Below are 114,530 nucleotides of genomic sequence, written 5' to 3' on the forward strand. Positions count from 1 at the left end.
AAAAAAAAAAAAAAAAAAAAAAAAAAAAGAGACAAGGTATAAAAATAAAAAAATAAATAAATTTCTCACTCTCTCTCTGTCTTTCTCTTTCTGTATCTCTTTCTCTCTCTCTCTATCTCTATCTATCTATCTATCTATATATATATATATATATATCTCTCTCTCTCTCCCTCTCTGCCTGTCTATCTTTATCTATCTATATCTATCTCACTCTTTTGAGCGTTTGCTGCGAGCACCAGCGGCGTGAAGCGCCGGAGTAGCGCTTCTGCCTGCTGCTGTTGTTGCTGTTGTTGCTGCTGCTGCAGCACCTGCTTCAGCAGCTGCAGCATTTGCTCTGCGGCGACTATGGCTGTTGAGGCCTTTGGGAGAGAATCTGTAGAGTCTGCGGCGAGCGCACACCCAAACTCCGAGACTTACTGTTTGCATCCGTGCATGCAAGAAGAGCCAGACGGAAGACTGCATGGAGGCACCAGTAGTTTGTCTAGTACAGAGAGGGAAGGCTCGAAGACGAGAGCAGAAAGGATGCATGCCGAGCGAGATACAGCAGAACAAACACATGCATGTGGCTGCATAGAAGGATAGAGAGAGGGATGGCCAGGAAGACGCATACTCTTTTGCTGCTGTGCAAGCAACTCCAGTGCCTCTTCCGTTCTCCCTGAGTGCTTCAGAAACTCGCAACTCGCAAGAGAACTGGAGGGCATGCTCGAGAGGTTTTGCGTCTGTCGTCTGTCGAGGTGTAGTACAGGATTCAAGTGTGCCTTAGGTGTAGAGTTAGGTGTGCGTGTGGCGTGTCGGTGGAACCTGTAGAAGGGCTGCAAGGGCGTCCGTGCGGTGTATAGACAGCAGGAACAGGCGGCAGTCCTCCACGCTGCATGTGCATCCCACGTAATTCTGGGGATGCCTTGCGTTCTTTCCCTGTTGCGGCTCTTGAGGCAGCAGCAAATGCTTCCAACGCGCATCGTCGGCTTCTACCTGCGGCATGCCCCCGCCCCCGTACGTACACCGCAGAGCAGTGATGCAGTAGGAAGAAGCCTGACCCGTGAGGGAGGAGTGAGGTATTTTTTCGATATAAAAAGCTTTCTGAAACGTAAATGTTCGACACATTCCTCACAAGCAGCTTGACAAGAATCGTATCGACGGCCTGCAGGAGCAGCAGCTGCTCCTTTGTCTGGTCGTTTGCTGCTGTTGCTGGGCTCGTGCCGCTTGCGCAGCGACTGATGCTGAATTTGCAGAAACCGTTGTAGTGCTCCGTGAGCAGCAGCTGCCTTTGCTTCAGAAGAAAGGAGCAGAGCGCCCCATTCGCCATCTGCATGCAGGCAACTGTTCGGCATGCAGCGCTATATGATGGCTCGTGTTGGGGGTCCAGCTGTTGCACCGTGGTGTGTGCAGGATGCAAGATGCACATGCATGGAGATTCGCAGGCACGGGCTTCCTGGGAATGCGGAGTCTTGAATTCACCTCGATGAGGACTTGTTCCTTCGCCTTCGCCTGCGCTTTCGTCTCTGAGCCACTCGCGCTCATTGCAAGAGTGGCGGTGACTGAGTGCAAAAAATCAGCCTGCCAAGTCTGATTTGAGTGCACGTATGTTGATGTGCACTGTCGAATCAGCCAGCGGGCTCTAGCCGCCGTTTACCGTTTAAAAAGTGCGTCAGCCTCACGCAACTGACGCCTACAAGGCAATCGCACAGAGTCTCTTGGCTCACCAAAATCCTGCAGATCCTTCGGGGGAGGCACTAGCGCGCAGGGAGAAATCTTGAGCAGCTCCTGAGTTTCTTCAAGCAACGGCATCTGCAGCCAGGAAGGCCAGAGGCGATGCCAGAAACCTGAGCGTCAAGGAGGCACTTAAATTCGAAGCGGAGAGTTTCAGTGAAGCTCCTTCTTCGTTGGGCAACTTTTGTGCAGGCTGTCTCGAGAAGGGGATTCAGCGTCTCGCCAAGCAAGACAAAGAGGCTTTTGCAGTCCACCAACGTACTGAGCAAATGACCAAGATCGAGGGGGGCATGGGCAAAGTGCTGGAAGGCAACCGAGAAATTCAAACTTGCGAAGCGACTCCACCCGGCAAGCAGATGAAAGTGCTGCAGCGCTTCCGCCTGCAAGCAAGACGCAAACTGCAGCACTGAGTGGCTCTCTCCCGTGTTGCAAGTGTTGCGAATGCATGCTTCTAGATGCCCCACACTGCAAAAAACGGTGGGAGACACTGTGCTGAAGGCAACAAGAAGGAAGGCGTGAAGACACGTCCCGCCTATCGATTTGTGCGCCAAGGCAAGCTGCGAAAAGGCGTCTTTTTCTCAGCAGCAAGCGCTGGCTGCTAGGGAATGAAGTGCAAATCACCCGCTTGGGATCTTTGAGCGGGAAGCTCGCGTTGAGCTGTCCGAGGGCGTCAGAAACACGGCTCGCCAGTAGGAGTTTGCGCAGCTGCACATCAACGTAGACAGTCTGATGGCGCCCTTCTGGATGTGTTGGACGCCATCTGCAGAGCCAGGGGGTGTTGCAGCTGCCTTTAGAGTTGCTGCAGAGACTGACTCTGATGACAAGCAGGCAGCGAAAGTTTCGAGGCTTGGAGCGCCTTCATGGAGTGCGAAGACATCTGACTGACCTGCAGTCTGAAAGGCACGGGTAAGAGCATCTGCAATGTGTGTGCTGCGGCAATTAAGACGGGATGCTGCTCCTCCACGTCTTGAGGAGAAGGCTCGCTGGCTGCAGGAACGAATGCGGCAGCGGCAGAAACAGGGGTAGGAAACACGAGGGCTTGCTGCACGAGAGAGCCTTGACAGTTCCAGTTGCTCAGAGATAGCGATCCAGAAGCTCCCACGGCAATTAAATAAGCGCCAGACGTAGCTGCATCATCATCGTCATCCGCATACGCAATGCCACGAGTGGTCGTGGAGAGGGGCTTACAGCCACCAAGGCTTGCACACGGAGGGGGTCCAGAGAGAGGTGGGAGCGGCACACACCAGGAACGCATGCAGTGTCGACAGGAAAGCCTTTACTAGCGGCGGCAGAAAGGGGACAGAGAGGAGAGGAAGAGAGAGGAGGGGAAGAGAGAGGAGGGGAAGGGAGATGAGATGAGAGGAAGAGAGAGGAGAGAGGAAGAGAGAGGAAAAGAGAGGAAGAGAGAGGAGAGAGGAGGAGAAGAGAGAGGAGAGAGGAAGAGAGAGGAGGGGAAGGGAGATGAGATGAGAGGAAGAGAGAGGAGAGGAGGGGAAGGGAGATGAGATGAGAGGAAGAGAGAGGAGAGGAGGGGAAGGGAGATGAGATGAGAGGAAGAGACTGGAGAGGAAGAGAGAGGAAGAGAGAGGAGAGAGGAAGAGAGAGGAGGGGAAGGGGGATGAGATGAGAGGAAATGAGAGGAAGAGAGAGGAGAGAGGAAGAGAGAGGAGAGAGGAAGAGAGAGGAAGAGAGAGGAGAGAGGAGGAGAAGAGAGAGGAGGTTAGAGACTCTGCTAGGGAGTAAGTAGAGTCTATGGAGAGTAAGGTCGACGTGAGAAAGCCAAGGGCCGCTTATTGTGCAGGAGAGCTATTAGGTGAGCCTCTTTTCTCCAGTGTATCGGCGATTGAGTGAAACGGAAAGCTTCGCGTTCGATCGGCGGCAGCAAAACTGCGCCTGGTCGAACTTGCAGCGATGCATGGCGCTTACCGGCAGCGATGGCATCGTTGGGGATAATAAGAGCATTTTTTTGAGCAGGCAGAAGTGTCTCTAGACAGAAGGGCACGCCAAGCCCACTCTGAACGGCCAGCAGAACCTCAGAGCCTCCAAGCGGACAGATGAGGGGTGTTACAGAGCCTCCAGCCGCTGCTGCGGAGAAGCTGCACAACTCGTGCATGCGGCTGCGGCAAGAAGCAGAAGAAACAGAACCCGAGGAGGGATAATAGGGGGGAGGGGGGAGAAGAAAGGGAGGGCGCAGGCAGAAGCAAGCAAGTGCTTCCATGCAACGCATTGGAAACACGTCTGGAGTCAAAGACTTTCGAGGGGAGAAAAGTTGTGCATGGATTTGCGAAAGAGAAGGAAGGAGAAGGAAGCGCTCAGAAAGAAGGGCTTCCTCCTCCTTCTCTTCGCCTCCTTCTCCCTTGTGCGTGGGTGGGTGGTCACGTGAGTTTCCGCTACTCTGCTAAGTATTCTCAAGCTGCCGTTTTGGCAGCGTTTGTGGGTGCTTCGTTAACTGCGTTGTTGGTGCGCGTGAGGCTGAGAAGGAGGAGAAGCCCTCCAGCAGACAGACACTGCCTCGTAGGCACAAGCCCCTACTCTTAGATGCATGCTTGCATGCTGTCAGAGGTGACACCCTTCAAAAAGCCTCTAAAGTGTACTAGGGCACTTAGAATTCGAAGCGCACTCTGAATCAGGCTTCACCAAAAGATACTCATGACTGGTAGCCGCGATAAGACTGCCGTCCTTGAGGAGAACGAGTTGTCGAACCTCCCGATTTTGGATTATGGCAATTTCCTTCACCAGGCAGAAGTCGAGCTCGCGCTGTACATACACTCCAATAAACCCCCGACGGCCAATATAGAGGCGCGGGCCGCCCCCGCTGCCTGGGGGGCCCCGCAGGGCCCCTCCAGGGCCCTCAGCAGCGCATAAGCAGGAAACACCTATGGTAGCACAAGGAGCAGACGCGCATTACACACACACACATAGATAGATACATACATACATACATATACATGCACACATACATAGATTGATACATGCATGCACACATACATGCACGTGCATATACACACACAGATACATACATACACACATACATGCACACATACATGCACGTACATATACACACACAGATACTTACATACACACATACATGCACATACACACATTCATACCTACACATACACACACATACACATACACATACATACATACACACAAACACACACATACACACACACACACACACACACACACACACACACACACACACACACACACACACACACACACACACACACACACACACACACACACACACACACATGTACACATTGCTGTGGAATAGTCCGCCGCCGGTCCGCCCTTCACAGGACCCTTTCAAGAAAACGGCATCTTCAAGTGGACTCTAGCAAGCCTACGTCGGCATTCCACAGCCCCTTGCCCCCTCTCCAGAGGCAGAAGGGAACATTCAAGCTGCTTTTTCGATTATCCTGCAGTCCTCTCAGCCCTTTTGGGCCTGGCATGGGGGCAGAGGCGGAGGAAGATAATAGCTAGAATGCATGTGCAGACGCCGTGTTGTTGCAAACCTTCTAGAAGTTCTTCCCCACACCTTTATGCATGGGCATTTGCACAACATCGTAGCAGCGGCCTCTGCAACACTGATGCCTTTTTCTTTGCGCACGCCACCAGATGCCGTAGTCGGTAAGTAGCACACACAATTTACTACCGGCTCATTCTAAGTAAGACATAGGACTCGTGGGAAAGGCGTAACACGAATAGGCTTAGCCCGCTGTGGCGCATGCGTCTCCCACTGCGGTCACCTCTGGCCAGCTGTAGAGCGCCTCTCGCCAGGTGAGCATACAGCACGGCGGCGTGTCATGCCTTTTCTTAGAATGAAGACTTCTTAGAGGCTCGCTCTCCTGTGCAACCTGTCTCGGCACTCTGCGTATTCGCGACACCCTTTCGCATTTGTGGTGAGGCCGCGTTAAGCACGACGTAGCAAGTTCGCAGAGAGAAGTCAGGAAATGGACCCTGATCGCCGGTGTATGTACGTGGGAAGTGGCGTGGCGGGGGATGGGGGGAATGGGGTGGGGAGGGGGGGGGAACGCCAGCAACACGTCGCTGGAGCAGGCATTGCGAGAGTAGGCTTTCCTCAGCACACGGCCGTCTTCCCTCTACTCAGTCCAAGCGCCCCCCCCTCCCCCCCTCTTGCCCCCTGATTTCTACCCCTCACGTATCAGTTCGCGGCTTTTTTGGTCACTTTTACCACTGACTCATGCGAAGTTTTGTGTGTCTTGAAGCAAGCCGACTAGCAGGAAAGGAGAATAAATATATAGGCAAACGAAGTAAGAAGTCATAGTAGCCACTCACCCCCCTCTCTCCCCCGCTCGCTTAGTGTGGGGCCGCTCACGGGGGGCCCCAATCCCCGGGGGTTTGGGGGTGGGGGGTAGAAGGGGGCCCCTTCCACTCCAACCCTTATTCGACCACTTTGCAGCGTTCGCCTCCCTCCCGCCTGGAACTAAATACTTTCTGATTTGGAATTTTCTCTTCTTCCTGCCGGAGCTTTCTTTTTCCCTCAGCAGGGTGCTTGTGGAGCTGTACCTACATGTATGCTGTCGGCTCCGGCAGGGCAGGAGCTGGCTAGGCGAGGGAGCGAGGCGTGAGCATTTGGCCGCTCGAGCGGATCGCCCGTTTGCTTGATTGTGAATGTAATTTCCTCGGTTTTCAGCTTTCCAGCGCACCGGAAGAACGCGCTGTACCGACACCGAAGGCGCGCGAGCAGCCGCAGCACCCGCGCTGCTGCCCTGGTAGTGCAAACATTGATCCTCACGGAAACAAGGGGCATTCGAGCTGCAGCGCAGGCAGCTGCTGAAACAGAAAGAAAGCGAGACATTGCAAGAGGCCCTCGTGAGCTTCAAGCCGCTCTCATTTCTTCCGGCTGCTTTTTTAAGAGGCAGGAGAACGCGCAACGTGGGCCTAGTGAGGCAGTCATACCACAGCCGCCAGCAGGTAGCTGCGCAGCAGCAGCGGCAGCAGACACGGCATGCAGCACCCAATTGTTCAAGTGCTCCTTTCTTTGTAAGGACTAGGTGTGCATGCATGCATGCATGCACTGCCCTCCGCGACAGACGATGGCTTCTTCACAGGCATGCCCTCCAGTCCAGCCGAAGCGTGTGAGTCTTCAGCAGCGCAGTACAGCCCCCCTCCTCTCGCGTCTCTCCACATGCGCAAGCCTCTTTCCCCCAGATCCCTTTCTCGTGTATTCTTCAACAAACTGCTAGCGGCAAGGACCACCTCCCCTCCTTGACACGCGACTCTTGCCACGCCGCTCGAACACCCCCAAAAGGGAAATCATACAACAACTCCTCTACTCCAACAAACCAAGGCACCCTCACCCTCCCTCCTCCTCATCCCCGAAGCTGGATCCCAACTACTCACCCCAAAGCTAACTTCTTTTTCTCTTTCACTATATATATATATATCTCTTTCTCTCTTCCTCTCTTCCTCTCTCTTTCTCTCTTCCTCTCTTCCTCTCTCTTTCTCTCTTCCTCTCTCTCTCTCTCTCCTAGAGACAGAGAGGCATGCCAGCCTCGCCTCCGCGCTCACGGCTAGCCACACTTCAAGAGTGTGCTGAAACGTGCTGCTGCTGCTGCTTACTTGCAGGCGGATGAAATAATGCCTACCTCGCGATCTGCCCCTTCTCAAGGTGGGGGGCCCCTCGAGGCGCAATTCGAAGGACGACACGGAGGAGGGGGCCCCTCCCCCCCCCCTGCACATCGCCGGTCGGGGTGGCGACGCGCGCGCAAGGGGCCCCCCCCCCCTGGCCGCTTTCCTGGCAGCAGGAGAGCACACGGACGTCTTCTCAAGGAGGCTCCCCCCCCAAGAAGGGAAAACTCCGACAAAGAGTCCACTTGCGATACAGGCAGCGGCGAGGGAGCCATTGTTCCCCCCTCCCCCCTCCTCGAGGAAGAAACGACTCTCGAGGCTTCTCTTCTAGAGACAACGAAGAAGGATGCCTGCGATACAGAAAGGCTACAGAAGGCCGTATTCGAACTCCTGAAAGTATTCTTCTTCCTAGCCGCGGGGCGTGCATGCCTCATTGATCACACTTTCTTCGCCATTAATCACACAACGCACCTCCGATGGTCCCTGCCGTGTTGATCTGTCTCTCTCTGCCACCCTGCGTATGCACAAACATGTATATATATGTATATATATGTATATATATGTGTATATGTATATATGTATGTATATATACATATGTATATGTGTACACATACATATACATATATATATACATATACACCCATACATCCGCAGCAGCGCAGAAGCCCGTTGGTGCGCTTCCAGAAAGCTCTAGACAGACGTGGCTTGTGCATTCCCCCCCCTTTGGCATGTGGCGTGTTGTGTTGTCTTGTAGGCTTTGCCTTCTGAGGCTCTAAGCAGCGAGATCCTCCGCAACACGCCGAGACGAGTTGCAGAGTCTATGGCCGTCTTCACCAGGGGATACTTCGAGTCGGTAAAAAGTAAGGGCCTAGCGCTGCACTCGAGGAACCCTAAAGAGGGGTATGAAGGAGGAGGAAAGAAGAAAAGCAGCAGATGCTGTAACACAAAAAAGAAACTAGCAGAAGCAGCAGAAGGAAACGGATGCTTACACGTATCCACACGCTCGCGCACATGCAAGCCTGTGTAGAGGGCTTTCATTATCCCTACTCTCTCTCTCTCTCTCTTTGTCTCTCTCTCTCTCTGTCTGTCTCACTTTTTTCAGTCTCTCTCTCTCTCTTCGAATGCTCACTCCTTATGTTGCTGCTTATGTGTCTCCTCTGGTGTTGCGCAATTTTACTCATGTGCCTCTTGCGATGGTTTTAGTGCTTTGAGTACAGCCAGCTTTACCGGTCGCCTCCTACGGGGAGCCGCACTGTGTTTTGACGCTTGTTTCACCGAGCCTTCTTCCCCTTGCTCGCTCTCCTTTCCTTTTCCTTCCTTTCTTCCCTTCTCATGTCTGCGTGTGGAGGGGCATGTGCCCTTTTTTGCTCTCTGTATGTGCACCTGCGCCTCCTTTTCGTGGCTTGCAGTATGCGGGGTGTCTTCTCACATATTCGTTTGCACAGTCATGCACTTGCGCATACATGTGGCTTCCTCACAGGCGCAGTTGGCGAAGGCCTTTTTCCTGTGGAAAGTGGCAACTGCAGTCTTATTGCGGTAAAGGGCCTGGATGTCGCGTCTCTCTGCGAGCATCACCTGCTTCCCTTCGAAGGAAAATGCCACATTGTGTATGCCTGTTGCTGCACCGCCGTTGCTGCTGCACTGCTTCTCCGTGCCTGGGGGTGTTTTGCGCTCGGGGGAGGGGGAAAAGGCGCCTTTTTTCTGCACTACTGCGCGCGCTCGTTGGGTAAGGCCGCTGTACACGAGTCTGTTGGATCTTTTTCATCTGCAGCTATCTGCCACGGCATCACATTCTTGGGCTTTCCAAATTTGCGCGCATCATCGACGTCTTTGCGCGGCGACTCCAAGTGCAAGTCCGTCGATGCTTAGTCAGAGGCGTTTGTCGGCTTGAATCCTTGCTTGCAACTGCAGGCGCAGAGGAAAGGGGAGGGGTTGGAACGAAAAAGCGTTTTGCCGCGTGGTCTTACCGTCTGCGTGTATTCTGCGGCATCTCGACCTCTGCGCTGCGCTGCACTGCACTGCACTGCGCTGCGCTGCACTGCGCTGCGCTGCACTGCGCTGCGCTCTTGGCTGCTTGTGCTTCTTGACTCGCGCGAGCGGAGTCTTCTTGCCTCTAGTCTTGAGAGAGTAGAGAGTCGTCTGCGCTCCTCCTTGCGTCTGAGGTTTGCGGCTACCTCGGCATGCAAGTGTTCATGCCGAAGCACATACTTGCATGTCACTCTGCGCGGAGTGGGGAGTACAGGCCTGTGTGCTGTGTGAGCTGCCTATCCTTGTGCAGTCGTCTCCTGCTGTGCATCCTTCTCTTCAGGAAAGGCTGACAAAACAGATCGCTGAGGCGATTGACGAAGTCTTACACCCTAGGGGCGTTCTGGTCATGCTGGAATGCAAGTAGGCACACATCTGCGCTCCTTATCGTGCTCCTCTCGCTGCCCTCCCCTCACCTGTGTCAGCTTCGCATTCTGATGATACTCCTAAAGTGAGGGAGAAAAGATGTGCGTGCATGCATGCTTGGAGTGCAATGGCGAAAGAGAGACATTCTTGCGTGTTTCTCACGTGTCTGTTTCCTTACAGTCTGTTTACTTGCTCTCTGTCTGTTTACTTGCTCTCTGTCTGTTTACTTGCTCTCTGTCTGTTTACTTGTCTCTCTGTGTGTTTACTTGCTTTCTGTCTGTTTACTTGTCTCTCTGTCTGTTTACTTGCTTTCTGTCTGTTTACTTGCTCTCTTTTTTTTCTTGCTCTCTGTGTGATTACTTGCTCTCTTTTTTTTCTTGCTCTCTGTGTGATTACTTGCTCTCTGTCTGTTTACTTGCGCTCTTTTTTTTCTTGCTCTAATTTTCTCGCTCTCTGTCTGTTTACTTGTCTCTGTCTGTTTACTTTCTCTCTGGCTGTTGTTACACGGTGCATCCTTTGTCACTGAAGCATGCGCATTTTCCGGGGGTTGCATTATGCCTTGGTCTGCTGTAGCGTCCCTCTCTAGAGGAGTACTTCGGTTGTATCGAACTTGACAAGGCCCCTTCTTTCGCCAACCTCCCGTTCTATCTCTATCTATCTCTCTGTCTATCTCTCTGTCTGTCTCTCTGTCTGTACAGCCACACCTGCCTCTCCAGTCGAGGCGTGACATGCCGCGGAGCAAAGACAGCAACCCTCGCCTCCACTGGCGAATTGGAGTTAGTCCTCACGTCTTGTGCACAGGATGTGGGGTTTGCTTAAGTTTTCAGCGGGGGAGGGTAAAAGGGTGTGTTTCTGCGGCATGAGAAGGGTGACGGGAGGGAGGTGTCTACTTAAAAGTTGTGAGGGCGTCTAAATAAGACAGCAGCTTGCACTTCGCTGCCCCTCTGTTAATCTGTTGTTTCGAGTGGAAGGGGGAGATCGGGGGGAGGACGCATGTTGGTGTGTGTGGAGGAGAGGAATCCGCGGGAGAGAGAGGGAGAGAGAAAGAGACACACACAACACGGAGGAGGGCAAACAACATAGAGATAGAATCTCGTGGCGTTCAACGTATTCTTCTATGCCCGTATGTGTCTCCCCTGTGTCGGACTGTCTCGGTGTGTCTTTATGTGCAGGACAGACACGGGGTTGCGCTCCGAAGCCTTTCTTCTGATTCGCTAGCCGCTTTTTGCATCCCTCCCTGTCTTCATGCCGACCGTCTATACACCAGAATCTGTGTGTATTTCTCTCGTGGTTTGCTCCATGTTACCCCTTTCCGGGTTTTGCGCATCTGTAGCTTTCCCTCTCGGACTTGTTTTCTCTATCTACTGCTCTTCGAGCATGCCTATACATATGTATGTGTAGATTTATGTATGTGTAGATTTATGTATGTGTAGATTTATGTATGTCTATATAGTTACATATATGTTTATGTATATGTAGAATTACACCTAGCCTCCATATAGATTTATATGTTGTGGCTTTATGTAGGTGTATATTTATTGAACTATATAGATATATGTATATATATGTATATATATATATATATATATATATATTGAGAGAGAGCTATATATACATAGATTTGTATGTGCATGCGGATCCATCTTAACCCATGAGCCTTCTTCCTCTTCTCTTGTGCGTGTCGCTTCCCTCTCTTCGCTGCTCTTCTTCTTTTTGCCTGCTCCCCGTGGTCTGGTTAGGAGCGACAAGGGGTGTGTAGCAGTACAGACAGGAGCTGCTAAGAGATGCATGACCGCGAATGAGAGACAAAAACCAAGTGAGCGCAAGGAAAGAAGATTCAGGCAGGTACCCCAAAGAGACAGTAGCGGAGTTTCGCTGCTGCAAGAGGGTAGAGAGTGCTTTCACGCTGGCGTAGCGCTTCCTCTTCAAGAGTCTTTGGAGAAAGAGAACCTTTGTAAGACTCAAGCCAAGTGCAAATCTCAACACGCCCTAACTTGTCTCTCTTTAGGAGAGCTGCCTTTCCGATTATCCTGCCGTCCTCTCAGCCCTTTTGGGCCTGGCATGAAGGCAGAGCCGGAGGAAGATAATAGCTAGGATGCATGTGCGGGCGCCGTGTTGCTACAAACCTTCTAGAAGGTCTTCCCGACACCTTTATGCATAGTAGTCGTTCGCACGTCGTAACAACCTCTAGCGCGCACGTCCACAGCAACATGGATGCTCATTGCGTTGAATGCCCCCAACACACAATGAAGGATTCATACAGAGAACTGGCTACGCTCAGCCTTGCTAAGTTAGAGGAAGAGGGCACGCGGAGCTGTCTAGATGTGCCCGCTAAGACCAGCCCATAGAAGCAACGGGCAGAGCGAGCTCAAACCGGACTCTATACAGCACGCAAACGGAGAAATACAGAGAGCAACTGAAGGAAGAACGACGGGAAAGAGAAAGGAAAGGTGCAGTTCATCATAGGGGCCATAGGACAAAGGTGACACGCAGTGTCTGTCAGTGTTGAGCTGCTTTCTCGGTGATGTCGGACTCTATGCAGCAGAAAAGGAGTCAACCCCCCTTTCGGCGAGTCGGCTATACAGCTCCCTACTTTTCCGCACAGTTTGTTTCAGGGCAGGAGCTGTACTCGCGTGCTAAGGACGGAGGAGCACTGTGAAAGGCCCTCGGCAGCGGCTGCTATCCTAAGCTGACGGAAGCCTACAAGGCTCCTGGGAGTCTCCACGTCTGATACATGTGCCTAAGGGGGTACGCGTATCGGGGCAAGGACCTTATGGCGCGCCGTCGTCGACGTGAGGCTTGCCTATTTTGTGATCGCGGGGTGTCTAGGCATATATCATCTTTGCGCACACATCTACAAACCCAAGTACATACACACACGTACACAGACGCGCATACAAACACACACAGTAACAGACACATTCAAAACAGACACATGCGTATACATACACCTGCACACCTAGCTCTAATATGCACACCACCGTACATATTTACGCGCCTCTCTTTATACACGTAAGCACACACGTCCATATGCATGAACACCACCCTACCCACCCACATACATGTACACACACACACACGTATCACCATGCGCGGGGAAAAAACGGATTTGGTCTCTTATTTTATTGTCGTTAAGCAGTATTTTCCCTTTCTGTTCATTCGGAGAGCGGCGCTGGGACGCAAAATTGAGCACCCTTCCCACCCATCACTCGACCGCGCGCAACAGCAGTGCCCTCTAGAAATAGCGGTTTTAAAGAAGAACGACGAAGCCGGCGGTCACATGCACTTTAAGGCAGTGTTCATCAGACAGGCACAAAAGCTATTTCGCGGATCGGTCCCACCGTGTGTTTCTACACCGGGAGTGGCTGGGAGGGGCCCCCAGGGGCCCCTCCCAGCCGTGGGGGTAATTATTCAGATTCCTCGAGATGCACTGCTGCACTCGCTCGAAGGGAATGGAATGTCGCGAAAGTGCAGCAATGACTTCTTAAGGGCTTCTTGGATCAGCTTTCCTCATGAGTCGAGCAGCTTTCAGACCCTATGCCGTCCACTCTACCTCCGAACCGAGCAGTCTGCATCAGTAGGCAGCCCCAGGACAGCCGCAGAGACGCGTAACGCGCCTGAGAAGAACGCTTTTTCTTTTTTCGGGTGCGTGCATGCATGCATGCAGCTCCCTTCGCTTGTTCGGATACTTCGGCTTGCTGTTGCAACGCCTCCCTTCGTCGAGAGGCACGGATGCCAGGGTCACCTTTGCTTCGGTGCAGCGTAGAAACCGCTGGAATTCCCCGCAAAGAGGGCCCTTAGGGCCCTAGGGCCGAGTCGTGGGCACAGCGTGGCTCACGACGAGAACCTGGGTGCCCCCCCTTCGTCTAGCGCTTCCTCCTCCTTTAGCCCCCTGCACCACCACGAACGCAGCAGCACAATGATGAACCTGCTGGGAAGGCATGCTGCTGCAGCGGCCAAAGAGCAGCAGCAGCAGCAACAACAACATGCACAGCTGCTACAGCACCATGTACCACCACTACAGCACCAGCACGTACAGCACCAGCCGCATGGGCCCTTCTTTGCTGCTTCGCAGAACCGCACCTCGGCAAGTGACTCCCTCCCCGAGAAGAGATCTCACGAGTCGTCACTGTACTTCAGCTCGACGGCATGGGGTCTTACTCCCCGTGAAGAAAGGCCCCTCTCTCGCAGGTTCTTGTCAGCAGCAGCGCGGAGGCTTCACAGCCACCCCATGCGGGCACTCAATGCACCGAAAGCCCCCTGCTGGTATACTGCCGAGTGGCATGCAGAAACGATGCTCCCGGAAACGCTTTGTAGAGAGGGGCTGCGAGAACGCACCTCCTCCTCTGCTTTCGCTGCTCGTGCACACGAGGCTTCACCCTCTCAGCATGACCAGTCGCGCTTGCGGCAGCAGCACGTGCCAGAACCAGCAGAACTGCCGCGGGAAGACAGACTTCCTCTTCAAAGGCAGGCTAACTCTTCACCCCACCCCTCTGAAAAAGAATCTCCCCCAGAGCAAGATCTCGCATCCTACCGATCCAGACTTCGTGCTGCTGGTCAAGTAAGAGAGAAATTCTACTTCCTTCTTTTGGGGCCTCTCTTTCTGTCTGTGTGCCCTTTATTTGTGGTTTTAAGAACTGAAATCCACGGGTTCTTGTGTGGCAAACACCATCCGCGTGCTTATTACAATACGTCTCCGCAGCAGTAGGAGGAGGCGTAGGAGCAGTAGTAGCCGCGCTGAGCCTCTGCATCCCTCCTTGCACTTTTGGGGTGTCTTAAACTGTCTCTTTTCATGTCTCCCTTCCTTCTTAGGCCTCCTTTTCCCAACCTTCTCCTTCCCATACATCTGGTATCTTCTACCCTTCATGTGTGTCTCCTCTCTCTCGTGCCTCCCTTATATATATATATATATATATATATATATATATATATATATATATATATATATATATATCCCTTCTCCCCCTTCTCCCTATTATCTCCTTTCTCTCTCTCTCTCTCTGCTTCCAGCCTCCCGCATCGCTTTCAGCGCAGCCCTCCTGAGCAGCAGCAGTCGTCGCCGCAGTTTTCCTCTTTTTCCTGCTGCAGCTCTCCCTGGCGCCTCCCGAGTACGAACCTGCAGAAAGTGGAGCGTTGGAGGGTACCTCCGAGAAGATGCATCTTCGAGAAGTCTCTGGAGCGGCCTTCTTGCCGAGGAGAACACCGTCGCTGCTGCTGCGCGCTTCCCCCGAGCCGCAGTCTCTGTCTCTGCTAAGGGAGCAGCAAGAGGCGATGGAAGTGATGCTCAAAGCGCACAAGCAGCATGAGGTGAAGGCTCTCTCCCCCATGCTTCCCAGCCTGTGTGTCGTGTGGCGTAGTGCGCTGTATTGACCAGTTGCACTGCTACTGCGTTGGGGGCGTCTCTAGCGCAAGCGCCTGAAGACTTGGCAGTGCGTCGTTTTTTCGCACAGAATGCGGTGCTGACGTTGTTAACACACTTGGAGCTCGCACGCGAAGAAAAAGCTCTTCGCGAGGAGCAGCTGAAGAAACGGCTTGTTGTGGTAGGTGGCACCAAAACACGCTGGTAGAGCCCTTCAACAACTTCTAAGGCCAGCAAGCAGTGATTATTATTTTTTTTCTCTCTCTCTCTGTCTCTCTCTCTGTCTCTCTCTCTGTCTCTCTCTGTCTCTGTCTTTCACGCACATACACAATCTCGATCCTTCTCTCGATCTGCCTCTCAATCATAATCTAATCTCTCAATCATATAATTCCTCACTCTTTCGCTGCACACGTTGACTCTTTCCGCACGGGGTGACTCGATCGCGCTGGGAACCTTCAAGCTCACCAATCCATCAACCACTAAACGAAACAATCAACCGCCAACAAACATGAATTCTTCCCAGCGTGCGCCGTAAAAACAATATGTGAAGCGACACCCACTTCGCGTTCCCTGTAACAGGGCTTGCGCATCTTGACACACATTTCCTTGCATCTGCATCTTTTTTTCCTGCACTTTATTCTGCTTTTCCTTCTACAGCCTCCACCCCCCCCCCCGCCTTTAGTGCCAATGCGCTTCGGCCGCGCACCGAAGACACGCTGCACTTCGCGTACGTCTGCAGCACTGACGCTGACGCCTTGACAGCTCTGTTTCAGCATCTCTCTTTGCTTCCTTTTTGCCAGCAGCCCTTCCTGGCGTCTTCGCATGAAGCGTGCGCTGCGGCTTGCGCACACAGACACAGACAAACACACACAGAGAGAGAACGAGGGAAAAAAACAGGAGAGAAAAGAGAGAGGCATACATACACACACACACACACACACACAAACACACACACAGACACAAACACATGCATATACGATCTCGCATACTGCATGCAGCAGAGGAAGCGAAAGCGGCCCGCCGACTGTTCAGGGAGAATCTTGAAGGAGATAAGGAGTTGATTGAGAAATTCAATATTCCCATCACTGTGTAAGATGAAATCTCCCTGATTTTCTTGTGGCACTTGCATCCTCTTTCCGCCAGTGTGCTCTGGTCGCAGCTGTACGGCTGGCTGGCTTTAGGGGTGTTCTCCGCAGTCCTTTTTTGTGTGATCCTATTTTTGTATTGGTTCCGGGGTATCTGTGTGCATGTATGTGTATATATATATGTGCTTACATGTGTGTGTATCTACATGTGTATGCATGTGTTTCATGTGTATCTGTATGTATGCCTGGACATGTGTACGTACAATCGTGTGTGCGTGTGTACAGGGAAACCTTGCGGTGTCTAGAAGGGTCGAATTGGCTCAATGATGAAGTCATCAACTTCTACTTGAACCTCTTGCAGGTGTGCGCAAAGGAATACATGGCAACAAATGCCATGCGCCCTACAAAGTCGCACTTGTTGGTGCTGTTACTTTTTTTTCAAGGCTCTTGTTGCTTGGCATCGGCATGGCCCTGTCTGTTGCCGTGGTGTCTGTGCTCTGCTGTGGTTTTGAGAGTTTTTCTTCGATAGCGAGTAGAAAGGCAGACAGGAGAGAGAAGCCTTGTATGTCGTCTTTGGACTCCTCGGTGCATGCGTCATCAATGCATGCTTTCCTCAAATATGTGAACTCGCTTGTGGATGTATTTCCATGTAGGAACGCAACAAAAAGCAACTTGAGAATGGAGAAAAGTCCGCATGCACGCTTCCATAAGCAGCAGCCGTTTTTCTTTTTCCCCCGTAGCGGCCCTTCCGCCTTTCAGCTGGCTGCATGCCAGCCTGCCAGCCTTTTCTTTCTTTCTTTCTTTCTGTTTGTGTCCTTCGCAAGCCCCTTCTGCTGTAGACCATTTTAAAGGCTTCTGCGCTTGTGTATGTGTGTATAGACGTGTCTGCGTATGCGTGCCCCTCTCTCTCAATATCTGGATGTTGTCTCACTCTCAGTACTCTCTCTCTCTCAATGCTCTCTAACTTCCTTGGCGCTTTATTTCTGCGTTCATTGGAATGCATTATCCGTGGCTCCCGCTTCGCCTTCTGCGAGGACTCTGCCCTTTGAGAATATCTTTGCTGTGGGTGCAGCGTGTGTCGATGCTACTTCTTTTCAACCTTTTTTTATGCGAAGCTCTCGGGAGCCAGTGGTAGCGAGGAGGCTGCGTACAACTATGAAGGTGTTCGAGTAAGTGCCTCGTCCTCTTCCCTGGGGTTTCTCATGCGCGCTGCTGTCTGCAGCCTTGTGTCGTGTGGTGTTAGTTTCAGCCGCTTTACCGCTGCTGCTGCTGCTGCGAAGGGATCCTGTTTCTTGCATGCCATACGAACTTCTCAGCGCCTTAAGCCTCGAGATTTTCGCCTGCGTGCTAAACTAATTGCGGCTTTCCCGTTGTCAAAGGCACTTTTTCGGCCGTGGAAAGGGTGCTGCTCCTGCATGGGCAGCTTCTCCTTTTGCATGCCTCTTTCTGGCACTTTTTGTGCGTTCTGCCAGATGTGCATGCTGCCCTAAAGAAGAATCTTCTGCTGCTGCGGCTTTATTCGAATCCAAGGCGCGATGCTGCAATGCTCTCTACTGACCTCACTATCGCTGCTGGGATGTGTTGCCGCATGCCGCTAGTTTCCCGTGCCTTGTTCAGTCCGATCCAATCACCGGACTGCAAATGAATGCTGTTGTCTTGCCGTTTGGAGCCTTGCGTGTCTGCGCGCGTTTATCGCATCAGCGGTGGACTAAGCGCCAGAAAGTCGATTTGTTCTCGAAAGATCTTATTTTCATTCCGCTGCATCTGGGGCATCTCCACTGGACGCTAGGCGTCATTGATATGAGGCAAGACGCTCTTGCACGCATTCGTTCAGATTCTCGCGATTCCCCTACCCTCTTTCTTTCTCTTGATTTATCTATCTATCTATCTATCTGTGTGTCTCTCTTTCTCATTCTCTGTATTTCTTTCACTCTCACTCTCTCTGTTATTCTTTCTATCTTTATGCCTTTTTCTTCACCCTCTCTCGTTCTGTATTTCTTTCTCTCTCTCTCTCTCTCTCTGTCATTCTTTTTATCTTTATGCCTCTTTTTCACCCTCTCTCGTTCTGTATTTCTTTCTATCTCTCTCTCTCTCATTCTTTCTATCTTTATGCCTTTTTTTCACCCTATCTTTTCCTATTGCTCTGTCTTTCTCTCCCTCCCGCTTTTCCTTTGCGTTCGACTGTAGTATCAGTTTGACAGACACCCATACATTTCCGCATAGCTCAGCACTCATGACCCCATGGAGAGAAGGCCTCTAGAGAGCAGCCCATCACTTCATCCTCAAGTTGAATTTTTTTTGTGGCTTTTGGGGTGTAGGCAGGGACGTGAGAGCATCCGCTTCTTTGATTCCCTTAACGGAAAGCACAAACCCCTCGCGGAACGGCTCAGAAGATACTTGCGGGACGAGCACGAGGACAAGAAAGGTAGATTCTTCAAAAATAATTGGTTTCGGAGATCGGTGCACGTGTGCAGCCTCCTCGCATCTTTTATTTGCTTCTCTGCCCTTTGTCTCTCTCTGCTTCTCTCTCCTTTTGCATGATGTTCGTCGGTTGTGTCAGTCTTCTCGTCCTTAACTACCGTCATTTTCCCGTATCTCTGGCCCACGAGAGGTGCAACTCTCGCGCTTGAGAAGCTCTCTTCAGCGAAGCAGCACAGCGCGTGACATCATGTGAGCACTTCATGCTCCTTCTCTGCGCTTCGTCCTGCGGTGTTTTCTCCAGGCTTCTCACTAGACAAAGAGAGGACTTGGTATGCTAAGGCGAACGGAGAGCCAGAGGTCAGTAGCCACAGAAACGTCGCGAAAAGGCTGAGCAGCAAGATATATATGGCCCTGAGGAGACGGCCATCAACAATGTCAAGATTCAAATATAGGGGGTTTCTCTGCATCGCATCCACCGCTAAGCGAGAAACGTCATGCGTTGCCTTTGTGCGCTGTGCAGGAGGGGGCCCCTCAGCAGGAAAACGGTTTCGATTGCGGTGTGTTCTTGTGCCAAATGGCCGAGTGCATTGCGGACGGAAGAGCGTTCGACTTCCAGCAGAAAGACATCAAGAATATTCGACTCAAGATGGTCCGAGACTAACGCGGGGAGAGGGAGCTTGCATAGGGGCGGGCGATCACTAGGGCAGCGTACAGCGCTATTTAAAGCAACTCAGGGGAGCTACTAACAGGGAATGCTTGGTGCAGCCCATAGGCTCAGAGAGCGAATTACTGCAGGAGACAGCAGAAGGATGATGGATGCACTTGAGAAAAAACCGTATGTTTTTTCTCAAGCGTTCTGCCTTGTACGTTAGCTCTGTAAAGGGAGAACGAAGAGAACGTGCCACGTTTCTCTGCCCGTATGCTGTTTGCTCTATGCTGTTTGGTCTTGCGTGGCAGGCGCTGGATATCGTGAGAGGCGAGATTGATCTCTGAGGGTGTGATGGTAGTGTATAGTGTGCAGCAGGGCGGCAAGAGCCCGTGCCTCTGCTGCCGTCGTATACCAGTCATGGAAAAACACCGAAAGCCGAGAGGAGAATTTTAATTTGTTGCGCTCCTTGATAGGGATGCGGTGTGACGTTATCACTTGTGTTGCTACGCAAGTCAATTCAGGGGATCTACTGTGCTGGTATCGGCTGACCACGGTGGGTAGGTATTAATGGTCTCTGCGGTGCGAACATACAGCAAGTCCGTTGGCGCGCAGCTTGCTCGCTAGCTGATCATGATGCGCGCCTTTCGTTGCAAAGGCAAATCGCAGACTGGCTGAAAAGGGAACGAGCCGTTTCTCTAAAACTGGCGAGTCTGGACAGACATGCTTCCTGCTATTTCAGGCGTGCCACAAATTTTAAACGTTGATTTGTCAGCGACCCTGGGCTGTTATTAGTGCCATTTTAGGGCCCCCAGGCTCAAAGAATCTACGGAGGAATCTGCTGGCTGTGTTCCTCCCTACGGAGGGCAGTGTAGTTCGTTGCTGCGTACAGGTACACTGAACCCATCGCTTTACTGCGCCTGCTGTATCGGTGAACTTGGAGGGGCGCAGGGAGAACTACGAAGAGCTCCCAATGCTCTTGATAAGTGCATATTCCCTTTCTAACTAGCAAGGCAACGTGATGGATCCGTAACATGGCTGATACGAAAATGTTACCGCCGAATAGTATTGGACACTGCGGATTTTAATGCACACACAAAGCGGTTTTTCAGGTACTTCAATAGGAGGTCACTCAGGAACCTTGATACGGAACTGAATCATTGGATTTCATCCTGCACTCGGTTGAACCAAAGTCTGAATTGCCAGGTTCTACTTGTGCCTTGCACAATGGTGATACCACGTTGAAACAGCAGCTTTACACATACAGAAATAAATAAAACATTAAAGAAGTGGGAGTTTGTATGATCCTTGGCGACTCTCCATCCTTTGCTTTCGCTACTCCCGTCACCGGTCCAATTCATCGGGGTCTTGTGCGCCACTGGGGCTAGGGCATTTTCCTGCCTGCCTGTCGATCGTATCGACTCCTAGTGGCGTATTTTTGCATGAATTGAACGCCTTGTTATTATAAACAACTTCTGATAATCAGTTTCCGTGGGATATTGCGGTGTCTGACTCATCCCGGGTCGGCCGTGCGTTGGCGGCCCTCCCCTTCTCGTTCAGCTTTCCTTATTCTTCTAATTTCAATCACCAAGTTTATGGGCTCCTATCGATTGTTAAGGTGGCTGGTTTGCGGCCATCCCTCTGGGTGGGCTCGTTGCAACTCCCGTGCCTGAACTCCAAGCAGACTCTGCGCAACGATGCAGCAGCGGCAGGGTGCCGTTTGACCCCTTCCGACCAGCGCCTTTTCACACACAATGGCTGGCAGAACCCCATCTAACGCAAGCCCTTTCTCTCCTGAGCTTCAGACCTTCGTGGTCACCAAATATGACCCGCTGCTCGCCATCGTCAGAGAGCTGAATGCCCGGCTCCAGGCATCTGAAAAGGGTGCGTGCTAGAGAACGCCGTGCACACAACCCGCCTTGAGCCTCACCGCACGTACGAAACATGTGGTTGCGAATGCTATGATGACACCATCAGGAAGGGGTTGCTGAAGCGCTAGATATCGGCAAACTGCATACGTATCGCTGTGTCGCTTTCCGAGCGAAGCGCCTGAGACTATATCTAGAAAGGGGCCAGTATCTCGCCACCTCCGCCCCTAAAGTTTGTAGTTCTTGATACGCAAGAACTTGTTTGCATTCTGCTACCGCACTTGCTGCCTCGTGTTCCTCTGTGTCTCTGCTTGCTGCTCATGCCACAGAGAGAATGCGCTTGGAACGGCGCGTGCAGCGGCTGGAAGGCCAGGTGATTTCGTTGAACGATGCAGTCGAAACTGGAACGAAGCTGAAGCCTACCCCTGACCTTGAACCGGAAGGACAAGCAGGCAGACATGGTGAGAGGGAAGGGGGTAAAAACAACAACGCAGTATGAGGAAAGCGCGAAGCTTTGTCGCTCATTCCGCCAGCGTATACTATCATTCCACTAGTGATTGCCTGCAGCTGCCTGGTGTACATGTCAGCGTTTCGCGTGCTTTTCTCCCTTTCGTTGTGCCTATGTGTTGTTAGCTGTCCAAGAACTGCTAGAGCCAGAGGAGGCGCTCGTTGCACCCTGGCTATTTTCATGTCAAGTGAGCGCAGCAAAATACCGCAATCTCAAATTGTGCTTCTCAGACAATCCTCTGCCTGGCGCTTCTCTTTGTAGTTGTCTTTATTTCAGAAGGCTGATATACTGTGCAGTAGCTCGAAAACCGTGTATTCAACAGCTCGCCTGATACTTCAGGCAGACAATATCACATGTGCGCACCTGCAACGTTTTGGACCCGCTGCTGCCTGTCTGCTTTTTCGCTGCTCCATAGATCGGGACGCCAACCTCAGCATTACAGGTCTTGTTGGAGTTTTCTCCAGACTCTACTCTTGAGGTTGATTGCAAAATGTGGAAACGCGAAGTACGACAGAAAGTGCTGCGTGTGGCATCTAGTGTCTGGCTAATGTAGTGGGAGGGTGGGGTTTGTGCATTCCGGTTCTGCTTCGCCTGTCGCCGTTTTCTCCTTTACGCATCTTACTAAAAAGACCGGCGGGCGGTGTTTACTACTTTAAAAGAAAATATGACGACGCGTGAGCTTTTGTCGAGTTGCGTGTTTCGAAGTCCTATTAGCCTTGGCGCTTGCTGGGTGTGCAGGAGGACCTTTGGATTTTGCTTCTCGAAGAGATGCCTGATGGTACAGACTTGCCTGTAGAAACAGTTCCCCCGCCTCTTACTATTCGCACATCACGAAGGCCGTTCTCAAGGGGGAGTGGATAGCGCATAGCTGCTGGGTTTCGCCTCTATCGGTGTTCGTGGGAATTCCTTTTTGCTACAGAGTTTGCATTTAGGCGCCCCGACTCGCTGCAGCTTTTGGACTTGAGGCGAGCTGGTGCGGTCTTTGCGTGAAGACAGACTCACGAATTGTAGTGATAGAGCAACTTGAGCATGCGGATGCCAACATGCAGTACCACTGGCATGTAAATGCAAGGGAACAGCAATGCACTCAACCGTGGAGTGTGGTCCATCCCTTAATTCTGTTTCTGCAAGTTTAAAGGGGCATGTGCACTTGAGCGCACACGGCAGAAATTGCAAAGGGCCACATGCATAGAGAATTTCTGATGCAAAAGAGGGCTGCTGTCGTCTTGGAGTGTCTGTGCAGCGCGTCGTGCTCTGCTGGAACTATGCAGAGGCGAGGCCTTAATTCTCTTGAGAAACGTTCCTGGGCGTAGAGAGGCGCCGAACAATCCGACAGCCATTACCCTCGTTGGTAGGTCGTTCCTATGTGGTTATTCTGCTACATTTTTGCCTCTAACTTCCGGTTTCTTCTCCTTCACTGCTTTGGCCACCTCACCTCGGTCTACTGGGTGGGGGAAGGCAGGGGGTGTGGTGGCTCGAGAGGGGATGGAGCCTCTGACGATCCTCTCATTGTAGCCCAAGGCGCTCTACTAGCCATGCAGAGGATACAACAGAGACGAAATTTTTGGGGTCGCCACAGAAAGGGGCCTTTTGGCTTCTAGCAAAACGATCTTTTGGTTTGCGATTTCGGCTTGTATGTTCTATGTTTGCAGCAATTCTCGCTGCTGCCCTGTCGGAGGCCTGGAGTGTGCGCTTCTTCTTGAACCTGCGATATTGCGTTTGCTGGTTTTGTGCATGCTTGACTGTCGTGCGGTTTTTCCTTTCGGCATACACTTCTCTGTCTGGACTGCGTGTGCTGCTTCTCCGATTTGCTTATTTATCCTATTCCCTATACGGATAAACCTGTGTATGATCCTGTGAACCTTCAGCCTTTTACGGCTTCAATTCGCAGTAAATTGCACTAACAAACGTCTTGTTTCTTCCTTCTATCATGTGCCTCCTACCGACGTCATTCAACTTTCTATTTCCCCGCTGCTCCGGTAGTGCCTGCAAGGTCCTCTTCAAATGAGGAACAACTCAGTGCCCCCTTGTTGATTTGCATGCACATTCTGAAGCTAATAGCTCACCTCTTTCTATGGGTATCCTTTCCCCGTCATCTTTGTCCTTTCTCTATCCGGCGCAGAGGGTTGAGGCGGCAGAGCCCGAGGCCTTAGGCCGAGTGGCACTCGTGCTGGACGGTAAGGGCAACGCTCATCTCAGGGCTAGTATCAAGTAGTGTTTTGTGCATTTTATCGTGGAACAAAAGTACGGATGATGGTAGGCACTCGCAGAGACTGTTATCATTCAGCATAAGTTGGTTTCCAATCGTTGTTGAGATGCTGCTAACGCCATAAGTAAAATGACCTTAGTTATTGCACTTTTCATGTGTGTGCTGCATCACCTGCAGGGAACGACATTGGCTCACGGCTGAGGGCCGGCCGGAAGCGATTCCGTATTGAGCCCTTGAACTAACGAGCAAAAACGAAATTCCTCCGTTTTTATTATTCACAGGTAATTCGTTTTTCTAAATAACTTTTCGAGGCTCCTATCCAATGGTCGATAAACGAGGTGTTTCCTCGTGTCCTCGTTTCCAGAGAAAGGCAGCATTTTAACCAGATTGAATCAATCGACATCGTGGGGAGGCCTGCTACATTCGTATTTAGCATTCAAATACAGCTCCTTGATAGTTTTGACAGAATACGACAGTCAAACATTTGTAGCTGCAATAACAAGAAAAGAGTACATATCTTTTGAGGAAAGACGGAATCGGCAGCGTTGAATACTTTCCACTCTAAATGGGCGTACCCTTGTCAATTCATTCACATGGAGAGTGTCAAGGGCCGCATAAATGCGCCGAAAAAAATTTCTACACTGGAGACAGTTGCAGGCGTCTACAAAACAAGCCACAAGCAAGATACGACCTTCATTACACTGAAAAATAGACCGCCCCATAGTTCCACACCGCAGAAACGCATTGCTAGTCCCAGAGTGCCCCTTGGCATACTTCCTGCCTTTTCTGCAGTGCAATGCATCCCTGGGCATTGGATCCTGATAACTGCTTTGCATTTGCATGCTTTCGTGCAAAGTTACAGAAAGGGGGCGCAAGATACGGAGCAGCAAGCATGTAGCAACGTCTTCTACGCACCCCATGGATATGCCATGAGCAAATGCTTTCACACCATTCAGTGAAAGGCGTTGTCCGTGCGTTCAAATAGGCATAAGTCCAAGAAGTATCGAAAACACTATTGGGGGCGAGGGGCTGTTTCTATCGCTGAGTTACGCAGAGATAGCACAAGGGAATTGCAGGGCATGGGAGGTGAATGACGAAGTCCAAAGCAAGCATGCAAAATGCAAACTCAGAGGTTACCCTCTAAAAGAGGAGGAAGGAATCTAGGAGCTTGCAGACGGCGTACAAGGCCCGTCATGGTAACAAGCGGCAAAAATTCCCGGTGCTCTCGACGTGTTATGCCGCTATTCCCTGGCGCCGGCAGAGGGTGAATTTCATGTATTTTGTTCTACAGCAAAAAATATTTCATTTCGCAGTCATCTGAATGGTGCCACCGCCTGCGGGACTGTGCGTGTTGAGAAGAAAGGCCGAGTGCCAGCCAGCACAGAATATCCAAGGCCCCTACATCTCTCTTGGGGGTGTTATTAGGGGTACAATGTGATCTCTCGCAGTATATCCTTCTGTATTCGATTTTATTTTTTGAGCATTTTCTAAAGACTTTAACCTTGCCCGCTTGTCATCGAGCATTGCCGCTTCCTGCAGCAGCCTCCTCACCGCTGCCCCGAGGATAACGCGTGCAGTTTTGTTGGTGCCTGGCCTGATCTCCCTTCCTTCCGGCAGAAACTGCTCGCTTTCCACGAGTTCTCGGGAGGGAAGAGCGCCGTCTGCCAGTAGGGTCCAGCCGAACGGCGGCAGCGGCAGCCGTGTGGGAGCTTGCAATTGCGGGGTACACCTTCGCCGCTCCCCCATAAGAAGCGGCAGAGCTCATGGGGGTCCTATTCATTTCACCGCGGCTTTGGTTGTGCTGAGAGGACCGCGTCGGGAGTCGCATTCAGAGTCATCTGCTCGCGCTGCCCGAGCTGTTTTAGGACCAGCGGCTGCGGCTGCTGCTGCACTGTACACTGTGCAGTGTGTGCGCTGTGCAGTCGCAGCCTTGCCGCATGAGAGGAGGCAGGTTCCACCCTCCCGCCTCATGAACAGGCCCGTGTTTTTGCCAGAATGGCTGTTTTCGGGGAGGGGGGCGGCTCACCCTCGCACTCTGGTGGTTTGCTCGAGAGAAGCAACAGCGCAGGGGAGGGTATCCGATCTATGCCCAACAGCTCGCCTCTCAGTCCTTCTCCAATCTTGCGAAAGTCTGGCAGCCTAACGCCTGCGCAGTCGGCGTCTGCGAGCGCCGCTGCTGCCGCTGCTGCTGCCGTCCGTAGTAGCAACGGCAACGGCCGTGATGACGATCGTCGGCGGGAGTTTCAGCGCGTCAAAACGGTGTCTTTCGCCAACTTGGAAAATGTGACGGACGGGGATCTGCTACAGGGTGCAGCGGCAGGAGAGCTCCCCCCTTCCTTGCAGAATGACGGTGCTGTTTCTTCGCCTCTGGAGGCCCCTATATTGTGCGGAGTCGAGCTCGACGGAGGAGAATTGCTTGTAATGGATGACGATACAGATCATCCCAGTGTGAGCGAAGCGTCAGGTGCTTATGGTCAATACACGCATAGCTACAGCAGCACTAGCAACACCTCCTTGTACGTGCCTCTGGGAACCCGCCTCGGATACGCCTGCTGGTGTGCCTGCTGCACGCGGATCTGCAGCCTGTGCAAGAAACTTAGTCCTAGCAGCGATCTGGCATTTCACACGAAGGAAGACTTGATGCAGGAGCAGCTGCACAGCAAGCGGCAGGCACGGCTCTTGAGCCGCAGCAGCACCATGAGCAGCGCTAGCGGGGTGTGTCGGAGCAATAGCCTGCGGGGTAGCTCGAACTCCGCTGAAAAATTGATGCGGGCTTTCCCTCTTGTATTCATCAATAAAGAACTCGAAGAGCTTTTCGCCTTGAACGTAAATCACTGGATGCGTATTCGGCTCATACCGATGTGCTTGCTCCTCCTCGTCCTCACCTTCGCCATGTGGCCCCTCCTCGCGTGGAGTTTTGATCAACAAACAACCTTCGATCACACCAGCACGATTGGGATCATGTTCAACAGCGCTATGGCTGTCACCGTAGTCACGTCCATCGCGCTCGGATTTTCAGGCTTTTGTACAGCCACCAGAAACTATGCCGAGCACCTGACGAGCATCGCATTGCTGCTCGTAAGCGCGCAAAAGAGCAGAGAGGAGGGCGGGGGAGAGAGAGGAAGAAAGAGGCAGAGGGAAGGGGAGAAGGGAGAAGGGGAAGGGCTGTGCACGGCGGGAGAAACCTAACACTCGGATGTTACACAGGCAGAAAAACAGCAAAATGCATGGCTGCGCAGCTATTTTTAAATCTCTCACGAAGGCACTTCAAATGCTGTGTGAGACCGTTATATGCACTTTCAGATGGACGGGGACCTGCTACCCTCAAAGGCTTCAATGCATACACATGAATACATACATATGTGTATACGTATGTACATTTCATGCATGTATACATACATAGGTCTATACGTATGTAGAGATTAGAGATGCTTACACACCTACCTACACTAGGCTGTTTGAGGGAGGGCGTATGCGCGGTTGTTTGTATCCTGTCGTGGGTGATGCTGGCTCTATTTGTATCGCCGTTGATGGGGATGCCGTATTCTTGCGGCTTATGTTGGTGGTCGTTAGCTTGTTGGATGGCAGTAGTCTCGCAAGACCCCCTCGGTTGCATGCGTGTTGCCGTGTGCACTCGCCTTACCATCGTCAAAGAGCGGAGACGGCGGGAGGGAAGGAAGGCGTGGGGGACGCTTTCTTGCGTTCTTCTTGCCAGCACCATCTCATTCGGCATCTTTGCGTCTTCTTTGTATGTGTGTGTGCAAGTGTGTGTACAAGTGTGTGTGTGTGTGTATGTATGTGCAAGTGTGTGTACAAGTGTGTGTACAAGTGTGTGCAAGTGTGTGTGCAAGTGTGTGTGTGTCTGCTTGTCTGTATACATACGTATATATATATATATATGTATGTATATATATATATATATATGTTTCCGTATGGGCGTATTTTGTTTGCGTTTTCAGCTGGTAACGATGTGGGGTGTATGGAATAGTATGGCAAGTTACCTCTTGGAGAGCCAAGCCGAGCATGCCAATGACTTTCGATCTACCGAAGAGAGTACTGCCCTAGAAGCCTGCACGGCCATGAGTTATTTGTACGGGCTCTTGCCTGTAGTCCTAATTGATGTTGTCTTACCATCCAGGTAGGAGAAGTCTGCGACGTTTCATGCATTCTGTGGTTATCCGTCTATTGCTATTGTGTGTGCTACTTCTTTCCGCGTTGGTGCCCTTGCGCTGTGGCATCCGAACGCATGCATCTTCCCGGAGGAACAGAGACAGACAGATAGAAATAAGAAGAAGAGACAAACGAACACGGGCAAACCAACAAGCCAACAAACGAACAAACAAACAAACACACGCATGCACACACACAGACTTTCTTGAAAGGACATGAGCAGCAGAGTTTTGCGCATATATATATATATATACATATATATCTGTGGCTTGCGTGGATGCATGTGCGTACCAAGTCTTCACCCGGTCGTCGCGCCAGGGTACATCCTAACGATCGCATGCGTGGCAGCATCTCTGGGGCTTATTTTTGTCAGACGTCTGCGGGAAATTACGCTTGAACTGCTTTTTTTTCTTGCGTTTTCTCTTTTTGAGGCCGTTCATGTGTTTTCCATGGGAGAGCGCAGGGAACGCTGCGCTTGCTAAAGCTTGCCGCTGAGTCTTTACCGGATCTCCGGTTTGTGCTTCGATGCTTTGTGTTGTAGGACCAAGTACTCATGGCTAATCCACGTTTCGTTCTTCGGCACGAGTGCTGCCTCGATTGTTATACGCGGAAGTCTTAATCCACGCTTCATCGCGCCTTCCTTCGTGTGCGTGATATGATGGCTTAGAAGGAACAAGAACCGCTTTTCTTTGCTCTCCAGTTTTTCTTCCATTCTAGTGGCGGACGCGTGCGTGCATGCAGTTTGCGGCTGCTGCGCAGCTGCTCAAAAAGTCCTTTTAGCTCGAAATCGTCTTCTTGCAAAAACCGTTTCTCAGAGCATTTGCGCAGTCGGGTGTCTGGACTGTCGGGCTGTGCCGTCTGCAGAGTCACTCGGGTAGTGACGTATTTCGTGTTGGCGCTCTTCCTGTACCTTGGCCGCTATGCAGCAGAGATGCATCTCAGGCAAACTTTTGTCGGCTGGCTGGTAATTTCGAAGCCTTAATTCTTTCGAAGCTTGTGCAGATCCTGGGTTCTCAAAAATAGCAGGGGCTCTTTCACTGTCTCTCTCTCTCTCTCTCTCTCTCTCTCTCTATATATATATATATATATATATATATATGTAAATGTGAATGTATGAATGTAGTGTGTATATGTATTTGTGTGTATTTTTTTGATTTTGTCATTCTGTTTTTAAAGCGTTTTTGATTGTGTGGCGGCACATGTGTGTGTCTGTGTGTTGGCAGGATACGCGGCGACGAGTCGATCGCCTTGAGTCAGATTTAAAGCGTCAGCGTTCTCGGGGGGGTGTATCTACATCTGTAGAGCAGTTGGTGCACTTGGTGAAGCAGATGCAGGAGTCCAATCAATTAGCCTTAGCGGCCGCAGCGGACGGCTTGCGCCCAGACTTGCGCTCACAGCTGCAGGAGAGCAAGACCATGCTGCAGCAGTGCCTCTCAATTTTATGCACGACAACGAATTTGTACGCCGTAAACTTTGGTCCCCTCGACAACGTTGAGCACATGGACATTATCCGATCTCTCTTGAATGACAAGAACGCCCTCCCGAAAGACTGGGTGCGCGCGCGCGACTCCCTGCCTTCATCACTCACGCAGTCGGAGACAGGGCCTAGGCGGGAGTCTAATGGCGAACAAACGCGCAACAACAGCGCTCCTGCCGGCGGAAAGACCGTTGTCTCCGCTGGAGAGCGATTACCCTCTGTCCCCCCGCCTCAAGCCTCCGAAAAGAGACCGCTGGGAGGAGCAGCAGTGTGTGTAGCCGAGGAAATTCCAATGGCTACGGGCAGGCGCGCCGTTGGTGCTGAAGCAGGGAAACTCTTGCAACAAGGCGTCCAACTGCTACCTCTTCCCCGTAGCCGTCGTGGATCGCACGCTGCAGAGGAAACGCCCTTTAGCAAACCTCCGGAAGAAGGCGCTGAGAAAAACAGCACCAGGAGCTCTGTGTTCTCCGACATGCTACAGAGACCTCGCAGAGTCAGTAGGGCGACTCACGAGCGGATTACTGCTGGAGAGGACAAACTCCTCAAGGTTGCGTACTTGTTCAGTCCGACGCCAACCGTAAGCGCCGTGCTCTGCTCTGCACTGCTCCTGGGTGTCGCGCGGAGGGAGGGAGGAAGCAAGGAGAAGGGGAAAGAAAACAGGGGGGAGGAGAAAAGGGGAAAGAAAACAGGGGGGAGGAGAAAAGGGGAAAGAAAACAGGGGGGAGGAGAAAAGGGGAAAGAAAACAGGGGGGAGAAGAAAAGGGGATGGAAACGCCACATCTCGTTGACGCTCTAGGGGAGAGGCCACGACTAGCCGTTCGCTCCCTTCTTGGCTAGCTAGCATCCACGGCTACCAAACAAATAGTCGAGCGACCACCCCGCTTTCCTCTGGTAGAAGAAAACTGCCCGTAAAGTTCTTAAGCGGATCGTTTTAATTTTTTCCCCCTTCCCCCTTCGAACGCTCCGCCCGCACAAGAGTAGGGAGGATGGCTATGTGCGGCGTGTGTATGTGTGTGTGCACATGTGTATGTGTATGTGGACAGGGGGGTTCGAACGCGACGGGGGCTCCTTCCGAATGGAAATTCGACATGTTGGCATACGGAAGAGAGACAGGAGCGCCTCTCCCCGAGCTAGGCTTTCTTCTGTTAAGTCCCTTCTGCTTGGAATCTGGCTTGTGCTCTGAACAAACCCTCGCCAAGTTTCTTAAGGCCGTCGACAAGCACTATCTCTGCGTTCCCTACCACAACGCTCTCCATGGGCTTATGGTCCGCATGCTCGCACACGTTCTCTCCCTGGAAACATCCTCCTCTTAGCAGCCTCCGTCTTCAAGCCCCCCTCCACTTTTTTTCCCCTCCACTTTTTTCCCCTCCACTTTTTTTCCCCTCCACTTTTTTCCCCTCGACCTTCCTTCCCCCACGTGGCGTCTTCAGGCTCTTGCCAGACAGATGCAGAAGCAGCAGCGCGTGGCAGCCACCCTTTGCGCTGCGTCTCCAAACTTCCACAGACACTTCACAGCAGAGTGCAACAGGGCAGGAGGAGGAGGGTTCCTGGGGTGTGAGCGGGAGGCAGGTGCGGGGAAGAGGTCTTCTCGGGAGAAATGCAGAGGAAGAAGTTTGACAACTCTTCCTCCTGAGGGTTTTTTTCTCTCGCTTCTCTGGTGTTTTGGTTTCCGGGGGTGAGGGTAGGAGGAACAAGGAGGAGGCTGTCTCTGATTCCTCTGGATCTTTTTCTCAAGCCTTCGCATACGGAGGGCGTGCCTAAGTTGTTGCAGTGAATGTGCGCGATGAGTGTCTTTTCAGGTCGCTCAGAAGACATACGCATTGCTGAATCTGGTTTCTCTAGTCAAGAGCCGCCAAGCACGCGATATGGCGCTTATCATTGTTGCAGGTTCGCTGACTCACACTTGCTCCACAATTGCTCGCCGAGCACCTGCTAGCAAAGGCATTAGCACGCTGGCCATGGCGAGTCTTGCGTGTCTGTCACGCTGCTTCTTTGCCACCCCGAATCGTCAAAGAAGAGTCTTGTCTTGCATGCAAGGTTTCTGCCTACGGCCGTTCATGGCAGCCTTCCTCCTCTCGCGTGTAGTGACCACCACATTGGCTGGGAAGGCAGGCTTTCGCAAAGCCCCCAAAACTACGAGGCATGCGCGTCTCTGCACGGACAGACGTGACGGACGGCTTCGCGATTCTTTCTCTTCCCTCTCCGTCTCTGCGCCTTTTCCTTCTTTATCGTGCCTGCTTTTGATTGGCAGTGGCGAGAGCTCCAGTTTCCTCTGCGATGGCAGTGGCCGTTCAATACGCGCTTCCCGGGGGCGGAAAAGAAGCCGCCTGCCTCCGTCTTTTTCCTCCAACGCTCTGCGTGTGAACCGCAGCTGACTGCGCGTCTCTGCGGCTGCAGGTCTGTGCCACGACATCGGGCATCCTGGTCGAAACAACGCTTTGTTTTCGAACGCGATGGAACCCTTGGCGCTGTTATACAACGATCGCGCCGTGCTCGAGAACTACCACGCGTGTCTCACCTTCAAGACTCTGGAAAAGCAGGACTGTGACATCTTCGTTACCCTCAAGACGCGAGTAGGTTTCTGGCGTCTTCTTTGCCGGATTCGCCACCCTCCCGAACGAGTGGTGCTCTGTTGAGGAAGAGAACGAAAGGAGGCATTCGCGTCGCATCTGTGGCCTCTGCATGCGCGCGCGCGGCTCTCAGTGCAAGGGTCTAGTGTGTGTTTTTTTAAAGTGCATGCATGCGACCTCTAGGCGCAGCTGCGTGCATGCGCTCTGCGGCGGTGCAGGAATACTTGATGGTGCGAACGCAAATCATCGAACTCATTCTAGCTACCGACATGAAGGGACACTTCGAGACTGTCTCGCGCTTTCGGGTAGGTAAAATAACCTTGCATGCACTGCACCCCGCCACCTTCTCTCGGCTGAAGCGGTTTCGCATTTTTCTTGCACTGCTTTTCTTGCTTCTACACGTGGGGAGAGAGAGCTGTTGCACGCACATACATGCGCAAGAGTGCCTGGCTTTGATCAGCGCGGCGAAGTCCTTTTGTTGCCGGAAGATCTTAGCGTCTCCTTGCAGCCCTCACACAAACATCGTGTGCCGACGAGGCGTGAAAAGAGGAGGTTCTGTGGGGGAAAGGGGGGAAGGAAGGGAAATGTCTGCAGAACAGGGGGAGGGGGCAAAGGGGGAGGGAGGCCATGGCTTCAGTGTAATGGATGTCGAGTCGGAGTGTTCGTGGATATGCTTGTTCTTTAGGTACGCCGAAGTGCGCCAGATTTTGATTTATTTTCTGAAGACGACTTCTGGTTTTTAGTTAGAATGTTTATTAAGGCGTCCGACATCTCCCACTGCGGCGTGGAATGGGGGCAGCATTTCGAGTGGTGTCAAAGAGTCCTCAACGAATTCTATGATCAGGTTCGGCCCTTACTGCAGTGCCATGGATGTGTATAGTAGCGCCTCTCCATGGTGGGGTTGCTGACTGCCGGCAGTTTGCAAGCAGTGCAGCGTTTCTGCTGCTGCCATTCTAAGAGATATGGTGCGATTCTAAGAGAGCTATGCTGCCATTCCAAGAGAGCTATGCTGCCATTCCAAGAGAGCTATGCTGCCATTCCAAGAGAGCTATGCTGCCATTCTAAGAGAGCTATGCTGCCATTCTAAGAGAGCTATGCTGCCATTCTAAGAGAGGCTGGGTTGGATTTAGGGCCTTACGGCGCAGGGAGGAGGGAGGGGTCTGGCAGGCGTGGCCTTATCAGTTTTCGGAATGGTTTTTTGGCTTCTTACAACTACATTTACGCGATGGATGCTGGCTGTGCTGCTGTAGGGCGACGAAGAACGGCTGCGGTGTCTGCCGATTTCCCCCCTCTGTGACAGGGAGAAACATGGGGACGCGGCAAAGAGCCAAATGGGTTTTATAAATTTTGTAGCAAAGCCGCTCTTCGACGAACTTGCGGCCGTTGATATTAGCGGCACTGTTGAGTACGTCCGTCACATTCTGCTCATTGCAGGCATCTCTGCAAATCTACGAGTTCGAATCTGATCTTGCGCGCTGTATCCATGCAGATATGTGTGTGTGTGTACTTTCACGTGCGTTGATTCCATGCGATCTGAGCTTGTGGCACATCGCGTGAGCGTCTCCACAAGACTTCCATGGCCAAAGAAAGCACCAGTCACTCGATGCTTATGGCCTTGTCTGTCGGGGTTGATGGCTGTGCGCGCGCATGGCGCAAGTATCTATATGCCTAACTGAAAGTTCGCGCGTGTTTTTGGTTTAGTGGCTCTCGACTGTTAATTAAAGGTTCTAAAGCAGCGTTTCGAGGGGTGTGTACTGCGTGGGCTGCTGAATGCGCCTTCTGTCTGTTCAGAAAGGAGGTCATGACGAATCTCAGGTCTAACGCGTCGCGTTGGGAGGCGCTTAGTAATGCAGGTGTTGTAATCCCGCTGTTTTTGGATCAGTGGCCTGCATCTCTGCTGACCTCAAGTTCTTTTCCGCCGTTAACGACTGCAGCGATCGCATCTGCTGCCGCTACTACCGCCGCGAACGCAGCTGCGCCTACAGGGTCCAAGGTGCAGCTGATTAACCAAAAGATAAAGCTGCAAAAGTCAGCTGAAGGCGTCAACGTTACGAAGATAGACCTGCGGTCGCTGCTGTCGCAGGGTGAAGCAGGGCGGCATCGACACAGCAGCCATCAGCAGAATAATCCGCAGCCGATCCCGGGGACAAGCACTAACAAAGTACACACTGTTTCACAGCTTCTAAAGTCTCCAGGAAATGTCAAAAATAAAGGAGCACCCACTGGGTTTTAAAGCCAGAAGTGGCTACAAGCATTGTTTGCATGGCGAAACGTAAAATAAGCGCACGGCTCCATGACGACGCTCACACTTTGGCTTGTACTCATCAGATGTGTGCGCGCTAGGCCGTGTGTACCGGATGTGCTAAATGGGCGCGTTATTGATGTCAAACTTAAAGAATACGATCATCAAAGAATGTGATGAAGCACCAATGTGGTAAAATCCATGCAACAGCATGTGTTTTAGCGCCGTCCTCGCATCATTTACAGACGGCTGTCGCTTGACACCGCCGGTTCAAGTCTTCCGACTCAACAATCCTTATTGGTTTACGCCTCCACTGTCAGGAGAAGCGACGAAAGCGCCCCTCCTTGCGGAAGCGCATCGACGGCATCCCGGTATTGTACGGAAAGTTCCGCTGCCGCCTTCGTAGTTCGTTCTTGCTTTTGTCGTTTTGGCTATATTAGACGTTTGCTTTTGCGGGGGAATGTATTCCGCCAGCTAATTTCTTTAACGATATTTATCCTTTTACGAGACCGTTGTTCAAACGGCGCTCCTCCGCATCGAGTTCCTAGCGCCTAACGATGCCCACCGGCCATGGAAGTCGTGAAACTCCAACCTCCGCCTTGTGTATACACGGCATCACATTTCACCCTTGCAGTGAGCAGGGCGCACGATGTGTCTTTGTTGCTTAGTGCTTATTGATTGGACTACGTACGCTGCAGCTTTATTCATTGTTAAAGTGTTACTTGGGGTGTGCGCGGCGCATGCGGAAGCAGTGCACATTTCTGCACGGCTCAATGCCTGCGAGGGCAAGCGCCGCCCAAGTAAAAGAAATAGCGATGCGTGGTCACTTGGAGCAGAACAGCTCGCTTCTGCATTAACCCTCTTGCAAATATAGCCAGAGCCTGCTGCCTTTTTCAGCATGTATTAGCTGTGAGCTAACGCCCTTCTCAAAGGACGTGATTCTTGCGCGATCCAAAAAAGTTGGTGTTACCAAAGTTTAGGGGGAGTGCGGACCTCGTAGAACGTTGGAAAATCGCCTGGTTGCCGCATTGGAAACAGCGGCCAGGCGGCTACCTTTTCCAGTTGTTTCTTTTCCTCTGGCGTATCGAAATAGATCCTCACTCCCGTCTGTTCCGTTTTCTTCCGCACGTTGATGAGCCACCGGCAGCGTGATCCCTGGTCATGCCGAAAGAGAAACAGAATCCTGTAAATTGAGCCTGAACAGTAGACAGGCAGGCGCATGCGGATTTTTTCATACCGCGACTACAAGCAGACTGGTGCTGGAAAGAGTTGCCGCACTGCCCCTCCGTCGCACCCGCGTACGTGCACTCTTACATGCCAGCAGGATTCCAAACTTTCTTATGAGCGATGTGCGTGGAAGATACACGAATATGGAAGCACACGCATGATTGCAATGTGCTCTTACCTGGCATCAGGCCTTCAACTAGGATCTTCCGTGCTTCTCCCTGCAGCAGGACTACATCGATGGCAAGTTGCTCACCAGTTCGGTCGTCGATTAAAACTATCCTTGCACAGCAGCCGGTATCCACTACAAGCGTGATTCTGCGCAAAGACAGCGCGATAGATGACGAGAAGACGCAGGTGTATCAGGCATACCCCGTGCACAGCAGAGTGGCTTGTACGCAGATGTACAAGCACGCAGAACCGGACTCAGCGCGCTGCTGCTCGGGTGCAGTTAGCAGTAGGAGCAGATTCGGCCAGCCGCTTGAGCCTTGCAGCTCCGGGTGACGAACCAGCAGGCTCCAGAAAAAGCGTCTTACTCTGCGCGGTCATTCCCAGAAACTTCAATGAACGGCTTCTTGGCGAGCCACACCAAGTCTCCTGGCGATATCTATGCCAAAAATAGAGCAGCAGAAGCACGAGAGACAGGATCCGGGGACAAGCCTTCAAAGTGCTCACATGCCCTTCCTGCAATCGATCCCGGCACCTGCGGCGAAGGGCTTCCAACTACTGAGAGTGTTCTCGCTTTGAAAAATAGATAAATTAGCGGAAACGACCTTTCATGTGTGAGAGAGAGAGAGACAGATAGAGCTTGCCGCGACTTTGCGCACTGTTTTCTGCCTGCTTGCTGAAGATCCCATCGTCGTGGCCTCTGGATGTCGGGCAAATGGCGATCTCTGCTTGTACTTTATGCGTGTCTTTCCGGAGTATGTCTATAGTTCCAAGCAGGTTACTGCCTTGTATCCTACGAACGACCTACAAGGAGGTGTTTCTGGTGTACTTTCTCTCTGTGGGCAAGTCCGCTGGTCAGTGAACTGCGACGAGAAACGCTAACCAAAGCCTCTAGGGTGAAATGAGCGAGCGTCCAAGTATTTCAAAAGGAAAAGAAAAATAGACCCATAATCATAACAAATATTGAAAAGGGCGACAAACATTGAAGCAGCAACCACCGTCTAATATGTGTTTGTGTTTGCAGCTCCACGGCGCTGCTGCTTGCAAGTGCCCTTTACCCCCCCTAACCTCTATCCATCTCTTTTAATTGACGATCTACTCGCCTTTCAGCCAAATAGCAGTGTTTTCTCCCTAGCAAACTATTGCTTCCAGCCGGCCGTCTGTGCCCTGCTCCATACGGGGGGTGAGTTTCATTGCGGTGACCACTACCGAAAATGCCACACCTCAAGACTTGGCACCAAAGCCTTTTCTTCGCAACGCCAGTGCTCCTTCCGGCAGCGAATTATGGAAGTAGGCTCCACAGACAACACGCTGGCTGCTACCGACAGTCCGTCAAACCCCAAATCCCCACGAACCCAAGGTTCGTCATTCCTTAACCCCCCAACTGTACTGGCAGCCAGGCTACACTTCACACCGTCTGCCACAAGTAGCATTTGACTAAGCACTAGCTAATAGGGAGCTCATCAGTTTGCCTCTTGTTAAATATTACTTCCAGCAGAGCAGATCACAAGCATTGACACCCTCGTGTCGGTGTGTGTAACATGCAACGTAGAGCTAGCTGTAAATACGTCACGTGCTTATAAGATCCAGCTAAGTACGCCCTATCAGGTCTTATCCCCTTGCATATTAACTCTAATGAGGGTGAGAAGGGAAAGGAGAGGGCTATAATGGAAAACACTCAACAATAGAGTTAGCTTGTCTTGCTTGGAGCAAAAAGTCTCTCCGTACCTATATCGTATGGAGCGTTGAAGTTGGCAGCGCTTTAGAGGTCAATGTAGCTGTTTCCCTCTCATCCACTGGCTATGTACGCAGGGTAATTTCAGAATTTCTTGCAGCAGTCTTCTGGTTTCGATCAAGTTCTCGGTAATTTAGTGGCGTGTATTTCTTTGGCAACAGAGTGGGGAACAAAGCATAGGCGGTGGAAACTGACGGTGTCACAACGCTCCGCAGGAGCGGCAGAGGCCAGCCTGAGAGCTGAAGCGATCGAAGTTACTCCAACTGGAAATGTTCCAACTGCTTGCCCATCCTTACTGGCGTCATACATTTCTGATCGGCGTTACCTCATTAACGCGGCCATGGACATTTTTAGGCTGGCAGTCCATGTCATTCTATCAGCTATGCAGATAGAGCTTTCTTCGTACCCTTGGTTAGGAGAGAAGCCAGTGCTTCTTGCAATACTTCATTGGCGGGGGCAAGGCTTCAATGGTGGCTCTGTTCATGCAGAGGAAGTCGTCTGCCTGCAGGGATTACCGCGCTGCAAGCAATCCATGAGCTATCAAATTATGCCGAAAGCAGCTCGAGATTAGGTATTGGGAGAATCGAGAAAGCGGAAGCCATGAGTTGCATCAATCCTGCGGCACAACGAGAAATGTGAAGCTTAATTTGGAAAAGCCAGTACGTAGACCAACAGATGCTTTATCAGTCTTTAGTGGCAGGTGCTCTTGGAGTGTGAGATCAGGTGGTCGGAGAACGGGCAGCAATTTGGAGAGCAAACATCCGCCCGATGGGGCCTCTCCTAATCGTGTACTAGATGAGTCTAAGGGGAAAATGAGCGGAACTCCTTCATCTTTTGCAAAAATGCAGGAGCCAAATCGAGTAAGTTGTGTCAAGAGACCCTAGGCTCCACTGTAAGGGGGACGAAAAAGAAGTCCAGAAGGAATCCACCCATTCTCCTGAGCAACGCCAAACAACCCCTAACCGTGTAGTACCCTGGTATAGGAGAAATTGGATCACATAATTTGGAAATGCAGGCGCAGGCAAAACTCCAACAATTTAAGCAACCGGACTATGCCCAGCAAAAGCAGGCTCCTTGGCGAGCAAAAATGCGCATCAGGGAAACGGAATGCCCCCCACACAGGCCGTGGCATAGTAAAAGGGGGTTACAAAAGGATAATAGCAGTTGGGTTTCCACCTCAGCTCAGGTCTGCGCTAAGATAGGCACACTTTATTCGCCAGGAACTGCTAGCATTACTTAGCACTGGATGTGAAGTGGCGGTATTATTTGAGGAAACGGGACTGAATTGCAAATTGGTAGTTCCCTGGCTACTGCAGCCCCCAAGACTTAGGCGTGCTGACAGGTGGCTGAACGCAATGATTGGCTGGCTCATGGCGGCTACATGCTGCTACAAATGAGAATGAGGCTCTATCAGAATGTTCCGTGACTTCTGTGGTGGTCGTGTGTACCACGACGAAATCCTGTGGATGGGTGACACAATAGAAGACGCGTATGCAGCCACACCTGTGCGCTGTAGAAGTTAGCATGCCAGAAATGTTTTTACCCAAGTAGCTTTTAATGTATATGAATAAAGCGCTTATTTTATCGAGCGTAAGCTTGCATAGGGTTGGTGCCTCAACAAGGTTAAGCAGACCCTTGTTCATGGGGTTAGCAGCACACTTTGAAAAAACATATCTAGGCGTGCATCCGGCCCTACTGGCTTTGTAGCTCGCTATATATTAGGGAAGTGGACTGAAAGCTCAGCCAAGAACAATGTGAATGGGCGAATATCATTGAGGAGTTTGCGAATATGCTATATAATGTTAACTGTAAGACTTGAAACAAAGTCACTGTGAAGCAGAAGCTCCTGATGGTCCATCTCGGAGGGTTACTCAGCAAGCTGAAGGAGGAAAACGGGCCAGTTGACGTCTGGCTTTACATAGTTTCTTTTAAAGTCCCCATACACCCTGATGGCAAGCACCAAAGGGCCATCCACACCCACCCTTGCAATCTAGAGTAGACCGGTATGTCGTTTGGGATGGTTGATGAAGTAGCTGAACTGCTACAGCAAGTTACTTGGAACTTAAGTACGCAAATCAAGGGGAGGTGCATGGCTGTCCAGATTGACTACGCCTTACTATTGAGCCAACACGTTCAGGAGCACCTGCATCACCTACGGCATGCGCATCGGCCGTTACGATACAAGCAGTGGTATGCGAAAGTACTCCTATTTTTTCCATTCATGGTAACGCATTGTGTATGGAATTTCTGCGCTTCCGCTGGAAATGAGGTAGATTCCGTAAAATATTGAAGCAGCTGCAACTCGACCCCTTTCTCCATGCGCTCGCAAAGACGTTACGAAGTTTATTGGGTTTGCATCACTCCCGAAGCTTGAACCCGGATTCCGATTATATCTTTGCTCCGCAGAATCATCTACTCCAAAAAACGTAGTCTATGATCCTGGCAGAGCTGGATGATGCACAGTGCAGACGCTTATTGGCAGCCTGAAAACTCCTCCGATAGTCCCACTGCCCGATTGTGAGAGCTATTTGTTCGTAAAAGTTGATGCTTGTGACGTAGCGGTGGCCACCATTTACCGACAGGCTACGGGTTCTTTAAACGCCAAATCATTGCTTTCTATCCTCAGTGCTTCACCGAATCCGAGTAGGGGCATCCAAGGAGGAAGAAGAAACTGTATGCGTGGTAGTAAGGTTGAAAAAAGTGCCGCAAATATTTATGTGGGAGTCACTCGACTGTCCAGACGAAGTAGCACTCCTTGTTACAACCTACGATGAGGTTTTAGGACTTTTCTGGGGTCTGTTAACTACCGTAAGTGCTTCCTGCAGTACGACTTTACCAATGAACAATATTGAAGGCATCATCAACGTGTTGGCCGAAGCGCTCTTGCGACCATCCAGCGGTTGTGGGTGAATCGATTATTTTGTGTACATTATGTGAATCATATGTTTTCTCCTGGCAATATCCGGACTGGCAAAAGGCTAACGCACTCCCACGTTATGAGTGAAGTGCTCTGATTCAAAACAAAGTAAAGACTCTGTCGCTTGTTCATTCTGACTTTTCCTCGCCGTGTTGTTATACGCAAGGCATGTGATAGGGTTGCATTGGGCCGTACTAGCAATCCCTCTACCGTGGAAAAAGCTTTAATGGTTCTCTGATGGCAAGGGATGCGTCCAGTAGCAGAGTATGTATCGCCATGCTCAGATACTTGGTAGCTGAAGCCGCGCAATTCTTCTGGGCCCGGCCTAATGCAAAGCCTTTCTGTCCTTATAAAGACTTTGACTGATTTGACTACGGGCTTTCTTGCTGGATTGGCGGAGGGGCAGGATAGCAGCTGCGTTGTTTTCGGCAGACTCAGCAGCTTGGCTCATGACGTCCCATGCTTCAGCCCCATCAAGGCTTGAGAAGTCGCTCATTTGTTGTTCGTGGATATCTGGAAGTTTTATGTACTCACCGATTTTCTGGACGAGCTCTGTCTGTGCTTGGGGTGGGATGCGCGCTCTGCCTGGTGGGCAAAACAGCGTCCAACGCATTGTAAGGGGCATCTTCGCTTGCTTCTGTCCATTATCGGATTTCGTAGCGGCGTGTCCAGTTGAGTTGCTCTCTCCACATTTAGGTGGACTGCAGCTGGCATTGATGCCAGCGGTCACCTCCTCTCCGGAGCATCTCAAGGCCTGCGTGACAGCGCTGCTGCTCATTTTCACAATTTGTGCGGCGAACGAACCCTCGGCTCATCTTCTATTTCTGGGGCGCACTCCCCGGCTCACGGTGAAAGCCTTCGTATATCCGACTGCTCCTCTCATTGTGCTAAGGTGAGGCTTTATAACCCACCTACACACTGACCTAAATATGACCTTTGCGAGCCGTCCGAGGACAGATACCCTCATCTACCCGCTGTCTTCCCACGTCGCCAATCTACAAGGAAGGAAGCGCTCCAATGTGGACCTGAACCTTGTAGTCCGGGGTGAACAGCTACCCATAGCACACGCGAGATTCAGAGAAGAGCTGGCTACTGCACAAGAATGTGCGCTCAAAGCTCACGAGATAGAAACACGGATGAATGACTATTAACGGCGCTTGGTTTTGTGCAATCCAAGCGTGAAGATTTGGTCTTGGCGAGGTAGAATGTTCCACAAAGTGCATTAGATGGCGACCACAAAAAGGCGTGTTGCCAGGTGACCAAGATCAACGCGCTCCTCTTTTGAGAGACGCTCCTTCTATATCCATCTTCCTCTAGGTTCGAGGTGCCACGTAAACAGTAGCCGCCCCTTGCCCCGTATATCGGAAACTCTGAGCAGCACGGTAAGGGGAAGGTGACATTTCCTTGGAAAGCGGTCTCCAAGGTGTCGCCCAGTTTGTGTGGAGTCTGAAGTTCAGTCTCACCCTACAAAGATCCTAGATGAAGGATTATTCCAAAGGCTGAAGGTATGTCTTTCGCTCTGGCTATCTGCTGTGTTGGAGGAATGCTTGTGGTTATCCCCGCACGCCCTATAGAGAGATCTCTACACTGCCTCTACTGCCCACTTCACACTGGGGTAATCTAGGAAGACTCTAGGCTCTATGTCAGTTTTCAGGAAGCCCTCTCAAAGCCCCCTTACAGACCAAACACCCCTCTGACAGCCAACGCACCACCCAACTTGCTATTGTAGCATAGCAGACGCGCTGGCCTGAAGGAGCGCTAACCTCCCGCACAGTGCAGCGCCGTTCCCAACACGAACCACCCCACACACCGCTGCTCTCTAGCTACCCACAATCTTTACAAGGATGTCATTCGTATGCACTCCTCTTAGCATTCCCCTAACAGGCAGCCAATTGCTGGCCGGGCGGTTCTGCAAAGGCCGAGGTAAACAGGCAGAAAAAGCGGCCGAGAACAGGGCAGAGAGTGAAGCCAAAAAGCATTGCTTCGGGAAAATGAAAGCAGGCAGTAGCTTAGGATGCATTCTCGCGTCAGGGGCCTTCCGACTATGGAGATGGCCATGTTTCCACGCGGCAACGCTTAGTAGCCTTATAGGAAGGACCGCCCCATTCAAAAGACGCTATATCCCCTGTGCAGTAGCAGCTGCACCAGTACCCCCAACGCTGTCTGAACGGCACTTTACCGGCTCAGGGCAGCTCTCAAGGCTTTGAATTTGGTAGATTCCGCCTCATCTACTAGCTTCGCCAACAGCGCACAGTCACTTCTGCGCCACCCATCACCAAGGCACAACTCGCAGACACACTGCCGAAAGCCTGAAGCATCATCTTGACCTCGGGAAAGTATTTCTTGGTGGCATGCCCAACCTTTAATGGCAGGCCAGGCCTTACCTTGAGAAGGTGCCTGCATGCTTCGTGAGAAGAGGTTCGAAGACTTCCAGTAGCTTCTCCGCGTCATATGCAGAGCGCATGAAACCTCGCAGAAGACGGAGGGCATCTGGAACCTGAAAAAAACACCCGCAGCATGAAACCTTAGTCCGTCGGAAATACACTACACTGGTACACGACACAAAGGGGAAGCAAAGCGTGTGTGTGTGAGTACACAGTCCAGTTTTCCCAGCAAAATAGCAGTCCTCTGAAAGGAAGGCTTCTACTGCGTCTGCACATCTACTACCTAGAGTGTATCAGCTACTATTCGAGCGTCTTGTGTTGCACAAAGGCAAAGGCCGTTGCAGCTACCTCCGTCTGGGAATGCAACTCGAGCGCCTTCTCCTCGATTTTCTTCAGAAGCTGTGGCAAGCGCGTTCCACAGCTGCTGAACGCGAGAACAGCCCTACTCAGGTCTGCAGACAAAAGCCGCAGTCCGCATGCGTCAGCAACGCCATGCGCTCTCGCCCCCTCGGCAGAAGAAGCAGTACCAGCACACCCCGTAAAGAGTGGCCACGGCAGGTGATGCTTCCTCTGAAAGGCTGCCCTCCAAGTCTCGTGAAAGGAGGCGTGCGTCACGTTTTGCATGACAAACAAAGTCAGACTTTGAAGCTCGTGCTAGCGAACCTGCAGGCCCAAGAAGGGGAACCGAAGCCATGACTTTGCGCCACACGAGACGGGCTAGCAGCTGCAGCTGCTCCTGCTGCTGCTGCAGCTCGAGCGGCTGCAGCCGCCAGCTTGCAGCCTCCATGATGCGCAAAACTTCGCTACCTGGGCAGTACATGACACAGATGCCTTACAAATACCATGAGAAATGCAAACTGCCTGAGCCTCGAATATCAGCGGCTTCTCACATAGGAGGTCACTCGCTCGCGTGCCAGGAAAGGCAGCAGACACTGAAAACGGGGGAACACGAAACTCTAGAGGCGCTCGCAACAGCCCCTCCACGGCGCGACCAGCAGATAATACCTGTTAGCTGATAGAGAACTCTTGGCAGTCTTGCATTGAGCTGCTTTAAAAGGCCAGGAAAGGCTTCCACGAGTCTGACGCGGCTGCTTAGGACGCCGAGCAGCACCAAGAGGCTCTTACCCTCCGACAAGCCTTCAGTTGTTGCCGCCGCTGCTCTTGCTGCTTCCACTGCTGCTGAGTCTACCGTTGCGCGTGCCGCTTGTGTAGAGGCAGCAACGGCCCCTCCAGATGCTAATGCCACATCCCGCTGCCCTTGCCGCTGCTGCCGCATGCGACGTTGCGCAGCAGGACGCTTGGGGGCGTCTTGGAAAGCTCCAAATGCGGGTGCTAGCGCTGCAAAAAAGCCTAGGAAAAAACATCGCACCACGAACAGAAAAGCAATGCCTCTCAAAGGCCTCAATCGCTTCGCCACACACAGCGCAATACCCCTCCCTCTGCTCTCCCCCTCCTTCCCGTCCCCCCTGTCTTCGCCCCGCAAAAATAATCAGGATCGGCCTCCAGGGAATATTCGCCACCCCTACCTGTGTCTCGGTCGTGGGCATGAAACGCTGCAGCAATAAGCGCCGCATCAGCAACACCCATCAGGTGCAAGCTCTCCTTTGCGCGGCGTCCATACACCTGCCAGAACCCCTCCGTCTTCGACACCCCCTGCTGATGTGCTTGCTGGGAAAGATCCCGTGAAGGGCATTCCTGAGCGCCTTCCGATGCGGCTCTGTCAAACGTCGCACCTTCCCAAGAGAGCCGCGCTGGCCGCTCTCCCCCCACCGCTTCATCCCCGCTAGGGAGCCTCGAGAGCCTCAGGGAGCTATTCCCCCCCCCCGTGCCTACGGGGCGGCACAACAAAAGCTCTCGCGCTGTACTAACAAGGCCGTCGACATCGGCAGACACCAGAACGTCCTGCACGAAAATCACAAACGCAAAGCTTCCGCAGCACGGGCATGAAGGCAAGGCAGCAAGGGCCGCCTGCCCTTCTCTGTGCGCTCGCGCGCCAGGATAGCGAAGAAAGGCGAAGACGATCTCTGCTAGAATGCCTAGGCAGCGGTGCCTTGTGCGGCCTTTAGAAGGACTGGACAGGCAGAAAGAAGAAGGCTAGCTGGCTCTCTAAAGAAAGGAGCAAAAAAAGAAGAACATGCAGGGATACACACATGTATATATATGCGTGTGTGTGTGTTTCCGCAAGAGGCCCCGTCGGCGGGTCGTTTCAGAGTTTTATGCCTACCCTGTATTTTCTGTGGAATTGCTGTCTATGAAGTCTGAATTTGATGCGTCTGAAGGGGCCGTCAGAGAGGCCGTGAGCTGTGGGAGTGCACAAGGAGCGCCCTGGCCCTCCGGCGAGCAGAACGGAAGACAAGCGAAGCATCGTTCCTTAAGGGGTAACGCCGTGTCGTGCCGCCGTTGGAAACAAACATACACACACTCACATCCCCATTCTCACACGCATACCCACCCATACGGCCTCAGAGAGGTCCATGCGACCGGTGCAGAGGGCTAAAAGAATTCAAAGCTGCACAGCACAGAGGGAAGAGGGCAAGACGCATGCTGGCGCGGGAGCGCTGCTCGCTGCGTTCCCCCGTTGCTGTGCAGTTTGCAGCTTTCTGGGAAGCCCTTGGAAAGGAGAGTTGCGTAGACGTGTTCAGACGGCGGCACCGCCGCCTTCAACCGCGGGAATACAAGTCCCAAATGGGTAGGGTAGCTTCATGCGAATTGGAAAAACAGCCCCCTCAGCGCAGCGTGTGGCACCTAAAAGTAAAAAGAAAGCCTCTTCCAAACATTTACAATGAAGAAGGGAGGCGGCGCATGAGTGAGCGCTTTCCAGTCGGCTGCGTGGCACCCATCATGAGGACGGGGCTTTCCCTGCAATTATGCATGCTGCCGCGCGGCAGCCAAAATCGCCAAACCTATACGCTACATGCAAAGCCGAAACTGCTTCTTCCGTTTCTTGGAGGTTCGCAACTGGAATTCGATCGCCGCTTCCCGCTTCGCAACCCTCGCCCCCACACCGTTTTGCGGCTTCGAGTAAGCGCTGCGGCGCAGTCCTGCCTGCGGAAAGGGCTTCTTCTGCGTGTTTGCGTTTCTTAGCCCGGTCTTCAACAGCTACGCTGTGAGACGAGCAGCAGCGGTACAGCGGAATTGCAGAATTTCAGCAGCACGCTTCGTGGGAGGGCCGGTGGGTGGGCAAGGGGGCCCTCCCTTCGCTGGGGGCCTCTCAGCGCGAAAGTTCTTAGGATGTCTGTTCACTAGCGTCTTTGCTGTGTTTGCAGCTGCCCGGAAGCGCATATATATATCCCGGGAAAATGGCGGCCGCTACGGACCATCTGCTCTGCCAAGTGAGACAAACGACACGGGGGGGCGATTTGGGGAGGGGGGTATGAATATGGGAAAAGAGGGCGAAAAGGGAGAGAAAGGGGTGGCCAGTGATGTGATACGGCGTGGGGGCAGATTTATGATGGTCTAGAGCCTGGGCAGTGGCTATTAGGTGCCTGTTATTCCCCAAGAAACATTTGGCGTAACTCGAGCGCCGTATGGCCTTTCAGGGATGCGCGTGCAGCGTGTTATTCAAAGGCCTGATGGTGTCACATGTCTTTTGCCACTTGCTCGATGTGCTTGCAGGATCTTTCTACGCTGGATGTCAGCAAGCTGACACCCCTTTCCCCCGAAGTGATTAGCCGTCAAGTAAGTACCGGCGCGATGAACAGTATTTAGCTAGCGGTTGCTAGTTTCAAAGACCGACTGTACCTAGCAGCCCGTCTCCCCATTTAGTTTTTAGCGGTTGTTGTTTGCAGCAACAACTTGCTTATATTCCTTCCTGTGGCTTGCTCGCTGCAGCCATCGCTGCCTGTGTCATGATCACTCCCCGTTTCCCTTTCTTTTCCCCCTTCGCGTCCCCCTAAACCTCATCTTCGCCTTTCCTCCCCTCGATTTCGCTTTTTGCAGGCAACAATAAACTTCGGAACCATCGGTCACGTCGCGCATGGCAAATCGACGGTTGTACGGGCAGTTTCGGGGGTTCAGACGGTGCGCTTCAAGCATGAGAAAGAAAGAAACATTACCATCAAACTTGGGTAGGTGATTTTTCGTAGACGCCCTGTGTTCCGGTTGGGTGTCTCGGCAGCGGCCTTCACGCGGTCGAAATCCACACATACAGACACTTACACCTACACTTAGAGACAGATGCAGAGACGGATAGAGAAAAAGAGACAGAGAGGTTGCCCAAGTCCATTTCTTCCCGCGGGGTGTTGGCAGGGAATCCAAACCTTCTGCTTACATATTGTGTTCGTGGTGGCTTTGGGCAGAAGACTTTTCGTTTTTTGGTATTTTCGTTTACCACATTCCAAACAGGACTGCTGCACCTGGCGTCATGGGTCGTCTCTGTGTGTGTATATGTATATGCATGTATCTGTGTGTATGTGTATGCATGTGTATGTATGTGTATGTGTATGTATGTGTGTATGTATGTGTATGTATGTGTATGTGTATGTATGTATATGTATGTATATGTGTATGCATGTATATGTATGTATATGTGTATCTGTATGTATGTATATGTATGTATGTGTGTGTGCATGTATATGTATGTATATGTATATGTGTTGGGTTGTACTGTGCAGCTATGCAAATGCAAAGATTTACAAGTGCACAAATCCTGACTGCCCTCCTCCCGAGTGCTACTGGTCATATGGTTCCTCGAAGGAAGACGATCCCCCGTGTTTGAGGCCGGGATGCGGTGCCAAGATGAAGTTGATGCGGTATGTATGTCGCGATATGCCTAGGGGTGTTTGTTGCGTACAAGGAAGTGCATTGAGACAGACGGGGCGGCAAGGGGTGGTAGGGGAGACTGTGTGAATGTTGGTCTGTCTGTCGGTTGGTCTTTCTGCAATTGCAGTGACTCCGTATTCGGGGAGGAGGGAAGGGAGGGGGTAATACTTGGGAGTATGCCGTATGCGGCTTTGGAAGGGAGGGCAACGCGCTGGCTCTTCACCGTTGGGAGTGCAGATGGCGGCGTTGTAGTATGCATCTCTAGATGTGCATTTAAATGCATTTGTGCGGGTATGCGGGGTGATGATGCAGGCACGTATCCTTCGTGGACTGTCCAGGGCACGATATTCTCATGGCGACAATGCTGAACGGCGCCGCTGTGATGGATGCCGCTCTTCTGCTGATTGCGGGAAATGAGAGCTGCCCGCAGCCGCAGACTTCTGAGCACTTGGCAGCAGTTGAAATTATGCGCCTTCAGCATATTATCATTCTGCAGGTTAGGCGGCACGACACTTGCGTGTTGGACCTCGAAAGACGCGCTTGGAGGCGTCTTAGAAGGTGTCTTCGCTCGCATTAGGCGTCTTCGAGGGCATGCGCGAGACGCGGGAGGCGCCCTAGGTTTGCACTTGCGTCTGCATGCAGAATAAGGTGGAGCTGATCAAGGAGTCTCAGGCGCTGCAGCAGCAGCAAGAAATCAAGCAATTCGTTGCAGGTACGGAGGGAAAGGGCACGTTGTAAGGGGCAGAGTCTCTCTCTCTCTCTTTCTACCTCTGCCACGGTTTTTGTAGGCTCTGCTGCTGGGTGATTTGGGGGCTTGGATCGGTGTGTTTGCCGGAGGGGAGAGCAAGAGGGCGTGGCGTTAGAGAGATAGAGAGAGAGAGATAGAGATAGAGAGATAGGTGGCAGCACGCTGGAGGGTTTCAACGGCGTTGTGAAGGGGGTATCGTGTTTTTCTACGGAGTGTATGGATGCATGCGTGTGTGTCTTTGTGCACGCATGCTTGCGTATGTGTGTATCTTCGTGGAGGTGGGTATGTGAGAAGGTGGATTTTTGCTTGAGATGGAGATACGACAGACTGGCGTTTGGTGCGTATGTGTATGTGTGTGTGTGTGTCTGTCTATCTGTCTGTCTGTAAAACAGGTACTGCTGCCGACAAGGCACCCATCATTCCGATTTCCGCCGTGTTGAAGTACAACATCGACGTCCTTTGCGAATTGATTTGCACCCTCGTGCCCGTGCCTCATCGCGATTTTTCGCGTCCGCCTCAACTCATCATTATCAGATCTTTTGACGTCAACAAGGTATTATTCCGTGCATGTGCACATGTGTACGTGGGGAGTGGCGTTGGTATTTCTATGTATATCGCATGTCTGCAAGAGCCTCCTTTCTCCTCTCTCGTGTCCTCTCTCTCTCTCTCTCGTGTGGGCTTACTGCTTGGGGGGAGGCAGGCAGTTCTACTCGCCGTTTGCGGTGTGTCGCTTCAAGGCAGAGCGAGGGGCCGTCCCCCGCGTCGACGCGTGGGGAGTGTGTTCGAGTTTCTGACGCGTGGGGAGTGGCAGTCTCTAATTGCGTATTTCTTATTTTGCGCGGGTGTGTGTGTGTGTGTGTGTGTGTGTGTGTGTGTGTGTGTGTCCAGCCTGGAGAAGAGGCTGAGAAGCTGCAGGGTGGGGTCGCTGGAGGCTCGATCAGTGAAGGCTTGTTGCGGGTTGACGATGAGATTGAGATACGGCCGGGCATTATCAGCAAAGACAACTCGGGAGTTATTCAATGCAGGTCCTTCATACGGCTGGAAGCGCTGCTGTCTGCCGCCGTTTGTTGCGCTGCTGCCAGGTGTTTGTTTGTGGATTTTCGGGGGGAAGGGGGGTCCGTGGAGGAGGAGGAAAGGAGGAGCTGCTGGAACGGGCATGGAGGGATGCATGTGCCGTGCGTGCTGTAATCTTCTGCCGCTGCAGGCCCATTGCGTCGCGCATCATTTCGCTCTTTGCGGAGGAGAATCCTCTGCAGTTTGCCGTTCCAGGGGGTCTAATTGGAGTCGGAACAAGAGTCGATCCCACATTAACGAGGGCAGACAGATTGGTGGGGCAGGTCCTTGGACACCCCGGGAAGCTCCCGGACTGCTATATCGAGATCGACGTAAATTACTATCTTCTTAGGCGTCTTCTCGGCGTCAAGAGCCAGGTAGGGTTGTTTGAAGGGCCAGAGCAGTTTGCTAGGGATATTTGAGGAGGCTGCGAGGGCAGGAGAGGAGGCTGTGGGGAAGCGCTGGAGAAAATGTCTTCTCGAGGCGTGGGAGGGGGGTTTGAACGAACGGGTTTGGAATGGAGGTGTCCTTTCACTTAAATAACTAGTGTATTACCCTTATGTCAACAATTCTTTATTTCAAGTAAAACTGGTGTTTATCAGTATTTTACGTTTTAAAGAAGTAGCAATCTTAGGACCCGCAATATCTTGGCCAAAAACATATTTTTAAATTTATTCGAACGATCGCGTCTTCCAGCTGCCAGCCACCATTTATCTTTTGGATGCGGCGGGCTTGTTGTGTTTTGCGTTTTCTAGGAGGGAGAGAAATCTACAAAGGTTTCCAAATTGAAGAAGGGCGAGTTCGTGATGGTCAATGTAGGATCGACGTCGGTGGGAGCGCGCATTGCGGGCATCAAACCCGAAGTCGCCAAGCTGGAGCTCACAGGCCCTGTCTGCACGCGAGTAAGGCCTTCGTGTTTAGCGGGGGAGGGGGGAAGGAGCGAGGGAAAGTTAGGTGTCTGCGACAGGGAGACTGGGGAGTATGCGGTTAGAGAGGTTTGCCCTAGGTACGGCATGGCCGGATAGGGGGAGGGGTCTTTAGGAGTTACAGTGCTGCATGAAGATATAGGTAGCCGCAGTGCAAGAAGAGGCCGTTTCAAGGGAGGTCAGATGCTGAGTCGCGCCGGAAGCGCGCGCGTGTTTTCTTGACGTAAATTACGAGTTCGAGGCTTTTTGAGGCTCGCTTGTTTCTGCTCCCTTTTGTGTGGTGATTGCAATAGGTGGGTGATAAAGTTGCACTCAGCCGGCGTGTGGACAAGCACTGGCGCCTCATTGGTTGGGGGCAGATCAATAAGGGTAAGACAATTTTGCTGCAGGATGCACTCTAAGAAGGCGCGGGGGGTGCAGACATGCACGCGTTGCGGAGGGAACCTCTAGGGGTCTGCCCCGAGTGAAGAAGTCCTCCTGGCATCTACATGGGCATCGAGGAATGCCCTTTCGCTTTGATTCCCTCGAAAGCAGCACGCAGCAGCTAAAGCATCACGAAAGGAGAGGCGCGCGACGTGTGCACCACACTGAGTTACTGCTCCTACCGAACTCGCAGCAAAAGGCACGTGTGAGCGCAATCTAGTGATACACCAACCAGGAGGCAGCGACGTCATTTAAGGCGCCTGCTTCCGCTGCCCCTGCTTCTTCTGTTGCTACTGCTACTGCCGCTGCAGCGACAGGTTCAGCAGTCGCGCATCACAGCAGCAGCACCAGCAGGAGTGAGGTCGCTGACTGCAAAAGAGGAAAATTTCCTTCCGCTCTTCCTTCCCCCGTCACGCGTGTATGGCGGCAGCGCTGGCCTGGGAAGCACGACGCTCACTCCTGGCGGCCTTTGGCTTCTGAAGCAGGAATAATTGGTTGCTTGTGGCGGAGGAACTATTTCAGTGCGAACTCCGCTTTCACGGGTATAAAAGGGTTTGGCGTTCTTAAGCTTCACGACTCTACTAGGGCGTAGCGTCCACGACTCCAGCGCTAGCGGCCGTCCAAATCGCATTCTAGGCTAGTGGCTGGGCTCTAAGACATATGTGAATACATTGGGGTCGTAAGAAGGACGACTGGGCAGGCTGGTCCCCTTGACAGCAAAGGGGATACTTTAAATTGCGCTTTCCCCTAAATCCTGAAAGCACATTTGCTGGTGCTTCTGGAGGAGCGGCGGCCGAAACGGATGGTAGTCGCTCACCGTGAGGGGTCTCGCCGCAGCGGAAACGCTTGCTGCAACGGCTTCCCAGTGTCCGCAACAACACAGGGGCCACCAACAGAAGCAGCAGCTGCTAGAATTGCAGCAGCAAGGCAAAGGAGCGGGCTCCTGGTTTCAGCGTTGCTAGCAGAGAAGCCTTAAAGAAGTGCGGTAGAGGGCGAGTCTCTGCTTTGCTAGGCTCACGTGCTTACCCCCATCACTGGGTGCAGCTGCGGCCAGTACAACGTAACGGCAAGAGCAGCGGGAACAACTGCAGCTGCGCAGCTAACCTCTCTGGAGACCCCGGTGTATGCCTTCTTCAGAGTGTCTTTCGAGCCACAAAAAATTCGACAGGAAGCGATGGCCGATGTGGCATTTCTCTTGCCTATTGGGAACGTGTTGTGGCTGCGAAACCCGCTACTCTTGCTGCTGGTGCGCGAATTTTACAGTGAAACAACAGCAGATAGTGATGGCGCTGTTTAAACACTGCCTTGGGTTATGCTAGAGCTACTGTAGGGACTGCTGCTTTTTATAGCTCTAGGCTTTCTTCTTTCCACGCCCCTTCTTTTGCGATTTCGGCTTTTTTATTGCCTCTGCCGGGTCCGCCAGACGAAACGGCATTCGCGGCAGCAACAGGGGCAGCGCCTGGTGTTGCTGGTGCTCTACTTGTGCGACCTGTTCCAACTGTGCACCCCCGCTAAATCAACACACACACATACACACACATCCAAGTATTTGCGATCGGCCGCCTGAGACTGTGCAGCAGCACGTGCGTCAGCAGTAAAACCAAGGTCCAACAGTCTAAGCAGGCAGTTGGGTCTTGGCTGTGCTGTGCCCTCTTACTTGTTTCCCGCTGCAGTGTGACTCTTGGCATTTAATTTATGAGGCCTTGTAGTGCTCTCCCGGCTTGCTCCTGCGCTTTTACCGCTCTTTGCCCTTTTCGCCGGTTTCTTCTTCTGAGCTAGCTGTTGTTGCCGCTGCTCCCGATACGCGGCAACGGCAGCAAATACACTGGGCTGCTGAAGAACCGGAGCCGAAAGTGCAGAGGGGCAGTCTGTTCAAACGGTAGCAGCAGCAGCAGCAGGCAACGCACATGTAGAAAGCGAGGGAGAACTGCCGCTCGCGCAGCCCTTGTTGTACTACTGCAGCTGCTCCACCGGTAAATCACCACCATTAGCCGTTCGCTTTCTTCCCAATAAACGAATAAAATAAAAAGCCGCGCATCCTGGCTGCACGGGGATAGAAGTGAAGGAAGAGAGTGCTCTAGGCTCAGTGGTGTTGCGAAGTACTCGGTGATTCCAGCACAACGACCAAGTGCCCCCAATAGGGTGTTATTCAATTCCTCCGGAAGGCCCTAAGTGGTGAACTTCGCAGAGGAAGAGGGTCGCGAAGTGCTCACTGCCCGCCCTCTGCAGAGTTTACCCTCTTGGACTTGGGGAAGTTCGATCGTTCACGGACTTACGCAGAGTGACCAACTCACTTCTGTCACACTCCAGCAAACGCCGCTTTGAAATTTTAGCTGCCTGTGCGTAGGCGTCCCATGAGACAACGGTGGCCTCCGCTTCGTATGACTTTTTGTTCGTTGCCGCAGTTGCTGATCTTGGTGAGCAGCTTTTCGCCGCTGCTGACGGCTGGTCCAATGCATCCATAGAGGAGCTCAGACCCGCCCACACACGCCTGCGACCCTGAAAGCAGTATTTCGTAGGAAGAACTCAGTGCTCAATCCCACACAACCGGGGAAACAAGTCCATCCTTTTGCGTTTGATGTTGCTAATCTTTCGCATTTTAAAAGCCTTACGCCCCGATCCCCCGAGTACCTTGGGATGCAGCCCATGGACGGAGTCTGGCAGCGCTCTAACACCACGCGTTGTGTGCCCCTGGTCCTGGAGTCGCTGTCTTTGTCGCTCTTGCAGTAGCAGCTTTTGCCGCCGCTGTCGCTCACCCTTTGAGGTGTCTGAATCCGTTTCAGACATGGGCGTGTGCGCAGAGGGGGTCTCGAGCTGTCCCCAGGCTCTCCCGACGTGCCGAAGGGAGGCTTGGGGTCGCTGCAAGGTGCAGCATCGATGATCCGAGTCACTGTGCTTCAACCTGCAGTTGTCTCATTAGCAGGCACTCCTGATCTTAGGTTCAGGGGTAAGGAGGAGAGCGAGCCGCTATGATTGACGCACAGAGGCACTTATTCAGAGTATCAGCTTTGCTGTACGCTGCGTGCCTGCAGAAGCCCACATTCGTGGACTTCAAACCGTAGTGGCCTCACCCGGTGGCTTGGAAAGAGCAGCGAGACCCTTCTGCCACCCTGTAGTCAGTCACACAAGAAGCCAGTGGCCTCGTCAGCCGGAGTTTGGGCTGCACACGCTGTGTGCAGATGCACAGCGTTTGTTAGACCTACATTCGCATGCAGCGTTCTGTGCACCGATAGCGGCAGGACAATAGAGGAAGAAGCTTTCACTAACAGCACAGACCTAGAAGTAAGGGCTCGATTCCCTATATTTTTTGTGAGGGAGAGCCAGCAAAGGCATTGAGGTGGAGTGAATGCCCATGTGTCGCACGGTACGGCTAGGCTACCACGTGGGGTATCCGTTGCATGCATACAGCAGAGGTGCGTGCTCGCTAGCGTCTTTTCGGGCTTGCCAAGCTTCAACAAGTCCTCTCCTAGCCGCCTCTCTCCTGAGCAGCAAAGACTATTGGTTGAACCGTAAACCCTCTGGTGCATGCAACAGCATAAAACGCAGTGGTATAAAGATCACTAGGGCGTGCCGTGTAGGGTATGGCGCACTCTGCTTGTGCCTGTTCTCGCTGTCGACCAGCCAGCCATCGTGCATGAAGTTGAGCCTGGATGAGGGACCGGCGGTCGGAGCCAACGTAACCTAATCACCAAAGAGAACATTCCCCTACATGGCCCGTATTGGCGCATCTTACCATATTCATTGTAAAGCGAAAAGCTTTTCCCACTGCAACTGCCGGGCAGTAGCCCTTTAAAGACTTGCCGCAAGTCTTTAACGCAAAACCGCTAGGCAGTAAAGCCCTATATGTGCGACCCGATTGATCTAGACGCATAGAGGCCTGACTAGCAAATCCTTGATAAATCAACCTGCTCTACACTAGACACCCTTAATTCTATGTGTGGAAACACAGAGGATTTCCCAGCAGAACTCGGCTAAATACCCCCCATGCGTCTCCTGCAAGTAGTTCCTTTCCAACATGCACACGTTCGGAAGGCAAGCAGAGTATGACACGGTGTTGTGCATAACTGTGCCTAATACAATAAGTTGGTATGCTAAAACAGAGAATGCATCTACATTATGCATGCAAGCACAGAGCATGGACGAAACATGACTGAAGTGGGATTCGAACCCACGCCCGCGAGGACTGCGGCCTGAACGCAGCGCCTTAGACCACTCGGCCATCCAGCCATCGACGCTGCTCACTGCTAAACCATAATTCATAATCTTGGAATTCACACAACTTCTTCCCTGTTTGCCAGCCTTAAAGCTAGATCTCATCCTAGAGACGCAACCGTCGTAGTCAAGCAGCTCAAACCTCCCAAACCCCACTCTGCCCACACAACTGCCCGGCCTGAGGCCGCAGAAGAACAAGGCGCGCCGAAAACACCAAAGCACCAAATCATGAAAGAAACCACTCTCGTAACCGCCACAGCACCAACATTCGCCCACTCTCGCGGGCTTCACAAAAATAATAACGGTTAAACACAAATCCTGCAACCTTCTGGTTCACACTGGGGCGTTTGACAGGGAAAGCTTGCGCACCGGCAATCGAGACATCGGCATACCACAAGACATGTAGCCACCTGCTGAAGTCTAAACCTTCGTTGCAGGACCCTTTGAATTCTAAATTTCTGACTCTACTCTACGTCGTCTATGCCAAGCACCGAACAGGGGAGACTTGGCACCGCTAGCAATGCTCTACACGCAAATCCGTGATAATAATTCCCTTAACCTAAAACACTCGGTACATGGGACACCCCTAGGTGCACTCTACCACCGTGCATCCGTTCGCCTTCCTACTGTTGTAGGCTACGCTTCTCTAGCACAACAGTGTGCGACCCAAGTGTATGCCAAAGTGGTTTTACGGCTTGTTGCTGTGCATTGCCTTACCCTCGAACTGCCACTGGCGCGGTCTCATTGGCGCTGGAGTGGGGTCTTCCGTCTGGCCTTCTTGATCGGGGAGAACAAGACCCCAGGGAGGCTGCCCGTGAGCTGGCTGATAAGCAAAGGGGCTCCTACGACTACTGCTATTGCTGCCGCTGTTCCATGGCCGCTGTTTTGGCTGTTGCTGTTTCGAATCCCCACCATTAAGTTTCCTTCTTACCAGCGGCCTGGGCCTGAACAAAAGATTTATTCGGTAGAGTCGCAGTTTGTCTGCCGGCGTGCACAGGGGAGTGTGCGAGTAAACATATTTGCAAAAGCCCGATTCCACTGGCCCTTCATCCTGATGCTGCTGTTGCTGCCACTGTTGCGTGACACTAGGCGCTCGCTCCAGCAATGGAGAATCAACTGGCGGCTTCCAAAAGACCGAACCCGCGACAGGCTCCTCTGTTGGTCCATCTAGTGACCCACCCCAATGTTTTGCTGCCTCCTCCCCCTTCTCCTGCTCTAGCGGCTGCTGCTGCTTTGACAGCCTCTGCTGTTGTTGCTGTTGAGGGCAGCAGGATCTTTTGTACCACCTGTACACTGCTTCGAGCTGTCGCAGATGACTGGTGGGTGCGTTTGGTTGCTGCAGCAACAGCAGCTGCCGTTGCAGTTCAGTATACATTCGCCTCTCGCCTATTGCTGTTGGGTCTAGAGTTTTTGTAGTACCACTGTTTCCTTTGCTAGTCTCGGCCTCAATGTTTTCTCTGAGACAGCTAAGGGTGCGCGCCATGGCGCAGTATTGGGCATTGGAATGCAGAGAGCCCGCGCGAAATGCAGCAGCGGAAGCATGTGTTGCTGCTGTTGGTATGGTCTCCGATGGCGGAGAAACAGCGCTTGTAGAATCCTTTTCCGTGGTTGCTGCCGCCGTGGTTACATCCGCAGATGCGGCTTCAGTCTCTTGGTTTGCTGCAGCAAGCTCGCGCTGCCGCCTGGCCTCAGCTGCCTTTGTTATGGCAGCAATGGCGGCATCCCGGGTAGGAACAAAATACCGCGGTGGGGCTGCAGGCTTTCCGCTGCTCAAAATGCCTCGCCCACAAAGAGTAGGGCCACCAGCAGTCGAGGTTACGACAGCATTAGGTTTGGCAATGGCACCAGCAAACGCATCAATTTGTTGGTCCAGCGGCAGGGGATTCCAGGGACCTACCGCTGGCGGGTGGCCAAGGGCAAGGGTGATTGCTTTATTTGGCGCTTTCTTTGGACCCTTTACGCCGCCCTTTCTTCCCTTCCCTTTACCTTTTGCTGCCTTTACAGGCATGGTGCGTGCCACTGATTAAGACTTCGCGCTCAAAGAACTGGGCAAACAAAACCAAGGGACAACACCAAAGCGGTCTACCTAACCACGTGCCACTACAGTGGCCTCTTAAGCATACATCATGCGAGTGAGCAGCAAAGCGACGGGCGCAAGGGCAAGTAGCATCAGAGCGTGCGAATTAACAGCAGCAGGGCAGCCAATGGGTCAGTACCACGGAACATTGCAATGTGTGGCAGTTGATCGGGATATATCCTTAGAAGCTGGATCCCGTTTTGCCGAGTTTTTGTTGCAGTGGCGACTGCCCATGTGGGTTTTACAGTTTGCCGCTTCTGCCGGTGTTAGCTGATGTGCTGTCGGTTGTGAAGGGACGGTTGCGTGTGTCTTGAAAAGGCAAATATTATTTCGGCCAGAAGCCGGCAGCTTCACCGCACGTGCCGGAAAAGCCCTTTTCTATGTGCTGCGAGGCCTCCACAAAGCCCTCACTGATCGTGGGTGCACGCGGTGGGGCGTGCGTTGCAGTGGTAGCCACTTCAGTAGCTGGATTGCTGGACTAAGACTCTCCACATCAAGCGCTGTAAACTTTTTCCGAATTGATTAAAACACAAATTAGAGCAAAAAATTGGGGGAACAAGGGAATGTCTCCAGCCTTATAACCCTGGTGTTTACAGAGCAAGCGAAGCCATCTCTCAGAGCCATACCCACCACAAGGTCACCTCCCCACAGACCCCTGCTATCCCAATGAAAAAAATCTCGCATTCCCGAAGCAAGTAAGTCTAGAAGCAAACTTTTTACACTTTGCGCTGACTGCCACGAGGTGAATAAACTTCCTCTGGCATACCTACCCTGCTGCTACAGCTACAAGCGTAATAAAAGCGACCGGCGCAGAAAGCAGCTGCTGCGGCTGCAACAAAAGATACAGCTACGTGCGACTTGCAGCAACAGCTGCAGTCCTACATTTCAATGCCAAATGGCTCTATGCGTTAGCGTATTAAACCCGCAACACCAAGGTCACCAAATGTATTGCATTTTAAACCTTAGGTCGACAGATTTGCAGGGAGCCGACAGGGCAGCTCATTCATCAGGGGCCGCATTGCAAGACCGGCTATATCTACGTAATTAAGGTTTACAGTCTGGGGAATCGCACACACCGAGCCGTCCCCGACCCTGACTTTTGTCCGACTCTACACCCTAAAATCCCCGAACCCCGACCCCAACCTCCATGGGCATTAGGATTTAGGGTATATAAGATCAATCTTGACCTCCTTCCTTTCATACGACAGGAAACCACGCACAGGCCTTGTGTCCTGCAACAGCAGCAGCACACACAACTCCACAGCAGCAACCGAGTCAGCATGCACGCAAAAATTAGCTCCCCCCTCACGAAGGCGCTTGCGGGTTTTCCCGCCTCCATCACTGCGCCATCGGTGAGAGAGTCAGCAGCAGCAAGTGCAATGATAACACCACATAAAGCCAACCAAAGCGCAACTCGCAACAGCGAAAGGGTCTGGAGCCGTAGGAGAGCCGCACAGGGTAACACGCCAAGCCACGATTCGTGAGAAGATCTAAGAAGTGCTCCCTTGTTGCTGGATCTCTGACGGTGGATGCCATCACACAGAGCCTCCTCCTCTTCTGGTCTTGCTGGTCGGGTTGCCCCTGCTGCTGCTGGTCTTCGCATCCCAACAAAAACTGCAAGGCATTCGCGAGTGTTTCGTTGAGCTTTGTATCGTACAGCAAATCGGCAGCCAGTACCACCTGAAAGGTAGCAGGAACTCCTCTCCGGTTTGCGCAGATACAGGGCCAATTGACGCTGCTCCGCGCCGTCTGCTGGTGGTGTAGCTGCTGTTCTTGCTGCTTCTGCTGCCCATCAAGGCTGTTTCGCTGCCGTTCAACGGAGAGAACCTGCTCAGTAAGGTGAGCCACCCCAGGAGCAACTTCCTCTAGGTCTAGACATCCCACCACGCAGGTGGCTGCGCGCGTTTTGCGGCTGCTGCTGTGGCTGCTGGTACTGCGAGGCGTCGCCTCTCCAGCTTGCTGGCTCTCGTCATCTGCATCAGCTGCGGCCTGTGCAGCAGCAGCAGCGCTTACTGCCTCTCTGGACTCTGGATCCACATACACACCATTCAAACGCAAGTTGGTGCTGCAGTTCGCGACGATGGAGGGCAGCCTGTCGGTTGCGGCATAATACTGGAAATCCTCGAGGCGCTGCACGGTGGTAACAGCTGTAAGGCCGACCCCACAGCCAATCTCCAACAGAGAAAGGCGATCTCTCCTGCTGCAGCGACTGCTGCAGCTGCTGCAGACGTTACTTCTCCCAGTGCTGACTCGACTGGCAGTCATGCTCAAGCTGCTACTTAGTTCATGCGCGGGCTCCAAAGATCCCTGCAGCTCCTGCTTTTTCTGCAGATCTAACTGCCGAGCGCTCTGCTGCGTCTGCTGCTGGTGCTCTACATAGTGAAGCAGCTGACTGATCCACGGGACTGCTGGTTGGCAGAAGAAGCCGGCTGCCGCCACTGTCTTGCCGCTAAGGTCCGTGCCGCTGGGGGGACCGCTGGCGTTGCTGAGGGTGCTGCTCTCGTTCTTGCTACTGTTGCTGCTGTTGCTGCTGATGCTGGTGCAGCTGTTGCAGACACCCGGGCAGTAACAGGCGGCGGCGAACTGGTGGCCATACGTGGCTAGATACTCCCCCAAAAAGAGCCCTGCAGTCCACGACCTAAGCCCCAATTCATTACGTCCTGGCTGCGCACCAAGGAGCAGCACAAGCACACGCAAGCACGGCGATTAGCGGCTGCAAGTTCCGTAAACACGCGAGGAAAAATGCACATTCAGTACCCCAAACAGCCGCGGAGACAGCCGCTGGCTGAGCCCCCGCTGAGCGAAAAGGCTGCCTCCCGATAGACTCTCGACGCTCGACCACGCAAAACATCTTAGGGTGCCCGGTAAATGCCACAGGCAGCTGACGCATGCACAAGGATTCGCGCTCACATGAACTTTGCACGTGACAAACATCTCCCCTGGCCTATCGAGGACTTGAAACGACAAGTACGCGCAGCGCATTTCTTCGTCGCGTCGCATAAGCCTGCAACACACCCCCAGAAGCTTGCCCCCAAGCCGAAGCCGCTATTACGAAATAAGCGCCCTGTCGACTGAGCGGCGGGAAGCGCAGAAATTGGTGTGCAGCGACTACAGTGTGTGCAGGCATACGCGAAAACGGCGTCGCAGAAGGAGTCGGTCAGGGGGAGTTGCAGCAGCTCAGCTGCAGTGTAGAGACACTTGAGCAGCCGCTGTAAGTAGGAAGCTGGAGGCGGATACTGCTTTAACGGAGGCTGCTCGAGGACCTCTCGAACGAAGCGCTCCTGAAGCTGCAGCAACAGCACCAGCAAGTAAGTCCGTATGGAGGGGGAGGGGAGAGACGGGGGAGGGGTGGGGGCGGGTTTAGAAGCTCACAAACCAAGCGATCCAGCAGGAAGCACAGCCCGCAAGTGTATGCCACTGTTACCACAACCGAACAAATCGCTTCCCTGCAGCGAAGTGCTGCGCAGGCTTGGCTTGCCTGCTGGACGTCTTAGGAAAATGTAGGCCTTACTTACCAGGGGTTCTCTAATGATGGCGAACTGGATACAGAGGGGTATCACGCGGTGCAGCGGTGCGGCTCTCGCAATTCTTCTTTTAATGATTTGCAGCAAGAGCAGCTGAGCCGCAGGTGAGAGGGGGCGGTGCTGATGTTGCAACAGCAGCTGCTGCACCTGTTTCTGGTGCTGCTGCTGCTGTGCTGCGTCCACAAGGGCCTCTTCCTCATCGTAGGATAGCGCATTGTCAGGCACCGCCCCTTCAGGCTCTGGAGTTTGCTGCTGTGGGTTCTGCTGCTGCAGCAACAGCCGCCGCTGCTGCAGGAGCACTTGCTGCCGCTCGTGTTGCAGTGTTGAAACTTTGTCCGCTGCCAGCTCCAGCACCTCCTCTATTGTTTCTGCTTGAAATGGGAGAACAACTTTGGGCGCCACGTGGCATGTGCAGTCGCACGGATTCATAGAACTGCTGCTACCGTCGTTGCTTGCACAGTTGCAGAGCAAACATGCAGCCGCAGTAGCAACTGCAGCCGCAGCTGCTGCTGCGGCAGAGGCGGATGGAAGGCACTCATCTTCGTCGCTACAGTCGCTCGACGCCTTCTGAGAAGGTGTCAACGGGGAAGCGAATCCACTTCGCGGGGAAAGCAGCTGCTGCTCTTGCTGCTGCACGATCAGCAGCTGCTGCTGATCGTGGGCATGCTGCTCCAGTAAGGCGCGCGTCAGCGGCTGTTGCTGCTGTTGCTGCTGTTGCTGCTGTTGCTGCAACTGCGCCTTGTCCCTAGCCATCCTCTTGAAACTCAAGGCACATGCAGAGCTGTTGATGCAGCATCCACTGCTGCTGCACTTCGCGCTGCCGCTACTGGGGTTGCAGCGCGTGAGCTGCGCTGGGCATGGCTGCTGAGGAGGAGGGCCGTTGCCTAAGACCCTTAAGATTTGGCTTTTCACAGCAGCGAACGCCACAGCGCAAAGCCGAGAGATACGCGCTGCCCACTCTTCCACAACGAAGGCAGCGATAACGGAGGGCGGCAAAAGTCTATGCTGGTGCCTTCGTGTGTGTACCAATGTTGGGAATGTGTGTTCTGAGTGTGTGTGTATGTGTTGTGGGTGGGTGTGTAGTTGTACAAGGGCTAATACTGAAGCTGCGTGCCGCCGTCTGTGCCTGGGGAAAAATGCAGCTCTTACCGCACTATTGAGACAGCATTAACGGCAGATGCAATACGGACGGCAATAGAAGCACAGCCACGCGGAAGGTCACCGGAGTTACTTCTTTGAGCTGAAACCCCGCCTCAGGCGCCGCCGTGTCTCTACACCCCAGTGTAGTAGGATCGGCAGCAGCCACCGCGTGTGACCTCGACTAAAAAATCAAACACTGCGTGTGCTTGAATAACAGAAGATGGACCGCGACGCTTCTATTCCCCCCGGAGGTGCGGCAAGGTCCTTAGAGGCCTCATCGAGTGCTGCTTTATGCTAGGCTGGCAGCAGCAGCAGCAGCAGCAGCAGCCGCTGCCGCTGCAGGCAGCAGCAGCCTCTTGCAGCAGCGGCAGCCTCTGGTGTTGCCTCCGGCGATCTGGGCTCTGTGTTTTGCCTTACTTGCTGCTGAATCTGCAGAGAATTTCGACATTAGCTCCTTTGAGCTCGGGTGTATGCTCATGCGCCGTGGCCAGGGATTTGAGGTCTAGGCTTACCAATTAACATACTACCCCTCTCTCTCCGGTGCATGCGCTCTCCTGCCCGGCTCCTCCTGCCATTTCTCAACTCCCACTTGAATTTAGGCCTAATCGCGCCTCGCCTACGCTCGCTTGGCGCATATTGGACGAGCAGCGGCAGCACCGATACAAACACAGCCCCCTTTCAGCAGCAACAGCAGCAGCAACGCCCGTTTCTGCGCAGCCATATCTTTCGGACAGATCGCAGATTGCACCATCAGACCAGCGGGAGCCTCAAACCGAGATGGAATCAACAGCGCCAGCAACTGCAGCAGCGCCTGCAGCAGCAGCAGCACCCCCAACTGGTGCCGTACCGGCTGCAGCAGCATCGCCTGCAGCGGCACTGGCAGCAGCTTCCCCGTCCGCTGCAGCGATTGCAAAGTGTGATCCGGTGTCAGCAGATAGCAAGAGTGCAGGTTAGCGGCTGTTTCGTCTGCCGTGTCGCTAGGATTGCAGATGCTAACTAGGGGTCTCATAGGCGGGCGATCTCGAAAGGATGTCTTACGCCTTTGGCTTCTCGAACTGTGTGTTTCTGTGTGCAATTTTTTGCGTGGCAGAGGCTGTGGTGTCTGGTTTCGACCAAGAGTGGGCTGAGCTGCAGAAGCTGCAAGTAGGCGGCCTCAAAACGTCTTGCGATGGCATCCTACCCTGTGCCTCCACCTCTTCATCCCCTTAAGTGGCAGCAGCTCTCGCAGCAGGCGAGGGTGTGGAGGTTCTATGGCCATTACATATTGCATGGCTGCGTCTTCTGCTGCTGCGGTGCATGCATTCCAGGATTTACAGGAAGACGCAGAGTTCGGCTCTCTGCTGCAGCCCGGAGAAGGCGCTGCAGCAGACAGTGCAGCAGCCGCCGCCGCTGCTGCAACGGATGCAGACAAGCGGTCTGTGTATGTCGGCAATGTGGGTAGCTCTGCTAACGTTGGGAGTGATGCGGCCCTGCATTTAGTCTGCGGAAGTTGCTCATTGGGTGTACCTGCGTCTTCCTGGGGCGCATGTGCATGCATACATGCACATGCACGGAGGATCTGCAATGGTATTTTCAAGGATGCATACGTTTTTTGCAGGTCGATTATTCAGCGACGCCAGCTGATTTGCAGGAGCACTTCAAGGGTTGCGGGCAAATAAATCGCATCACGATCATGGTTGATAAGTTTACCGGCCACCCAAAGGGTCAGTGGCTGCCCTTAGCAGCGGCGATATTTTTTGCTGCTGCCTCTCAGCGGGGGTTGCTGGTGGGGTGCGGAGCAACGACGGCAAGATGGCGTGACGGCTGGTGTTGCAGGGGAGGGCTGCTGCTGCTGCCTTCGCTGGTAGGGCGCCGCATGCTCACCGAGTTGCGCTGCCTGCTGCCGCTGCAGGATACGCATACATCGAATTTACCTCCGAGGTTGCTGCTCAACACGCCGTCCTGCTCTCCGATTCGACATTGAAGGACAGGCAGATCAAGGCAAGCGCGCACGGCTGCCCTTTGTCGAGCGAGCACTGCACGCGTGGGTGAAAGCTTGTGCGTGGATTGCACGAGAGAGGCCCCCCTTTTTGCTGGGTGTGTCTTGACAGGTCGTGTCCAAGCGGAAGAATATTCCAGGAATGTCTCGAGGCCGAGGGGGCGGGTGGAGACCTCGAGGGGGGCCCCTTCCTTTCAGAGGGAGGTGGGTGTTTGGGTGGCACGGCCTGAGCAACGGGGGTGGTAGGGGGGAGTGCAGGAGGCAGTGGAGGCGTTCGCCTCGGTGACTTGGTGGCTGCATGCGTGCTTGCTCCGGTGTGCCCCTGTAGTCGACTTTAGCCTCTTGTAACTCCTCTGGGTTCGCTTCGCATGCATCGCCGAGCGGCCCCAAGATACACGTAAAAGGCCGTGTGCAAAGGGACAGGGGTTTCGTGAACCTATGTGGGTGTTTCCTCGTGAAAATGTACGTATGTATGTATGTGTGGAGTATCTGTGTGTGTATATTTGCCTATATATATACATGTATTACGTACGTAAAATGCATATTATACATGCATATAGATGTCTACCTGGGTGTATGTCTGTCTGACTGTTTGTCTGTCTATACGCAGAGGCAGGGGAGGTTCGGGCTTTCGGCCGGTATACCGCGGTCGGGGGGGTGCGGCTCGCGGCTACGGCCGGCCATATTAGAGGCTGCAAATGCCTAGAGCCGCAAGCAGCCAATGCGTCTTGCGTGTCTGCGTGCCGAGGGGGGTTCTCGTATTGTTCTTCCTACTGCAATGCTCTGAATGAGGCCTTGCAGCCGCCTTGGGGTGGGTGCAACGGCGGGCGCGGTGGCAAACGCCAGCGACAAGTGCCACACAAACAGGGGGGAAGAGGGGCAGTTGTAGCGGCGGGAGAGGAGGTGCGTGGCCACGCTGCGTACTGCCTCGCTGCACCTGCAGCAGCAGCAGATGCGTGGACTGTGTTTAGAGTCCTTTCCCGCATTTATATATATATAGCGCTGTGTGTATGCTTTCTAAGATTCGCCACTTCGGCGAAGATCACCAGCCATAAAGAAATAATAAAATGTTTATAGTATGCTCGCTAAGAGAGCCTGCCGTGCCGCCGCCTCTTGTGCTGCCCTGCCCAAGACTCTCAATGCCTGTGCAGTGGCAGTGCATGCTGTACTCCTGCACGTCGGCGGCAGCTTCAAAGCGCCTGTTAGGCGGATCGCTCGAAAAGTTACAAAAAATGCGGATTCTTTAATTGGCAGATTCATAGTTTCTGCGTGGAACCGGCTCGCAGGAGCGAAACCGGAGCAACAATGTAGATATGGTGCTGACGCCTTTAAGCGCACATGTTGCACATGCGCAGACGGCTGCCCCATATGCATGCATGCATGCATGTAGCGTAGACACCCCGCAACGGAGCACGTGAGGCTACCCCCGAGCTCACCACTCTCCCTGTAATCCTCTACCGCGCGCACTCACTCAGCCGCGGAACTGGCTAGACTGCCGCCTCGGGCTGCCACTTAGAGAGTCAGTACTCGCTCCCGCATGCGGCCGTACCACGGCAGTGTCAAGACACACTACACGGATTCGGAAGCAGCTTGTTCGGCTGCACGGTTTAAGGCCACTGGCGACGGTACGCGGCGATGCGCTTCTGATCAAATAGCTTCTGCCTCCACTGCCTCTTCTCCTGAAGGGTCTTCCTCTGTTCTACTGGGATGTGCTGCTGCTCCTGTTGTTGAGCCAGTTGCTGTAGCAGCAGCAGTAACTGCTGCTTCACCCTCTCCTTGTTTTGCTGCTGTGAAGGGGTGTCCTCGCACCGCAACAATAGCACGCCTGCAGCGCTCACCGCGTGTTTCTGCTGTTGCTGTAACCGTTCCTGCAAAAGGCGGCACAGCCAGGTTTGCTTCTTGATATCGAGTCGCAGCTGCACCTTACTGCTGCTTTTGTTGCTGCTTTGGCCCCCTGGTTTGCCGCTCCGGCTACTGCGGAACTCGACTTCACTCCAGTTAACGCCCTTCCCCCTAAAGCCGCACTCTCGTGATTCTGCGTCCTCTGAGCCGCATGCACATAGCCTTCGGCTGCTAGAGCTGGGGTGGCACTCGCTGCTGTCTCGAGAGTTTCTTAGAAGGTATCTTTTGAAGAGGCTTCTCCCTATGGGGCAGCTCCTGTTTCTTAGAGTGGCAGTGGCGAGCCCTCCCATGCGGGTGCAGATATCCGCCGCTGCCGTGAAGGCTGCTGTAACAGGTACGCCAGGGGCACAAGCACCAAGAGTCGCATATAGCGGAGGCTTCATTACGCAAGCGGATTGGGTGGTTGTTGCCCCTCTTGCTGCCGAAGGTGCTGGTTGCGCCTGCTGGTACTGCTGCTACAAGATCGGCCCTGACGGCACCGCCAGCGCTGATGCCGTTACCCGACTGCTCGTTTCTTTCAGTGCACAGCCGCTGCACACGCGTCACAGAAAAAGAGTTGTGCACCCCCTTACGGACACATATCCCAGCTTTTCACCCCAGAAGTTGCAGAAGACACGTTTAAAATTCATGGCTTAGTTCACATAGTCAAATGTTAGGGTGTCGGAAGTGTGGGGCTGTAGGGGCCCTTCCTTGACGTATGCAGAATAGAAGTCTTTTCATTAGGTCTAACACACTCTCCACAGTTTGGGTCCTTAGATTTTCATCAGCATCTAGCGTTTTTCACGAGGGGTGAATGGCTTCAGGGGCCGAGTTGGACGCACAAAAGCGACACAGAATCCTTTGGCGCCGGGGTCGTACATACCACTGGAAATAGGCTCTTCTTTTATGCAGGAGATGTGAATTATGGTTTACTTTGTAGTAGGGCATGCATTGGCTAGCCTTCGTGTGGCATTCTGGGGCTCTCAGCATAGTGAGCACGCACAAACCACAATCCAAAAGCTGGTTCCACCAGTCGCCACACCCTGCCACAAAGCTGCGGCGAGAATGACCAGATCCGCCCCGAGAATAGCAGTAAGAGAGGCAAAAGTCTCTCATTGATTCATTTCAAAACGGGCACTTTTGCTGCTTTTGGTGCTCCCTACAGTCTAGCACCTACTGATGTCGGATGGTAAGAATTCCGAATCAAGTGTGGACATGAGACTTGATGGTTTCCACAGGGATCCCATGAATACTAAACAAGCCTTCCTTAGCTTCAACGTGTTGCTAAGTCAACAAATTCTACAAAAAGGCAGTGGTTGCTTCCCCAGAGACCTGGAGATGAAGGTAACTGCAGTCTTCTGCTATTAGAAATTACCACGTTAATCGTTCCATATAACGACGTAGGCATTGAAACGAGAGCTGCCGCGGATAGGAATGGCTTGCATGGCATCCACTTTGGATACAGATACGGCCCTTCCTACTGTTGTAATGCACGCGGTAGATATCTCGAGCTCCCACTTTAGACCACCCTAAGAAGGTGCTTGGCTCGAGATCAGAACAAACTTAAGAAAATTCCATGAAGTGTTCTTCTAGCAAGACTTGCTTCTATTCCTGCCCGCACCCCTGAGAAGAAGACGCAATGTTCCGTGCGTGCGTAATAAATGTACAATGCAACTTGCTGCAAGTGGTTGCGTGACTGGAGGGTGCAGCAACGCGCATTCAAGGTTAGCTAAACCTCATGCCGAAGCCATGGAACGTTCAGGAAAGCAAAGTAGAAAGCCCCTGCGTGAGAGCATTCAATAACTTTCCACAAAGTGCACATTTTGTTTGGCGTTAACTGCCTCCTTACGGAGGACTTTCACGGATCATTGCATATAAGGCAGCTGCGGGAGAGAAATTCTCCCTGGTAAGTTCAAGAGCTGTGTATATTTGGAGCTGCAGGGGAATACACTCACGACAGACCACCCTTTGAATGTGTTGCACCTCATGTTGTCCTGCGTGCGGCACCCTGTTGGCACTTTCACGCACATTCAAAGGAAGTCGACTAGGCAAAAGCAATCAGGGCATTGGCGAGGGGAAGAAGGCGCGGAGAGATGTAGGCTCGAAAGGACGGCTAACGAAATAGGGCACTATAGATGAAGAAATCGTCAGATCAGCATTAACACACACACACGAAGCACGCAACGGGAAGGCAACCATTTTGTAAGGGGGACGATCACTTCAGACAGCGGCGAATAGACTTCGCCTTTATTTTACAGTCATTTGCCTCATTGGCAATGGGTTGCCGACACTCCCTTCCTTTCGTCTATTCTTATTCCTCTTGTCGTCCTCTCTGTAGCCTTATTCTCTCTTGACAATGTCTACACGTAGAGTACGTTGATGATCAGTGCAAAAGACTAGAGGGGCTTCCATTATGACTTCGAGATATTGCGCAAGAACACCTTGCCGCGACATACACTCTACCTTTTTCCGTTGCCTTGTGCGTTCCCTCTCTTTCTCCCCCTAGTATTCCAGCCCCCGTCTTCCTCTTTAACCCTTTCCCCCCTCGTCTATGAACATCCTCTGATAATCTTAGAGGTGCCTGCAATGGCTGAGGCCCGATTTCCATTGTGCGCAGCGAGACGGTTTATTACAAATCTGCGTAAATCTGCTTTGCCATGCCTCCTTCGTAGCTGCAGCCTCACGTTTCTCCCACTGATGTTGCTGTTCCCACCTCTTTTGCCTTTGGCTAATGCTGGTGCGGGTTCTCTAGTGTCAACAAAAGCGCAATTTTTAAGCACCACTAGTTTTGGCAGCAGCAGCAAGGCCAGCGTCTGCACAGGCTTCCCCGTCAACCGCAGCCGTAGCCTTAGCAGCAAACGTTGCGCGCTTGGAACGGGATCTCCGTATAAGCTGCAGGAGAGAGGCTGGGCGAAGGCAGCCAAGGCGTGCAGCCTCTCTGAAGGTGCGGGGTCTGTACCGCCTAAGGCAGTCGATCTCCTCCAGACACAAGAAGGGGTACTGCTCTCTGCATGCACAACAAAGATGCGCACAGCAATAGAATGCTATCAAGGTCGATGCCCAGACGGAAAGCGTGAAAAGCGCTGGCAGTCGAAATCCTGAAACGAACGCCACTGCCGGTTGAAAAGGACGAACCTACATCATACCCTTCCCCCAATTTTTCCACTCCTTCAGGAACGGCGACCCACGCATGGAGGTGGACATGCGTGCGCGCACTCGTACAGATTTTTGTGCCTCCACCCCGCAGAGGCCCTATTGACTTGTGTCAGGCTTCGCTTTCATGCGAGTCAACAATACGCAGCAGAGAAAAACCTCTTCCTACCTTCCCAGATCTTCCGGTATTGGGTGGTCCGACCGGGCAGCTTCGGCTTCTCTTTCTTCCCTTCTAAAGTAGAACGAATATCGCACCTCTGCGTAGACCGTGCTCGCAATGGAGCTCCCAAAAGAGGGGCAGAGACACTGCTGTAAGAGAAGCACTGCAGCATTTGCCTCCTCGCCACCGTCTGCCCTCTCGGGCACTCTCTCTAAGCCACCGAAAGCCAAGCTGCTCGAAGCGGCGTTGCCCTTGCTGCCCATGAGCTCATCCAGCATCAGCGATACCAGCAACTGCAGCGCAACGCAATCACGACCCAAATGAGGGTGTTCCTGGGGCCCTCCAAGAGCATTTATAGGCCGCTCGGAGAAGCCGTCAATGGTCGGCGACGTAGAACTCGGCGGCTTGCGCTGGGCAGCGTTCTGCTCGTTTTCGTCTTCGCGGTGACCTTCTTGTGAGGCCTCTGGAAGGGCCGTACTGCGGCAGCTGGTGTTCGGTTGCTCGAGTTTCGCTAAGGCGGGGGGCAGTCCTGCGAGGAGCTGCGCTGCCGTCCATCGGCGATGCCCTTTTCCAACTGCCAACTGCCAACTCTCTAGACCTAGCAGCAGCAGGGAGGCTGGGGCCTTGATGCGCTCCGCATGCACCGCGCGAGAAACGGCTGCCCCTTCCGCAGGAAGAGGCGCTGCAGACGTCAGAGGACCTCTTTGGGGTGCTACCAGAGTTTCCTCTTCGCCTGCCTGTGCCGCTTTCGCAGCCGCCCCTGTTAGGGTCACTGTGTCTGCGGCTGCTGCTGCCGAGGCTGCACTGGCGCCGAGCTGAGGAAGCTGCACTTTCCGCCGAAGCGCAGCGATGGCCTCACTGACGCGGGAGGCCCACTGGGTGGCTGGCAGCTCAAAGTTCCTGCAGAGGGACGCGTAATGCAGCACGCGGCATGCACTGAGATGCTGCAGAAAAAGTAAGGTGTCAGATCTCTTTCTGTGCAGCAGCAGCAGCCGAGTGGCAGTGGCGGGCGGCCGAGCACACGAATAACAGGCAGAAGCACCCGCAGGAGTACACCCCCAGCAAGCCTAAGAGCAATAGTACATAGCAGCAATAGTCTATCGCAGAACATCCGCTCTAGGGTGAACGGAGGCGGCACCAACACTAACAGAGAGAGCGTGTTGCATCTATTCAAAGAGAGACGCGTGGAGCATGCGGCTAGAGAGGCACAAACGGCGTGTGAGCCCCGAGGGAGCGGCAGGCAGGCAGGTAGGTAGGTAGGCTGACGGGCCGGCCTCTAAACAAAACACACGAACACAAGCAACTCGCATCGCGCCTACCGGATAAGATCTACGAGCCTCTGCACATTCTCCATTTTCTTCCTCGCCCTCGTAACCTTGGGGTGATGCTGTGGCAAGAGACCCCCATGGAGGACCCTGGGCAGCAGTCTCTCCGCCGCATTGTCACAGCGGACGGACAGGCGGGATGGCACGCGAGCGGCGAACGCTCGTAGAGGCTCTGTAGCGTTCCGTGACGTCAGTTGCTCTGCAAGAGCTCCTGCCATGCTAGCTCGAGAGTCCAACACGACGCACTCTGGCAGACACGGCGAGGCAACACTGCTAGCGGTGGTGCCCAAGTTGAGTGAACTGGCGGCAGTGTGCGTGCTCTGGCATTCGACTAGCTTGCTGTGCTTCAAGCGCGAGCTCCTTGCAGGCGGAGGGCAGGCTGCTGTCTCTGCCGAGCTGCTATTGGGCAGTGTGGCTGCGTAAGCACTTCCTACAGCTCCGCCTCCTCTCTCATCTGCACTGGCTGCTGCCACTGCTGGGGTCGCTGTATGGGAGATGTCGCTATAAGGGGCCTTGCGAAACCTCGCTTTCTGCGCCCTTGCAAAGAGACCAGCGTTCCAGCCTGCGAGGAGCCCTAGGGCTGCGGCTTCTTCATATCCTGCAGCGCCAGTTGGCACGCACGTCCAAGCAGGCAAGCCGACCGCGAAGGGGAGTCAAGATCACATCGTAAGGCTAAGCGAAGCCGGCGCGGTACATGAGCCGGCTTAGCAAATGAGAGGCGGCTAGCCAGCCTGTTTTATTTAGAGAGGCGATGGAGGGGCCGAGGCAGCAGCAACAGTTACTGCGCAGGGCTTTTTCTGGAGCGGCGGGTGCGTCTGTTTAAGGAGTTTCAGCGGCGACAAGCAAGCAGACAGCAGCACAAAGAGAAGCGCGGACGCACGCAGTACGAGAACACGCAAGAAGGCGTGTCGGAAGGAGAGGCCTAGCTGACCGACCTGTGGTGCCAAGGACCTGGCCTGCAAGGAAGAGCCCTTGCACAGCCTTTGCCTCGAGGGCCTCCTTTACGTCTGTTCCTTGAACTACAAGATACTCCACGTCGTATGCGACGCGCAGCATCTGCGCAGCCTCTAGACCGGCGATCGACTGGAGGAGCTGCTGCTGAACTGCCGGAGGAAAAGCGCCCGAGAGGCCCCCCGGATACACCACCGTCATTTGGGGGTCTTCGGGCTCGAGCCAAATCACGTGCGACGAGTTGTTCGGAAACTGACGGATCTACAGATGGCACACACGCTCACTGAAGTCTACAAAAGCATTCGTTTAGAGTGCGTGCGCGCGGAGTTCGGAGGCGTTCGCCTCTGGCAAAAAGAGGCTCCACAAAGTTGCAATTCGAGAGTACCAGTGGAGCGCTGGGAGCGGTGCGCGGCATTCAAGTCTTAGGCTTCCTGCTGGACGTTGCTTGCCTTGTTAGCAATGGAAGGGCAATATCTGGGCCCGACGCCTTGGCCGTCATCCCCTAGATGCACTGGAAGACTTTTTAAGTGTTCCAGAACGATTTTCTTGGTTTGGTCGGTCGTGCGCCCTATATAGCACTCGATCCAGGCCTCCCTCCTCCGCCGCAGCTGCTCAGGCGTATGTGCTCCTGAGAAGGGGCGAGGCGTTGGATCTGACGGTTGACGCTGCAGGCGAGAGAAGTCTATAGACGTGCCCAGGAGACGCGCGGGTGTGCCTGCGCAGCAGCAGTAACAGCATGCACGATTGCAGATTGCAGCAGGGGTATCCGCTCCATGAAGAAGAAAGGACTCGGAAGAGGCGGCGAGAACGGCCAAAGGCACCCACAATTGCAGCCGTCCCAAGGCTTCACAAGAGCGCCATTCGGCCTTCGTGCAGGGCGCAAAGCAAACCCTTTAAAGCAGATGGGGGGCCTCTGAGGTCCCCAGGAGGCCCCCCTCCCCCCCTGTCACCCTCTCCCACTCTCCCTTCCACGGATGCCTCATGTTGCACTAAGTGAGTTCAAGCACATAGGAGGCGGCATCTGGGGTAGAGCGTGAGCCGCGCCACCTGTGCCTCCGAACGCAGGGGTCCTATTAGTGGCCGCCTATCAAAGAATTTCCTTTCCATCGCACTCGCTTGATGCCAGGCAGCCTACCCGTCTTGAAGTGCGTCATATGCAAGCCGAGTCTCTGCAGCGATGCTGCAAGGCACTTCGCTGCCGGCTCCACGTCACAGATGGCGTCTGGCAAGGGCTGCTGGTGATGGCGGGCGCGCTGCATCGGCTTCTGCAGAGCGGCTGCGTTCTCTGCGACTGCAGCCTCTGCTCTGGAATGCATGCGGCCGCCTTCTGCTCGGCTGCTACCCACGGCAACAACGGCATCCAAGAAGGTGCCTGCCGCAACGACAACCGCTGAAGCTTCGAGCTCCGCTCCCCCCTTCAGCCGCACGCCGCATACCCTCTGCTGTCGCCGCTGCTGCAGCCACCCTCCTTGCGCTGTGTCCTGCGGCTGCTGCCCCGTAGTTTCCGTGAGAACGTCTTCCGCGACAGCGTCCACGACAGTCAGGGAAGGCTGGAACGCCCTCAGAAACCTCCGCATACAGCCGGCGAAGCGTCGCCTGTCTAACTGCACTCTAGGAGCCCATGCAGCAGGACCCCTCGAGACATTCAGCACCCTCCAGTGCACTGCGGCAATATCGGCTGCCCGGCCTAAAAGGCCCCCGCATGCGTCTACCTCGCAAACAAGGTGGCTTTTCCCGCTGCCGCCAATAGACGGGTTGCACGAGAGAACTCCGACTGAAGCCATGCCTCCTGGCGAAATCAGCGCAACGCGCAGGCCCAAACGCGAGGCGGCCACTGCAGCCTCTACGCCTGCATGGCCTCCCCCCAGCACTGCAACATCAAAGGGCAGCAAGGAAGAACTAAGTGGCTCCTGAACATGCGTATACAGTTCTCCTGCCGGCGGAAGGACGTTATGCGGAGGCGGAGGAGGGGAGTCCTTGCCAGGTGACCCCTGGTGCGACTGGAGGCGGTTACTGCGCACCTCCATGTGTGGTTTCCCCTGGAGTTGCTGGGTGGGCTGCTCTGACAACGGCTCCTCAACAGTTTCAGCCGCTGCACTGCTCAAAGCCTCATCGATTTGATGCTGCAGGTGCTGATGCTGCTTGTCGGCGCCGTGCTGCTGCTGCAGCTCGTGCTGCAGCTCCTGTAATCGCTGCCGCAGAAACACCCGCTTCCGGGAGGATGAGGCCTGCTGCCATTCAGAAAAGCCATTATCAGCAGCATAAAGCGGTCTGTTGCCTCGGCCATTGGTGCTTCGTCCTCCTTCTTTTGCGGTACTGTCGGTGCTGCTGCGGAGGCTATGTGCTGGTGCTTTCAGGAAGCGTGCGTGGGTACATAAAATACTTCTTGGGACCTGCTTTGTGCTCCTCTTGTTGTTGCCGCTGCTGCTGATGCTGCTTCGGCAAATGCTGGTGTGCGTGCCGGGTGAAGCTGCGAGAAGCATGAAGGAAGTGGCGTTCGGCAAGACAGCGGGCAACCCCAGCAATAGCACTAGCAAGAGGCGCTGCTGCTGCATCATCGCACGCTCACGTCTGTGGGTGTGCGGCTCCGTTCGCACGCTTGTTTGCGCAGTGTACAGCGACACGGTGGTATAGTAGTCGGTAAGGCCGATAAGATGCATATGGTGGGTAGGCGCGCGCCGAACGCGGTAAGGGGGGGCCCTGATCATCGTAGGCGGCTCAAGAACAAGGCCTTCTTCTCAAAGGCCTCCTCCATAGAGGCCTCCTTCTCAGAGGCCTCCTTGCCACTTCAAAGGCCGCCTTTCCATCCCAGAGGCACACTTACCTTGCGAAAAAGGCCTGGAAATCCCCATCCCCAAAGGCCCCCTTAAACGCCGGAAAGGCGCCTTAGGGTTTGGGAAAAAGAGCAGTTTGCATCTTTAGGAGCGATTTTCCGAACTGGTCTGGAGTAAACCGTTAGGAGAAGACACCCTTCTTCAGGGGCCCTATCGGGGGGCCCTCTCGGAGTCAGCAGCTAAGGTACTGGGGAGTGAAACTGCACAAACAAGACGACATACTGATGCACTCTAAGCCGTACCAATTTAATGACCTATGAACCTTTTTGTTGCAACTATTACTTTTGTTATTTCATTGCATTCATCTTCCTGCACGCAGTGCTAGGCGACGTAGAGTTCCCTAGGTTCTTTTCGTGTGGTGACGTGGAATGTGAGGCTGTCTGTCGATCAGCTGGAATTCAAATCGTTGGCAGCTAATATATGAATAATAATTTAGTAACAAGTCGCTTGACGCGCCCGTTTCGATGCTTCCCAATGGTCTGTCCAGTCATCCAGGGCAACCTAAATCGACGCATGCTCGTCTGCAGAAAATGACCTAAGTTTTATTCTAATTGACGGCGTAGTATGAATCGTGTCACCCCAAGTCTCGTGTGAGCATACTTAAGCGTTTGCCGCATGGCTCTTTGGAGAAAAAAATTCGCCAGCAACGCGTGCCTACCACAAGTGTCTGTATGCGGGACCGCCAGCGGCCATCTGACGCGCTTTCATAATGCAGCTAGTTGCATTCTCAAAGCAGCTGGACCTTTGCTCCCTGCTCCCAGGAGCGTGCGTGACGTCAATTCAACGATGAGAAGAAGACAACTTCTCACAGGAGAACCGCGACCTTGCTCCCTCATGGAATTCTGCTGCATGGATTTTTCTTGAGCTGCCCAACTGCAGGATGGAGAACGTAGAAAGCGGAAGAAAAAAGAGACGAAGGTTGAGGTAAAATTTCGTCGGAGGTGGACGGCGACGGCGCACCGGTACTTCGTCTCTTTCCCTTCATCTCTGTTCAGGCAGCCACCTCCTGCACCGAAATCTTGCCGCAAAATGATATGCAACAAATTAGATGGATGCAAAATGATCGCTCATCAGTAAGATAAAAGATGTCAAGCAGAGAGCAAGGATGAGGCGAGACATACTGAAGCTGTTACTGGGCCCTTCGCCCAACAATCTAGTCCCCAAGGCATGTGAGAGGCAAGCCCACCACCAGGCCTTACCACAAAGTACGACTTTACTCCGACGTTCATTCAACTTCCAGCCTTAGCGGGAAACTTTCCCTACAAACACTGAAACCTTGCCATGGAGAGTAGGTGTGGCTCTAAAGTGTCATACGCTGTGCTCTACAACCAAGGTTACTATCAGACGCATAAGTTCACACTTTTCACCCATATTCCCTTGCTTTTACCACCGCCTGCTTTCCGCGCGACTTTCAGTGCATCGTGACGCATAGTACCAGCTGCTGGTAGCACTTATCAGAACCTGCATTGTAACTTAGATTCCTGATCATAATAGCAGTATTCCAGGTTCCCTTTATTCTTGGGATATAATCGCACAGATTGTGTACATACCATGGAACCCCCGACTGCTGACAGGGCGTACTGGCACATCTTGTTTGTAATTCTCCATCAAAAGTCTCCGTGGACCGACACTTAACTTCCGACACAATACAAGCCCAATAGAAAGTTACTAAGGGTTTATCAAAAGAGTTCCTTCTATCTCCTACTTGCGTCAATCACAGGTCCCAGCATGGGGGGAAAGAGACACTTAGTCCGCGCGTAGCTACACCCTCTGAGCAGTCAGAGTATTCAGAGCTGGTACCCCATATCATCTGGCGCACAAGCACACAGTGTTGCGACTATTTGTTCTAAGTAGAAGCTACTCCGCAATAAATAAGAAATACTAGCACCAGTTAGTGAACTATTCACCATTTCTTAGTTAAGCATAACGAGTAGTAGTGTGCCTAAATCTTCCTAACCTGCTATAGAAGGTGCAGCTGTGTGCACTCTAATTGTCCCTCTCTTATAAAGCCAGGACCTTAAGCGGTTCTGGTTTGGTGAGAGGAACCAGTTTTTGGAAGGAGGGCATTCAACAACTTTCTAGTAAGTCCATGATGGGTTTCGGCCTAAAGGCGTCTACCTTGGAGTCCCTTAATGGAGCTACAGGGATAACAACCCCTTGAATATGTGAGCAGAATGAAATTAAGGACATGCAAGCTACAAGAAGCAGGCTGTAAAGTTGGTATTATATTGTAGATAAGTCCAATACCGTTTTCACCCACTGCAGGGTTTGGTGTGCGGGGCATTTGGTTGTGACCTCACAGCCACCCATTGCCATGGTGTGGTCGATGACTTTTGACCTGGGAGCAGTCCAAGCTAAGAATACTTGTATCTTTTCTTGCGAGAGAGGCTCAACACGGGTAAGCCTCAACAGAAGAGTGCTACAACATTTTTCTGGGGCATACAGAGCGAAATTTACCTGCATAGAAAGCAAAACGAATCCAAAATGCCTTAACGAATAAGCCAAGCAAGTATAATGCCTTGGGTTTCTGCTTCAGCTGGTGGCTACTAACCAAAACCTTCCCATCCTGTCATGAGCTACCGGGCTTGTGCATGCGTTCCCCTGTACACTTATGGCGTCGCCGGCACCGACTGGCGGGGATTGCGGAAAGGACGGTGGTTAAACGGTATATTTTTGAGGGCTACTATTCTAAGGGTAGTACAATCATTGCTTGTACAACTAGATTCAGCGGCAAGATGGCCCGCGCCGAGCCCGATGTGACTGTCCCTGCAGGGGACCCCAAGGCCGGGGCTAAGGTCTTCAAGGCGAAATGCGCACAGTGCCATACTGTTAACAAAGGTAAGAGGTTCTTCGTTTGCTTAATTCTGCTGTTTTTGGGGAGCTTCCTTCGTGTGATTGCCAGAATCCCTCGTTAATTGGTGGTGACTCGCAGAACCTTGGCCGGCTGCTTCATGGGCAAGGGTAAGGGGGGTTCATGGATCGTTTGAGTTGTAGGCGTCGTTTTTTGCGCCGGTTCAAGCTCTGAAGCGCCGTTTAGCGATTCCATTGTTTAAGGGCGAAAACTGTCCCTGATTCTTCTACTCTGAATTTTCCCTTGGACCGCGTTTTCTGGCCACATGCGCTAACCCGCCCGGCATGTGTTTGTCACGCCTCACTATAATGCAGTTCTTTCATCTTCTACACTGAGCTTGTATTGCCTAGTTTTGTTCCGGGTGTTCCCACTTACCCTCCATCGCTTCCCCATGTTCCATAGTGTTACTCACCCTCCCGCCGATATCCCCTGTTCGTCTTCCCTCCCTCTCTGTGGTCCTTCATCACCAACATAGATCTTTTTATCTTGTTTGTACACAGGCGGAGCCACAAAACAGGGGCCTAACTTGTTCGGCTTTATGGGCAAGCCCTCTGGCTCTGCTGATTTCCCCTACAGCGACGCAAACAAGAACAGCGGCATCGTCTGGTCCGAGAAGCACTTGTGGGAGTACCTCTTGAACCCCAAGGCTTACATTCCGGGCACGAAGATGGTATTTGCGGGGATCAAGAAGGAGACTGAAAGAGCCAACCTGATTGCCTACCTTGTTGAAGCAACTAAATAGTTCTCTACACCCCGGATGATTGGCAGAGGCGGTTCGAGACTCAGACCTACTTTTCTATACATTTGACCTCCTGCAGTTCGTTTACCGCATGGGACCGTATGTGCAGTGCCGCAGCCACAAATTGCTGGGGTTTAGAAAGTGGCTGCCTTCAGGCTTCGGGAGATATCAGCGCCCAATTTTCGCTACAAAGTCTTAAGGATAGAACGCGTACGTGTGCCTCTTCATAGAGGCTTTGGCACGTTACGTTCGTCTTTATTCACATGAACAATCTCCAAACCTCTGTTTTTTGCCAATGTTACATTCTGTGGCAGAGAAGTTGCCAGGCCACTTATGTCGAGGCTGGGTAGAAGTAAGCGGAACCGCGATGGGAAGTAAGGACGAATAGGGAGTGAAGTAAAGCTAACCAAGAAAGAGAGCATAATGCATATCAACACACTTGGATTGAGAGAGGAGTTAGAGCATTGTGCCGGGGGCAGGTAGTAAAGAGACGAAGCGAAAGGACTGGAAAGTAGAAGGGAAGGGGTAGGGGAGGAAAGGACTAGATAGCACGATGCACATTCTCCCGCTTATTTTTGGATGCTTTCCTGGTTTTTTTTCATGGACTCGGCGAGTGGCACGATTTTTCCTGAGATAGACAGGCGGTGCAACCAGCAGGCTTCTTGTCTGAACAAGTGTGGTGTTAACTGCAGCTACTAGTGAAAAACCTTTCACTGGTATTTCATCTAGCCTTGTGTAACGGCAGCTTAAGCAAAGTTCGGCACACGCATATTGGGAAATCAGAGGCTCGCCCTCTCCTTGTTCCTGCCTGCCTTCTCTATCCAGCGAAAGCTTGCTAACCAGAAGTTTGTTCTTTCAGCTACCAGGTTTATCCACTTGCACTTTTTCTTCTATGCGCATGGCTCTATGCGTCATGAATGCTTGCGTACGCCCCTCCCCTTATTCGCCTGCATTTCCTTCACGCCCCTATGAGTTCTTGCTTTGAAATACGCTTTCTATCGAACTGACTGACTGTTTCTTCGTAGATGTCTGTGAGTGTCTTTCTATCTGTCCGTATCTAATCCCTTGCTTTCTTCTGTATTATCCTATGCACTGAACAATTCGCCTGAAAGTGTATGCGTCGGACCATTCTTATAATATATAGATTCCTTCAGTCCTTCTTGTATTGTTTCTTCTTGCAGGGGCTCCTTAGCTGGGGGATCTAGAACGGCTAAAAGGGGGCGGTACGCGACCTCCTGTAGGTTGCCCTTGTCGCACAACCAGAGGCAGAGCTACAGAAGAAACCAGAAGCGCCACAATGCGAAAACACAGGAGTAAAAATACGAGTCTTATCTACCGATGGATTATTATGTAGTATCTTGTGTTTGTTCATCATCCTTAGTTTTGCCCTCATTGTCACCATGGGTCTTTTGTGTCTTGCCTTCTATCAGTTTAGATACAAAGCAAGCTGTGATAGGGGAAAAGATAACAGCCTATCTCATTCCACAATGCTTCATTTGTTCTAAAACACTTGTAAAAGGTGGAGCTAGACCAAATCGAGTTCTTCTTCTGTCACAGGCAAATCCAGCATCCCCAGAATCCGCCACAATTGCCAACGGGTAACATGCTGCCTACACAGAGAAAAAATCCCCGCAGACTGGAACTGAATGGATAAAGAGGGAATTATTGATAAATAAAAGGGGAAGCCAGGATCAATAGAATGAGAGGACGGCAATGCATGTAAATTCGTTCGGAATAAAAGACTATGTTGACAATGGGACTACATCTCTTTCTAGTTCTTGCGCTGGTTTGGTGCCTTTGCCTTTACATGCTGCTGATCGCATTTCTCGATGTGTATCCCTAAGCAGCATCTAAGCTCATTGTGTTGCTTTGAATGTATTAATTGGCTTTGGGTCATCTTAAGGGTTGCTTGGTTCAGTGTACTCGTTCGCCTTTTTCTTGTGGTTTACACTCTGAGTACTTCCACTCTCACGTACGTCCGTCGCTTATCAAAGTCATGAAAAGTCGGCAGCATGATCTTTCTAGTCTGCTGGACTTGGCACTTTAAGCGGTTCTTCAGCGTCGTTAGGCGAACCTAGACAGCCATGCCACCAACCGTCATACAGAGGATCCAAAGCGTATAAGCAGAGTGTTTGGCTGCCCAGAACCCGAAGCTTTGACACTAGCTCAAGCTCCGTAATATAATTTGTTCACATTACATTCTACACCGTAGATCTTGGTTGCTGAACCCTCCGCCATAACCCTTAGGTTGCTGACAAGTTCTTCAGGGGTCATTGATGCCTTGTCTTCTTGTGCAATTCTCAGTTCAGAAGGCGTTGGCACAGGGACTACCCGCACTGGATAGTGCTCCGCTTCCTGAGAAAACAGATGCTTCAACTACAGTTTCCTTTTTTTCCGTGAATTGTGGGATTCTCGCCGCCGGAAAGACGTGCGAAGGAGCACCGGGCACTCGCGTACCATTATTGCTTTCATGAAAGCTTTGTGTTCAAAATAATACAGTGAGCACAGCAAAAGTGATGCAGTAGCTCGAAAATAACATTAGCACTGCACGCCAAATTGTACGACACAGCCTTGAGAAGGCTGCGCAAATGTGATCAGAGCATTTCTTATATGAAGACTCTCATTTGTACTGACGCACTAATCACCTTTCCAACATCAAAGGTTTCAAAGGGCCACAGTAGAGCCTTTTCTCAGACCTTTCAGGCTTTTGAAAGGCTTTCCGCGTTCCCTTAAGTGGCAAACTACCCCAAGCTGGTTTTTTTGAAGGCCTATGGTCCTCATGCGATTTTTCTGGAGCCTCACTCAGGCCTTTGAAGGACCCCTTTAGAGTCTTACTAGTTCCTCGAAGTGCGTTTGTGTCGAGCTGTGCACACATACAGGGTTTCCAAGTTTGCTTTCAATGTGTCTGCATAGTGAGTCGTAGGCGAACATTCCATCAGGTCGAAGGAACTGTTGGAAAAGACTGCGCCAATCGCTCTGCGCCAAACACACAAAACTTACGCATACCCTCACTCATGTCTAGAACTGAAGAGACAGGAAGTGTGCAAACAGTTATGTGTGTGTTTCGTCGTGTTTCAAGCAGATAAGCAGAAACACCTAAGTGTGATTCTGTGCACTAAAAGGAACAACTACACTTAACACTGAGAGCGGTTTCAATGCTTGCTACTTTCTCTTTACTTCTCATTTAAAGCCCAACAGAACAACATAACCCAGCAGCTTGTAGTCTGCGTAGTAGCCGTTTAAACGCGAAATTTAAATGTACTGGCATCTCTCTGCATTTGTCTGGATCCTCAGCCTCTCTCATAGTTGCTGGCCCCCGTTTATGCCACTACCTGCTGCTTTTATATTCCCCTCCCTGTTCTACTGTCTCATAATGCTATTGCCTGTTTTTTGATTTCTACATCTGCTGGACTACTCTAGGCCCCAGCAAAGAGAAGGCAAGCTTATGAATCCAGCTCTCCGAATTCGACCAACTGGCTTGCTCCCACAAAACTTCTTTGGTATACGAGTTCCTGCATAATCTAGACAGGGAGGCGAAAATTCCACTGCCTTTAAGTAGAGGAATATTTCAGGGGGGGTGATCTCATTCGTACTTCGTCCAGCTGAATCTTCAGTGCAGAAATAAAAACGGACTCTGCTTGGGCCCTCGAGCAAACACCCCTCCTAAGACTATCGAAATCCCTAAAACTTTCTCTCAGAGGCAGCTGGCCTGCTACCACGGCCGTCTGCAACAAAATACATTGACCAAGCTATTGCATTGGTCTTGGTGGCATATGCAGGTAATGCTATGAGCCGTGAAAATTGAAGCACATGCTTTAATGACCTTACTGTGCTGACTTTTCACTCATACGGAGCCCTGTTGCAGCTGCTAATTTATGATTCATTGTATATTTGATTACGAATAAAATTTGATTTTGTTTCATGCCAACGATAAGATGGGAGAATGGAAGGATACAGCGACGGACTTAAGTCAGGCAAGGTGCGAACTCTAAAACATCAGCACTACTCCCTTGGTTTTCTGCTTTAAACAAATAATCTGCTTGCCTCAATTTTTTGAACAGCGGACCTCAGTTCGTGGGCCCACGTCCTTGTCGGTGTTTCAGGAGAGCAGTGGGCTTCTTTTCCTCCATTTTCTTCACACTCTTGCATTCCAGTTGCCCCATGGAATGTTTGAGATGTTCCCAAAGTCATATTGGTAGCTCCTTGAGTTACTGTGAAGTCCTTTGGGGTTCCCGAAGGGGTACCTGATTGCGTCAAAGGTATTTCTTCTAGGGGCCCCTCAACGAGGAGACGCAGTTTCCGGCAGTCTACTAGGCCTTCCGGAGTTGTGACAAGTCTGCCCAGCAGTCGAACTTCCTCTTCTGTAAATTTGTCTGAGCTCAAAATATAGAATTGGAAAGAAACATTTTCCAAAACAACTATAATATCAACATCAGATGGAGAAAAGAAGTATGTTTACAAGTAATCACAAACAGGAAGATAATGCCACCCAGCACACTAACACGATGAAAAAACAAGCGGAGGTACCATTCAAAGGTGCAACACCAAACACACTAAGTGAAGTCTACGATACATTTCATCACCCATATTAGCGGGTTTATCTCTGCAAAGCTTATTAACAACTGCAATTTTACTTAGAAAGCTCTCTATTTCTGCGTGCTAAGTAAGAAATTAAAATTATTTTCACAGCTGTCAGTATGCTTGTAAGAAAGCTGTGGCAGTTGCCTTAAGCCCGCCTTACAACCCAAGGCATAAAAATCAGTGCAATTAGCGTTTTTCTGATTAACGGGCCTCTCACTTTCTCTAAAGGAAACAGGGAAAGCCCTCTCGAAGACACCGAGGGGGATTTTGCCGGTATTGTGCTTGTCAAAAGGAGCAAAGGCAGCTCGTAAATCTAAGCGTCGTGTTGCACTTAAAAGCCGCAAATTCACAAGAGCTCGATGCACAAGGGATGACTCTGATGGATCCAGTGGCGCCTTAGGAAGAGGCAACAGCACACTTCCTGCACAGTTTTACGCCGCAGAAGTGACGCACGGGGAGAACCAGAACGATGGATGCAAGAGTTAGATGGGTGTCTGTCATTATATTTTATTCGGAAAATTAGGACTAGGGCAGCAGGAACATAGAGGTACCGTAGGGGTGCGGAAGGGAATGAAGTGTAGGGGAGGAAGGATGACTTGGGAGTGTGCTGTGAATCTAATGGATGACTCAAGTTGAGGGCAGCCTAGAGCTTGGATATTAGATTTTGCCACGTGAGTCTGCCTAGCTAATAAGCTCTTTTCGTTTCTCCTGCTTTGCCCAAGCAGAACGTCATTTGCTTTTAATCTTGACCCCATTCGTTGGTTGTTGTGCATTGGGATTAACCTGGCTGGAGGGCCACAACTTCTGAATCTTGTTTCATTTCGACTGCTCCGAAGACTTTGTTGACTTCTCTGCAAAATTCGTTAAACTTAATGTTCCCAGTTGCTCTGTTTTCGTGTGACAAGGCTAGGCAGTCAGCCTCTGTGTCGGTTAGCCTAACCCCAGCGGCACAAAGGGCTCTATGAAACTGGGAAACCGAGATTTCTCCATGGTTGAGGTGGTCGAATGGCTTCATGAAATCAACAAGACGTACGGAATGCGCAAACACATATCGACGCACTCTGTCTAGGAGCAGAGGATACTCGTGTCCATTGCTCTCGTCTGCATGTAAAACCATTCTGATATTATAGGGCAATCAACTTTAAAGCTGTGCAGAAATTATCTAAAGCTCAACGAAAGAAACATGAACAGAGGTATTACGGTATATTTGATAGTGGTTTTGCTTATGGCCCTCCCTTCTGCAAATAGAGCAGCCGGCTTCGCGGGGATAAGTGAATGCAGATAAAGGCTTCGCATGCGCCTCCACGAGGGCAGAAATGAATGAGCTGTGGCATGCAACTAAGATCGATGCAATATAACATGCTGTTTAGAGCCATGCCGACAGTGCTGGGTGCTTTTCGAATCCTTAAATTGGATATGAAGATGCTGATACGGGAGTGAAAAAGCAAGAGCCCTGCCGTGTGGTGCGAGGAGATGCTGCTGTTTGTGTGAGTCTTAGGAGGCGTTGTTATGTAAGCCCTTACTTCTATAGATATTTATCATGATTGGACCCGTTTATATAGGTGATACATCAAAATAGCGACTTTTATCGACATAACTCGCTCTTGGTGGAGCGACGCCGAGATGGTCACTAGAAAGGCTCTGTCTTGCGACGTGGCACGTTCAGAAACACAAGGAGAGAATAATGAGCAGCTTAAATTATTCTTCAACACACATGTAGTACAATGTAATTTTTGGTGATGATTAGGAGAGTGTCTGTGGAATCGTACATTATTGCATTTCTTTCACAGCGGGATTCCGGAGCATCGGAGCCCTGTTTGCACAGGGAATACCATACTGAAATCTAGCTAAAGGCAACAGAGCTACAGCTTCTCATTAAAACCTGTCCCATATATCGTAAGATTGAATTTTTGCATGGGTTAGACGCAAACATATTAACTTTCTTTTATATAACTCCCGGCGGTGTGTCGTGGCCTTCCCGAAGTGACCTAAACCTTGATACTATAGATCTGCTTTTAAAAGTGCATCACTTGCACCCCTTCCTGTAAAAACAGATATCTAAAGGCAGGAAGTACCAGCAAAGCCAGTGAACCACATACATTGGCTCCATAAGTCGCTGCTACTTGCTGAGTTGAGACTCGTTCCGGCAGTAGTACCATGAAAGCAAGCGCAGTGAGTTTGCCTATCATTGGGTGCTTAAGAGCCAGGGATGTAAGTAAAGAGTACCGCAACTATCTAGTCGGGAAACATTCCTAATTAGTCCTACTGTCAAAAAATCCAGAACAGCAACTGTAAACGGTGTACGTCCGCACCCCGCAAGCAGCAATGGTTCTACGAACGTTTGGTATCCTCTACTTCGTCCAGAAGCTACGATCAGATTCCGCATATAACTTATAAAGGTGAGTCCTAGAAAAGCGTCGTTGAGTGGCTCCCTCACTCCAACGCGTGTTTCTATCCCTCCATTCCTTTTGTAACTCCAGCGATGGTCCTCACAGGGAAACACTTGACTCTAGACCTCGTTAAAACCTTATAGAGAGTCACTGGTTATCTAAGAAGAGCTCCCTTCTTCTCTTGGTCGCACGTCGAAGATTTCTTGGCACATAGGGAGAGGAACAGATAGGCTGTGCGTAGCTGCACCCTCGGAGGCTCCAAACATTCACAACTGGTTCCATGTAGCATCTAGCGCACATGCACTAATATTGTATCTAATTGTATCGAGCTGACGCTATTTTGCAGTAAATAATATATATGAACAGACAAGCCTATTTGCCAATATTCTACTAATTTGTGGTTAATTACAACCAATGCAGTAGAAAGTGCCGAGGCCCCCTAAAAGTGTACACCTGCATCATAAACTCCCTCAATACAAGGAATAATATCAAGCAAAGCAATATGACTGTTGTTAGCTTTAAATCTCAATCACTGCAGAAGCGCGCTTTTGCGAAGCTCAGTGTGTCCACGTTCCTCTGGGTGGTTCGAAATGGTCCTATTTGTCACTGCATAAGCAGGCCATGAATGCACTCCAGAACCCACTAACGAGTTTCTGATCCCCCTCTAGAATAATACTACTATGGAGCTAGTGGAGCGTCTACAAATGGGCAAAGATCAGTCGACCGTCATCCTCAGCAGTGTCAGAGCTGAAGCAACTAGAAGAATTGGGCGTGTTTGCTTAGTCTATCCACAATGAAGTAGGTGCCATCCTGACCCTGGCCCTTCGGAAGTTCCAACAACAAAGTCCATATTCAAAACAGTCTAAGTCACCTTTCAGTATCTGGGCGGGTTTACAAAACGCGGGGCTAGGGAATTTTGCATGGCTTCAGGTACTGACAATCTGGGCATGACAGTACAAACGGCTCTGCCGCAAGACGCATGCCAGGCGACCAAAAGGACCGCCATTGCTTTCCCAATGTAGTGTGCAGCCCACCGTGGCTTAAAGAAAACGAGATCACGTGGACTGCGCAAGATAGCACTTCGGAGTGAGGTCGAAAGCTTCAAGCGACGAGGTCTCCGCTTTGTTTTGATGCATAGCAGGTCCTAAACGCAATAGCGCTTCCGCCTTTTTCCATTTTGGATGTTGGCAGGATTAGCGGAAGCATGACTGTCAAAACCATGAGGCACACATAATATCGACGGGAATTGTAGATAATCTCAAACGAGATCTCTTGCGCCACGGCGTAGTGTATCGCTAGGGCGTCGCGAGGGTGGGTCGGCGACCCATTGGTGATGCCTTGATATACGTGACTGCTGCTACCACAGGAGGAACGCAGGACACCAAACAATTCTAGGACTATAGAAGGCTTGAAAACTCTTTGGAAGGAACCTTAAAGACTGAAGGCCGGTCAAGACAGCTACAGGGCGCCCACGTAACATGTCTAGGCATTTTTCATACCTCATCACACAGCAAAGAGATTCCTTTTTTTACACGAGATGATGCTGCTCGATGAAGCCCTTAAAGTCAAAAGCAATGATTCAATGTATTGGAGAGCCCGTAGCTTGGTGGGAGAGAGTAGGAGCCACCGTTACGTCACAAGCATCGGTTATTAGCAAGCAACGATACGCACTTGCGAGCAGCGGAAGTGCTAGAGTGGATAGGCGTTCTTGGTGCGGCAGTATCATCGTTTGTCCAGGTCGCATACTGTGGTTTCCTAAGCAGACAGCCGTATGGAGCAGGGATCTGAGCAAGTCTAGAAAGGATATTTCGGTACTATAATGCTAGCCAATAGAACTTGACAACGCTCTTGCGGCTACGCGAAAAAGAGCGCTACGCCGTGACTGCTCCGATTTTTGCCACACGTGGCCCATTTCTTGAATTCAATGCACATAAGCCCATAATAGCAGCTCTCCGCATGCATACTACTGTTTGTGTTCCTTCCCATGGCACTGCTTGTTCAGCAACAACTGGAGCAGGGGTTGTAGATACTGTTGGTGCTTTCTTGCGCTCGGCTGAATATCGAGAGGTCGTCAAGGCAAGCAGCCATCCACACGTCCTTGATAGGCTTCTAGAAATTCAGATTTAATTGCCATTGCTGGTCAAGAAAGCTGAAAGGGTATACAGGTATACTCAAATATGCTAATGCGAGTGTGGAAGCGTGTTGAATGCCTGTCTTTTGGGTGATTAGGGATATGTAAAAAACTTTTGTGAAGTTAAATGTCGAGTATGCTGCTGAGCCGTGGAAGATGCAAAAACATTCGCCAATATGGGGCATTTAAGATCTCTGCTTTTTAGTGATCTTGCTCACGGGCGTCATGTAGATGCACATGCTCCAGCTCCTGTCCTTTTTGCCACCAACACTGGGTTAACCCTAGAGGCGCTAACCTATTTTTGCACGTCTCCTTTTTCAACAACCGCCTGCAGCTCAATCTGCTCTTCATGCTTTCCGGTTGCTGGCACCGCGAACCAAGCTTAATACTGACCCATGAATTGCTCAGGAGGGTGTGATGGACGACCATCAGGTGAACGGCCTGCTGGCAGCCATTCATTACATTTAGCACATGAGCGCGTTCCTCCTTGAGGTTTGGTCACTCGAGCACTTTCTCGGCTGAAAATCTCGTCAAATGTCTCAGTAAATAAGGCTGGTTGCATGGCTGCTAAGACGAGATGCAGACTCAGAAACATCCTGGAATACTAGGCTGCTGAAACCTGTACATGAAGACTCTGCTCAGCTCGTTGAGATAACGGCACTACCTCGCTTACGAAACATGAAATGATCGTTGTTGACGACCCTAAGGAGTGCTTTGCTCGGCGCTTCTCGCCACATTAATCTCCACAGCATCGGAGTGTGGGTCGCCCATACCTTTTCTAGGATACGTCATGGTGCAGTCCAACATGGAAGTCATGGACTAAGCAATAGAATCAACGCTTGATTTAATGTATCATTTGGCATTGATGACACTGCGAATCTCTGCATTCTGCCGCTCCTCAGCAAACCGGAGTCCTCGGGACTCTGTCCTAAGGGATCTGCTAGCGAATGCCCATGCAATTCGCCCTTCTATGTCATCTCCTTGGTAACAGATCCACTCACATCGGGCTTCAAGCAACGCTACCAACTCTTAGGCATTACCTTGAGCTTGGGTAAAAGCGGACTTGATTCTTGGTGGGTCCTCAACTGCAGCTCTATCCCCTGTAGCCCCATTTACTAGGCCTTAGCCTGCATCGGGTGCTTTAAGTTTGCCTGGTGCATTTTCTTTGCTCGCCAAGCAGCCTGCGTCAGCTGGACCCAGTCCGGTTGTTCAGGCTCTTTGGCTCTCTGCATTACATTGCAGCTCCGGATTATACCTAGTGTCCCACAGTAAAGGTAGATGAGCTGTTGCGGGGCTCTCTGGGGCTTCTCAGGAGTGCTGATTTCCTGTGGCTTTCTTTTTTCGTTTGCTTTGGTCTGTAGCCTAGAGCCGGTAAACACAGCCCCGATATCCGCAGGTTTCAATTTCTAAATTGGCTTTTCCTTGTGAGTCAAAGACGCAGGAATTGCTCTGGTTGGCTCCTGAAATCTGATGTAGTCCATCATTTGCTAAAGCTTCCCTGGTCGGCTGTTTGATGGCTCAGCCGTTGGTTATCCTGCAACCTCCTGTCGGGACACCACTTTGGGTACAACCGAGGTAGCAACTAGAAGAGCAGATTTTTATCTGCGTTGTGGCCTTTACGCAGCAAAGGTTCATATTTCTCTATACATCGATCGGTTGGTAAATTCTCCTACTTCAGCCTTAGCCTTCCAATGCTTGCTGCTGACCTGATCTCAGCATCAACGGATGATTCAGGGCTTGTATTAAGGGCTTAACAGTGGTAGCTTCTGCAGGCAGACAAATTCTTCTGCGTGCATTGAGCCTTCGTTGAAGCCCCCCTTTGTCCAATAAACATTCCGCAACGGGAGTACGATTGTTTAAATCTGAAGACAGTAAGCAGGGAAATCTGAGTTGCTTTCCATCCTTACGTCCCCCAAGCTTTTCTGGTCTAGATGGCCTCAAAGAGGCATCCATAAATCTATTGATTGCCAAATGATGCGTGTCTACTAGTTGTAGAACTACGGCACATCAGCTTGCAGACCTAGTCCAGCGCCAAATAGGATTTTCCCCAGCTGCAGCGAAAGACATCAAATTATTGAATTACCAAATAGCACGGTCAAAACCGGACACCCGTTGTGGGGAAACCCGACAATTTCCAAATAAGCAACAGGATGAGCGGGGAACAGCTGCATCGGACCATGCGGTGATACCAAGCGTAACACACCTTTTTCTAATCTCCCAAGAAAGACATTTCGCTTCAGACTCGATACAAGCTTAATCGAAAATTCTCAAGTCTCTCAAAACAGCTCTGAACTTCTCTGTCGGCACCTCAAATTCTTGATGAGGGGGCAGGGAGAGTCATCGAGTTGGTGGCTGCACTCTTCATGCACTCTTATCATTCATATCTAGTGGCACATTGCACGTAGTATACAACTCAAACGCACAAGATATTGCCCCTTCAGGCGTCAAGCTAACATTAATTCGCAATTAATAAGAAACAAGCAAACGAACAATGTTCAAACCTTCAATACTACACTCCTAAATAAAACGAGTGCAGTAGAATGCGGCGAAGTGTAGCTTAACGCACTCAAGCTTAATCTTCGTTTGCTGTCCAGTCGAATAACGCAGATCGGCACCAAAGTAAGTGCCTCAAATGCTGATTCTACAGAAAGCCAAGATTAGTAATATGTCCCCAACAGACTTCAATTTATCGCGTGAGCGCTACTGTGTCGAAAAGGAGAAGTGGCTGGCCACAAGCATGCAGTGGCTGCACATGCACTTTTAACTGGTGGTGCTATTAGTCATGCGGGGTGTTGATGCACTGAGGCCAGTGGGCTACTTTAGCGGAGAACAGAACGACATGGTGGACAATGGCAAAGTTTAAAAATTTTCAGTACCTCGACCGTATGGAAAAGCAGCGCACAAAGAGTAAGATTGCTTCTTAGAATGCAATCCCCCCATATGCTTAAGGCAGCTCACACGACAAGAATTTCTTGTCGGCCATATTATGCACTTCAGAAGGAGAAAAACGCCACGAAAAACTCGATTGATGGAAGTACACAGCTGGTAGTGCTAAGAATGTTGTTGTAGATTCACAGTCGGTTCCCTTCTGGCAGAGGTATTTGCACTCCAGCTCGCTTCAGAGACTAGGTTTCTGCCCTAAAATGTTAATCATTTTCATGCTTCGAATGCAGTAGAACGTTGCTCGCAAATGCTGCTGATGGTGGCGGTGGTGGTGGTGGTGCTTGGTAGGTCACGAGGAGCAACCGCATTCCTGGCTGTCCTTGTGGCTGTAGGAGGGTCTACTTGCTTCGTAACACTCACACTCCTTTAATACCACTACGAAGACCGAATTGCACGAACCTATGCGGGCTGCCGCCACCACTGTTGGGTGTTCTCCAAAACAAGAGATTCAATCAGATTAACAGCCTCGTCGCTGTCATTCAAACAAGGCACTACACGTAACTCTCCGCGACCATCCTGTCACATACGCAGACACACTACGACCAGTGACTTTGGTGGCAGCGCCATCCTGGCAGGCAATTCAACTCGATCGGCAGTCGCACACCCTTGGCTCCTCCAGAGAGTCTGGTTGTCGTGTCTCGTCTCAGCAATAGGTCGAGCAGTGCAATTTCATCTTAGAAGGATGCACGTAGGGTGCCTTTCTGACTAAGGATGGAAACGCACCGTGACAGCTTTGAAGTGAGCGGCGGCCTCTTGCTGAATCTCCTCGAGCGTTTCAAGGCAGTCAGCAGCAAACCCCGGCAGAACCACGTCAACCTGCAGGCATCCGGCCTTCGCCAGTGCCTCCAGAGCCTGAAGAGGGAGGGAAAAAGCCAGATGACACGGAAATAAACCATACAGATGAAAAACAGACCGAAGATATCAGTGCGGGAATACGGGCTGCCACATAAACTATGAGGGCTGGCAAAGAGCAATGGAAACTAGAAGGAAAAACACTGGCGTATGGATAGAAAAAAGATAGATGAGGAAGCAGAAGTATAAGGCTTTACAAGATGGAGGAATGTCTCGAGCCTGGTGATAGAGCAAAGACTATTACTGCTTCTGCCGAGGCAGGTGCTTCTGCTACAAGCTCAGGAGCTGCCAAAATAGCAGCTGCTTGAGGGTGATATCAATCTCACAGGGATGAGGTAGGGCTCCGCCCATGCCGAGCACCCCGTCCTCGATTGCATTGCCACCTCGTACTCTTCAGGCTGAGCAGCAACTGACAGCATGAACTGGCCAGCACTCCCAGCAGGAGCACCGCTAGGTGCAGAGGGGCAGAGGGAGCCCACGAGGCAACCAAGGCAAAAACTACAAGAGCAGTACCTGCAAATCAAGCTTCTCCGCGACAAGTCGAGACGTCTGGAAGCAGAGACAAGCGTAGGGATCCCCCGCCGAGCGGCTCATGTCAAGCGGAATGCTGTGGTACGAAAATAATAAATGGTCGCCCCGCCTGAGCGCACAAAACTGACGCTTTCTACGCCTAAAACTAATCAATACTGAGAGCTAGGCCACGGCGAGAAGTGCCTGCTGGTACAACACACAGAATAGGGGGCATGCCTCTTTGCGTGGCCGCCGCGTAGAGGAAGCAGTCGTGCTGCTCTCCCCGTCTATGGGTGCAAGCAGCTTGTGCGTGCAACTTGAAAGGCTCCCCTACCCGTTTTGTTCCCAAAATTTCTTCACCAAGGCCGCGATGGCGTCAATGTAACGCTCATGCTTTGAATATCCCGCAACCATTCGCAAATCCGGCATCACTCTGCGAAAGCCATGTCAAGAACCGTCAGATGCACTTTAGCTCGCGATGCTGCTGTACGACCCTGTCGCTGCTACAGACAACTAATTCGTCATAGGGAGAAGCAGGAGCGGCAGGATGTATCAGACGCAGCAGCAGAATCACACGCAGCGGTACAATAGCTAACCTCCATCTCTTGAGCTCAGAAAACACTTCATCGAATGCCGATGCAGTGCACGACGCTGTGCTCTGAGGGTAGAGGGGGAGAAGCAGCAGCTTCAGCTGCTGATGCTGCTGCCGCAACTGCTGCAACACACTAGCGACGTCAGGGCTACCGTAACGCATGCATGCTGCGACTTCAAAGCGTGGGATCCCCTGCTGCTGCTGCAAGTCCAGTTGCTTCTGTAGCCGCGCCGCAAGCGACAGATGATGCACCAACAACGGGGACGCCGAACCACCCTGAAGGACACCTTGCAATTGTCGTTGAAGCAAAGACTGCTCTTGCTCCCGATGCTGCTGCTGCCGCTCCTGCAGAGCAGCTGCGGCAGGAGCAAGCTGCTCCTTAACGGCCTCCTGAGAGAGCCAGATTTTGGAATACCTTGCTGCTGACGTACCTGCGGGAACATACGCATACACTGCTGCTATTGCTGTGTGTGGTGCTGCTACTGGTGTTCCTGCCCTGATCACTGTTTCCCTTGCTGCGAACTTACGAGACCGAATAGGGAGGATAAGGAAGTACAACAATGGTAACCAATAGAACCGGGGACTCTCCACCACGCGAGCATCTCCTAAAAACTCTGCATCAGCGGCAGCAAGAGAGGAAGGATACATATATTCACACAACAGCAACCGCACCGTGGTTTTGCAAGCGTCAAGTGTCCCTTCTCAGGCAACGGGCACATGCACAGAAACTAAAAGCATCAATGGAACGAGCAGTATGTAGAGAATAGCAAAATCACCATAGGTTTACTGTAGTAGGAGCAGCACCAACATTCTTACACAGAGGGGCTTACGTCTCAGGTACATCCACAGTGCTGTGTATGTTGGCTCTGCCGGGGAACCTAGGTTGAGAAGAACAACATGGACTACATTTGTACTACGGCTGCTGTTGTTGCAATCCCTACTGCTGTTACACCTGGCTTCCGAGAACTTGGGTGCGTGAGAATTTGAGTGATGCCACAGTTGTTGCCAGTTGGCAGCTGATGGGCTGAGCAGCTGCTGCTCCTTGTTGTTGATTTTCTGCAGTTGCTCTTGACGCTGCTTATGGTGTTGCTTTTGATTATGAGTTCCCCGCCATGTATCTGCAGCAGCTCTTGCTGCTGCACTGCTGCTGCATCTTCGTTCCCCCCCGAAGCTGCTCTTGCTGCTACAGCCGGCCCTGCAAATAATAGTGCTGTCGCAACTGCTCGGACTATGGATGCACGAAGCAAAAACAGCCCGAGCCTTGGTACTAAGCATTCCAGCGAGCCGCGTTAGCCGCATGGTGTTCAGGCCTTACGCCGGTACCATTGCGCGTCCACATTAACGTCTTCCATGCACTTGTCTGTAAGCCCCTAATGCGGGAACAAAAAGAAAATTGTTTGGTGCAGTAATAATTGGCGTAATGAGCAAAACCACATGGGAATATTTGTACACACACGACAGCGTGCCACTTGTACGATCTGAGGTCTATTTATCTCCAGCACCGTGCAATGCTAAACCCTAACCGCTATTCGTGAACCCTAACGTCAAGGAAACGCAAAGCCTTTTTAGAAGAGCTGCGTCGTTTATCACCTACTAGGGTGCTTACATTCCTCCATCGTAGGCTGCAGCCCTGTATGGCGGGGCCCGAGTCCCCTGAAGACAAGCGTACCCTCAACTCTTGAACACAACGTTCTAAGTTTTATTTTCTAAGCTCTAAAGCCTAACTCGCTAAAAAGCAAGCACAGTACGGCGTTTATCGCGTTAATACTCTCCAAAGGGGCAGTGCGTAGCCACAAACCCCGATCCTGAAAGTTTATGTGTAGACTTGAAATCGCCATCTGTTTCTAGTCTTCCTGGCCTTAAACCATTAATCTTACTTGCAGGACTTGTGCTGCATTGCTACTTTTGTGATAATGGCAGAGTTGCCTCCTCTGTTGTGCACCGAGGATGCCACCCTGGATGTAGGGGAAAAAATAAAAACAGCTGCAGCTGCTTCTCCTGCAGGAAACGCAGCAGCATTCATAGCAACAGATTCCGCCCCCACTGCTTTGGAGCTGGAGAGACAGCAGCCGCACTTGCCTATACCGGAGCAGCGGTCAACTCTCAGCGCCGAGCAGCTGCAGGCTTTAAAGGCATCCGAAATAAAACTGAGGATGGAAAACGAGGAGTAACGAAACTATCACACAGGGTTTCTAGGGAGGGAGATCTGGGGCTTAGGGTTAGAGAGGTAAAAGGAGCACAGGGTGTCAGCTACACGCTTGGCTGTAAAGCACCCCAAAGAAGATCGCACTTAGGAAACAGCTCACAATCAAAAAGGCTAAGCAGCCAAATGCTTGGATAACTAGCTAGCTGATAGAAATTCGTATCGAGCTGAAGACGCATCGAACGTGCATTTAGCAAATGCTGAAAAGAAGCGGGAGTTATAAATAGAGCAAAGGTGGGGGATACGTGAAGACGGACACGATGATGAAATACAGCAATACGGCCTCTAGTCTGTTGCTTTATTTGTAGGTATCTTGCGTCGCATCCCGAGCTTAGCGAGCTCCTGCTGACGTTCCTTGCAGCTATCCTGGAACAGCAGAAGCGGCTGCAGCCGCAGCAGCGTCTGCGGGAGGGTCAGTTGCTGCAATTCGCTGGTTGTTTCTTCACTCAGCCCAATCTCCAGCAAATTGTAGAGAACAAGATTTCCGAAAGTCGCAGGAAGGATGTCCCGGTACCGCATGTGCCAAGCAAATAGCACTATACCATTTATTCGGGGAGGGAACTTGTATACTTTTTTGGCGAGCCTGTACTACATGTAGCAACAGTACTAATCTCAGCAACAGCCCCAGCAGATGCCTCCACGTTCATTCTGGTAGCTAGAGAGTTTGTTAGCTGGTCATCTGGTTGCCACGTACTTAGCTATGGCTAGCAGCTGCGTAACCAGCTGGTCTGTCCGACCGTGTGGACAGAGGCATCTTCCCCTATATACATTCCTCCTATGCAACCCGTCTGAGACTAAGCATTCATCCAAGGGAGCTGAACGGCAACTACTGAAGTTTTAACCCTCAGGAGGGCTTTAACTCTCAAAACTTTGTACTGCCAGCTGCCGTAGCAGCCGAAGCAGCAGACTCGGGAACTGTAGCAGCAGGAGCATCGGTCACCTGAGGGCTTGGAGTAGAGTTACACAGCCTGCTAAGAGCGCTACTCTTGCTGAAGAAACGAAAGGGCCCCAATCCAAGCGCACGAGAAACTCCTGACGACTCAGGAGTAGCTGCAGAGGCCAGAAGCGCAACAGCTGATGGTTTTGCCTTTGCGGGGCTGCTGTCGGTAGCATCTGCGCTTTGGGGCGAAAAGTAATCATCAAATTGAATTTTATCTCTGCTGGGTATCAGCCCTTGGGGCTGCAAGGCTAGTGGTTGCGCCTGTTGTTGCAGATCGTCGTGACAGTCGATGCCCTGTAGCTCTTGCTCCTCTGTGGGTACTTCGAAATCCTCATCTTGCTGATGCAATGACTGCAACTGCGGCTGTGGTCGCATGAGCAGCAACAATTGCATTTCGTTGTCTTCATGTGGAGGCCCACCGCCGCTGGTGCTGTTCGTGTTGCTGGATACGACTGGTGCTTCCACGAGGCCTCTCCGACTGCGTTTGTCACCCGAAACATTTGAAGTAGTAGCAGCAGCTGTTGCTACTGCTGCGGTACCCGATACTTGCTCAGCTCCAGTTGCGTAGGTCTGCCGCTGCTGTGCCAGGGATTGCAGGAAGGCAAACCTGTCTCCGCTCTCTTTGAGGCTAGCCTGAAGGGCAGCAACTTGTTCCTGAGCCCGCACAAGCCGTCCATCGATTTATACTCTGCCAGCCACTAACCCGTTTGCGCAGGGTGTAGCAACTACTAACGACAGGGCTCTTTCGGCCTGCTAAATCTCTCGGCATTTCTCTTGACCCATTATGCTTTGTGCATGCCTGCATCTCCTTCCGCTATGCTTCGTAGCGTGTGTTCGTTGTGCTTCCCTGTAGTCCCGAGTGGCCACCATCCATCAAGAGCAGCTTATAAAATGTTATGCTTTTAGGTTGATACCCCTGCCTTTTTTAATGCCAAACGCCCTCTACCTATGTCTATGTTGCTATCTACTCGTTGTTTTGGGTACCTGTATCGAGCTTCGTGTAGCTAGCTGCATATTGTGATGCTTATGAGCCCCCCTCTGACTGTGTGCCTGGCTGTTAAATCTGCAGAATAGTTCTGTTGGGCCTGCCTCTGTTGGTTGAGACAGTAGGCTTCAAGGTTCATGTGCGTCTGTTTACCGTAAGGAGGGCGTTTTCAGTCGTGAGTGCATCAATGTCTTCAAAAAGGAGATTGACAGCCTCGGCTGCCGCCTGAGGTTCTGATTCCAGCGTTGTAGTTGTTCCCTGCTGTTCTGGGATCTGGGACCCAGGATTTTCTGCCTGTAGTACAGACACAGGCAATTGATGGGGAAAGTAAGTGGTGGGTAACAGCGTTAGACGGGGAGAAACGGAGGGGAGAAAATAGGAGAGGACATAAGGGGGATGCAGGGGAGAGAATGATCAAACGATGGAAATAAAACTAGATGTGACGAATGTAAGGCCAGAAGAAAGAAGAAAGGCAGCAGATTGATGACTTGCTTAATGCAGCAAAAGAGAGACAAGCAGACGGAAGTGTATGAAGCAGCGCTTCTTCGGCACTCAAAAACTGTGTTTTGAGGCTTTAGCGGTACACTTCAGTCTTTTATCATACTCGTGTAGTCTCCATAGGGCCCAGAATGGACTCTGCATGGCCACCACAATATCGCCGTCTCCTAATAAGCCTCGCGTGTAGATCCTGACGAACGATGAATGCGTATACAAAGAATTGTTGAGGAGGAAGGAAACGAAGTCAGAGTCATATGGAAAGGCTGCAACAGCTCAGGGGGTATTAGAAGATATAAGTGATAAAGCGGTGTACTTAGTGCCCGCAGACACGGAATACGTATACGAGGCAGGAAATACAGAGGGGAGTATTTGCGCCTCAGTGCTCGAGTAATACCATCAAAAGATCAGTGGTAGTTCATCGTGTGTACATAATATATGTATAAGGCTTTTGTCTACCTACGTACAGGAATATGGCTGTAATATGTATGCAAGCAGGCAAAGCATGCGCGCATTCAATGCAAAAATCATATGTCTAAGTCCCATTCCCTCATCCATCTCAGCTGGTAGCACTGTTCCGCTGCTTTTAGGCTATTCGTGTTGCCTCTCGCTACCTTTTCTCTTTCCACCCTCTTATTTCGCATAAAGAACGACACCTACCTTCACGAGGAGTAAGAAGCGGCCTTCCGCAGAGGGATGGCTGGTCTACAGAGCAGAACAGCGCACGTACAAAACCTACTAGCTGCCTGATGTCATATTGATTCATACATTGGAGCAAGCCATTGTTAAATCTAAATATCGAAGAAGGAGCGTGCATAAAAAGTCCTGAAGTGGGAACCAGAGCGCTTGACGCAAATCTTAGCGGGCTCTTGGAGTTTGGGTGCCCAAGCAGCTACAAATCCTATGCCGAGAAGGTGAAGCCCTTAACCCTGACCCACAGGTTGTGCACTCTGTTGGCAAGTTACCTGTTCGTATAGTTGGCACTGTAGCTGGTGGAGTTTTGCTTTAAGTCTAGCAACAACAGCGATGTCGGTGTTAAAATCTTGCCTCTGTGGCTTCGGTACATTCATTTGCTGCGTGGAGTTTCGTATCGCTTTAGCCCGCCGGGCATACTTAAGAGTATTGAGAGTTTCTTCCTGATGATTCGTGGCAGGGGAAATTGTCGCTATCATGGTTGTTCTGCAGCGCCCCCCCAAACTGTCCTTCAGCAGACGCGTGAGCTTGCTGTCTCTATACGGAATGTGACGCAGGCTGGCACACCCTGGAGTTCCTGAGCGCACCGTCAAGGCGTTTATTACGTTGCCCAAAGCCAACAGAGATCTGTTGATGCTCGCACCTGAGGTGAGAAGGATAAGCGAAAAGAGACAAGTACACAGATAAGCAAAAGTAGAACTAATTGATGCGTATGGCAAACTGGTTGTAGGCTTAGAAAATGGCTGGAGACTGCAGAAGAGAGAGGAACAGAATTATGCTGCACCTTCGGCCTTCACTTGTGGAAGCTATGATATGGGCAAACCACTTATTCGTGTTAACAAATAAATGGAGGCAGTTACATGGGCAGACAGCTAGATGAAGGAAAGAAAGCCCATTGCAAGAGAAGCATAGAGGCCTGGAGATGTTTCGGGAGGCACAAAAAAGCCACTACATTTCACGACGAACCTTCTGTCATCCTCTGCCCGTAGTTACTTGTGTGGGAAGCCCGCTCACTGCCGGCTAAATCGACTAAGGACAGCTTGGCTAGCTGTCTCTCTTCTGTGCCTCCTTCTCTCATCAACAAATTCACCTGGGAGAGTTTAATGTAGCAACATACACACACTCCACGTACACAGGTAGAATTGATCCTGGATCTTCCAAATGGACTATCAGAAGAGATGTCAGAGGCGAGGAAGATGCAGCGAGATAAATCAAATGCACACATAGCAATAAGCCAAAACGATGATGTGAAACTATGTTCCAATGGCATCCGTAATAATCCCAACATTTGCTATTAGCTATTTAGGTAGATAGTCAAAAATATTTTGCCATGCCTCTCTGTTGGTCCCTTGGCCTCTCCTCAGGCACAAGAAGCACAAATGAAAATAGGGATCGAAGGCGATGGAGATAAGGACCGAGACAGAGAGTTAGGGAGCTAAGAGGCATGTACCGAGGAAGCAAGCAGCGAGCGCAATTGGTGGGCAGCACGGAATAACGGAACCGAATAGATTCAGAAAACGCGGAAGAAGCAGATAGATGGAAGCAGGGTAGCCGCGGGAAGCCGGATGAAAGGGAATTGGTCCGCTCTCTCTTGTGCTGTCCCTCGGGTGATTCATTGAGTTACTTGTAAAATGGCATGGGAGCGTGAAGAAGTTTGATTGGCGTCTGTTGCCTCTTGTGTCCTTCTTTTGTTCCCTTCTAGTAGCAGCAGTAGTGCTTGGTGTGGAGATGTAAGCCTATGTGTTGTGGCATGCTGCAGCACCATTCCTCTCTCTGGATCTTCTCTTAGCTCGCAGACCTCTGGCTTACAGCCTAAAAGATCCCTAATGGTTTCATTGTAGATCTCCACAAAACAGCAACTCAAAGTGTGTTCTCTATGCCTTTCACTGCAGACCTAAAAGGACAGCACAGTAACCTTAGCGTGACATGAACGAAGCGTGCACATTCAAAAGTCTCTTGTGGGCATGCAACAAGTATTGAGGTGTTAACTTATAAAATCGGAAACAGCGGTAAGGGTCTTTCTATTAATCAATAGTAAGTAGAAGTCAGAAAGGCGCGGAAACGAGCCTCGGTTGTTCCTGTGTCCAACTGTCTTTGTTGGTCTGCATAGCGTTGTTTCTGCCTAGCAGCTTGGTTGCGATCGTATCGATTTTTGTCAATACCGTTTTTGTCCCCTTCCTGTAGGATTATCAGTGTGGCTGTGCCTCTGTCTCTGTGCTCCTCTACGCCTCTCTGTATCTCTATTTGCCTCAATCTGTCTTGAGATTAGTCTAAAGCACCAGTTTGCCCCAAGTGCAGTGCTTTTGCCCCACCTCCCATATTTATTCCGCCATTTTTCCGATGCTCAATGAATATAAGCGGGTTTTCTCTTTGCATGTGCTTCCCTCACCTGCTGAAAGAGGAGCTGCAAAGCCCTGGGCATAACACCGGGAGCAGACTCGGTGCCGAGCATGGTATGTGTCTTCCCGGCAGCTGTGGCACCGTAGGCGAAGACAGTGGCATTTGTTCCTCTGAACAGATCTTGCAACAGGGGAAGGGTGCACCCCTTGAAGACCTCTTCTTGGTCAGCTGTCTCGCTAAACACCCAGTCAAATGAAAAGTATCTCTTCCTTACTCTCCTGCCTCGAGGTCCCCCGGTCGCCCCCAGCTCCGTTACCGTTAGGGACTGCCGATCTAGAACAGTCACTGTTTTGAAACTTCCCTGGCGTCTCTCCTTTTCACACATGGGGCGTACTCTCACTGCGACAAATACACTGCTACCGCTGCAGTTTCCATCGTCTGCTGAAATCGCACCCCAGTCTGTACATGACTCGGTCCCCACGTAAAAGGTTGAAGGCTCACCGGCAGCGCCGCAGGGCGAAGCCAGTGGAGGTTTCCCTGGTGCCCTTCTAGGATCTGGAGCCGCATACGCATTCAACTCCGAGTCTGTACTGCTGTATCTCCTGCTTCCGAAGACATTAGATCCTGTGCTGCTGCGTGTACTGTGAAAGCTAAACCTGCTAAACTCAGTGCTGTTAAAGGTAGTTCGTGTATCGGCGTGGCAGGTGCAGCTAGATCCCCTGCTACAGCACTTGAGGACCATCTTGCTGCTCGCTATGTGAGCATGCCTTTCTTGATTAACCAGAGAAGAGTTTGAGCTACTCCGGCGATTTGCACAGACCGCTGTCTGTAAGTTTTGGGGGGCCTGTTGCAGTGGCAGTTGGTGCTGGTGGTCCAGCTCTTTTTGAAAGACAGGAGAGGTAGGCTTTTTGGTGAGGTGTTGCTGCTGGTAGCCAGAGAAACAAAACTGAGCAGATAGCGCCTCTTCTTGCTGCAACTGTGAATTTTGTGGCGACTCATGCGTTGACATGATCCCTTCGGTGCCCCTAGCTGATGGAAGTGCGTTCGTTGCTAACATTGGAGCTTCGAAGGGACCTATTGATGGGCCCCCGGGAGACCCGGTAGGGCCACGAGGCAGGCTGGAGCTTAAGTTCATCGCTAGGATTTGGCCCCGAGCCAGAGCACCCTCTTTTTATTTGATATTCTGACGCGCCTGAAGCCCCATGTGAATGATGTTGCGTACACTGCAAGCTACACACTGTCAAAAACGACAGATCTGTACCGTATAGTGGTGGAATTGGAAAATGATTCCTTTAAGTACTAGATCCGACCCTGGGAAAGACAGAGAGCGACGCCTGCCGAGATGGGGGTGTGCAAGTAGTAGGGGCCTCTCCAGCACCCTCGTGCAAAAGGGCCATTCGATACGGGAGTCGCTTCAGCAAGAGGCCAAAAAGATATCAATGCAATGGGACATTTTGCATGCTTGGTTAAGAATTTGTATCGCTGCTGGTTCATTGAAGATCTACGGGGCGCTCCAATGGCATCTCTGTCCCAGCCCCAAAGTACAAGCCTTCTGCTGCTGCGGCGGCCCTTGCTGCTCATGATTCGGCACCAAAAGCAGCAATATACAAGCCTCCGGTTCCAGAGGTACAGCCTTTGCTATCGCAGTGGCTGGAGAAGCAGATGCCATTCAACATAGCAGTGGCAAACATACACCATTTTCGGGGCCAGCTGCCCCACAACCGCTGCAACTAATTCGCTTTGCCCGTGCATGCGCTTATCGTGGCACTCTACGCGCGCTTCCTTTTGGTTTTGCTTGTTTAAGCCATCCAGATGGGCGTTGGCTCCATGCAGCACTAGCAGGAGGAGCCCCATTGCCCCGGTGCCGGAGCAGGAAGATCGGGCCCTGCTGGAGCTGATCAACGAACTGGATACTTCCGCATCACTGGATTTCTGCCCTTTAGCCGACGCATAGTCTTAAAGCTGGATTCTTTTTTGTAGTGCTGCGGTGATCTGTCTCCTGGAGCTCAGGCTTCCATGTAAGAGCCATCTGGTTATAGCGGAACGCGCATTGTATCCAGCCATTCACGAAAATCGCTTGGTAATATCTGTATCTCAGCAGAATGGGAGAGAAGGAGAAGAAAAAAAACGCTGAGGCAGAGGGATTTGTAATTCATCCCACTGGCAATGCGCCCCCCATTGACACAAGCAAATGGCCTCTTCTCCTGAAAGTGAGAATTCCGTGTGAAACCGATTTGCGTTCTTTTTTGCATAGATATTCACAAGCCCTTTTCTTTTACACTGCTTGGTATAGTCTTTCCCCTTCGCATGCAACCGTGTGATTGAGCGCGTTGGTTTATGGACAGAATTATGACCGGCTCAACGTGCGAACCGGCCACTACACGCCCCTGCCTTTTGGCAGCAGCCCACTCGCTCGGCCGCTTCAGCAGCACCTTAATTACGGCTCTCTGCTCCTCGACAAGCCAGCCAATCCTTCCTCTCACGAGGTCTGGGCCAATCTTTGGTTGCTCTACACATAGAACCACTGTATCTCTTCCGTAGACAATTTTACGTGGCTCTGTTGAATTTTCTGACATTTGTAGCAAATTGGGAGGGGGGAGCGGTACCTGATTATTCTACCTACTTACTAACAGCATGGATGGGCTGGTTGCGTTTTTAATGCAGGTAGTCGCCTGGTTGAAAAAGATTTTGCGGGTCGAAAAGACAGGCCATAGCGGCACCCTCGATCCAAAGGTTACCGGCTGTCTCCTTGTTTGCATCAACAGGTGAGTTACAATCCGGCTTAGCTCCCGGGTGGCCTCGCTGGCTCATAAAGTTTTGCTCAGCTGCTCTCTTATGCAGAAAATAGAGTTGTGGATAGGTGGCTCATGGTTTGATGTGGGTCATACAGGGCAACTCGTCTTGTCAAGAGCCAGCAGAGCGCCGGTAAGGAGTACGTGGCTGTTGCCCGCTTTCACTCCAAGCCGGAAAGCAAGGCGAAGGTTGCACGGGTGAGATTCTAAACCAGGACCACAACATTCGACCCCATTCTATATCGTACAAGCAATAGAAATGAGCCTGTGGGGTACTTGTTTTTGAAATGCTCTGTGTTCGTGTTTGCATTGGAAGGAACACTGCCACCCTTATATTGCTTGCGTATGTTCAGGCCCTAGAGACGCTCACGGGTGCTCTGTTTCAAAGGCCGCCAGTAATTTCTGCAGTAAAGCGACAGCTTCGCATCAGGTCAGCTGTCCCCCCTTCGTGAACATGAAGCGAATATAACACATTATGTGCGACGGAGTTTGAAAATTAGATATTAGGAATCTAGCGGAGCTTCTGTAAACTGCTTTTTGAAGGCTTCAGTATGGGATATCGGAAGAGAGAAGGGCGCGCTTGGACCGGGTTTTGGTGCTATTTTATGCGTGCTCTAATGCTACCGCCAAGGCATTGCATGCTGGGTTACAATATGTTTGCATTGTGCCTCAGGACGATCTACGAATCCGAAATCTTGTCATATGATGAAGACAGGCATTTATGTGTCTTCCGTGTCTCCTGTGAAGCTGGCACTTACATTCGCACGCTGTGTGTGCACCTGGGGTTGCTTCTTGGCACGGGGGCACACATGCAGGAATTACGCCGAGTGAGAACTGGGAATTTAAAAGAAGATGGGAATCTTGTTACCCTTCATGATGTTCTAGATGCAATGTATGTTTACGACGCATTCAGAGACGAAACCTATCTGAGACGGTAAGGACTTCAACCAGCACCCTCATACTGGTTATGTACCCTTTCTGCATGACGTACATATGTGAAGCTCGTGTCTACAACGCGTTACCTTATTTACCCTGACTTTCATTCAGAGTTTTGAGTTTTATACTCTCAATGCGCTTCTCTCTTGCCCCGTTAGGATCATCTTTCCATTGGAAATGCTGCTCGTTGGCCTCCCGCGCATTGTGGTCAAGGATTCATGCGTCAACGCGATCTGCTATGGCGCGAAACTCATGATTCCTGGCGTTCTGCGTTTTGAAAATAATATAGAAGTGAACGAAGAGGTCGTCCTTATGACCACCAAGGGCGAAGCAATTGCACATGGTAACCTGCTATTCTACCTCTTGCACAGCCAAATCCAGTTTCCCCGGGTTTTTACAAGGAAACGATCAGTGATCTAGAAGTATTTTCTTTGGAATTCGTGGTATATCTATGCCGCCTTGCTTTTGTATTTCCTACTCTTAGGTGTTGCCCAGATGTCCACTTCTGTAATTGCCAGCGTGGATCATGGCGTGGTAGCGGCTGTGAAGCGCGTTCTGATGGATCGGGACACGTATGCAATGCGTTGGGGTTATGGCCCTCGTGCGTCCGAGAAGAAGAAAATGATACTGGGAGGTCTTTTGGACAAGAAAGGACGGCCGAACGAAAATACACCAAAGGAATGGCTGAAAACAGAGGGCTTTCTTCCAAAGCTGACTGGGGAGCCGCAAGCCCCAGTGATCAAAACGGAACGTGAAGAGGCTGCTGCGGAGGAGGAAGCTGAATGCGGTGTCACTGAAAAGGTGAGTTCCTGTTCTTCGCTCAGGAAACGTTGGTAGTTCACAGCAAGACTAAACATCGTGCCCTACCATACCGGTCGCTTAATCCAAACCCTGGTGGCATCTCCTTTTCTTTGCAGCCAAAAAAGAAGAGGCGTGTGGAAAGGGAGGGAGATGTAGATGAGGAGGAAGTAAAGGAAAAACCCTTAAAGAAACATAAGAAGAAAAAGCATCGAGACACAGAAGAGGCCGATTAAATTTGTACATGCAGCACATCACTATCCAACTGGTGATGTATCTGGGTCGCATTTCGTAAACGTTTCGAGCAATCCAGATTTATTGTTGAGATATTTCAGGTGGATTATTCGGTAGTTGAGCGCTTTTGGTAGTGAAGCGTTCGCGCCGCCCCAAAGGGAACGGCCTAGGGTGATGATGGGTGAAAGAGCATGCAAATTAACTGCCCAGTGACTCGATCCTCATTCCTACCTAATATAAAAACCCTGGCCAGTGAGCTGGTGGAGGCATCCGTACTGACAGCTTTTGGATGTACGATGGTTCGTTGCCATTCCAAACGATCGTAGTCTTCGCTTGTCAGAAAGCGTTGAAACGATGGTTCAAGAGACACGATTTGGGAGTCCTAAGCTTCTGGCTTTCTCCACAGGAATTTGCAAGAGAATAGTCTGAGGTCGGCTTTTCTTTTGTTTAGCATACACAGGAAGCAAGAAGAAAAACCCTTAGAAGTTTGTTTGTTCTATCAAACGGTTCCCAGCCAGCAAAGAGGCCAGGGAATGCGTGCAACAAAAGCAAGCTGCTGGCTTGTCTTTGTGCCATCACATGATAACAAGGCGGTGCTTCAGCGCCTCGGCGCGAGCACTATTGTTTACACTTCGTCCTCCTTCTCGGCGCTGATATAAAGTACTGTACACAACAGGACGCGAAGTGTTAAAAAGCAAATTGTGCCCATTGCTTTGTCTAAACAAGTGCTTCGATAAGAATGGACAAAATCCTGGCAAAGGGCTTTGCTTTTCTCGTACATGAAACTCATTATTAGTTCTATGAGAATCTCCCACCTGTGCATAGAACAGAGAAGGCCGTAAAAGTGAGATTCGCACTTACCGTTGTTTCCGCGGATGAGTGCTAAAGGATAGGATGCAACAAGTGTCTGCTCCTCCGAGAACTGCTGAGCTTTCTCCAAAGCAATGTTCATCCTATCGTCGAGGCACTGCAGAGTGCCTGGGGTCAGTCAGATGCACATTATAATATAGCGCGAATGCGACTGCTTTACCCGACAAAAGCAACATGTCATAGATAACAGCAAAGTACAACAAAGGGCATTTTTATGCTCTCTGCTATCAGGTCGGTCATACTGGTGTAACACGAACTCGGGGCATGCGATCATCCTTTCTCTGCCATGACTAGCGGTGCCGTAGTTCCCAAAAGTGCAGGATGTAACAGACTTTTGATCCCATCAGTCCGTCCGTAAATATGCTTGAATAATGAATTACTATCATGATTAATGGAAGCGAGCCAATTTGTCGTGAAGAGGGGCGTCATTTTCAAGCTGACTGCGGTTGGTTTACTTACCTTTGTAGATGGTCCCGCTGTTTAGCTTGACAAGGACATTTCCCCCAAGCACCCTCTGAAGGAATTCACTCGGGGTTTTTCTTCCCGTAGGTGCTGCAGCTGGGGTGTTCGACGTCATGATTCCTCCCAACAAGGACAAGGCAGCCAGAATGCACGAGTAAGGGGGAGCCGGTTAGTACGAAGGTAGTTCCCCTCTTACCGTGCTTTAAGTACAGCAGCTCGTACTCACAAAATAAATTTAAAGGGCAGACGAGGGCGTGTATACAGTACGAAGCAAAGTTCACGCCCCGCACCAAAGCCTTTTGACACTCGTCCTCCAGGCGTTCATTCAAGCACAAATAAAGGCAGAGGCGAGCATGCAGAAGTAGCACAAACTTGGGTCTCTTCTCAAGAACTACATAAATAGCATTGGGAAATGTGCAATAAAATGCCAGGTATTTGGCTCAAAACATGCAAAGGCAGCCCCAAAGTGTTGCATGCGCGAGACTCGATCTCTCATCTTTCCTGACAAGGCAAAGAAGTACCCGCATTGAATGCATTCTAGTCAAATAACAAACAACCTAAGTCTAGCCATAACGCACTAAGATTAAAGCACTGCACCCATTCGTAATATTTGGTCTTTCCCAGGCCCTTTTACTCGCTGTGTATGCAGGATTTGGCGGCCGCGGCTACCTATATACACGGACCACAGTGGTAGTGAGTATACTCTAAAGTTTTACATTTCAAAATACTTGGCGGTATCATTCGTATATATTATTTGTTCCGTAATAGCGCTAGCTTAATACTATATACATAATGTTACGTTTCTGGACTCAATAGCGATCACCTTAGGGTGTTCGAAGAGAGACTTAGCCCCAAACCCTGTAGAAACATCAGAAAAAGGTCAGTCCCTAGCAAAAAACCTCCCTCGTTCTTCTGTTCGCACCACTCAGAGCTCTTGACGTGAGGGGAGAGGAAGAGCCAGGCTGCGCCTAGCTCTACACTCCAAGCAATCCTAGCATTCACACCCAGTTGCATATATCACTCAGCGCGCAAGCACAAAGTGCTTCGTTTTCAAGCATTAACATAACAGTACTCTGCACTAACTGAGACCAACGCACAGACAAGCAAATTCGTTAATTCTTTACTAGTTCATTGTTAAATATAATTAGCGCAGGAGAAAGTGCCAAGGTCCAAATTCGCCACCCATACTCTCCCCTTCCCATTCAAAACACCCGCTCTCGTGTTCTATACCTGTTAGCCGAGATCTATCGCATGCAGAAAAGTGGGAGAGCTCTGCAATTTGAGAGCCTCCTACCACAAAAAAACACGAAGACAAGTAAATTGTGCAAAGGGAATCAAAATACATCTTATTTTAGCAGTGCATCTGCGCCTCAAAGATATGTTTCTGCATATAGTCGCCAATTCTGCAGAAGAGGGCCGCTAGTGCGCACTCTCCCTCCCACTGATCAGAGTGGTTCGCAAAGGTCGCGCTATGGTCAATGCTTACGCAGCTAATAAGGGCACTTCACAGCCCACTAGTAAACGTCGGATACCCATCCCAAAGGTCAGCCCTGAAACGTCCATGTCAGAAAAACGTTGAGAGAACAGAGAAATTTTTTGAGCCGTGACAGAACCAAAGCAAGGGATGAAAGAGGCATATTTGCTGAGTCTGTCGACGGGGAAATAGGTGCTCTCTTGGCCCTTACCCTCAGGCACTCCAACAGTAAAATCATAATCATATTAGCCCAAATCCTTTGAAGGTGCTCGACGGCTTCGCAAAAGTTCGGGCATAGGACAGGTACCAGGTCCTTTGCTCTTGACACTCTAAATATGAGAGTGCATATTCCTTTACCGCAATATGCATCCCAGGCCACCAGAAACACTGTGAGAGCTTTTCCGCCGTGATGTGCTCTTCACCGTGGCACGAGAAAGCATAGCCGTGTGCCTTTGCTTAAAACGGCACCACAAAGTGAAGTCGGAATGTACAAGCGACGGACGCTCGGTTTCTTTGAATCCTAGCGGGTTATCTTCAGCGTTGTCGTGCTCAGAGTTTTAACATTCTGAATTTTGGCAAGAGTGGTGGATGCATGAGAGTCGAAACCCAAAGTACCTCTCAAGTTCGGTGAGGCCGCGAGTCATCACAGAAAAGAGGGATGGCATTGCACAATAGTGACTGCTGCGGAGTCTCGAGAGCTCCGCATTTTGGCACACTAACACCTCCGCAGCATGCAGGCATGGCCGCATACGCTTGTTCCATTTGGCCATCTGTGGAATTCGTGAAGTAGCTTGTTGGCGCACGGGTCTAGCTCACAAACAGCATGGTGACAAAACCATATGTCACTTTGATGCAGCATCTAACATTCGCGACCTTGCTAGTCCTCGCGTGCTACCGCTTGTCAGATGGCCTGCATCATAGGGACGGCGCTAAGCACCCAATAGGCAGACTGCGGTTCTGCGCTGTGTCCTCGGATTGCAGATCCACTTTGCATCCAGTTTCAAGGAACACAAGCAATTCTCGATCATCAACGCGAGCTTGAGTCTACGCGGACCTGACTTTTGGTAGGCCCCGAATGTGGCTTCATTCTTTGTAGCTGCCTCCACTACGCTACAGCCTGCGTGGGCAGCATTCCATTTCCTTCACGTGCCTTGTTTACTCGCCAAGCAGCCTGCTTCCACTGGGTCCTGCTAGGGTTGCTCAGTTTTTTGGCCGACTGTACGCACTTTCAGATTCAAATTATACTTAGTCGCTCACAACATAATCCGGTGTTTTCCCGTGGTTTTGTGTGGGGATACTCAGAACCAGCTTCCTTTGGCCTGCTTTTCTGGTTCTCCCTAGTATGTAGGCTAGGCCTGCTTGACACAGCTCCCACATTCATAGCCTCTAAACCCGAGATGGCTCTTCGTTCTCAGCCAAAGACGCGAGAGGTGCTCTCATTTGCTCGTAGATTCTTGAGTAGTTCATTGTTTGCGGGAGCCTCAGTTGTCGGTTATTTTATCGGAGATTTGTTGCCCATTAGGCGGTGCGTCACTTTGGGTAGGACCGAAGTAGAATGATAAAGCACCTCCTCGTTTGTTGTGTGGCCTTTAAACGTCAAAGGTTTATATCTCTAGATATGGTTAACTATTGGTAGACTCCCTGCTTAACATCTTTTAGCCCCCAGATGCCTTTCTTTCAGTCGATCGTGGCAAGATTTGATTCAGGGCCTGAGGCAAGGCTTGAACTTAAGCAACCCCTATAGGAATACTTGCTTTGCATAAATACAGCCACCGTTGTAGCATGTGGTCCAAAAGGCTTCGCACAAGGAGCACTAGTTTAATTCTATCTGGGGCTTCAAAACGAGGTACACCACCACCTGGGTGATAATATCATCAAGCGTGCATCCCAACGGTCAGCATACTTCCTTGGTCTGCAAAGCTTCATCCACGTCCATACATCCTCTACCGGCTGATGCCATGCAATTCTTCTAGATGTGAAGCTACTGAGCTCACATCGTCACGCAGGCCGGCAGCTTCTACCCCAACGGCATTGTGTCATCATCAATTTCCACTGCCAGAGAGTCTCTCCCCCGGATCATTTCCCCAAATAGTCGAATTACTGGGATACCGAATAACCTAATAGCAACAAGACACCTGTTGTAGGGAAGCACACTACTAAGCGAACGACCACGTGCCCTGGACCTCTAGCAAAAGCCTCATAAATCCTGTTAGATCACATGTGGCTTCTAATTGTGTTCTAAGGGCTTTCCAGGAAACCTAAAGGCATGTGAGCAACACATGCAGGGTCAATGGCATGATGTATCCAATGAAAACAGACAAAACACATATTTGTTATCAACCAAAGCAGCAGTAAAGCAAAGAGCCTTGAGAAACGCTGTCAAGGCGCTCTAATTTCTCGTTATGAGCCTGTGCATATGTTCAACATGCCACCCGCTGTGCAGGGGAACAAGAACAACACCGTCGTGGCCTAGACAAATGCGGTGACCGCTTGGTGCCGGCTAGACAGAGACCCTGGTGGGTTTCCTTGGTGTATTTCCAGGTCTCCTCCCGCAACCAAGCATTCAGGTTAACACAGTACGTATCAACGCAAGCTGATGGAGCTGTCACTGCAGCTGCGACTACTAATACGCGAGATGCAGTCCACGGTCTTGCACTGGGCCGTGCACGGGCCCCTCTCTTTTGCTCGTGGATGCATATTTCTTACAGCACCCAATCTAGTCGAGAAGAGGACTCTGCCCTGTTCCGCGAATTCCTCCTCCAAAAGACTCACTGGCATTTCCGCTGCCGCAAAGGTTATGTCCACTTGTGCCAGCAGCGGCAGCAGTGCGGAGTGGCATCTGTTGCCAAATACAATAGGGAGGCTGCTCATCAGAATCCCGGCTTTTGTAGCTTTCAGGCTTCTGCAGCAAAGAAACATGTAGGGTCCTTCCCTTCCACGTATCCCTTATGGGCAGCCCTTCTGGCTAAGACCCGCGGGGAAAAGCCAGGTATAACAGGGCGACTAACTGCATCAGGGATTTCCTGTTGCTGTTGTCTCAGTTATTACACAAACGATAACAGCGGCTGGTGCCGCCATATGCCCGCGGAGCATTTTACTTATTAGTAATTGTTTTGTGGAGATGTGGGCCAGTAACTCTTTTTTAGGTAATCCAAAATCGCCGCTTGGTCAAAATCGCCATATTCTTCTTCTATCGAAAGTACGTCTTTGTCCGAGTCTCTAGCGACCAAAACTGGAACAGAAACGATACCAGCCGGTGTCAATGTTTCCATTCTGCACTCTCTGCATGCACTTTTGGGGGGCCATCTAGTGTCGCAGTTCACGTAGTTTTTCGCCTCATGGTCGCCCTTTACAAACGCGAGGGTCGCATCCGCCGCTGTCCGAACTGTGACCGCATTGTGCATGCGCCACAACCACAGCTTAAGGTGATCCAGTTTCCTTTGTTCCACAAACCGACCGCTCCACGCCTCCGTCTGGCCTTCAGACTGACTCCTGAATCTGGCTAACAAAGGGGAGTGACCCTGAGAGTCACTGTCCAGACTCTTAGGGGGCTCGACGAGGGGAAGGGTCAGGGAGAAGTCGCCCTCCGGTGGCTGCAGTTCCAGCAACCCGAAGCTCCGCCGGGAGAACAACACCCTAAAGTGGTGACGGCAGGCAGTGCAGCCAAAAAAGCGGCGGAGGAAGTTGTAAATGGTGTAGGCGACATCGAAAGAGGGGACCACCATGCATCCCAATGAGGGATAATGGTCTATAAGGTCTTCCTGGAGGAACCCGCACAGCATGCAACCGCAGAACTACCATCCTTTCAGAAGGCAAGCCTTCTTGCTCAACTGCGAGCATGAAGCCCCGCCACGGAGGCGAAGGAACGGCTCCACTCTTCTCAAGGGGACGGGGAAAGCAGCACGCATAAGAGACGAAGCTACCACGAGGGAGGGGAAGGTTCATCTAGATGAATGGCTGCAGGAAGCGTTAGTTGGGTCTGTACACCGAGCCCCAGCTTTTACCCGTACATACCGTGTTCATAGAAGCAATATCAAGAATTTCCTCAGTATTTGCTGCCTTGCCCTCCGATCTTTGCTGCAGCAGCAGGTAGACGGGGAGGGCCTGCCCCTTTCTTTTGTAGAAGACCTGCTGGGGACCGCACTTGAGATGAGCAGCCACTTGCTGGGCAAGCGCCGCAGCTCCATCAGCCAGCAGATGCAGCAGCATCCAGACGCTGCATGTCAGGGTGGTGCAGTGCCTCATCTTGGGTTCCTCTAGGGGAGCAAGCGGGGGAGCTTCCTTCCCAAAGGAGACGCTGCCCACCCAAGCGCGCCATTCTGCTGCTTTAAGGCCCTTTCCGGCCTGCAAGACGTGATCCAGCTCACTGTATATCCGAAGTTCATCCGTAAAACGATCCTCGCTTGTGCGCCCAAGCGCTCGCTTCACAGAGCGGCCGCCGCGCAGCGACTCGGCCCCCAAGTTGCCCGAGCTGTACAGGTGGAGGATGGAGAGGGCTGCTGCCCGCTTAACAGATGTTATTGGAATAGTGGCTCTTGCTACTTCAAGCAGGTCGATCAAAGCAAGCTGATCTGCTTCGGTCAGGCGCTCGGTTACTGTTACAACCCAACTCGCTAACACGAATTGCAGCCCCCTGACTGCGTCGTGCACCCGGGCACGGGCGAGAGTCTCCGTTGACTGCTGGTCGCTGCCTGTGCCCCTCATGCCTGACGGGGGGGATGAAGACACATGCCGTGCCTGCTGATGATGATCTTCAGATTCCCATCGAACGGAATTGCAGGGTGCGTCACGCAAATGCTCAAAAGAAGCCAAATCGCCTTCCAGGGTCAGACGGCTGAAGTAAGACAATGCGGCACACGCAATGTCAGACACAAGACGGACAGAATCACCCACTAAAAATGTAGAAGCCAACGAAAAAATACATACGACGGGAAAGGGGGGTGCAAACAGCATGCCAGAAGACGTTGCAGACGGCCTCCACGCAGAGAGTATCAGCGGATGGTCAAAAGAGGTGCACCTAAAAGGGATTTGACACTGGCTTTGCACCAACATCCAGTACGCTAACCTCCTCCGTATAAGCTAGTGACTCAGTCTGAAAGGCACACTACCTGATGTTTTGAATGAATCGTAGGGCGATGCACTGAGTAGGACTGCCGTGAACACGCGTACATTTCACGTATATGCAAAAAAGAAACAGGAAGAGACGATGGAACGGTATTGGAGCTTGTAGTGTGCGGCTTCTTACAGATTCGATTTGTCAATGCGTTGCATTGTTTGCTTGGCGGCGTACAGAAGCGCAGGCATGATGTCTTCTGCCGGGAGGGCGAGGGAGTGGACGCACATGTTGTGCGTTTTAGCGTTGCCAAGAGAGTCAAGAATGCCTCCACCACGCATTCCAGGAAGCTCAAGGATAATGTGCCCTAGTGATGAATCGATGGGCTGCACCTGGCGGTCTTCAGGCGGCAGTGTGTGGTATGTGGATGCTGGCACAAACAGCTTGATGGAGGGCAGTGCAAACACCCCCAAGTCTCCGCATAAATCCATCGTTTTCTCGTTCTCCATACAGTTCATTGCCACGAAAGAAAATTTGTCCTTAAGATCTGCCGCGATGCGTGAGAACGTCTTTTTGTATGCGAAGCAATGAGGGCACCATGCAGAGTACAGCATCATGATCACTGCCCTGTTTGCCTCGTTTGCATGTTCGAGTGCCCTCCTGTAATCCTCTTCCAGCACCAACTCTTCAATTATCGGATCAGAAGCAAACATTCTACTATGGCTCCTGGCCACCTCAGGCCTCCCGGACACCTCAACAGTGTGGAGATCAGATGCAGCAGTTACCGCTGGAGCCTTCGCAGCGTGCGAGCTTAGCTCAGCTCCTTCTGTTGGCACCGCAATGCGACCTGTATTATCAAGAGCCCTTGAGTAGACATCTGCTACTGCTACCGGGATATCCGCTACCCCAGACTCTGGGGCGATTAGAGAAAGAACACAGACCCAAAAGAACACGAAGTAGGAACAGGCCCGTCCTGTTCCATTCCCAATAGAGGTAGCATGGTACTGAGGCGCCATTGCCTTTCAACCGGGGCAGAGACTAGAGCTTCCAACCTCAGATGTAGCTATAAATGTAGTTGTAAGGGTGCACGGGGGTATGACGCGGTGTCTCTAGTGGTTGTCCCTTTGCGTGGGGAGAGGAGAGCGCGCCAGTTGAAGATAGGAGAGGTGCACGTGGATCCGGATTTACTGGCCTAATTATAAGAAGGTCTGCGACTGCCGAAACAAACAATGCATGTTTTGAGTGCGTAAACTAGACAGATGCCCGTGGAAGAAAACAGAAACTGGGGACTGGTCTAGAGAATATATTTTCACGAACTCCCAACAGGCCCAATAATCTATCGATTCAAGCATAAAAATACCAAAAGAAATAGGCGCAATAGTAGCCATCTGTTTCATAGTTGTCGCAACAGCGGCCGAGTGAAACAGGCACGCCACCTTCAGGGAGCGGCAGTGCGCTGCCTGCCCTCGGACTATGGGCACCTAGTCTTTGTCTCTACTTTTCTGTTTAGAATCGGATCAACGTCTACTTAATTGAGTATTGGCAGAATTGGCTGTTAACAGTAACTTTGTCACGATGTACAAAGACCTGAGGATATGCAAATGCATCAATCCCTACCCCGTAGGTGCCGCCGAAGTATCTGTCGAGTAATGTGGCTCCCCAGGGACTTCCCATCTGTCGACCTAATGTTCTGTATTTCGCTGTATACAACTATATCGAGCTAAAAGTACAGATCGAAGCTTTAAACCCGTGGAGGAACCTGTCATGACTGGACGTAGAAGTACCAAGTGCGCAAGATGGCACCAACTGCGCATCGTGTCAGTAGTGCAACGAGGCAATATTACGGAAAATGCCCTAGCGTTTCCCGCAAAAGCTCTAAATATGCCACAAATGTTGTCTTTCGAGTGGTTCTTACACATTTAGCTGCGCATAGAGCTCCTAGTGTCCTATAGACTCAGCCTGATTCCTTGTTTCTCTGTCAGGGCCTTCCCGGCACGTCGTGCATGAAATCGTCTTCAGAGAGTTACAAGCGCTCTGGTACCTTATTTGCAGCGAAAAATGGTGTATATGAGTTAAAAGATGCTTAGAGGCCATGATTATCCGTAGTGTTTTGTGAACCCAAGTGACATTGGCTTGTCATATGGACCAACCCATGTCAATTTACTGCAGACCAGGATTGCATAGCCTCATCTATGATCATAGCAGACGCTCAAACCCACACCAATACATGACATAATACAATTTCTCGAGTGCATCCATGAAAGATTCCTCCGTCTCCTTGACTTCACCCCTGCCGCTCACGGTATTGGGGAGGGACAGTTAGGGTGGACGTTACTGCAGCCTTATGTAGCAGGCTGACCTACGCCTATGCAGTTTATACCGCAAAATCGTGCAATCAGGCAGATCAAGAAGTGTATTAATCTTGAGTCTTTGGTTAAATTCTTGATTTTTGTGGAGTACCGCTAGCTGGATACGACAGGCCGTGATGTATACGCCACAATGAAGCCGCTCGCGAGCAGGAATTTAGCCCCACAGTGAGCAAAAATTTAACAAAATATTATCGAGCGCTTTAAAACGGGCCCTATTCTTTCTTTGTCCTTCCGCATCATAAGTACTGATATTTTGGGCACAGGGAGACCCAGCATGCGCCAACCTCCACCCTCAAAGCACTCCTAGCATTCACTCCTGGTTCTGCATACTACTCAGTGTGTAAGCACACAGTGCTGTGTCTTCTACCATCGAGCTAACATTACTCTGCACTAACTGAAACAGACAAACAGACAATTCAATACATTCAATTTATTACTAATTCGCAGTTAAATATAACTAATG

The 114,530-nt window shown here is 51.6% G+C and overlaps 16 protein-coding genes and 1 non-coding gene across 17 annotated transcripts; 7 read left to right on the forward strand and 10 right to left on the reverse strand.

Annotated features, from left to right (window-relative positions):
• Positions 1 to 1,629: 1,629 nt before the first annotated feature.
• On the reverse strand, positions 1,630 to 2,965 carry LOC34622603. The gene is made up of 5 exons (XM_026336441.1): positions 2,695 to 2,965; positions 2,466 to 2,626; positions 2,332 to 2,415; positions 1,973 to 2,090; positions 1,630 to 1,823 (listed from the first exon to the last, which is right to left on the reverse strand). The coding sequence occupies exons 1-5, from the start codon at positions 2,963 to 2,965 to the stop codon at positions 1,630 to 1,632; spliced, it is 828 nt and encodes a 275-aa protein (XP_026192226.1).
• Positions 2,966 to 13,936: 10,971 nt separating this feature from the next.
• On the forward strand, positions 13,937 to 19,563 carry LOC34623382 (ubiquitin-like-specific protease ESD4). Its single transcript, XM_026336442.1, has 13 exons — positions 13,937 to 14,266; positions 14,794 to 15,012; positions 15,156 to 15,245; positions 15,722 to 15,791; positions 16,063 to 16,153; positions 16,435 to 16,510; positions 16,803 to 16,837; positions 17,222 to 17,318; positions 17,851 to 17,954; positions 18,468 to 18,574; positions 18,872 to 18,927; positions 19,091 to 19,219; positions 19,528 to 19,563. The coding sequence occupies exons 1-13, from the start codon at positions 13,937 to 13,939 to the stop codon at positions 19,561 to 19,563; spliced, it is 1,440 nt and encodes a 479-aa protein (XP_026192227.1).
• A 1,407-nt stretch (positions 19,564 to 20,970) lies between these two features.
• LOC34623383 lies at positions 20,971 to 24,043 on the forward strand. Its single transcript, XM_026336452.1, has 10 exons — positions 20,971 to 21,100; positions 21,414 to 21,545; positions 21,718 to 21,779; positions 22,008 to 22,097; positions 22,331 to 22,370; positions 22,512 to 22,565; positions 22,836 to 22,943; positions 23,245 to 23,279; positions 23,715 to 23,769; positions 23,979 to 24,043. The coding sequence occupies exons 1-10, from the start codon at positions 20,971 to 20,973 to the stop codon at positions 24,041 to 24,043; spliced, it is 771 nt and encodes a 256-aa protein (XP_026192237.1).
• A 554-nt stretch (positions 24,044 to 24,597) lies between these two features.
• Positions 24,598 to 44,690, forward strand: LOC34621057. Its single transcript, XM_026336443.1, has 19 exons — positions 24,598 to 24,695; positions 24,764 to 24,933; positions 25,006 to 25,179; positions 25,295 to 25,694; positions 25,796 to 26,879; positions 27,761 to 27,939; positions 28,513 to 28,570; positions 29,195 to 30,025; positions 30,492 to 30,713; positions 31,248 to 31,335; positions 31,846 to 32,021; positions 32,237 to 32,323; positions 32,704 to 32,862; positions 33,269 to 33,423; positions 33,810 to 34,129; positions 43,413 to 43,464; positions 43,583 to 43,695; positions 43,832 to 44,203; positions 44,389 to 44,690. The coding sequence occupies exons 1-19, from the start codon at positions 24,598 to 24,600 to the stop codon at positions 44,688 to 44,690; spliced, it is 5,040 nt and encodes a 1,679-aa protein (XP_026192228.1).
• A 1,297-nt stretch (positions 44,691 to 45,987) lies between these two features.
• LOC34621053 (eukaryotic translation initiation factor 2 subunit gamma) lies at positions 45,988 to 50,577 on the forward strand. Its single transcript, XM_026336440.1, has 11 exons — positions 45,988 to 46,020; positions 46,304 to 46,366; positions 46,628 to 46,755; positions 47,302 to 47,439; positions 47,762 to 47,945; positions 48,092 to 48,161; positions 48,590 to 48,750; positions 49,086 to 49,222; positions 49,402 to 49,627; positions 50,006 to 50,152; positions 50,470 to 50,577. The coding sequence occupies exons 1-11, from the start codon at positions 45,988 to 45,990 to the stop codon at positions 50,575 to 50,577; spliced, it is 1,395 nt and encodes a 464-aa protein (XP_026192225.1).
• A 1,365-nt stretch (positions 50,578 to 51,942) lies between these two features.
• Positions 51,943 to 56,819, reverse strand: LOC113147100. Its single transcript, XM_026336444.1, has 7 exons — positions 56,441 to 56,819; positions 55,504 to 56,368; positions 54,954 to 55,096; positions 54,071 to 54,280; positions 53,231 to 53,367; positions 52,937 to 53,098; positions 51,943 to 52,110 (listed from the first exon to the last, which is right to left on the reverse strand). The coding sequence occupies exons 1-7, from the start codon at positions 56,817 to 56,819 to the stop codon at positions 51,943 to 51,945; spliced, it is 2,064 nt and encodes a 687-aa protein (XP_026192229.1).
• On the reverse strand, positions 54,747 to 54,826 carry Trnal-cag. The gene has a single exon. It is a non-coding gene; the product is annotated as a tRNA-Leu (tRNA).
• Positions 56,820 to 58,968: 2,149 nt separating the features above from the next.
• LOC34621490 (polyadenylate-binding protein 2) lies at positions 58,969 to 63,816 on the forward strand. The gene is made up of 8 exons (XM_026336446.1): positions 58,969 to 58,992; positions 59,070 to 59,148; positions 62,343 to 62,501; positions 62,643 to 62,695; positions 62,860 to 62,985; positions 63,150 to 63,259; positions 63,400 to 63,490; positions 63,643 to 63,816. Exons 1-8 carry the CDS (start codon positions 58,969 to 58,971, stop codon positions 63,814 to 63,816), a joined length of 816 nt encoding a protein of 271 aa, XP_026192231.1.
• Positions 63,817 to 65,137: 1,321 nt separating this feature from the next.
• Positions 65,138 to 65,815, reverse strand: LOC34621491. Its single transcript, XM_022734700.2, has one exon. It carries the CDS (start codon positions 65,813 to 65,815, stop codon positions 65,138 to 65,140), a length of 678 nt encoding a protein of 225 aa, XP_022587511.2.
• Positions 65,816 to 68,183: 2,368 nt separating this feature from the next.
• Positions 68,184 to 75,264, reverse strand: LOC34621492 (tRNA uridine 5-carboxymethylaminomethyl modification enzyme MnmG). The gene is made up of 9 exons (XM_026336447.1): positions 75,216 to 75,264; positions 73,163 to 73,350; positions 72,136 to 73,000; positions 71,450 to 71,715; positions 71,171 to 71,261; positions 70,044 to 70,647; positions 68,734 to 69,624; positions 68,600 to 68,663; positions 68,184 to 68,279 (listed from the first exon to the last, which is right to left on the reverse strand). Exons 1-9 carry the CDS (start codon positions 75,262 to 75,264, stop codon positions 68,184 to 68,186), a joined length of 3,114 nt encoding a protein of 1,037 aa, XP_026192232.1.
• Positions 75,265 to 76,569: 1,305 nt separating this feature from the next.
• On the forward strand, positions 76,570 to 77,427 carry LOC34621493 (cytochrome c). Its single transcript, XM_022734702.1, has 2 exons — positions 76,570 to 76,672; positions 77,186 to 77,427. The coding sequence occupies exons 1-2, from the start codon at positions 76,570 to 76,572 to the stop codon at positions 77,425 to 77,427; spliced, it is 345 nt and encodes a 114-aa protein (XP_022587513.1).
• A 566-nt stretch (positions 77,428 to 77,993) lies between these two features.
• Positions 77,994 to 81,308, reverse strand: LOC34621494. Its single transcript, XM_026336448.1, has 8 exons — positions 81,275 to 81,308; positions 81,018 to 81,136; positions 80,260 to 80,400; positions 79,681 to 79,779; positions 79,401 to 79,498; positions 78,956 to 79,034; positions 78,551 to 78,695; positions 77,994 to 78,052 (listed from the first exon to the last, which is right to left on the reverse strand). The coding sequence occupies exons 1-8, from the start codon at positions 81,306 to 81,308 to the stop codon at positions 77,994 to 77,996; spliced, it is 774 nt and encodes a 257-aa protein (XP_026192233.1).
• A 139-nt stretch (positions 81,309 to 81,447) lies between these two features.
• On the reverse strand, positions 81,448 to 83,122 carry LOC113147101. Its single transcript, XM_026336449.1, has 3 exons — positions 82,789 to 83,122; positions 82,112 to 82,426; positions 81,448 to 81,842 (listed from the first exon to the last, which is right to left on the reverse strand). Exons 1-3 carry the CDS (start codon positions 83,120 to 83,122, stop codon positions 81,448 to 81,450), a joined length of 1,044 nt encoding a protein of 347 aa, XP_026192234.1.
• A 6,746-nt stretch (positions 83,123 to 89,868) lies between these two features.
• On the reverse strand, positions 89,869 to 92,722 carry LOC34621496 (ferrochelatase). Its single transcript, XM_026336450.1, has 7 exons — positions 92,254 to 92,722; positions 91,428 to 91,854; positions 91,166 to 91,264; positions 90,835 to 90,961; positions 90,648 to 90,719; positions 90,193 to 90,321; positions 89,869 to 89,985 (listed from the first exon to the last, which is right to left on the reverse strand). Exons 1-7 carry the CDS (start codon positions 92,720 to 92,722, stop codon positions 89,869 to 89,871), a joined length of 1,440 nt encoding a protein of 479 aa, XP_026192235.1.
• Positions 92,723 to 93,184: 462 nt separating this feature from the next.
• LOC34621497 (osmotic avoidance abnormal protein 3) lies at positions 93,185 to 100,214 on the reverse strand. The gene is made up of 7 exons (XM_026336451.1): positions 99,129 to 100,214; positions 98,364 to 98,633; positions 97,706 to 97,829; positions 97,012 to 97,382; positions 95,705 to 95,845; positions 94,543 to 95,220; positions 93,185 to 93,322 (listed from the first exon to the last, which is right to left on the reverse strand). Exons 1-7 carry the CDS (start codon positions 100,212 to 100,214, stop codon positions 93,185 to 93,187), a joined length of 2,808 nt encoding a protein of 935 aa, XP_026192236.1.
• Positions 100,215 to 101,181: 967 nt separating this feature from the next.
• Positions 101,182 to 103,841, forward strand: LOC34621498 (H/ACA ribonucleoprotein complex subunit 4). Its single transcript, XM_022734707.1, has 9 exons — positions 101,182 to 101,289; positions 101,425 to 101,565; positions 101,744 to 101,844; positions 101,970 to 102,069; positions 102,225 to 102,301; positions 102,545 to 102,805; positions 102,966 to 103,150; positions 103,292 to 103,608; positions 103,725 to 103,841. The coding sequence occupies exons 1-9, from the start codon at positions 101,182 to 101,184 to the stop codon at positions 103,839 to 103,841; spliced, it is 1,407 nt and encodes a 468-aa protein (XP_022587518.1).
• A 5,905-nt stretch (positions 103,842 to 109,746) lies between these two features.
• Positions 109,747 to 112,714, reverse strand: LOC34623987. Its single transcript, XM_022737086.2, has 3 exons — positions 111,891 to 112,714; positions 110,660 to 111,479; positions 109,747 to 110,406 (listed from the first exon to the last, which is right to left on the reverse strand). Exons 1-3 carry the CDS (start codon positions 112,712 to 112,714, stop codon positions 109,747 to 109,749), a joined length of 2,304 nt encoding a protein of 767 aa, XP_022590120.2.
• Positions 112,715 to 114,530: the final 1,816 nt, after the last annotated feature.

Source organism: Cyclospora cayetanensis, unplaced genomic scaffold (genome assembly GCF_002999335.1).
Source record: "Cyclospora cayetanensis isolate NF1_C8 unplaced genomic scaffold, CcayRef3 CcayRef3_contig_129, whole genome shotgun sequence".
Classification (NCBI taxonomy): domain Eukaryota; phylum Apicomplexa; class Conoidasida; order Eucoccidiorida; family Eimeriidae; genus Cyclospora; species Cyclospora cayetanensis.

Coding starts and splice junctions, on each gene's coding strand:
- LOC113147101 (XM_026336449.1), bottom strand. CDS start 83,122: ATGGTTTTACATGCAGACGAGAGCAATGGACACGAGTATCCTCTGCTC. Junction 82,427..82,788: donor AGTTGTGGCCCTCCAGCCAG/GTTAATCCCAAT, acceptor AAAACTGTGCAG/GAAGTGTGCTGTTGCCTCTT. Junction 81,843..82,111: donor TTACAAGCATACTGACAGCT/GTGAAAATAATT, acceptor TTGATATTATAG/TTGTTTTGGAAAATGTTTCT.
- LOC34621498 (XM_022734707.1), top strand. CDS start 101,182: ATGGGAGAGAAGGAGAAGAAAAAAAACGCTGAGGCAGAGGGATTTGTA. Junction 101,290..101,424: donor AATGGCCTCTTCTCCTGAAA/GTGAGAATTCCG, acceptor GTTTATGGACAG/AATTATGACCGGCTCAACGT. Junction 103,609..103,724: donor AATGCGGTGTCACTGAAAAG/GTGAGTTCCTGT, acceptor TTTTCTTTGCAG/CCAAAAAAGAAGAGGCGTGT.
- LOC34621491 (XM_022734700.2), bottom strand. CDS start 65,815: ATGAAGCCTCCGCTATATGCGACTCTTGGTGCTTGTGCCCCTGGCGTA.
- LOC34621492 (XM_026336447.1), bottom strand. CDS start 75,264: ATGCGTCACGATGCACTGAAAGTCGCGCGGAAAGCAGGCGGTGGTAAA. Junction 73,351..75,215: donor GAAAGCAGGCGGTGGTAAAA/GCAAGGGAATAT, acceptor GCTTCCTGAAAG/CACCAGCACATAGCCTCCGC. Junction 70,648..71,170: donor GTATCCGGGGGGCCTCTCGG/GCGCTTTTCCTC, acceptor CTGGCGCTGCAG/GATATGAAGAAGCCGCAGCC.
- LOC34623382 (XM_026336442.1), top strand. CDS start 13,937: ATGCGGGCACTCAATGCACCGAAAGCCCCCTGCTGGTATACTGCCGAG. Junction 17,319..17,850: donor ACAACTATGAAGGTGTTCGA/GTAAGTGCCTCG, acceptor TTATCGCATCAG/CGGTGGACTAAGCGCCAGAA. Junction 18,928..19,090: donor AGGCGAACGGAGAGCCAGAG/GTCAGTAGCCAC, acceptor TGCGCTGTGCAG/GAGGGGGCCCCTCAGCAGGA.
- LOC34623987 (XM_022737086.2), bottom strand. CDS start 112,714: ATGGCGCCTCAGTACCATGCTACCTCTATTGGGAATGGAACAGGACGG. Junction 111,480..111,890: donor CGCATTGACAAATCGAATCT/GTAAGAAGCCGC, acceptor GTCTTACTTCAG/CCGTCTGACCCTGGAAGGCG. Junction 110,407..110,659: donor ATATTGCTTCTATGAACACG/GTATGTACGGGT, acceptor GGGTTCCTCCAG/GAAGACCTTATAGACCATTA.
- LOC34621497 (XM_026336451.1), bottom strand. CDS start 100,214: ATGAACTTAAGCTCCAGCCTGCCTCGTGGCCCTACCGGGTCTCCCGGG. Junction 98,634..99,128: donor TGCAGCTCCTCTTTCAGCAG/GTGAGGGAAGCA, acceptor CTGTCCTTTTAG/GTCTGCAGTGAAAGGCATAG. Junction 95,846..97,011: donor AGTGCCAACTATACGAACAG/GTAACTTGCCAA, acceptor TCTGTACTACAG/GCAGAAAATCCTGGGTCCCA.
- LOC34621496 (XM_026336450.1), bottom strand. CDS start 92,722: ATGCGGCTAACGCGGCTCGCTGGAATGCTTAGTACCAAGGCTCGGGCT. Junction 91,265..91,427: donor TCTGAGCTCAAGAGATGGAG/GTTAGCTATTGT, acceptor TGGCTTTCGCAG/AGTGATGCCGGATTTGCGAA. Junction 90,322..90,647: donor CGGAGCCCTACCTCATCCCT/GTGAGATTGATA, acceptor CTCCCTCTTCAG/GCTCTGGAGGCACTGGCGAA.
- LOC34621490 (XM_026336446.1), top strand. CDS start 58,969: ATGGAGGGCAGCCTGTCGGTTGCG. Junction 58,993..59,069: donor AGGGCAGCCTGTCGGTTGCG/GCATAATACTGG, acceptor AATCTCCAACAG/AGAAAGGCGATCTCTCCTGC. Junction 63,491..63,642: donor AGGTTGCTGCTCAACACGCC/GTCCTGCTCTCC, acceptor GTGTCTTGACAG/GTCGTGTCCAAGCGGAAGAA.
- LOC113147100 (XM_026336444.1), bottom strand. CDS start 56,819: ATGCCTGTAAAGGCAGCAAAAGGTAAAGGGAAGGGAAGAAAGGGCGGC. Junction 55,097..55,503: donor GCAATGCACAGCAACAAGCC/GTAAAACCACTT, acceptor ATTTTTGTGAAG/CCCGCGAGAGTGGGCGAATG. Junction 53,368..54,070: donor TGCTGCTCAGGAGAGAGGCG/GCTAGGAGAGGA, acceptor AAACGGATTCAG/ACACCTCAAAGGGTGAGCGA.
- LOC34622603 (XM_026336441.1), bottom strand. CDS start 2,965: ATGCGTTCCTGGTGTGTGCCGCTCCCACCTCTCTCTGGACCCCCTCCG. Junction 2,416..2,465: donor CCCCTGGCTCTGCAGATGGC/GTCCAACACATC, acceptor GTTGATGTGCAG/CTGCGCAAACTCCTACTGGC. Junction 1,824..1,972: donor CGATCTTGGTCATTTGCTCA/GTACGTTGGTGG, acceptor CTTGACGCTCAG/GTTTCTGGCATCGCCTCTGG.
- LOC34621053 (XM_026336440.1), top strand. CDS start 45,988: ATGGCGGCCGCTACGGACCATCTGCTCTGCCAA. Junction 48,751..49,085: donor GATCTTTTGACGTCAACAAG/GTATTATTCCGT, acceptor GTGTGTGTCCAG/CCTGGAGAAGAGGCTGAGAA. Junction 49,223..49,401: donor TCGGGAGTTATTCAATGCAG/GTCCTTCATACG, acceptor CTGCCGCTGCAG/GCCCATTGCGTCGCGCATCA.
- LOC34621057 (XM_026336443.1), top strand. CDS start 24,598: ATGCATCCCTGGGCATTGGATCCTGATAACTGCTTTGCATTTGCATGC. Junction 24,934..25,005: donor TGCAAAATGCAAACTCAGAG/GTTACCCTCTAA, acceptor CATGGTAACAAG/CGGCAAAAATTCCCGGTGCT. Junction 27,940..28,512: donor GATGTTGTCTTACCATCCAG/GTAGGAGAAGTC, acceptor TTTGTGTTGTAG/GACCAAGTACTCATGGCTAA.
- LOC34621494 (XM_026336448.1), bottom strand. CDS start 81,308: ATGAATCATAAATTAGCAGCTGCAACAGGGCTCC. Junction 81,137..81,274: donor AGCAGCTGCAACAGGGCTCC/GTATGAGTGAAA, acceptor CGGCCGTGGTAG/CAGGCCAGCTGCCTCTGAGA. Junction 80,401..81,017: donor TGAAGATTCAGCTGGACGAA/GTACGAATGAGA, acceptor TGTTTGGCGCAG/AGCGATTGGCGCAGTCTTTT.
- LOC34621493 (XM_022734702.1), top strand. CDS start 76,570: ATGGCCCGCGCCGAGCCCGATGTGACTGTCCCTGCAGGGGACCCCAAG. Junction 76,673..77,185: donor GTGCCATACTGTTAACAAAG/GTAAGAGGTTCT, acceptor GTTTGTACACAG/GCGGAGCCACAAAACAGGGG.
- LOC34623383 (XM_026336452.1), top strand. CDS start 20,971: ATGGCTGGCAGAACCCCATCTAACGCAAGCCCTTTCTCTCCTGAGCTT. Junction 21,101..21,413: donor GCTCCAGGCATCTGAAAAGG/GTGCGTGCTAGA, acceptor CTCATGCCACAG/AGAGAATGCGCTTGGAACGG. Junction 21,546..21,717: donor AGGACAAGCAGGCAGACATG/GTGAGAGGGAAG, acceptor ATGTGTTGTTAG/CTGTCCAAGAACTGCTAGAG.